Source organism: Silurus meridionalis, chromosome 1 (assembly GCF_014805685.1).
Source record: "Silurus meridionalis isolate SWU-2019-XX chromosome 1, ASM1480568v1, whole genome shotgun sequence".
Taxonomy (NCBI): Eukaryota; Metazoa; Chordata; class Actinopteri; order Siluriformes; family Siluridae; genus Silurus; species Silurus meridionalis.
Genome location: NC_060884.1, coordinates 11,352,541 through 11,496,719, shown reverse-complemented (window position 1 = coordinate 11,496,719; position 144,179 = coordinate 11,352,541). Strand labels below are relative to the sequence as shown.

The 144,179-nt window shown below is 36.0% G+C and overlaps 1 protein-coding gene across 1 annotated transcript; it reads right to left on the bottom strand.

Annotated features, from left to right (window-relative positions):
• Nucleotides 1–42,614: 42,614 nt before the first annotated feature.
• cntn3b (contactin 3b) lies at nucleotides 42,615–123,606 on the bottom strand. Its single transcript, XM_046856155.1, is given in 24 exon segments — nucleotides 42,615–46,971; nucleotides 47,427–47,592; nucleotides 50,680–50,792; nucleotides 50,968–51,154; nucleotides 54,921–55,030; nucleotides 55,632–55,866; nucleotides 57,227–57,297; nucleotides 60,035–60,184; nucleotides 61,429–61,587; nucleotides 64,640–64,757; nucleotides 69,342–69,517; nucleotides 72,721–72,848; nucleotides 73,276–73,426; nucleotides 74,303–74,432; nucleotides 75,983–76,065; nucleotides 76,068–76,118; nucleotides 78,165–78,349; nucleotides 78,999–79,101; nucleotides 79,533–79,736; nucleotides 87,986–88,081; nucleotides 96,715–96,890; nucleotides 106,091–106,226; nucleotides 113,465–113,602; nucleotides 123,056–123,606. Coding segments are annotated over 23 exon segments (3,078 nt in total). The 5' UTR covers nucleotides 113,520–113,602; nucleotides 123,056–123,606; the 3' UTR covers nucleotides 42,615–46,876.
• Nucleotides 123,607–144,179: the final 20,573 nt, after the last annotated feature.

Below are 144,179 nucleotides of genomic sequence, written 5' to 3'. Positions count from 1 at the left end.
ATTGCCCAATTGCACAGCCTTAAGAGCGTGCATATTATGAATGCTGGGTCTTGTTTGTTTTCTGAGAATCTACTGCACCAACTGGTAACTTGTTTGCCACGTAGCAATAAAAAATATACTAAAAACCTGGATTATTCTGGTTAGTCACATTGTACTGCTATTATTTTGAACAATACTGTATAAGAAGTTGAAGGTTGTAATTGAGTATTGGAGTTTGTGGTTGTACTTTTTTTTTGTTACATCTCTATTCCTTTAAAATCCTGCGAAATTGCTCTGATTTATTGCAAATGTCATGAATTTTATGTGAAAACAAAGGTTTTTCGTCATTCTCCACCTCACTTTCACAGTTACACATACCTGCTATTTTTACCTCCAAAAGAACGTCCAACGGAAGTAAGCTGTAGCAGAGGGTGCGAGGGAGAGAAATACATTTCTCACAGTTTACTGCTGATCCATATTCATGTAAAACTAGGTGCTCTCAAGTGCAAGCATCAGTAATCAGTTTCACTTGATGCTGAACATCTTAAGTGCATACTGAACGTGCATTATTGTAAGAGTGTCCAATACTGCGTCTCTGTTATGCTTCTCTGACTAAACCTCACTCGAATGTACACACCCACACACACACACACACACACACACACACACACACACACACACACACACACACACACAGAGTACAGCTTAGATAAAAGAGGCAGCTCCTGCATGCAAAGTGCACCACCTCTACAAATCACTTTGTCAAGCATGATTTTCACACTCGAGCTCCAGAAATATTACACTGACCCCAGCCCACTCTGCATAAACAAAGTTCAACCAGACAAGACCACTTCTACTTACTATGCTGTATTTAAGATATTATGGTTTTTTTGTATTATTCCTAAATTCTAAAAATATCTGAACGCCCCCTAGTTAACTAGAACAAATACATTCAGGATGTAATGCTGGGCTTAATGTTCTATTGCAAATTGCTTGGGTACAAATGAATTTCAGGCACGCCTTAAGCAAACGCCATGTGTGAAGTGGTTTGATCGATTGTATATGTGCTGAATATGAACACTCAGGGCTTGCTTTGCTCTACAGTGCTTTAGTTTAGGCTTTTTCTATTTTATATTTAGTGTCATATAGCCAGAGGATTTGTATATCTAAGTCAACATGATGCATTTTATGTAGAATTTCACTTTGCTAGTGTATTAATTGTATTTAAACTACTTGAGGACATGCCCTTGAAATGGTTGTTTCAACAAGACAATGACCCCAAACACACTAGTAAACGAGCAAAGTCTTGGTTCCAAACCAACAAAATTAATGTTATGGAGTGGCCAGCCCAATCCCCAGGCCTTAATCTAATCGAGAACTTGTGGGGTGATATAAAAAATGCTGTTTGTGAAGCAAAACCAAGAAATGTGAATGAATTGTGGAATGTTGTTAAAGAATCATGGAGTGGAATAACAGCTGAGAGGTGCCACAAGTTGGTTGACTCCATGCCACACAGATGTGAAGCAGTTTTAAAAAACTGTGGTCATACAACTAAATATTAGTTTAGTGATTCACAGGATTGCTAAATCCTAGAAACAAAAATGTTTGTACAAAATAGTTTTGAGTTTGTACAGTCAACGGCATATACTGCTATTTTTTTGAACACACCCCTTTCAACTAATTGCCCAATTGCACAGCCTTAAGAGCGTGCATATTATGAATGCTGGGTCTTGTTTGTTTTCTGAGAATCTACTGCACCAACTGGTAACTTGTTTGCCACGTAGCAATAAAAATATACTAAAACCTGGATTATTCTGGTTAGTCACATTGTACTGCTATTATTTTGAACAATACTGTATAAGAAGTTGAAGGTTGTAATTGAGTATTGGAGTTTGTGGTTGTACTTTTTTTTTGTTACATCTCTATTCCTTTAAAATCCTGCGAAATTGCTCTGATTTATTGCAAATGTCATGAATTTTATGTGAAAACAAAGGTTTTTCGTCATTCTCCACCTCACTTTCACAGTTACACATACCTGCTATTTTTACCTCCAAAAGAACGTCCAACGGAAGTAAGCTGTAGCAGAGGGTGCGAGGGAGAGAAATACATTTCTCACAGTTTACTGCTGATCCATATTCATGTAAAACTAGGTGCTCTCAAGTGCAAGCATCAGTAATCAGTTTCACTTGATGCTGAACATCTTAAGTGCATACTGAACGTGCATTATTGTAAGAGTGTCCAATACTGCGTCTCTGTTATGCTTCTCTGACTAAACCTCACTCGAATGTACACACCCACACACACACACACACACACACACACACACACACACACACACACACACACACACACACACAGAGTACAGCTTAGATAAAAGAGGCAGCTCCTGCATGCAAAGTGCACCACCTCTACAAATCACTTTGTCAAGCATGATTTTCACACTCGAGCTCCAGAAATATTACACTGACCCCAGCCCACTCTGCATAAACAAAGTTCAACCAGACAAGACCACTTCTACTTACTATGCTGTATTTAAGATATTATGGTTTTTTTTTTGTATTATTCCTAAATTCTAAAAATATCTGAACGCCCCCTAGTTAACTAGAACAAATACATTCAGGATGTAATGCTGGGCTTAATGTTCTATTGCAAATTGCTTGGGTACAAATGAATTTCAGGCACGCCTTAAGCAAACGCCATGTGTGAAGTGGTTTGATCGATTGTATATGTGCTGAATATGAACACTCAGGGCTTGCTTTGCTCTACAGTGCTTTAGTTTAGGCTTTTTTCTATTTTATATTTAGTGTCATATAGCCAGAGGATTTGTATATCTAAGTCAACATGATGCATTTTATGTAGAATTTCACTTTGCTAGTGTATTAATTGTATTTAAACTACTTGAGTAAATGCCGATGCCTATGAGATTAATATAGGATATAGGATATGTAGGTTTTTAAATCACATAACTAAAAAAATGGGACAGGTAACATTTTTGAAACTATAAGTGTCCAGTTTGAGTTTGTGCCAACTGTAGACTCAGGTTTCTGTTCTTGGCTCACAAGAGTTGACCCCGTTGTAGTTTTCTGCTTTAATAACAGATTTACCTCAAGGTTCAAATAGTGAATATGTGAGTTATAATCAGAGGTGGCAAAAGTACACACATACTTTTTTATTAACCTTCCTCTTGTGTTAGGGTCGGCACCGACCCGTTTGTAGTTTTAAATGCACAGAAGTACCACATAAATTTGTTTATTGCATCAAGGTTTTTTTACTTTGTCAATCTCTTTAACTAAATTATAAATTTCTCTGATTAAAATTATAACCTTTGTGGTGTTAGGGTCGGTTTTGACCCAGTTATAATATACCATTTTAAAACAATAATTAGTGCTAAATCTAAAATCATAAACACACTGTCAGCTCACTAACACAGTCAGCCAACAGCTCACTGACAGTCAGCTCCTCTCCTAACCCTGTAAGCTTTACTTAGGGGCTTCTCTCTTTGCCTGTTTGTCACCTTCCTGAACAAACAAACAAAATTGACATGTAAGACATGCATAAGACCAATTCAGTTTAGAGTTGGTGACTTGCAGTGTGCATATATCCAGTTTGCACCATGCAAAAAATGAGAAGATTGAGATTATCTCTTCACTGAAAATGAGACAGAGGACACAGAGCAGCATCGTGATAGAGATGAACCAGGAGACACAGACACATCTGATGAGTCTGATGAAGAGGTCGTCAGTGCTGAAGCTGCTTCTGCTCCTTCTGAAACATTAAAATCCAAAAGTGGTAACATCTGTTGGACCTCAGTACCTCCTGAATTACATGGCAGGGTAACTGCTGCAATTGTCATCAAAATGACCCCCGGGATCACTAGGTTTTCTGTGATGAGAGTAAGTGACAGCAAGACTCCACTTTCTTCAAAATTTGCTTTTACAAACACCACCGTTGTTTTTTTTATTGTCCAAAAAAAAAATGTGTGTGTGTGTGTGTGTGTGTGTGTGGTTGGGGGGGGGTACTTATGTCCACAATTCACAAAGATGCAGATGTGTCATCAGAAAGTGAGACGAAGCCCATACTTATCCTGGACTATAATAAAAACAAAGGAGTGGACAACCTGGATAAGCTGACTGTCACCTACACTTGCCAGGGAATGACCAGGAGATGGCCAGTGGTTGTGTTTTATAACATCCTAGATGTGTCTGCATACAATGCATTTGTGTTGTGGCACTACATCCAGCTAGGGTGGACCTCAACCAAAAAAAAACAAGCGAAGAATGTTTCTTGAGGAGCTAGGAAGTTCCTTAGTCAAAACACCCATTGAGCGAAGCTGAGACGCAGCCATGGTTAGACAGCTGCAGAGTTCACCTAGCACTCTATCCATGCCATCAGCAACTCAAGGAGCATCAGCACCAGCATCCTTCTCAGCCTGCCCTGCCTCAACATCAACCAGCACAGCAACAGCCACAACCCCACTGAAGCCACCTGACTCTAAAAGAAAGAGGTGTCAGGTCTGCCCTAGCAATAAGGACAGAAAGACAAACATATTGTGCTTCTACTGGAAAAAATATCTCTGCAAGTTTTTGCCACACATGCATCTAAACACACACATACACATGTATGTTTTTGCAAACAAAGACTTTTTTGGGGGGCTAATACTTGATTTGCTTGATTGGTTGTTTTGTTTGACTGCAAATCTATATATTTTTTATTATTACTAGTTTAATTTAGTATTTCTATTAAAGCTCTATTTAAAAAAGAATAAAAAATAACTTTTTTGCCTTTTTTTTGGAGTAAAAATATATGGGTCAAAATTGACCCGAACACCATAGATGTTACTATAGTTAATAATATTAAAATAATTTTTATTTTTAATTTTTTTTAATTTAGAGATGTGTTCTAATACCCCTCAGTAACAGTCAGGCAACATAACAATCTTTAATTTATTTATATAATTCTCTTGAGGTTTTATTTACACTTTTTTTAAGTTGAAAACGAGAGGTATGCTATCAAATGAAAGGCCCAGGGAGCCACACCAAAAATATTAAAAGCAATATTTTCATGGGTAAGGAAACCTAACAAGGTAACCAAGAGGTAGGAAACAGATTGGATGATAAATAATAGTTTAGAGGGTATTTTATGACTGTTTTAAGACACGGGTCAAAACCGACCCGTTAACATAAGAGATAGTAACAGAAAGCTAACATAAGACGAAGGTTAAAGTTAAAGTAAAGAAGTTTGGGATCTGACATTTATTTAAGTAAAAAGTAGCCATTACTACTACCTGTGTTTTAGTGTCATGCTGGTAACTGGATGGCATTTGCCTATGAGGCAAATATTCACTGGTATTCAGGGTGTTTAATTTGTGTGTCTGTGAAGAGAGAAGACAGAGACAATGTTTTTCTTGTTATTATGTGTGTACAAATAAAAGTAGACCCTTTACATATTTGAATGATGTATTGCTCTTAACTGCACAATCAAAAAATAATAATTTATGTTTATTTTGATGTTATGAGGAAAAAAATTACGGTGGCCGAGAAGTGCAAAACACATTAACAAATCCGAAAACAAAATAACAAATGCAAAAAAACAAATGAACAAATCCGAAAACACAATCACAATTCGGACAAACTGAAAAAGGTAGGTGTAGTTTGTGAATGGAACACTTGCCGATCATTAGACAAGACACCTGTCATTCAAGATATACAGGAAGTACAACAGTTTCTCCTTGCTTGCCAATGTTTACTTTTGTAATTTTCTAATATTTAAAAGTGCACTAATCAAAATGAAAAATAGTTTAAAGTAAACGGAGAACTTTACACATGTACAAGAAACAAAGTTATAGGATTTCATACTTCCTGTATATCTTGAATGACAGGTGTCACGGTCATCGGTAAGTGTTCCATTCACAAATGATACCCACCTTTTCTGGTTTGTCTGATTTGTTATTTTGTTTTTGGATTTGTCATTTTGTTTTTGGATTTGTTCATTCTTTTGCCACCGTAAAAAATGCCACAAAATGGTAGATTACTCGACCCCCAGAGGGATAATTGTGTGAATCATTGTGGATTTCGGTGCTGATTTGAGACTTGCCACATCAGTAAAACAAATGTTTACTGATTAAAATGTTTTTTTCAGTAAAGCTTATTTATTATTTTTTATATCTGAGCAAAGAAAAGACTTGTGAATAAATGTGTGTTGCACTGAAGGTTTCAATGACCGCTTTCATATTTATTTATATAAAAAATGGTCAAACATAAATCGCGTGTTAATAAATCCAGTGGCATTAAAATTAATTATCATTTTAATTTATATATTTATACAAAACAAATGTACAGTTTTGTTACCTAATAAATGTGTCCAGGTTAAAAAAACACCATATAGAACACAAGCAGAGATAAGACAATAATAATCAGGTGATCAGGAATGTCTCTGTTCCTTTTCAGGAACTCGAGCTGTGTCAAAACGCTTTGGAAACGTGTTTCGACGCAGCGTCTCGGTCCCTTAGGGAACTAGGGTTACATACGTAAACTAGAGACGTTCTCAGTCATGTTTACATCTCTGTAAGAGAAAAAATGTAATGAGTAAAAGTAAAAAGTTGTCTGAAAAATAAATAGAGAAGTAAAGTACTGCTATCAGAAAAATCTACACACAAATTATTTGTACTCCGTACTTCCCACCTCTGGTAAGCATAGCTTTCCTATCAGCTTTCTCATAAATATGAGGCATTTTTGCCAGCAGAACTGCTGTACCCTGAAGAGTTGTTTTTGTAAACTGTAAAAAAATGTTGAGCATGAAAATCCCAGGGGCTTAAATTAAAATGCTGAAATTAAATAGTCTGGCACCAATAATCGTAGTCCCACTTTTTTTTCTCATTATGAGGAACATCAAGTAAAGCACTTGCCGGTTCTTGCATGACCTTTGAATTCTGTTGCTGCCACATGATTGTCTTATGAGGGTTATGTGAATATAGAAGAGTATTGTATGACTGTAGCTTCATTTACAAATTTATCAATGTAGACATTGTAATGCTCTTCAATGCTGCTGCTGCAAAAAAATGTTCTCTTGTTTTCATTACTATCAGGCCTTCCAGAGCTTTATTAGAATAATGTAGGTATTTTTGTTAAAGGTATACACCTATTTATTATACCAGTTTTTTATAACTTTATTATACATAGCTAGAGCATTAAATGCTTTTTTGGCATATTATCTTCTTTCCTCTTGTTTGGACTCGAACTTCTACTTCCTAGCCGAGGACATTCAGCACTGCCAGTTCATGCCTTTTCTAATTTAAAGCCTCACTGTTGACATGGACTAGATTACACTGAACCCTGTGAAACCCTCTTCAAACACTCTCTGCTAGTTAATAAGAAACACACACACACACACACACACACACACACACACACACACACACACACACGCAGCTGTTTTTCAATGGAATTCTATACTGATGTAATATTTTTATTTCTTTTTAGCCAGACTCTTCACATCAGATTTATTCTGGGCAGTTATATTAACTCATTGTTGGCCTGTATAAGTTACAGTAAGCAATGTGCAACATGGGCTTAATCAACACTGTCTATTTTTCATTATTTAGAAGGACTGCTTGCCTAAAATTTTCATCGAACAATATGTTGGGTAAAATACAATAAGTGCATTAAGATGGACTATTCATTAGTGAGCTGTATACCTTACACACACATATTTGTACACCGGCAGAGAGAAAGAGAGAGAGCGATAATGCAGAGTGCGGGAAGCTTGCTCTATCTGTAGCATCTAAGTGCTATCTCCGGAGTTCTGCCAGTGGCTTGACAGGACCAAATAAATATGAATTGATCGATGCTTAGCTGCTGCTGGTGTCGGGAAACTGTGTTATGATGTTTATAGAGGAGAGAAGTGTATAGAAGGGTAATGGGTGTTTCAACTTTCTGTACAATCCTAGCATTCCCATCTTTACATCACATATCTGTATGTTCTCTTTGCTATTGCTTTGAGTTTATTGTTAGCCTCACCAGTTTTTGCTCCACAGAGTATAAACATACAGAAGACAAATGAAACATTTTAGCCAGTCACTGCTAAGATGTTTATTCAACACTATACTGATCCTGATAGATGTTAACAACAGACAATTATTGTGCATCTAATGCAAGGGCTGCCCCTGAGAAATACTGACAGAGCGAATCAATCCCCCTGATGAATGATAATACCTCTGTGTTTGTCCTCCAATCTGTCACTGTTGCATTTAATGAATTATGAATTGCATCTTTCAGAATGCATTTAATAGCTTGGCCACGCTTGGATGTTTTGGCTCTACCCATCACGTGGGAACTTCACATTGCCCCACATATGCACTATGGAAGTGTTTCCAATTAGATCCCAAATGCCACTGAAACTAAAGATCCCTTGGTGTTTTATGAATAGGACCACTCCCAGGGCAATAGATATTATATCTCATTACCAGCACAGTGGTCCACCTGGGGATTGTGCTCAGGCAAGTTGTGCGCTTAGGCAATTGGCTCCTCTTATACTCTCTCTAAGCCTCTTTGTGAAACTGATTGAGTTTGCTCTCCCAATACACCCATTTAATGTCAAACTCAAATATGGTCTGACCTCAATTTCCATGAAAATGCTCGTGTAATGTGTTCATGCAGCAGTTTATTTTTAAGCCGACTGTACACTTTATTTGTGAATTACACATTCCAAATGAGAAATTCACAGCAGGCGTGGAATAATTACACAAATCCTGCACTTAAAAAGTGGCAAAAAGTTGTAATGTAGTTTGCTTTTTCTGAAAGCCCATGACATCAAAATAGTTCATTTTACCTGCACTAAAATTTGACTATGTAGCAAGTAAAAGAGCATATTTTATGTATGTACAAGAGTGGATTTACATTCAACACGTGGTTGAGGTGACTTTCTGTTTAAAAACTCGATTTTTTTTTAAATAAAACAAATTATGCTGAGTTTATAACAGAAAAGCAAAAACCTGGAAATCCTCTTTTATACTCTAAAGTATATAAATAGTTTCACACTCAGATTTTGCCTTCGCCACAAAAGCAGCTTTATAAGGGAGTGAAGGGCCATTTTTATATTTATTCCTTCATATAAAGCCAGTAAGTGTATCTTTAAAAAGCAATATGAATTCAATCATGTTTTGTACAATTTCATACATTTTTGTACAACATGCACGTGGATGTAAACCAAAGTTTTGTGTGCTTTGATTCTGCAAGTTCTACAGTAAAATTAGGATGACATTACTACTGAAATTGCAAAAAATATACATAGGCAACCTACCTGGAAACTGGGCTGTTAAAATTGGGATGTTGTGGAGTAAAAAAACACTTCATATTCTTTCACTAATTATTTTGGCTTTCCTATATAAGACTCCCAAAATCTAACTGTGACCAAATAAATTGAATAGAGCAGAAAATGCTATTTTGTGCTTGTCATGTAACATGCTGTCATACTGACTAATACCAAGTTTAAATAAATGTACAGATTTTGTATGTGAGTGCTGCTCTTGCTGTGTTTATTCTAAGGGACAGGCATGCACATCTTTTCCCTAAGGCTTGTAAGATAACACATGGTGCACTGGATAGCTAACAAATCCTACTGTCACATATTTTTAATTGTGTTTTTAAGAACATATTTTACTCCATTAAGGTCAGATATACTACAAATCCATTCAATGTAAAAATTAAATATAAAAAATCTTTGTAAGCATTTGTCAGTCTGTGCATTGATAAACTATGGCAACAAATTTAAAAGCACAAAAATGTCTGTAAGCATTACAAATTTCCTTTACTGGAACTAAAGGGTCCAAATGAGTTTCATCATCACAATGCACATGAAAGCATGGCTTGCCGCAGTTGAAAGAAATAGAGTGGCCTGAGTCCTGACCCCAACCCCACTGAACACTTTTGGAACACCGGCTGCACAACAAACCTTCTCACCCGACATCGGTGCCTGACCTCACTAATAGTCTAGCTGGATGAGCAGAAATCCCCACAGTCTTTCTCCAAAATCTAGTAGAAAGCCTTCTCAAAAGGTTGCAGGTTATTATTAACAGCAAACAGGGGAATAGGTGTGTACTGTGTGCTACTAGTGATTTAATGCTCTGTATTTATTTTATTTATAAATAGTATAAATACAATTTTTTTGTAAATTTGAATTTATTTTTAATACCCTCCCTAAATGCTTCTTGCTATTTATCACCTAAACTATTTTACCTGAAATCTTTCGATCTGTTGTACTCAACCATGTTATTTTATTTTGTCCTGCTCATTTACATTCACTGACATATGTATTGTTTTTGTTTATGACACATGTGTGAGCATTTGCTTTTCTTCTTTAAAGTGTGTGTGTGTGTGTGTGTGTGTGTGTGTGTGTGTGTGTGTGTGTGTGTGTTTAAATGTCCGTCTCCTGAAATAGCAACACTTTTCAAATCTCCCAAGTGCATATTTCATCTAAATTGCAATGTTTTAATATTCTTTTTCTTATGTTTGTTTAGTAGCTAATCCCTCAATAATTAATTCCTAATTATTAATATTCATAATTTGTGATTTTGCTGTTGTCTGATGAGAGTGCGTACGGGACATTAAAGAAGAAATAAAATGTTGGTATTTTGTACAATGGTCTGTCACACCAAACTTTTAAAATATTAGTCAAAATAAAACTTAGCTCTGTAAAATATTCTAACAAAAGTCCATATTTATTTTTATTGATTGATTGATTTGGTTTTTTTTTTTGTTTGTTTGTTTATAACAAATTACATTGCTTTGAGGAGGTTTGTCCAAAATATGTTTTGCTTTAAATACTATTCAGTTTAACCAAGTTAAGAAACCACTTCAAAAGAATTTGTTATTATTGCTTTAGTATGTATGTGAGAGCTTTTTATTGTCTGGTACTTATACACCATAGAGCAAATTATTTAGTACAATGCTAAAATATTATATTGATATACAACAATGCCCAGGCAAAATAGGTATAAGTGATTAGTGACGATACAAAACAATGTAACTGGTACAAAGTGCTGCTACTAATTAACAATATCAATTCCAAAGTGGATTTTTAATGATCTATTTCTAAATGCATTGAACACTATTTGTTTTTATATGGTTTATAAATTCAAAATGTCATTTTGGCATCAGCTTGAGAGGAAAGGTCAGCAAGGACATGGAGATAAGCAAGATATTGATGTGGCCTGCAATAATCAAATAAATTGTGGTGCAAGATATAACTGAGCTGAAGTTTAAGGGTTGCGCCCCCCATGACAGCTTGGAGATGCAGAATACAAATACAACATACAACACACAACATACAACATACAACCTTTTGATTTTTAAATACCAACAAACTGCCTTGATTTGATCCTTGCATTAGATCCTTTAACTCAGTTACTGTATATTCGTGTATATTTGTGTTATTTAATGGTATTTAATTTATGACAGTTTTTTATAGTATACATTGTAACATGACTATTGGCAACACAGTTAAATTGTTTGCATTGTATATAATTACAGAGCTGATGCTATGTGTGGAGAATTATGTATTACTATGCTATAAATATAGTGGGTTATACATTTGGAAATGTAATATTGCAGTGTGCCAGCTGGTTTTATCCTGCATGACACATTGTCAATTTTATTTTATATATGTATATTAATCTGGCTCAAAGACACTTACTGCATTTCATTTGCTCTGTTCTTGTACTCTGAACAATGTCAAGTTGACTCTAATCTAAAATATTTTACATTTTTAGATTAGATTTTTTTATTATTATTTTGCAACAAATCTTACACTCTAAGTAGCTCCCCTATCTAACCAATGACCAGTTTTGCAATCTGCGAAGATGAGATTTAATACACTCTTCGTTATGTGACTGTGTTAACTTTTGACGAATGATCACTTTGCCACTTCAACACTCATAAAGCAGACTGCAGATGACTTTATAATCGTTTGAATTGGAGCTCACAATCATCTAATGATGAAACAAACTGGTTGGCTATTTTAATCAAATCCAAAATGTATGTATGTTTCTCTCAGCAAACGTACCTTAACTACTTTTACATGTCTTCCATGTCTTATGATATATCAATACCCTGGCCACATGACTTATGATCTCACAGCTTGCTAATGCTTCACTGAGCTCTTGTGACCAAACAACTTATAGTACACACATCACAAACAACACAATTACACTGTTGATAACCAGAGAGTGCAGCATAATCAGAAACTGGTATATCCTGTTAGCAGACAACTGGTAGTTTTACATTATATTACAGTTGTGGTAGAAATTGCAACTGAATGCACTTTAGGCTGGATTAAATGGAGTGTTATAATTATAATAATCACCATCATTATCATCATTATCAGAGTGTATCTAGTGCAGGAATCAAAAATACAGTTATTACAAATAAAATTTAGTGCAAGATTACTTGTTGCTGACAGGTCAGGGTTGCAGCGATCCATTAATGCAGTGATCCAGCCTGGCTTATAATAAATGTTTGCCAATGAAAAAAATCTTTTGGAAACTCAGTATAAAAGATATCTGCATAATCTGTAGCAAGATTAATAAACTGCGTAAATGTGGCAATTTTCGTGCTTTATATCAAAAGCTTTTTAAAGTTGTTCCGATCAGGCCAAGATCAAACAATACCTAATTATGTACAAGTGCACCCAACTACCTATTGCATGAATGGATAATTCCAAAGGTTCACCCCTAGAGTACTTTGTCCAATGAATGGAAAATGAATGGATAATTCCAAAGGTTCACCCCTAGAGTACTTTGTCCACGCCCTTAATAAGCATATACAACTTATAGCTTCCATTCCGCATGGGTTAATGTCTCTTTTTTTCATCAGTATATTATCTTTCAAGTCCTTTTTAACATTTTCAAATGCTTACCATACATGGCAACATACTCTAAAGCTCTAGATGGAGCTGAAAGCCTTATATTTTACACCTTTGAATTTCTAATAAGTTATTTGGGGAAAAGTACAAAAAAAAAAAAAGAAACAAACTGAATTAAAATGGATGTTGAGCCATTGTGCAAACCAAAGTTGAAACCAAAGTCTGCTCCTATGACAAAACCTTCCAGACGGCAGCAAGCCTTCTCAATTTGCGTTGGAAATTAAGAAACGGAAAGCAGCACACGTACTTGCGGACAGAATCAAGATCAGGAAATTAGATGGGCTAAATGAGTTGATTTAGTTCATTCCAAAATGCAAGCTCATCAGTAGGGTGGAACAGCAATAAACAAATTGATTCTGCAGACACAGAAAATGAAATGTTGCACATTAAAATTAATGGGTCTGGTAGATTATATTGAAAACTATGACGTTACTATTAGGGCTATTGATGAATGCAAACATTTAGTAGTTATTGTGTTATTTGCATTTGTTGCAGTACTGTATGAGTCTATCAATACTATCAACTACAAATACCTGTTTTTTTAGAAGTTTGGGTGTTGTAAAAAGCACAGTGGGACATATAGCAGTATTTATTCCCTAAAATCCTAACAGTGAAATTACCTGCTTTATAAGTGACAATTATTTTGTTCATATTGAAAATCAACATTTGTGCTAGCATAATAATTGTCTGTAGCTCCACTTTTTGATGTGTTTTGTCAACCAAGATTTACTGACGTGCAAATCAGTCAAGCATTAATACGGGTGTCTGATTATGCTTCCCTCCTTACATATTTATGCTGCTCATAATTTTAATTATAAATTTAACATAAGTTATATGGAGTATGTACTCTTTCATCTTGGAGAATTTTGCATAAATACATACATACATGTATACATGTATATACATGTGAACAAAAAGAAGGGTATAGCTAGGTTCCTCACCTGCAGTGAAGCAGGCAGACCTGGCAGTCCAGATATTGCAATTGATCTGTAAAGCAACCTTGAATCTGAAGAAAGAGCTATATAAATAAAACATATTAACTTTAGCCAAAGGCTCAAATATGCGTTGGCTACATCATATCACATAGCAGCCTAGCTCTGAAACTCAGGAATAATGTATTTTGTTGTCAATTTTCACATAATAACGAGTACAGGGGGTGCAAGTGAAGATAATATTCACTGAAGTACAAAAGAATCTCTGTGAAAACACGAAGCAAGGACACAAAGAAACAAAGACCATAACCTGAACCCTAACATTATTGACAATTCAGCCATGTTGTTCCCTTGATTGTGTCTGCAGTATGATGAGGCCTATTTATTTGAGCTTTTATTACTTGCCTAAAATATGCATTGGTCCTGTGTGTAAAGTCTGTGCCAACAGCCTGTGGGAAAAACTAAAAATCACATGGACCAGCTTCTTAAAAGTGTTAAGTTAATCTCAGAGATACATCAATACATTTTATTGCTCCCACTACCTTTACTGTGCATGCTAATTTGATCACCTATGAATGTTTCACTGCAATAAAGCAAAATTAATCATTAGGGAAAGCCGGGTACATTTGCTTGATGCTGTGGTCTAGAAATGTTATACGTTGTATATCAACAAATTTCCATCCACAGCCACTTTAAAATTTGAATGGGTCTATAAATATCTATCTGAAGCAGGAGCCGCTTTCCACTATTACAGCTAGCTAATCTGGATTAATTTAAGGCAAATGTCATTTTTGCTATGTACCGCATTTGCAACTTTAAATCTTACATGGCAGTGTGAGAAATGATTGGACCGTGACAGAAGTTAAAATTTGTAAAAAAAAAAAAAAAAAAAAAAAAGACATTTGTGATGTCCATCAATGTGCAGAACTCATGTCATTTAAGGTACTGTATGGATTTTCATATCATGCACATACACATCTGGATACGTTGTAATGCTGATTTTAAGGTTTATCCTGAAGCTACATATTTTTGTACATTCTGCAGTTCAGCTGAATTAGACTGGGTGACTTGAGTACAAAAAGACTTGGAATTTCTGGAATCATTATATTCTGTTTTTCAGGTGTGTAAGTCATTTTTTTGGGCTGCTTTTTTAGGTTACTTAAATTACCATTTGTTTATAATTAAAATTATATTGCAGTGTTTATTTTAGGCCCCAGTGGTTGCCAGGTTTATCTTGAGTAAAGATATCAAGGATAGGGTTTTTCTGTATTGTCTACACCTCTGCCTAAAATACTTGCCTTTAAACGCCCCAAAGAATTGAAGAATAGCAAAAAGGACCAGCAGCTGATCACTTTTTGCATTTTTTAAAATACAATTAAAAAAGCAAAAAATCTAAATAAACAAAAGGATGACTAATATGATGATGGGATATGAAGATGCCAATTATTGAAATTAAAATCTAAAAAGGGTCTAGTATAGTGCCAAAATGCTGCAGCATAAATAGACCTCATTGTAATTATCACAATAATCATTGCTGATTAAACATCATTTTAACCCTTATTATAAAGCAGATGGTACCACCTAATCCATTGCATCCTTTTGCATAACAAAGTTATTGTTTTGTAGTTTTCATTTGGCTGCTCCTATTAGAGTTTGGCACAGTGGATCCTTTGTCGGCATATTCAATTTGGCACTGGTCATACACCAAGCGCCCTTCTTGCTTGGGACTGGCACTGAGAGTGCACTGGCTTGTACAACTCCTCAGTTGCTGGCTTGCCCCCCATACACTAGACCACTAGGGAACCACCATGAACTTAAAGTGGGAGCTTGGCTGGACTAAACATCCATCTGATAAATGTACAGGTTACATAAAGTATAGCTCATAATTCTGTTTATTTAAAGTTTGGATCTGGAAATAAGCAACGACTAAAATGCTCCAAATGTATGTATACTTTACAGTAAAGATAAGATCAATTAATATTGACATATTTAATCTTAGACACAAATAGCATTCTCTCTCACTCTGCCTTGTGCAGTCTTATTCTCACTACATACGGTATTTGCATAGGTCTGTAAATACTTCCTAACTAATAATTTAAAACTAATGTAAGCTTGGCTACTTATATGAAGACAGATTGCTTTCCAACCCAAAATAACAGATTAGTAAAAAATATCTAGTTTAAAATGTTCATTCTATTAATCTCCTTTTGTCATATGATTTAAGTATTTATAAACATAAAATAATTATTCGATTGTATATTTCATGAAGAAATATGTCTTATTTACCAAATGTACCTGCAGAACCTGTCCATGCTCATGTTATGTTTAAATGTAAAATGTCTTTGATGTGTTTTATTTAAATTGTTCAAAATATTTACCTTAATTTAACCAAGCGTTTTTTGATAAAGTTTTTACTTTCTCTAATCAGATCCTTTGTGTTTCATTGATGATTGGCAAAGTCAATTAATTTTTTTTATTTATGTGTTTTCTTTTCCTATTACATTCTCTCACTCCTGCTTCCTTTCTCTATTCTCTCTTGACACTTTTTAGATTAAAGCAAGCATTGAATGTGCCAAGGCTGAGAGTTTAATCAAGTGTAAACCACCAAAGCCCTCCTGACTGCGCGGCAGGGAATCACAGAGTTTTCAACCTATCACCAGGAGTGTGGCCTTCATCAGGATCAGCAAGGCACTCAGTCCTATTTGCATGATAGAGAAAAGGACCCACACTGTGACTAATGTACCAGGTATGAAGAATTTATAGTAAGGAGGTAAAGTGAAGGGAGGAAAGAAATTAAAAAGCAGAGAGGAACAAACACCTCTTGACATTTGAAAGCTGTAGTGGGACATCAAGCATCAGCTGTTGGCCATTGAAGATGAAAGCTTTTTTGTGGATTTGCAGTATTTGCTAAGTTGTCATGGCATCTGGAGCAGGAGAATGAAGAAGATGATGAAAATAGAACAGATGCTGCGGTCGACGTTCAACCTCAAAGGGGGGTGTGACATGATACTGGTTTTCAGTTCAGGGGACTGTTACAGGAATCGCTTAGGCAGTCACACTGGATGAAGTCTCCGCTGTGCAAATGCATTGGGAAGTTTGTGTATATGTGATATTCTATATTCTCATTGGGAACATGTCTCAGCCACAAACCCACTTAGAGAGAATTTACTGCAACAGACCAATAAGACAGACATTATACTGCTCCAAACCAGTAACACAGACACTATACTGTACCTACCCAATACAACTGATCCTTTACTGCAACAGACCAATAACACAGACACTAAACTCTTGATACTATACTGCCTTCTCTGCTGGCCTAAACACTATCAGAAGCACTGACCTACGTTTAACACATAAATTCTAATATTTGTTCCATGAAATTTTATTAATTTATTCCCAACAGTTTATTCTCTTCATTTTATAGTGTTTTTCTTGGCTGCACTGTTTCCAGTATGTGTATGCGGATGTTAGATTTTTTGTCCAATCAGATTTTAGCCTCTATGTGCTGCCATGTCAATCTAATCTGCCCAGGGCCTTCAAAGTCTCTACTGCTGGCCATTTTACCATAGATAATATTATCAACGAGTCTGTTTATTTAACCAATCAGATTTCAAATTCGCCTCACAGGGCAGCTAGCTGGCCCAGAATAGCTTCAGCATTTTTTCGTCCTCTGATTGGTTGGTCAGAGGGAAACTGTTACAGCCAAGTTCGGCTGGCAAAACACATCTGTAGCACACTACACACTTGAATACATCTGACTTTTTTTACACTTACGGCCGTAGAGAAATTGAATTGGTCTCAGACATACTTAAAAAAAAAATTTCAAGAAAAGCTAGACATCAGCGAGGAGAGGTTGGCCAACCCCGAAGCTAGCTAGCTTGTCTCAGCCTGGGAAAGGGTTTGTTCACCACTTCCAGACTAGTGAATACGAGCGGTACCACTGGATTACAGCCTCTGAGGAGCGGTGCAAATTATGAGTATGCATTTCTGGTGAGTAGGTTGTATTTTGTTTACATTTTTATGTTTTTGTCATGTTATTAGACAAAAATGTATTCTGAACTGCTCCAAATGATGTAGGTGGCACAGTTGTGATTGTAGTGTAGAGGTTTGGAGCTTGCTTTAGTAAAATGGCATTCACCCTCCATATGCAAAATGCCTCTCTCTCTGTAATGCCACGCGTTGTTATATTGCGTTTTTGTATAGTATTGATGGTTTCTATAATTGCAGCGTGATAGTGGTGAAATTAAGAGGTGGATTAAGTTGGTTAAGTTCCCACTAAAGGCCCAGTTACCAAATGCACGGCCCACCACTTGTATGATCTGCTAAAGTAGGGGATACACTGTGATTTTAATAGAAGCAGTGGGCCCAGAAGTAAAACTTGGACATAATCAGAGCAGTTAATTCAATATTTATTAAAATTAAAGGGGAAGAGGTGAGTGGAGGATATTCAGTTGGTAAAAGACTGGGTGAGAATCAAACCTATGGTTGTGACAGTTGCCCTAGCACCAAAACAGACAACACCGGCCTGAACCCGGGTCACTGGCATAGAAGTTGAGCACTATTGGTAAGCCACAGGGGTTGGGATGCTGGGCTGAGCAAGGACGAGGACTAGCAAACATACAAAATAGGAAATGGATCCCAGACACAGAGAGAGAGAGAGAGAGAGAGAGAGAGAGAGAGAGAGAGAGAGAGAGAAAAGAGAGCAGACAGTAATGAGAAAACAAATGACGCAACTTCCCTCCCCCAGGACTTAAAACTGATCTATGCTAACTATGGTCAGGATGTTGATGTTACCTTTAGAGGGTGGCACACCAGTGACAAAGTTGAGTGCAATGTGGGCTTGTGTGCTGGCATTCATGGCAACCAGATGTGTCATTTCAGCAGCTACAGAGTGTAACTGACACCAGGGTGGCAGGCAAAACATGATGAGTGTCCCCACTGTAGGACCTGTACATGCACAGAGACAAACATTCAGGAGATCTTTCACCTGGATCAGGTTGCAAGCATTTAGCTCTTTTCATTGCTGCTGCAATCTCATAAGTAATCTATCTACTGTCCTGGAGAAAGAAAGGATGGGAATTTTCTGGAGATAGCATCAGGTGTGGTGTTCTAGGTCCCCTAGCAGTATGTGATGGTAAGATTATATCATTCAAAGAATAGGAACATCTAACCAGGTGCTAATTAAATCTTCTGGCCATTTGAAAATAGGTCACCTGTGACTGTATTTAAGGTCCAGTGTCTTTCTGATTTTGATATCATGGCAAAAATCCAACTCAGCCAAGCCCAGCTCCTCCTTGGAGCATGTTCCAAAGAACCATAAATATCTGTACAAGCAAATCTAAAGTTTGCATGTAATCACTGAGCTTTTTGGGGAAGCTTATATGGTCAGATTAAGTATAAATAAAATATAAATATTAAAAATGTTTTAAATGGCTGTAGCTTCAGTGCCAACTTTTAACATGTAAAATGTATCTTCCTGAAAAAGCTCGAGGGGGTAGCAGTGAAGTAAAGATGATTTTACTTCATGTTTGCCTCTTTCTGTAAAAGCTGTGAAGCTAGGAATATGTACAAAATACAGGACACATTGTACATGACCTGTAGGAAAAACACAAAAGCATTTTAGAAACTCTGTTCTGTTATAAAATACAGTACAAATACAGTACTTTTTCTGGGACTGGCAGGATTGAATTTGTTTACCAGAAAGATGGCACTGCCAATCAGTGTGCTATCAGAGTCACCAACACAATTCGAATAGCTATTAGGGTGTGAATTTACATTTCAAAATGCTTATAGAACTAACGATATTTGACATCACAATAATAACTGTCACAAAATAGAAAAAAAAAAATAGTATCAAAATGTATTGTATTTTGCAAATGTGTATGTGTCCGCTTTAAATGCAGCAGCCTATTGTGTGCTTAATGCATGTTTTCCTTGGCCATTTAAATAAGATTCCTGAAAGAAAGCCTCTTAAATTATGAACTTTTTCAGCAGAATGGAGAGCACAATGAATGGAAATTAAGGTTTCAAAGGAGGTTATATGAGTTTTTATCATGCAGTTTACTCAATACACTGCTGAATGATTTAAAGATTTGTGTTTTAATGAATGGCAGTGGTGACATTAGAGACTTTGGATTGGTCAAAAATTATGTGTGCAATGCTTTCTTTGATCCCATACATGTCATCTGTGCACAAAGCTGGTTACAGGATCTTTGTTATGAAACTTCTCAATCAACCCTTTACGCAGTGTGTGCCACTAAAAGTACTATTGAATGATAAACCCCCTGGCCGTCTCATTACATCAGCAAATATGACTAGTTGTGACAGGATTGGGAGCTTAGGAAGTGCCTCCAAAGTGTGTGTACACGGCATACGTGTGTGTATGTGTGTTCTGCACTCACTCTGGGCTTGCAGGCAGTAGACTTGCCTAATTCAGACTGTCAGCTTGGGGAGAAAGCGCCACTGCCGTGCCTGAGCCGTCTCTCATCATAGGCCACAATCAAACACCTGTCACATGGGATGAATCCACCAGCGCAAGCCTGTCGAGAAACATCCAGAGACGACATGAAAGTCAAAGAGCCACAGCCAAATCCTGAAACATAGATTCAGCACAAGGGGCCAATTTTGGAATGAATAATGATAATGCATAGTAGAAAACCATCATAGCATTCTGAGACTAGTACCACAATTTAAAAAAAGAGAGGGAACTTTATCTATGTAACTATGTTTCATGTAACTACAGTGCAATACCTGGTAAATACGAGGATTACACTTAACCTTTTTATATCTCAGATGTACAACACATGATATATTACACCATGAAATGTCTTTCCAAAAATATAGCCACAATGGAGAAGTCATGTGTGAAAAACTATGAACATGCTAACTGCTTCCATAGAAATTAAGATGCCAAATACCAGCCAGGTGCTGGTAATCAAATGCTCTTGATTATCTGAACATAAGCAATTTTCCCGGTCTGGAGCATTCAGGTGTATGTTAACAAAAGGCCAAGGAGGAAAAACATCAGCAATGACCTTAGAGAACAGTTGTTTTTGTCCATTAATCTGGGAAGGGTTATAAGGCCATTTAACGTCCACATTGTACGTTGAGTAAGATTATTCAAAAGTGTAAAACATTTAAGGAAGTCAGTCTTCCCAGAAGTGGATGTCCCAGCAAATTTACTTCTAGGTTAGATCGTGCAATGCTCAGAGAAATTGTATGGTTTGTAGGAAAGGGTTGCCAGGAGAAAGCCTTTTCTCTGAACAAACCACAAGACTTCTGGAACAATGCCCTTTGTACAGATGAGACCAAAGTGGAGATGTTTAACCATACTGCACAGCATGTAAGCAGAAGCTGAAGGATGTTGTGTCCAGGGTGCGAAAGGTCAGTAGTGATTTTTCCTGCCTGTATTCTGGTTGTTGTATAGTACATGTCCTGGAGACTGGGCAGGGGAGCACCAAATATTTTTTACCTGCTAAGGACCAGATAATTTATTTTTGTCCTGAAATTACAAAATTACATTTCCATTGAATTGTGACCACCTCATTTAATATAATAAAATGGAAATATTTACCCAGTTTAAAAGAATATTTACCACAGTGTAATGGTCATTCATCACACCCAAATGCACAGCTAATGAATATCGTATGTAACCCTATGTCACAATATCATGGTTCTAGTGCTTTTTCTATTGCTTTTTTTGCTTTTTAATTAATCTTCTTCTCAGTTGTGCTTAATGTCACAAGAAGTAATCTGGTGTAAAGGGGTGTAATTACTTATATATATATATATATATATATATATATATATATATATATATATATATATATATATATATATATATATATATTCATTCGAAAATATATACATCACATAAGCTACTTTAATTTCTTTACAAAATTGTGTTGCTAACTCTGCACTAGTGACATTTCCAAAATGATATATGATTCACTTTTACTTACAGATTACATGTCTCTATTTTATTGGTACAAATAACCAACTCACAGGAATAATAAATTAACTTTGTGAGTGTTTCTTCATATATACGTTTCTTGGACATAATGATTTTAAGGGTACATTTTTCATCTTCTTTATAGATATATATTTAGCAATGACAATGCTAGTTAATTAGTTTTGTTAGACATTTTATTGATTCTGGTCACTGTATCTGCATGATGTATCAACTGTTTGATTTGCATTTACTAGTCACAAAATGTGTTGTTTGCTTTTTCTATAGATAAAATAATTAAATCAATTATGTTTAGTTGACTGTTGTGCAAATTAGCCTGTTTGTGCTGAGGTGGTTGGATATTTGTGCACATCAACAAAAACCTAGTAGTAAGAAATGGGAATTTTAATGTCAGGGAAAATACTCTTGAGGTCTACTATGTGTAATAAGGCTTTGAGAAGTGGTAACGTGGGTGCAATTTTGGACCAATATGTGTGCGAAAATACCAGACTTCTACTGTAATGTCACACCACATGATGTGATGCTTCACCCACGCCAGTGTAGGTGCTTTTACTTCTGGCCAAATACATAGGACTTTGGTGAGAATCTGAAGAACAAAAAAAATGGCTTAAGCCCAACCATATCAGCAGTACATCAGTGTTATACCACTATCTTAAGTATGCACCTACACAAAAATAAAAGCTGTATGTCTAAATTTGAATCTCAATATTTACTATATAGGAAATGTGATGTTTTAAATAGTCAATATTTCTAATGTAAAAGCTAAAATTGCACATACCTCTAATTAACTCATGTACTGTTTAACTGTACAGGAGTTAAAAGCAAACTTGGCACAGCAACAGGTCTTGTAACAAACATGGTTGTTAAAAAGAGCTTACGTTTGAAAAGCAAAACTGCCTGCAGCTAATATGTGTGCACCACACTACTTCTGGCTATGGTTAGCTTGATAATTTATGCAAATTTATGCATGCTTCGGGCTACAAATTTTGCTTTATCTGACTTTTAAATAAAATCTTGCAATGAGAAAAATATTACAAAACTTTTTTTGACAACAAAAATTTCCAAACAATTGAATTATACAGCCTGCACATATAAACAATAATAACAGGCCATAAATGAATTTACAAATTTAAACAAAGAGATTAAAAAATAAAAAGAAGCCTTGAAAGTAAGCTTAAAAATGTGTCCAAATGCCAGGGGTGTTGCTCCTCTCAGTATATTTATATGTAGTTATAGAGATATCATCTTTGAAGTGTTTGGAGAAGATGCTTTGATCCTTGACGGCCCTCTCACAGTCTAAACGACAGAGCATTGTGAATATGATGGAGCAGATGCGCCACTGTGAAGAGCTGGCTAATGTTTAAAGTGATTATCATAGAAATGTTCAGAGAATGTTTTTCATACACCTGCTCCAGGCTAGGCATACATTTTATGTCTTAGTGAAAATAATAAAAATAAAATTGTGAAATATTAAAATCTGCTCTGTAATGGCCAAATATGCAAGCTTCTTTATGACCCAGAAAAAAAATCTGCTTCCAGAAAGTTACCACTCACTTAGTTTATGACCAGAAGTATTCCCTATAGGTATGCATTTATTTAAAAATAATACCATTAATAGTATTACCATTGTTTCCATGTTCTCCAATGTGTGTGCAGGGGGATTGTCTTAACGCTAGGATCACCTATTTGTGAGAGTTTATGTAACTTCAGTAGTGTTGAATTGGAAATAGAATAGAAACCCAACACAAAGTAACTGAGATTGTGTGTGTGTGTGTGTGTGTGTGTGTGTGTGTGTGTGTGTGTGCATGTGTGTGTGTTCAGTACCTACTTATAGTACTTACAGTATAGTATAGACATTTTAAAATTTGTGTGTGTCCAGACAAACATCACTTACAGCACTAATTATACTACTAATAGCAAACAACTGTAATGAAGTAATTAAAGTTAATTTGGAAGTATAGTCAAATAGCCAAATATTGTCAAATATTTGGTGTGTGAACCCTTAGCTTAAAAAAAAGCAAGCAAATAAAAATAATTAATTTCAGGTTCACATTTATGTGGTGATAAAAATTGTTTAGTATGTTTTTAAAGCATTTCAGTGACTCTGAGAAAGACCTTTGAAAGACCTTGGCACTTGGCTTCTGTTTTTGTTTTGCATAGAAAAACCTCACAACCTTTATGGGTTTTTCCACTTTAATAATACAGTACAAACATTTTCTGTTGCAATGAATTAATTTGTTGGTTTGGAACAAAAACGCTGTTTTTTAACAGCACTATATAAACTACTCTCAGCTTTATATATGTCACTGAAGCATTTATACTAGTTACTTTATAATAAGGCAACAATGTGTACGTTTTGGGGGGCTTATGTAATATACTTATGATAACAATATGATGTATACAGCAATACAATAAATGACCTTGAATCATGTACCTGTGTCTGTTACCAGCGATATATGTACCTGATTCACCACAAGACATGTACAACATTGTGAAGAAAAAAAATGTGTGAAGGACTGAATATCAGCAGCTGTATACGCCACAGCCTGGAGTGGATTAATTAGGCTCTAATGAGCATACTACAGCTCTGTGTTCGGCTCTGGGCGACTTTCCGTTCTGAGTCATGGCGCATTCACACCATAAGGCAATGGATCATGGCAAATTTGTATGCTCTCAGCCTTCTCTGCATTTTACATATGATACTGATATTACTTGATGAAAGCTCAAAGTAGTTTTGTGTCTAAACATGTTCCTGGAATATAATTTTTGTTTGTCTGTTTGTTTTTTTGTTTGTTTGGGATTTTTAATAATACAGAGAGCCATTACATTAAAAGCAGACACTATGTTTATTAGTTCTGCGATGGTTACATGTTTTTTTTAAGTTCTTAGAGCAAATATAATAACAAGGATGAGAAACTGCAAACATAAAAAAAAAAAAAAAAAAAAAGCATACAAATCTGCATACAAATAAAAACATATATTTATATATATTTGGGCTGTTAATTGATCAAAATATTTAAGCATGATTAATCGCATGAATATGATAAGTTAACCCCTGATTAATCTCTACTTATTCTCACATTTTTTGTATATGTTTAAAATGTACCTTAAATTCATACTTTTCAAGTTGGCATGGACAAATATGGATGAATATTGAATTAATTTAGCATCTTTTAGATTTATTTATTCAAATTTGTAATAAATATGGTCAAACAGAAATGCATGCTGCATTAATTAAAATGAGTGTCATTAAAATGAATTTGCGTTAACACGTTTTTGAGGCGTCAATTTTGACATACATATATATGTGTGTGCGTGTGTGTGTGCGTGTGTGTGTGTTTTTTAAGGCATTATGTCAAATTGTTTTTAAAGTTTCAAATCAAGCTTGGCTTCTGCTATGTAAGTATCTAAGTAAATATGTAAGCAAAAAAACAAACAAATAAATAAACAAATAATCAAATTAATAATTACAACATAAATAAATAAATAAATAAATGATGTATGTATTTACAGAGTACATCAACACTAATATCACCACGGAAATGGAAACACAAAAATAAAAACACAAGCAAGCGAGCACAGTATTAGATTTGGCCTATCCTTTGTGCACCACTGCTGAGTGTAAAGATTTTTTTTGCATGGCCAATTATCCTTTTGATGCTAATTACAAAACCCGTCTGCCAGTAATGCACCTTGTAACTGAGCTTAATGAATTATATGCGACTATGTCGTGATGGTATTTTCTAGCGGACATGTATAACCTTTTAAGCTACTAAAACGTTGTTATTTGTATTTATTTATTTATTTTTGGTTTATTTATTTATTGCTTGAAATGCTGGAGCTAAAAAGTCCAGAAATTCTACAGTTATCACTTGAAAAAAACCTAACTTTTTTCCCCACTGTATTTTTTGGTTGAAAATACAAAACACATAATTACAACGGATGTTTCACCCACTCCATGCCTTTATGCAGGGTGATTAGAAGAAAGCCAAAGTATATATTAACATACGTCAGCCTTGTTGTTCACACTTTGCATCATTCTTTTCCACCCGAGCTACTACAGTTCCTCTCTTGAATTTTAAATGGCTTTTCGGTTTGCAGTTGTGGTAATTTAATTCTGGAGCTTGTGAACATAAACATTACATGCGAGACTGTGTTGGCCTAGTGTAATTCTTGTAATTGGAGTTTAGATGTACTCATTTATCAACTTGTTTACAGACAATAAACTTAAGTGAATAATTCATATAATTCATATAAGATGAACGTATACAGTTTTATGTTGGGAAATAATGTGCAGTCTAAAGACACAAAGGGCTTCTATTACTACATAATGACATAAATATACACCAAGGTGATATTGAGAGTTCATTTCAGTCAAATTACTATAAATTGTTATTTCATGGCTTTGTTATTGAATACTAAGTGATGATTTGTATTCCCATAATGTATCTTCAGGTAACAGGTGCTGTGGACAAACACCACTGGGCTGTTGCCTACACTGAGCAATTTAAATGTGTTTAAAAGTCAATACTTTAAATATCAAAACACTGCCTAGCAAACTGTCATTATTTAAATTCCTTTCTTATTGGAAAGGCAGGGTGTTTCCTTCTTTGTCAACAAGAAAACAGGTTATACGAATATTTCCAAATTAACAGTTGACTTCAGAAACAAATTATGTTAATAAGATAAGAAGTCTTTATTTCTTAGGCCAGACTAACAACTGTTATCTGACTACTAATCACACTGCAAAATGGCCAAGGCATCATAATTAACACTCTCTCCCAAACAAAATCAATTTTATTTGGTGTTTTGAAAATATGTTTTTGGGAAACTCAGTCCTGAGAAGTTATATGGATGCACACATTACAGTACGCTCTGAATGTGCTGACAAAAACAAAAAAGAAAACCGCACATAAGAAGTGATTCTCATTTTATAATATATGCAGTTATAACAGAAATTAACCAAAAAAAAGTAACATTTTGCCAAATGAACAATTGTGATTATTTTACATATTTCAAATTTACAGTAATAGTTATTACTCTATCAATTAATATTGTTATAATCAAACAGCAATACACTGCGTGTGAAAATAAACAAATAGCTCTCGTTTAAAGCTTTATTTACCACATACAAAAAGTTAGACAGAGTGTCATTTTTGCAGTGGAATACTTAACTGCATTTTACAGATCTTGAAAAGCACAAAACACATTAGGCACAGCCAGACACATGAGATATAAAGTGCACAAACAATAAACATCTGTACAGAATACACATTGCTATATACTAGTGTATCTGATTGTACATTTACGATTTACATTGTGTGCATAATTTGGCATGTGTTTGTGTTTGAGATGTGTGTCTTTGTGGAAGGTATATGCAGATGGATGTATTAGAGAAATGGAGGTAAAATAAATTATGCCTGAAGGGAGGTCTCATTCAGAGCCCTTATCACTTGTGAAAAGTAGCTCTTTTTTACATGCCCTGTGTTTGGTTCTCTTGCTGTGGTAGTGTTTGCCTGAGTGCAGGAGTGTGAACAGTCTGGTTAGGGTGACAAAAGTCCTTGATTGTCTTTCCTGTCTCACCTCTGCATCATCATGTACTGTACATCAGAATGTCTTGCAGATATTATAAAAATGTTACAATTACTGTAATTATATCTAGGTTATAAGGCTATTTTTGTTTTATAATCTGTCTTTATACATTTTTATCAATGATTATTTTATAATTCTATAAAATTGTTTGTATTATCATGAATAGCATTAAAAAAGTAAATCTGAACAGTAAAAAAAAAAAATGAAGAACAAATTGAATAAATAATTATCTGCATTAATATTATAATGTTATAACAAATTAAATTTATTTTGCATAATTAAACTGAACTGCTTGACTCGGACACCCTTTGCATAACATGTAATGATGACTCCGACTTCTGTGGTTCAGCTCTAATCTGTCATCTTCAAGGTGTATTATGAAAGTATACAGCAATGCAAAACATTACACTTTTGTTACATTTGTGTTAGAGTCATGTCTAAACTTTGAAATCAAACAAATTATGTGTAGAGACGATGGCATAAACAGTGCTTTACCTATAAATGGAGCCTTATATAATTAACTTTCAATCAAATTCACCAGTTAACTTTTTCCGAACTAGGTATTTAGGTTTACCATTTATAGAAAATTTTGTCTGTTCTTTCCCTAAGGAAGTTTATCGAAAGATTGAGCACTGTGATTAATCAGTCATATATATATATATATATATATATATATATATATATATATATATATATATATATATATAGTGAGGAAATTAAGTATTTGAACACCCTGCTATTTTGCAAGTTCTCCCACTTAGAAATCATGGAGGGGTCTGTCATCGTAGGTGCATGTCCACTGTGAGAGACAAAATAAAATAAAAAAAAATCCAGAAATCACAATGTATGATTTTTTAACTATTTATTTGTATGATACAACTGCAAATAAGTATTTGAACACCTGAGAAAGTCAATGTTAATATTTGGTACAGTAGCCTTTGTTTGCAATTACAGAGGTCAAACGTTTCCTGTAGTTTTTCACCTGGTTTGCACACTCTGCAGTAGGGATTTTGGCCCACTCTTCCACACAGATCTTCTCTAGATCAGTCAGGTTTCTGGCCTGTCGCTGAGAAACACGGAGTTTGAGCTCCCTCCAAAGATTCTCTATTGGGTCTAGGTCTGGAGACTGGCTAGGCCATGCCAGAACCTTGATATGCTTCTTACAGAGCCACTTCTTGGTTATCCTGGTTGTGTGCTTCGGGTCATTGTCATGTTGGAAGACCCAGCCTCGACCCATCTTCAATGCTCTAACTGAGGGAAGGAGGTTGTTCCCCAAAATCTCGCAATACATGGCCCCGGTCATCTTCTCCTTAATACAGTGCAGTCGCCCTGTCCCATGTGCAGAAAAACACCCCCAAAGCATGATGCTACCACCCCCATGCTTCACAGTAGGGATGGTGTTCTTGGGATGGTACTCATCATTCTTCTTCCTCCAAACACATTTAGTGGGATTATGACCCAAAAGTTCTATTTTTTCTCATCTGACCACATGACTTTCTCCCATGACTCCTCTGGATGGTCATCGGCAAACTTAAGATGTGCCTGGACATATATATATATATATATATATATATATATATATATATATATATATATATATATATATATATATATATATATATATGTCAAATTTTTTTAATGCACATCTCTTTGTTTCATGATGTATTTTACTTTTTAAAACTAGAACCTTCAATACTAGATTTAATTTAGATTTTTAAAAACTAAAAATCACTTATAAAACAATTCTACACATATTCAAGAAACTTCAAATATATTTAAATGATTAAGTAAAATGTGATAGTTGCAGAAAACACAAAACGTTCCTGTTCCTAAAAGAAGTGACAATGCCATTCATACAAAATGCTCAGCTCTAATGGTGTGCACAACGTTTTTAAATTTCCAAGAAAAAAAGGAAAATTGCAAACCCTTTGGACCAGAAGTCTTTTTAAAAGCACATTATTTACAATTTGGGCATTATCTCAGAGTGACCTCTTAAATCCTATTGGAGTTATGAACTCATTTACATTCATGTTGCACAATGTAACTAGTCCCATGTATAGCCTACAGCATGCAAATCTGGTTATACAAAAAATAAAAAAGCACCACAATGCTTATATAAAAGAGTCACATTTGCTGCTTGTGCCAACTAAAGTTAACTACATTTTTGCATTTACAACCTTTAGCAGATGCTCTTATCTAGAAGCAAGGAAGGTTCATTCCATGACCTAGGTGCCAGGACAGAGAAGAGTTGATACAAGTCAAAATTAAGTTGGAAGGTCAAATTGAAATGTGCTTGTGGCATGCAATGAATGCAAAGTTTAATAAGTGTTTCAGGTAGGCTAGAGAGGTGCTGATGCAAGCAGCGACATAAAGCTAGTGGAGAGAACACAGTAAAAGGTAACATGGGAGAGACTAAACAGAGAGATTAAAGTCATGAAGCCACATTTAATCACTATATGATGTTACATTTTATTTTCTGGCAAACACTGAAGATTGTACTAATGGGATGTTGGCCCGATTAAAGACATGGAGAAGGCTAGGTTGGGCTACACCTTTCTATTGGACTCTATTTTCTAGTACATCAATTACATCAATTCTATTAAGGTTTGTCAGTCAAATACAGCCTGATATTCTGCTTAATTTTGACCATGAAGGATGGAGGGAAGTAAGCAAGAAAGCAACATGGCAAGAAAGTAAGTAAGCAACAAAAACTGTCTTTTTGAGTAGCTGTGAAAAAAAGAAAAGAAAAGAAACACCAGACAGCCCAAAACTTTTTTATTTTTTTATTTTTTATTATGATTATTATGATACAAATATTATATTTCATTAATATGATTGATGAAGATACTCACCCACCCATTTTGACTGCACCCCCAATGGCGACAGATTTAATTCTGCCCTGAAAAATGTCCCTAGCCAAATGTGTTATTTCAGAAGTGTGTATCAAACTGGTAGCCCTTCACATCCATTGGTACCCAAAAAGTAGCTCTCAGTTTCAAAAAGGTTGGTGACCCCTGGTCCAGTGTTTAGCTTGTTTCAAATGCAAGCAAAAGATCTTGGTGTACTCTTTGTTTTTTATTCCACAGTGTGATTGTTGAAACCCACTTCAAGCAAACCACTCTTAGCACCTAATCCACTTTGACTTTTAGGTTTAATCAGCTCTGCACAACTTGCAGTCAAATCTCCTAGTAGGTATTATAGCCACAAAACAAAATGTGTACTTTGTTGGCAGGAATTGTGATTTTACCGTGATTAATTTCTAAAAATGCACACTGGTGGGTTGGGTAATTATAGTGCAGGAGCAGGTTATCACACCTTCGTGGCAGAATCAAAACAGAATAACAGAATAGCTTTGTTTTCAGAAATGAAAACGAGAGCAACAGAGCTCACATTCACAAATTAATTAATTATTTACTATTTGAATTTTCCAACCTATCAGGACAAATGTAATGATTCTTATAAATAGTCCAATGTTATAGCAATACTGCACATAACCATATTAACATGTTTACTTTGGACAAAATTAAAAATAATAATAATAATTTTGTCAAATATTTGCATGTATTTAAAAAGCAATAAAAAATGCTATATTCAAATTGTGCCGTTATATTATACATGAATAGCAGTTTTCTTGGCAGGATTTTGGAGTTGGATGGAAACGTGTGGTTGGCATGATGCACAGGTTCATACCAGGATATTAGAAATTAAAATGCCAAAAAAATGTACCAAAGCCTTGGCATGTGTAGTGAATCATGCATGCTATTAATTCAATTATTAAATATTGGTTTTATCCAAAAAAGAAAAAAGAATTCTTGACCTCAATCAGGACGTCAGACACCCATCTGATTTTCTATCTTCTTAATTACTTACCATAAGTGCTACACAGGCTGACACAGTAAAGGGAGGAGAACATATTAATCAAAGAGATTTACTGAAATGCCATCCAGTATTGAAATACATCCCTAGTTGCTAGATCTGAAAATAGATTCTCCAGATGGGCCGACTCGTCTTTTTGTTAACTTTGGTAACTGAATCATATATAACTTACACTTTACTTTATTTCATTACACAACAACTGAACTCTAGCTTGCAGCAATTCCTGTGTTACAGTTAATATGCTTTATGTCTGCAGTACATTATGTAAATCCACACAGTCCCTCAGCTATTGAAACTATGCTGTATCAACACTAGACAATAATGACTAATAAGAAGTTTTGTTAGAATGAAGTCTAGCATTTAGACATTTAAAAAAATAAATAGCGGATGCTTTGCTAAGAACACTGACAAGGAAATCAACATACTACAACATGACAGTAAACCTTTAATTTGTGAGAAATACTCCTAAAGCCATAACCTGGTGTGTTTGCATGCTTGGTAGATTTGAACAGAACCATGTTTTTTTATGTTAATGTTTAAATGATAATTCCTTTTCCTCAATTTGGAATGTTTTCAAACAAATAGCTTGAAATTAAGACGGAAAAACAGTGGGGAAAACACCAGCTGTACAAGAGGTGGTTCTCTGTTATCTCTTGGGACTGATTACCAACTTATAAAATAAAAAGTAAATAATAGAAAAGGCTGACGACTAATACAATCATTCATTTTTAGTATCATTTATTGAGTATTTAGCAGTGATATAATGTTGCATGTTTTTGCAAAAAAAGATATTGTTCCACCTAAAATCATACTTGTATGTGGACTTTTGAAATTTTTCTCCAAAAAATACCAGTATGTGGACTTTTGACTCTAAAGTGTACTTGTGTATATAGACTGGTGTGATGTGCAGTGGATTGATGTACCATCTACGAAAAGATGCAAGGGCTCCCTACATCCCAGGTAGGTTCATCAGCCACAGCAACCTCATCGAGGCTTACAATTAGTGAATGAATGAATTATGGGAAACAATATAACTTGTTATATTTATACCCATTTTTATGATTTACTTTACTTTAAAGTGTGTTCTGTCCATAAAAACTATTTGGAATTCTGTACCTAACCCATCATCTCCATGGATCATTAATTTTATTATTTTTTTTTTTAAGTTATTATTCCAAGGTGCAATGTCTCATTGTTAATAGTGCACAAATACATGTCCCTGATGGTTCAGTCATTATAATTTAATTAAATCTAGAATGGCATGGCATTTCTCAAAACTTTATTACAATTTGTTTTAAAACTATTAGCCTATTACATTGTCAGCAGAATTATTCAGCAAGTATAGTCCCTTTGAAATGTCAAACTTAGTGATCAAAGCATTAATGCTTCTGTATTTTTCCATTTCAAATTCCTCATTTATTATGATCTTCTCTAAAAAAAAAAAAAATTATAAAAACCTACTCATTCTAATAAAACATGTAACATAAACTGGAATATTATATCATGCAATCAGCATCATAATAGACACTGATGCAGAAATTGTGCATGTAGAAATTGCATGTTATTCTGCCTGTGAATGACCAAATCAGCATTAAAAATGAGATGAGTACACTGGGTTGCTCATTTTATGAGGCAAAATAAATTTGATTTTTATCAGCACTTCCTTCTGTCCCCTGTGAAAAACCTTATTTTTCAGTGAACGGATATCTAAGGTCACAGGTTTATAGAATATTGGCACTCCCTTAACCTTTACCAAGAAGCAATGTCCTTGATTCTTTTTATGACTTGTTTATCACGAATTATTTAAGACAAGTGTTGTCTGGGGAGCATTGGCCTTGCAAATGAGGAAATGAACCTCAGAAAAACCAGTAAATTGTTAGACTAGCCTGTTTTGGATAATAGAGTTGGTATTACATTAAGGAGTCCTGTTTATATTTCCTAGGTAGAAATTTGAATGTTTTTGATGTATGCAAAGCCTAAAAAATAATGACCATAGCAGACAACTAAAGGGATCATATAACAGTTTGTAAAACTTTGCACTAGGAAAAATAGGGCACATCAGAACATTTTAAACATTTACCAAACCTTAATAACAGGAGTCAGCGGTGTTCTCAAAAATCTTGCAATTTCTCCACATTGTGATTGCATGTTAAGGTGAAAGTTAATCAGCATGAGGAGAGTTGCCTAAAACATGCCACATCATTGCTTGTTGAACATGTGCACATATCACCACCCACTCAGAGGCAGAGGTCAGTGTGTAGCAGAAGAGACATGAAGCTTTGTGAATCCCTGGGCACATTGTTGGCAAGATTGCTTAAACTCTTGCAGGCCTTGCATGGAATACTAAACAGCAGAGTCTACAGATGGCTGTCAGGACTACAGTGAGGTCTTAACCCAGATTTCCCACCAAGGACAAACACATAAAGAAGGCCGGGTATTTGCCAACAGATTAACCAAAGCATTAAAAATTCCGACACTATACTTCAGCTTGTATATCGTTTTAGATGCCACTTTCTAGGCTGAACCTTCACCTAACGAGGCCACCTAATGACTTGTAAAATAAAGTTATTCCAAATCATGCCTGGACGCCAATAAGAAATGTGAACTAATACCTCACGCTGAGACGCTTACTCACTGCAGAAATGTCCTTGGACGATTTTATTGAGTTACGGATTAGCATGTCATTGCTAAGGAAAGGAAATACAAAGCGATCTTGCATGTGCCCTTGTCTAAATGCTGCAAAAAAGGTTTTTTTTCCTCTCTATGGCACAGGCAACAATTGGTCCAGATGAAGACTGAAAGCCTTGTTATTTCCCAAGAATAACAATATTGTGGTGCCTCTGTGGCCTCCTGCTGCTTTCGTAAAATAAATTTGACATGCAACAGGTCCTCTTTGACCTTCCACTGTGAAATTGCATTTCACTTTGAAGCTGACGGTCCATACTTGGAAAATATGTTTTTAGCTTTAATGGTCTCATCTAGTGTTGTCAGTATGAACTAGGCATTAACATATAGAAAAACTGTTTATACCGATTGGGATGTTTGTCAGCGTGAGGAGAATTTATTAAACTTGATGTGCATTTGCTGTAAACACATCATCATTGTCAAAGGACTTAAGCTCATATTAAGTATTACAATGGGTGCAAAATGGATACCAGAGCAAAATCTAATCACATTCATGGACATGTGCTAAAAGTGATTAATGACATTCAACCCTTTGGCAACAGAAAAACTGTCATTCAGGTTCAGCAAGAAGACAAAGAATTCAATAATGCAGATTTGTATGTTGTTTGTTTATAAGACATCTTAAGCCTAGGTCAAGTTTTATTCTTTATTTTCAAGGGGATGTGATGGCAAAAGAAGTTAAAGTAAGTAAGTAAGTAAGTCAGTAAGTAATTAAGAAAGTAAGAAAATCTTATTAATAAAGCACACCCAAAAGGAGAATTGACCAAAGTCTAATATACTGTAAAAAAAAAGCCATTAAAAAAACCTACTTTATAAAAGCATGATTTATATTTAATTTAAATAACATTATAAAGAAAGCAAACCTAATGGGTAGGTTTCATAACCTCGGCGCAACCGTTGTAAAGACTCATCTAAAGACCTCAGAGACCTACGAACAGAGTAATGGCACAGTAACTCAAAGATTTAGAGGAGAAAGCTAGACTGTTAAAAGCTTTAAAAATAAACCGTAAAACTTTAAACTGGATGTTGTAATGGAGTCAGTGCAAGGATGCCAAAACCAAAGTCTTTGTTATTGGTGCCGGTGAGTAATCTTTCAGTTGTTTTTTCCATTGTCATTGATTTTCCAGAAGCCTTACTAATGGCAAAACACAGCACATTACAATCATCCAAATTACATCAAATAAAAGCATTAGTAACATTTGACAAAGAACAAATGATTTAGCTTAAGAAATTGTTCTAAGTTAATAATATCATGTGTACTCTATGATACATTTGATTTGTTGCTTAAATCTGAAATTATATTTTAACAAAGCACCAAAATCCTTCACAGAACAAACTGTGCGAATACATTGAAGATATTGCTGATACCACTAATCTAAATATTAATATATTTTGACAGACCATAGAGAATAATATTGTATTTGTTGGCCATCCAGGTCAAATCATTGTAAATCACCTTGTATAGGGCTGTTTCTGTGTTATGAAAAAGATAAGAAAAATCTAAAAGATTCTCAATTTTGACCACAGTTGCAAAATAACTACTTTTTCAAAGATCTTAAAGAGTAAAGGGAATTTTAACATCAAAAGAAAAATTGCTAAGATTTCGATTAGGGTTTTTTCCCAAAAAAAGAAGCTGCACTATTGCATTTTTAAAAGTAGGAATGGTGCCAGGCATTATAAAGAAGTTTATCATGAACAAGACACTCAAGCCTGTTATCATCTCTTTTAGGAGATGCAAAGTGATAAGACCCTGTGGAGATATAGTGGGTTTCATGTGGGGAATATCATCTTTTAAACAAGAAAGGGAAAAAAAGATTGGAACTGATTAAAAATGGCAGAGCACTCTAGGTCAGTTAAAAGATCACGAGCAGAAGGAATAAATGCAGTCTGATGTTATCAATTTTCTTTTCTAAAGAAAAAAAGTCTTTACATGTTTTAGAGGACACCTCAAGGCCCTGACAGACTGGGAGTTTTATTACTGAGCTAATTGTATTAAATAAGATGTAGGTCTAGCTTAGGTATTTGGCTATAAAATCTGCAAAATCATTTTCCTGCCAGTTTTAACAGCTTTCTGGGAAGTAGTCAGCAAGGTCTTTAAACATTTCACAAGATATTTGCAGTTAGTCTTTTTTTTATTTCCCATTTATAAACAGCTTACCTATCTTCTTCTCTGCTGTCATGAATTAGGCTTGAACCTAGCTTGTCCGGTTTTAAAAAGAGCAGCAGAGTAGAGGATAGAAGAACAAAGATTAATAAAAAAGGAACAATAAAAAACATGGATATTCTGCATATTCACCTGGGAAGCTACAGCTACAGTAGCACTTGTCCAAGGTCTATTTAGATAAGCCCCTGAAAAGTGATGACCACTAAGGGAATTCAGAGGTTGATGCAGGACTTGTGGAAATTCTAGGATGAATATTTTTAGGGTAAAGGTATATAATAGAATAGCTAGGTTACGAAAAAAGCATTTTTTTTTTTAAAAGATAAAAAAAAATCAATCTGTAAGTTACATTTATAGACTGAACATTATTTAAGTGAGAAGATGAGTAAGAATTGAGAAGATAAATAAGTATAATCATGCTAAATAAATAAAGAATCTTTGATAACTGTTGTTTCTTGTAGGAGGTCTGTGACCACAGTTCAGTCTGAACTAGAATATACTTTAGTGATGCAACATGTTTAAAATAGTTTTTCTTTTAAAGCCTTACAGCTCTGTCTTGTCAAGATGTCCTTAGGCACATATTCTGAAGCATTCTATCCTGAGGTACACCCTGCCTTGCACATTTAAATGTTTTTTTCTGGCTTCTCACACACCTAATTAAACTAATCACCTAATTAAGGGTGTTGAAGTGAATGAACTAAAAAAAGGCACAGTCCACAGGTAGAAGTTTCATTAAAGGATATGAATCACATACACCAAGTCAGGATTCAATTAAAATTTTTAAATCCAAGCAATGAGAAACAAATTAACAAGTATTTTAAAATACTCATAACACTTAAAATTGTCTTCACTTAATTTGTTCCATTAATTTTCACTCTTTAATCTCTTATATGAGAAGGAATGCTATTTATGTTGATATACTTTGTGTTTGTCTCAGTATATTTTAGGATCATCAGTAGTGATCTCTATAACCGATAGTTGACATCAGATCAGAAACGCCTGCCATTATAGTGGAAGGTAATCAGTGTGACAGCATCTCTGATCTCTGGATTTTTCTAATATAACCTGAAAGCTGAGACTTGTATTGCATTTATAGTACATTTTGGCAATCACACATTAGACAATAGTGCACATGCATTTTATATGAACCAATAAAAAGCACAAGTACACAGTGATGTCTTGGTAACAAAGATAACTACACCAATGTGTCAGGGGTGATTTTAAGATTAGCGAGCCATTTAGTCATCTGAACTCTTAAATATTAACTTTCTTTTTTGTTTTTAGAGCATTTTAGTTTTTGTATCATTGTTAGTAACATTGTATCTAAAAAAGGTTTTTGTACTTTTGAAGTCCATGCCAGCTCAAGTTCTCTGTGAAATGAAGACGCTCTGAAATTCATGTGAATAAAATTGTTGTATCAAATTTACAAAGATTGCAAGATATAAACATTTTCGCTGTTGCTCTCAGACAGCAATCCAGTATATGGTTATATATTAAAACTTTCGTTCGGCTTCTCCCGTTAGGGGTCGCCACAGCGGATTCTCCGCACGTTTTGATTTGGCACGTTTTTACGCTGGATGCCCTTCCTAACGCAACCCTCCCCAATTATCCGGGTTTGGGACCGGCACTGAGAGTGGCTGGGGTTGGTTCCCTGACCGGGGATCGAACCCGGGTCGCAGCGCAGAGAGCGCTGCATCTTAACCACTAGACCACCAGGGGAGTATATGGTTATATTATATAATAAGAACACTAATTTACTTACAAGCTATAATTTGTGTAACAATGGTTCTAGATTCAATGTGGACTGATATTGGGAATGTAATTGATGATTATAACGAATGAGTCATGAACAGTGATGTTTCATGCCTGAAATGCTAAGTGGATTCACACATTAGTGGAAAAAGATTTTAAAGCATATTTATGTTTATTTGTTTAATAGCTGCAGTTGAAGACAATGCTATGTGTTGTAATTAAAACTACTTTTATTTAATATAAAGAACATAAGTTGTTGTGAATGACACTTGACTTATGTTTTTTACATTTGCTTTTATATGCACAAATGGTAATTATGGAATTACTTTAAAAAGCATTATGATGACAATAACGATGGTAAACTTTTCTACCATGATGATAATGATGTAAAACTGTTACCTTTTATAAACTTCTTTTCTCAACTCTATAGGCCCACAGTATTAAGGACAGCAATCACCCTGCTTACTACCTGTTTGTGACACTGCCATCTGGCATATGCTTCTGTTGCAAGCAATCATGGACAAACAAGCTGAAGAAGAGTTTTTTTATCTTCAAGGCATCAGACAGTATTTCATTATTGTCACTCTTTATTACTGCTACTTCTGGACACAGATATTGTTATATAGATTCACTACTGTACTGTACTACTTATTTAATACAATTTATTGTGCTTAGAGTTTTGCATTAATTTATAACACGTCTCTTTACTCTGCTACTGCCCAACACTGTTTTCATTTTGCTGCATTTAATCACTTTTGTCTTAATACATTTTTGTTCTGTCAATGTGTCAATCAGATTTGCATCACAAACATTTTTAAAGTGCCTAGTGTAAATGTGCAGTTAATCTATCTATTATAATATTTACAACACTTTTATCAGTTTTCTATCATTGAACACAAAGCTTTAGCTTGATCTTTAGGTGTACAACGTAAAAGTGAATCATTTTTACTGATGGAAAAATTACTTTCTATGTGCTGTTTACTAATAAAATCTCAGATCCGCATTCAGATGGAGCTGAAGCCTCTTCTTGACAAGGCTGGCATTTCTACTTAATTAGGAAAGCACTCAGATCCACTTCTAATTATTTACCATTCAGCTTGCCAGTAAGCATGACCCAGGCCCACCCCCTAACACAGATCTGATATCACTGCCATTAGGAGATTAGAAGCATAGTGAATCAGACAGAGTCACAGGGGTTGTTAGTTGTCCCCATTCCCCACAAACTTCAATACTACGGAGGCAGAAATGCCGGGGTACAGACAGATATAAATATAAAGACTGTTTTTATTCAAGCTTTTCCAAAAGAACATATCAGAGGTTAGAAGGTCAGTAAAGCAAGATATATGATGCCACAAACAAACACGATCAATACCATAAAAAAAGAGTTTAATTTTCTTTTCTACTTTTGGAATGAATATTTCTTTCTTTATTTAATTTATATTAATATACATGTTATTATAATTTTTATAATTTTTTTTGTCACAGACAGTTGATAAAAGCATTTTCACTGCATGTCATGCTGTGAATGTGACAAATTTGAATTTGAACAATGAAGGAAAAAAAAAAGATCCCTCGCAATTTTGCAGGATGCTGGACTAATTCCACAACTACTGTAATTATTATATTTGTTTGTATATTACCTGTTTGTTTGTTTCTGTTTTCTTTCTTTATTCTAATCCAGCTGTATCTAATGCTAAATGAATGGTGCGTATAATTGCCCAGCTTAGTTCTGATTTTATTTAAAGAAGGTGAGCACTAGGAAATGTTTTAACAACATTCTATTTACAGCTAATTGCTAGGAGCAGTAAAATGCTTTGGTAAATGTTACTTCTTTTATGTTAAAAAAAAATACATCATTATTCAATAACCATACTTTCGAATTTCATGATTATTGCAAAAAATAGGTCAACAATTGAAAAGTTTCTTGTTGGCAAATTATTGAAAAACATTTGTACTGTCATTTCGTTAGCTATATAAATATATAACAAAATGTGTGTGTGTGTGTGTGTGTGAGTATGTGTGTGTATATATATATATATATATATATATATATATATATATATATATATATATATATATATATATATATATTTCCTTTATGAATGTTCTTGCTATTTGAGATATATACTCTTAGTGCTGCATGCGATTTTTGCAATGAGTCACAACATTACATGTGGTGTGCAGGCTCATTTTGCAATAAGGAAATGAGGGAATAATGATTCTTTTTTTTCCTGTTTATGCTCAGTTGCTATTTTTGCTCTCAATAAATTAAGGATTCAGAAATGACGTGGGTTTAGTTGCTCAACAGGGGGATGTGACCTTTTAAATATGTTGGTACTCTTGAAGGTTTTAAAGCCATTTTATTCCACAGCTGTGGTTGTGTTAAGATCTTTTAGCACAGAATTGTGATCCGAATTATATTTTCTTGCCTTTGATGTGCAGACTCTTCACTCTCTCAATTCATAAAACATGACAGTGGATGTTAACCAAATTGTTAGCAAATTTGACTTTTTATATTTTTTTATCCCAGTAAGGAATTCCAGAGTATCACAGGCCACACATACACACATTCCATTGTAAAAATGAGAATTACAGATTTTTGCTAATTTAAGAACAATAAACACACACCAGGAAAGCAGGTGTTCTGTGATACACAGATAGCTGAATTTCTTCACACAAACCTATTATTAAGCAATGTCCTGTGGTTTAATTTTTATTAATCATCTTCCCTTTTATAAGGAAAATGGCTGTACATGTGACTTCATGAATACCCATGTGCTGGAGGGGTGATATAACATGCATTTTTTTTTTTAACTAGAGCCTGAGTTATTATTATTTTTCTTTCATGTCACTCTTCAGCCATGGCTTAACAATGCAAAATAAAATACATGTAGAGCTTTTCAGGTGTAAAAAAAATAATTAATAAAAAAATAATAATAAAAAATAAAAACAAAGAAAAAGCACAGGTGGAAAACCTTTATTTTTTGTAATAAAAATATTTTCTTCCTTCCATAACGCAGCCTGTGTGCCACTAGCACAAACAATATCAGCATAAACTTTATGCGTTGCAGCCACAGAAAACACAGATCAGTCAGTTGTTTCAACTATTAAATATAACCTTAAATGTAAAAATACACATAAAACTTTCTTTCGGCTTCTCCCGTTAGCGGTCGCCACAGCGGATCCTCCGCATGTTTGATTTGGTACGTTTTTACGCTGGATGCCCTTCCTACTGCAACCCTTCCCATTTATCCGGGCTTGGGACCGGCACTAAGAGTGACTGGGGTTGGTTCCCTGACTGGGGAACTTAAACTGATAATCATAGTACTAGTAAGTATAAGCATGCATTATTTATTATATGCTAGTTGTTTGATTTATTTAATTTAATTTTATTAATTCTGATCTATTTAAATGACTACAATTAACATTACAATTGTTTATATTGTTTAAATGACTGTAATTAACATTACACTTTAATTACATTATTTTACAGCTGCATATTCTAATCACCATAAAGAAACATTACATATCGGCATATTTAAATAAATTAATGACTACACCAAAAGAATTAACATGTATTTGCTTTTTTCCCCTTACTAAGTGCATCTTGATAATTAAATTATGAACAAGCCTATCATCCCCCTAATATTTCTTGATAAGAAGTATTTAAAGTGGCTTAATACCCTCTGTTGAAAAATGGGTATCTTCTTACATCTTGTGGAAAGAGAAAATGTCTTGCTGTTTCATTCATGTGTGAATCGTTTGTGTTCAGCTTCTGAAAGACTTATTGGACAGCAAAAGCTCACATTAGATTAGGACTTTGTACTGCATGCTGTCTCTTGATGCACACAGCAGACTATAGATTTACGCTTACTGAAAGGGTCAGATTGTGGTCTAGCGGCAATTTTCACTGACTCATATACCACGACTTTGCACTTCTTTTTCTTCTTCTTCCTTTTCTTCCTCTATTTCTTATCTAAGTCACAGAAAGTAATAAATAACTCATAGGCACTTGTCTTTTAATATTTTTATTAAGTTACAGGTTTATAAAATTCAATACATATGCACCAAACAATTTTCCCACATGCACAGTTTAGGTATACAAGGCAAAACAATGTTACTTTTCAATGTGAAAATATCATATTATAATCAAATCATCTCACAGAGATTATGAATCAATACATCAGTATTAAATTTCATGGCCAACTGTTGTCAAAAAAAAAAAAAAATTACTATATAATTTTTAATGACAAAATTAAAAAATATACTGTTACTATTTACATTTAGCAAAGAGGGGGGATTACTGGTCAAGATTATTCATAAATAATCTAATAGCATTTAATGAATGCTGATTGCAAGGATTCCAATTTAACTAGAACTGACAAATCTGAAGTTTTACTTAGGGCCATAAAATGCTTCCATATAGATTCACACTATTTTGAATAGACTGCACAATCCTAAAATGAATCTAAAAAATAAAAAAAATAAAAATAAAAAAATCACAGCAACGATTCTTTATGAATTGATGTGTCTAGACGCAAATACTGTATTCAAAGTATGTTCATTTACACAAAATTCTAACTAGTAATTACACCAAGGAAAATTATATCTTTATCAGCACATTTTAGAAAAGAAAAGAACAATAACACAAGGGTATCATTTATAAAAATTACTATAAAATTATTTCCTACTGGAAATACAGACATGAAAGGAAGATATATAGAAAAGAATTAAATAAGAAACAAATGAATCTGCTGTTCATTTTAAGAAGCCTCCTTTTTTTCTGCTTTCTAAATTTATGTTATCTAAAGATCAGTTGATCAGGAGGAATGCAAGGACATTGCAAAACCCCGGAAAAGGAGAAAAGGAGGCAGGAAAGCTGGCATCAGTCAATCAAATTGTCAGCGTTGTGACAGCCTCAGTAGCAGAGCAGAAAAATCAATATCTCATTGAGTGGCCCAGTGTAGCCTAATCACGGAGGCCTGGACCTTCATGAAAGGGAGCAGACAGGCTCTGCAGATTGAATTTGTTTTCGACAGACCACTATGGGCCGTGCCACGCCTGCTCGTGTTGAGTAAAACCAAGGTTCCCTCATCACCTTGGTTCACTTTGTTGTGCTTACTCAGGACTTTAAGAAAGAGCAAAGGCGGGTGCAATGAAGCAGGCACAAAAAAAGCGTCTGGCCAAGGCACGGTTCTTACAGCTGGTCAGCCTCAACTTCAAATATAAAAGTCACTGGAAAAATCGCCAACATGCCTCTCAAACCGAATGAATACGACTGATGGGACCATTTTCAAGCTCATCAGCTACAGTCTAGACACGTGCTGATTACCACATATTCAACACGAGGATTTTTTTTTTTTAATCATGGACATCAGTGATTGTCATTACCTCTATATTCCATTTCTCTAAACAGAGAAACTAGTGAGAATGAATAAATGTTACAGAGAATGTGGGTTATGCTTTAATAAAGTTATGATCTATGATAAAGCTAAAGCTTGTCTCGAATATGATTGTGGTAAAGATGAAATATTGGCACATGCCCCCTATGCCAGAGTCAATGTTAGAAGTACATATTAAATATTGCTTTTACCGAACTATGGTAACTAGCCACTTCTAAGAATTATTTTAAAATTACTGGGATTTTAAGAAGTTAAAGACACATGATCATGATGCCTACACTGCATAAAGAATTGAGCATGGTCTGTCTTAACAAAAGTTTAAATATTTTACATCGGTGATAATTTAAGAATCTTTCTACAATAACCACCTCAAGCTCACGGAATCTTTACTATCTCTTCCTACCTACGGACTTGCCTCATAGCATGTTAATACATATTTATTCACTTATTAATTCATTCATTCATTCATTCAATAATTCATTAATTTGTTAAAACATTCATTCACTCATTCATACATTTTCATTAACATTTTCATATATCTTGGGAACACTAGGTTCAAGGTGGGAATACACTCAGAGCCAATCTGTTGTAGGAGAACACATTAATTTGCACAACTCACTCACTCGTAGGGGCTGATTTAGCATTACTACTTTAGCTACCAGTACATCATAATAGCATATTTTAAGAAGTGGGTGGAAACACAAGATCCTGAAGGACTAACCAAACAAACCCAGGGAGAATATGTAAAACTTTGACAGTAACACAAGCTCAAGATCGAACCAGAGAACCTGGAGTTGTGAGGCAGCAATGATTACCTGAATAAAATATCCTATTAGCAAGTGGAAATATCTTGAATATAGTCAAAATGTATCTAGCACTTTCAATTATATGATTAAAATGTAACCAAATCTAAGATTATAAGACCTATTTATATACACAGCACAATTCTAAATATAAAATTAGCTAGTTATATTGGCTGCTTTTTTTTTTTTTTTTAAGAAATTTTTTATAGAAAGAAAGTGTCAGTTAAACAACAATTTGTAAAACTCGACTTAAAGAGTAAAACTTAAAATGAGAAAAAAAGAATAGAAAAAACAGGCTTTTATATTTGTTAACATAAATAAGTTAGATTTATAATAATATCATAACAAGATCTATTAGTATTTGCCTATATTCAAAATATTGACACTTGTGTACCATTGTGTACCATTGTGCTGACCTCCATGCAACCCCACTTATTAAATTATTGACTTATGACTCAATGGTAACAAATCCTCTTTTAGTAACAACATCCATAAAGAACTATCATTAGGGCTGTTAAAACTCACCCACATATTTCTGCACTAATCGTTTCCTACTTTGGCACTTATTCCACTCTATATGAATGTATTAATGGCAGAGTACTAAGCTTATGAATTCGGAATAATCGTTTGGGCAGAGACGTGTGCTTTCACCTTCAGACGACCACAGAATATGAGGCAAATCTATGCGTAGGCTTTTTGCTCCATCCCTGCCTTCATGTGGCTTTTACCTCCCTGACATCCATCAAAAATGCCTTCAGAGCTATAAAATGTTTAACATCAATCCAATTCACACCAAGTCTTCCCCTTGCTAGTAAGTCCTGAACTTTGCTGCAAGCTGATTTACCAAATATAGATCTAACAAAAAATAGTGCGGGTGGGTCCCTTCTTGCAGGAAATTTAATAGGGTTGGCATTCATCAAGGCATTAGGTTTATTCTATGCTCTCGTACTGAACTGAACCGATAGGATGCCAATTTCATTAACCCACTTTTGAATCCCAGGTCGGATAATAGTGGATATACAGTAGCAGGACTCATTCCACATTTTAAAGCTGGAGAGGAAATTGCTTGTGAAGCCTACATTGCCACTTACCAAGTATATATCGCATATTCCTGCCTTAACTCTGCAGAATGCCTAATACATGAGCCATCCATTATTTAACAAGCACGAGGAAAAGAACAAAATGCGAGACCCCATCAAAGGGCTAGAGGAGCAGTTTCTCTTGCTCAGGAACTGGCAGATTTCTTAGAACGCTAATAACATTCCACAATGGAGTAATGGGAATGTGGGGGATGTTGGATAGAAAAAAAAGGATCTTTAAAAGATAATATGCTTGCTTTCTAACCTTGCTTTCCATTTTACACAAATAGCAACATAAAAAGAAAGCGTAAAACCAGGTATAAGGTTTAAGGTGACTTCTATCGTTACTTTTTTTTCTACAGGGATTTTTTTTAGGTGTCGCTCAGGTACAGCTGCAGTTCTTTCTACAGTTTAACGTTGATAATTCAATGCTTAGAAGAAGAGTCTACTGAGAGTTTTACAGAAAGACCGGGACCACACTGTATATTAACATTCCACATACCTCTGAAAAATTGCAGGGATTTGTGTCATAATGCAAAAAAAGAAAAGAATCTGAAGCTTTTAAGGGAAAAAAGAAAATAAAAAATCTTAGTTGTATAAGTATACACACCACTGAATGGATCCATCAAACTGTAAAATATGAGGGAAGTCCTAAAATATATGGGGTTAATCAGATAAAATTAATTGTTTGAGCTGCATGATAATGTTTGAACATGAAGTTGAATGTAATTGGTACATTCTAAAGACAGGCAGAAGAAGACGCAGTTATACAAAGGTGTGCACACTTATGCAAGCAGGTTCTTGTACCTTTTTTTTTATCATTTCTTCAAAAATATTTCCCTAAAATAATTTGTAATTTTTTATACATTTTGTACAAGTTTACATTTCATTTTTTTATTTCACACATCAAGTAGACAAAAGCTCTAACATGATTTATCTTGAATTCATTATATCACAAATACCTGCAATTGCAATAGGGGCGTGGAACTAAATATATAATTTTTTAAAATATATATAATAGATATAGTAAAATAAAGGGAAAATATTCTGCCTTTGAAAGTAATCAGATTAATTAATTATATTTTTGAAAGAAATTAAAAGTCTCACAGAGAAAAGAAATAACAATAATGAGAGAACAATGAAAATGGGTCTAGCAGAATATAAGCACAGATGACCCTGATGCATGAAAACTACGTATGTATTAGATTAGAGGCTGAAACAAAACTCACTGATCTATTTTCTTGTTCACTTTGGTATGCATATGGCCTTAAGGCATTGATTGCTTTCAAGAACCAAAATGTGGAGGAGGTTAACATTAAAAGCAAAAACAGGAATGAGAGAGAAAGAGAGAGACGATGGAAAGTACTTTTGCACGATCCAACTCAAATCAGTCATCTCTTATATGATCATGAATAACAATTAAATCTCTATTCTAGCAGTGGTGATAACATTTTTTTTGCGTTATTCTGACGTTTCCATCTTGACAAATCCTTTCATTATTTGTTTGACATTTCAATATCCTGCAGTGTCAGTGACACGCATATATGGGGCAATCCTATTAAGCCAGACAGAGATGGGTGGCAATAACAAGGGACGGGTTAAGAGCATGAAGTACGTGTGTGTGTATGTGTGTGTGTGTGTGTGTGTGAGAGAGAGAGAGAGAGAGAGAGAGAGAGAGAGAGAGAGAGACTGGTGCCAGTTAAGGATGCTGCTCAGAAAAGAAAACCTTCAGGAGGCGTTAAGGGCCACTAGTGCAGTTACAAGGAGACGAGAGAGTGTGAGGGTGTTTAGTCTTCCTATTCCAGAGCCTTGGGCTCCCATACCTAAAAAAAAAAGAAGACAAAAGATGTTTACAGGATAAAACACAAAAAAAATCGCAGCAATTAAAGAATATTGTTGGTGTCAAATCACTTAAAAAGAGGTCATACATGTTTTCTAGTTTTAGATTATTAATAGCTTCCAACAGAATGATGACAAGACTCAGTGAAGGAGGAAGCTAAAGAAAAAAAATTAATTTGACCAAAGGAGAAAGAAACCACTCTGTTCCACATGCTTTGCTAGGCTGTCAACAACGAACAATGAGAGGCTGACAGAGATGGATGGTGGTCAGAACGTGAATTTTTAAAAAGGTCGGAAGCTCTAGTGTGGTATGAAAAAGACGGAAAAAGTCTATTATCCATGGATGGAGAGGAAAGTGGCTTATAATTTCTGTGCTTCTTGGATGATTGAAACGCCTTCAAGAACCTGTAGAGGGTAGTCAGAAAAAAACAAGACTTACTAAGTTGGTGGATATGGATGGGCTCACTTCCTTCTCCAAGGCCGCCTCCGCTCAGGCTCTTAATCTGAACAACATAGTTGTCATTGGGAGAAAGCGTCAGCTCCACTGTGGTTTTGTTGGTGATGATTGTGTACATGTCATTATTGCGGTGGCGCCTGTACATTACCTGTAGGCAGTGAAAAACAAGACCTTACTGAATTGAAATGTCATAAATGTGAACAAGAGGAAAGAATTATGATGAAATTATCCAGCATGAGGTGGCATTAAAAAAGCCGACTGGTTGCGGCCGAATGAATGAACCATCTGAGAAATGTGAAAAGTGTCAGTGAAAATGTAAATAATGACTAAAAAATAACAGTAAAAAAAAAAAAAAAAAGTAAAACTGACCCCAGTTTCCTAACTTTGCTGGGATATGTGAAGAAAGACTGTTAAGTACATGTGACAAGTATAAAGCACATTTCTTTTCTTTCTTCCCAGAGTTTCTGTCTAATCAAATGCTCTCTAGAATTTGTCAAGTATGGTTTAGCTTGGGCTGTGAGGTATGTTGACCACTACCGGCTATCTAAAAATTATATAAAGCCACTTTATATGTCCTGCTCTGACTTCCTGGTCACTAAAATTGCATCAGCACATCAAATACCACTGCATATTTTTAAGACAGTTACAGGGACTTAACACTGTTTTTCTCAACAACTTTTTCAAACAAACTATGTCCTTAGTTTGATCAGACCAAAAAGGGTAATTACAATTAAAAGTTATTTATTTAAGGCTGCAAAAAACTCTGAAGCTGAGATGGTTCATGAGTATACTGTCCCAGAACTACAGAAAGCTTTTTATTCATTAATCAGTTCTTCTGGAGTTCTGTACCTCCTTTAAATGTGATCTATTTAGTATGTAAATAAATCAAATTAATTATTTTCCGAATCTGGAAGTGCGAGAAGTGCCTTCTGATATGATCCATGAACTACAAGGATGCTCCAGTGAACACATTGCTGTGTTTTTCAGTAATAATGCATACATCATAAAGATTTTACAGTATAGCACAAATTCTTTGTGTACAGTGCAAGCCTACGAGTGCCTACAAATTATACATGCTGTGTGCTTTGCCCACCTCAAGAATAGTTAGGTACTATTGCATCAACATGCACCATCAATCTTTTTTTTTTTTGGATTTAGTTTTTGAAAAAAAAATCTCTTTGCAAAACAAAGGATGCTGAAGGACAATTGTCATTGTCACTTTTCATTAACATCACTGACATCTTGGAGCAAACCTGCTGTCTCCACATCACACACAGCAGATTATCGCACTGATTGAGCTTTAAAAGGTCAGCTGTAAACAGACTTAAAGTTGAATTTGATTGATGAAGCAAGGTACCTAGAGGTTGCATTGCTTTTAAGTAAAGCCCTTGCTCTCTCAAGAAAACAGCGGCTTTGCTAGTGCCAAACAATGTTGCTCTTCATCTTTTATACTCAGGCAAAATGTGGAATTCTGATCTACTGCCCTAATGCCAACTCATAGCTAATTATATTGTGTTGCTAGAATTTGTTTTTCTTAATCATAAAACAACCACAAGGGTTGAACAACGGTAAAATATTTTCTGGCCTTTCCTATCATGTGACAGCTACCAAAAACATGGAGAGTGAGGGATTCCATGTGCTTGATTCAAGACAGGAACTACTTTGAAATACTGCTCATGCAACGTCAAAGAGCTATCCACCCACTTTCACATGCATGAACTCACAGACGCACATGATTGCCTAGTGCCGTTGTGATTGATAGGGGAGACAGAGTATGCATCCCTTCCTCCCTGACAGCAAAGACACTTTGACTGCTGGACACATATGGCTGTGACAAATGTAAAAACTATTCATCCAGTGTCACCTTAATACTTTTTTGGCCACTGCTTTATAAAAGGATTCAAATGTATAGTCTCTTGATGACATAACATGTCACTGTTGCATCACTCAACAGCAAATAATATTTTCTTCATTTGCAGTTAATTTGCAGCTGAACGTGAATTTGTATGTATGAAGGTCCATAATGATAATGATGTTTTTTTACAGTAGCAGTTTCTCACCAAGAGAAAAGTAAATGATAAACTGCCTTCTGTCTTCCACTGTCAATGACATGCATCTTTTGTTTAAGGTTAATTCACAAAATTACTCTAAATTATAATTATTACAAAGTCACAAATTATGATGTGACTGCTACACTGACACTGTTAGAATTTAATCCCAGACATAAAAAGGGGCTTAAATCTATCTGTCACACAATATTTTATTCATGTCTGATATTTAAGCTTTCATCAAAGCAACACATTGCCTGCAAGTACTGATTTAAAAACAACTGTAATATAATTATTTTGTATAATATAATGGTAAACATCAATAGGATCAAGGCCATGCAAATATTTATTATTGATTACTTAATTATGATGTGATTATTATTACAGGTAATTAAAGTTTTGCCTACACACAAACCTAACATTAGCCATAACCTATATTTTAAATTAAAGCCTCAGATATGGTGCAGCATCTTAATGAAAACTGAATTTTAAACCTAGTGGAAACAAACAGCAATACACCCCATCTCTCAAACACACGCATCAAGTATGTCAGACTGCATGTTTGGCATCTGAAGTGTGCCTGTAGTCAGAGAAAATCCGAGGACGAGAGATGTTTGCAAATACTGTCAAAAGCAACTTTGAGGTAGAGCTCCCAACTTGCATTTGAAAAGTTGACACCCTTTAATTTTCCCATCTTCAGGATTCCTTACACAAAAACCAAGTGTCATCTGATTTTGAGGGGAAAAGAATTCCACCCACGTCTAGCTACAGACATTGCAAACAAGACTGTAGACATTGCGAATGATTTGCTTCTCAACAGAGTCATTTAATAAATCAGGCTAGCAGATGTCACGAATGCAGTGCAGCAATGTGCCTTATGTCATGCTAAGTAAGAAATCCATGTCTGTAGAGGCTGTATATAGCAGGCTGAGTTACGACAATGTTTGGTTTCTCTTTGAGCTGTTTTAGATTCTGAGTAAACATTAACATAGATTCAGATGAGCTGCTCATGGCATTCCATTCCCAAAATAAACATCCCTGAATGGGTATGCATATTTATTTCCGTAAGCCACTTTAGCTCTTCTAGTTGCTAATACAAAGTCAAGATGATTTTGACATTGATAATTGTCACAAATTCTCTTTTGATATATAATTTCATAAAACTGACGTATTGACCCAACACCTACCACATATCCAGTGACCTCAGACTCAGTATCCAGAGCAATGACTGGGTCCCACTGCAATGTGAGCTGCGAGCCTATCAGAGTCCATTCCACATTTTGTGGTGGCTGGCCTGGAGCTAAAGGAATGAATGGAAGAGCAACAACACAGAATCACATTAGCATTGGGATTCTTTTAGCCTTTGCTATTTCATCACTCCTCCCTTACTGTCACTATTAAGGCAGGCTCACAGAGACAGCCGTTCTCGTAAGTGTCCGGTACCAAAGCCTAAGTAACCCTAGTAGAATACTCACGTGGTTTCTTCGTGGTAGCATTAACAGGCTGAGACTGTGGGCCGCTTCCTGCAGTATTGAAGGCGCACACGGCTAAATAGTACAGTGTGTTGCCCTGAAGACCGCTAACATTGACCGCAGTGGAGTTGTTGCTGATTCTCACTTTGCCTACTGTTTCTGGCTTAGTGTCATCTTCCCAGTACACCACCTAGGCACAACAGAAAAAGAGTGCAGATAAACAATGAAAAATATGAGATTGAATGCAATCAAGAGACAAGTGATATACGATGATTCAAAGTTAAGTCTGAATGAAATTACTTTCCATAGATAAATATGTTTTGTTCTTCTTTTTTTTAAATAAAACTTTGTAATTAAGACACTGCCAAAACTGAAACTGATCCAGATTTCCCATCTGGTTTACTTTATGCCATTCTATTGAGATCTATAATCGGTGACTGGTCCAAATGGCTGTTAAAGGATCGGTACTTATTGTATTTTGCTGAGTTGAATCAATATCTGGTCACTAAGCTCACGTGGCATCATTGAAATTTTATTAAGCCATCACATCAGAATCAATAATCAATCGAATTCCCATTGACATCCTTCCTGCAGTACGCTGCTGTACAAACACATTAGAGCATATCAATAGCTGCAGGGAATGTGGATTCCCGGTGAAAGGGTGTTACATTGATTTTCTAGAGGAAATGAAATTTCGCTCAACACTTAGTCGTGCACAGCCGAATAATAATTTTTACAAGGAAATGAAATAATCAATTATTAATCCCAGGTCATATATTCTATCAGTGTTTAGATCTTACATGTCAAAAGAGTTAAGTCGATGAATAATTACACTATAATGAAATTTGCCCAAAGGACTTCCTTCCTAAATGAGCTTACCTTTTTTATTCACTGAGGATCTTTGGGCACATTACATGACAGCAATGTGTGACGTGACCGCAATTTTTGTATAAAAAATGGATTTAATTACATTTTTTTCTACATGCTTGCCAGAAAGTTTTGATCAATAGATTAGAAAGATAAGTGTTCTTTAACAGTACATTAGGTGTTTGGGACTGTAACTAATAAAGGATAGCAGTAGAGAAGACATAATAAAGAAAGGATCATCACTCTAAAGAATGTTATCAGGAGAGAAATTCACACACCATTAGACATCACTGCTGCTGTAGCTCACCAAGAACTGTTCATTGAGAGACCATTAAATTACGTGTGGATGTACTGTCTGAGCGATCGTCCTACATGTGTGACAGCCTGTGTATGTGTGTGTGTGTGTGTGTGTGTGTGTGTGTGTGTGTGTGTGTGTGTATATATATATATATATATATATATATATATATATATATATATATATATACATACATACATACATACACACACACACACATATAGCATTTGCGGCATTTACATTTAGCATTTACATATAGCACCAGTATGCAAGAATGGAATTGTGTAAACATAACCCATAATTGTGCAGCAGGTATGATAAAGAGTTACTTTATAACTTTTGTAGAATATACAGCAGCAATAGTGTGTGTAACATATACGGATGATGTGATGACTGACAGTTCTGAATGAAGTACTTAGAGATATGAAGCAGGGAATATAATTATGGTAAATTGTGTAATGAGGGTGATTGCCTAGGGAAAGAAACTGTTCCTGTGTCACATTATATTTAACTTATATTTTATAAAAAAGGCAACCTTTCTGTACTATTCTAGTGGTCATTACACAATGCTCACACAGTATTTTTACACTTTTGTGTTGCCTCTAAATGATCTCAGATGGGCATTTCGAAAACAGATTTCATATTATTTGGAAAAAATGGGATACAGAAAACAAACATACCGCCTACTGCATCATTTGTATTCAGATCTGCATACGGAAAAACAAACGTATTGCCAAATTTTAAGAATTGTAACAAGAAATTAGTTCTCACTTTCATTATCAGTATCTGCATAAGTGTCTGTATCACTTAAAACCATTAGTTGGTACACAAGCCTCATTGTCATCCCTTCATGCTGATCACTATTTATTCTAACATTATTTATTCACAGTTATATGTTCAGCTGGCTGCAATTTTCTATTATTTAACAACTTGTCCATTGTTTAGATTACGTAAGTGCTATTCTCTGTTCTAATGATCGGATAGATGCAGATACATCCTGGAGTCCGACACAAACTGAAACGATTAGGCTTATGACTAATTTGCTATTGCATGTAGAGATCCAAAAAAAGAGAGATCAAAATCTGACATTCGATGTGTGAGGAAATCACACTTGGCCAGTAAGGTTTTAGGCATGTTTTAGCCAGACTGCCTGCATTGACTGCTGAGTTTGATAAGCTGGCTTCTTACAGAACTTAATCTTTGCAGACAGCCAAGATAGCACTGGGACATTTGACAATTTCATTTAAATGGCTTCATTGTTGAGGAATCTAACTAGTTTGAAATAATATATGCAGATATGTTTTGTTTGGAAGTATAGACAATTTCCATTCTCATCGGGCTTACACAGTGTATGTATGCAATTTAGTTACATATGATGTACATACAACATGTAGCTCACTCGGTAATAGGAGCAGTGCCTCGATTTTCCTTAGCTGAAATCAAAGACTTCATTCGACTAGTACAGCGTGCTAAGGATTTTCTTTGTTACATGTGTCCATGCTGTGCAACAAATCACAAGCGAATGAATATTGTGGTAGGTCATTTGATGAGCTTGTTATCTGTGGGTGTGTGTGTGTGGGTGTATGTGTGTGTGTGTGAGAAAAAGAGAGAGAGAGAGAGAGAGAGAGAGAGAGAGAGAATGCTGTATCATTATAATAGAGGTGTTTGAATCTAATCTTATTGGTTGCAAATTATAAAATGTGTAATAATTTAGGACATCAAAAAATCTAGGACTCCCAACATATTGTACAAGGAGAGTTCTGACCATCATATAGATCATATAGATGAAGTAATTGGTTGTCATTCATAAAATGGATATAAAATTGCCACGTCATCCCCTTTTTTTAATATATTATTGCAATGCAACTCATGTATTCATTCTTAAGCTTGCTTTACAATGTGTGCTTTCAACAGTCGTTTAGAATATTATTACTTGTATAATATGATGTACAATACAATAATGGCAAAATTATATAACAGTCTGTGTGTTTACTCTGTGTGTCAGGTTCAATGATGAATATCTTTCAACGAGAGGTCTGCAATTAAAGAACGTCACCCCGTTTCGCTTCCATCATCAATCAGACGATTCGGGGTCAGGTAAAAAATGCGGTCATTTAAACAGAGGCATTCTTCACACTAAACTTGAGGCAATAAGATAGTCTCCTGCCCATAAGCATGCTTGGTTTATATTTTCCTATTGTTGCCACTGTATTTCGATGTGCTACTATACCCTAAATTTTGTGACAATTTGACACGTCCTCCTACTGGTGGCTTTTAGTAATAGAGATTTTGGCAACAATCTCAATTAGCCACTGAGCCCACATTATGCATTCTAAGACAATCACTCTCAACAACTAATAGTTATTTTATGATGTGCAAATTTTGCTTGTGTTATTCAAATTGAGCCAAAGTTCATGGAGTGTAAAACCAGTATATAATTAGTAATCAAATTATACTGGTCAGGGTTCTGGTGAATCTAAAGTATATCCAGGGAACACATTTAACAAGACTGGATAACTTCTTTAACAGGATACCAGTCTATTTCAGGACATCACACCAACACACACACACACACACACACACACACACACGGTTAAACATATGGGGGAGCACTTTGGACTAGCTAATTAACTATTTGTTAAGACAATATATTGAATCGTGACAATTCTGCAACCTTTAAAGATGGTAAATATTTTCTTTAAAAAAAAATATTTTATTTTTGTACTACTCTAACAAAAATGCTAAACTTGCCAAGTTAGACTATTAAGACTTCAGATCGGAAGCTTTGTACCTCATAGCCAAGCACTCTCTCAGGACTCGAATGTATGGGTTCCCAGCTGACTTCGATGTTGGAGGCGGAGAGGCTTCTCGCCACAACTCTCTCAGGTGCTATGCTCGGCACTGCAAATGAAGCGGAAAGACCAGAAAGGTTTTTGTTCTCTTATTCGGCAACTTCACACGCAGAATTGTATTAACGGCTGAGAATAAACCCCCTAGACACACCTGAGAGAACCCCCACTTCATTTTAATGGGATCTGTGACTGGCAGGGAGGAAGACAATCTGCTGGGCAAATTCAATTAACACTGTAGCTCACAGACAGGCCCGTAAATGTCGGGCAGGATTTGCCGTAATCTATTGCCGTAATAACTAATATCAGGTTGACGCCCTTGCTGCAGGAGTGTATGTGTAGGGAAGAGCTGTCTAAATCAACTTAGTTCATCATTACTATTCAAGGTCATGCCTGTGTGTGAGGCACAGAGCGGACGGTGGGTGTGTTTTGGAGTGTAGGCACCGGTGGCGTGTCTAGAAGTAGTAATTCAAGCAGCCAGAACTTGTGATGTTTTTAAAAAAAAGTGCTTGCTGAAATGCCTTTAAGATTGCATCAAACATCCAATATCCAGTTATTATCAATTACTTCAATTAGATATTTAAAATAAGCTGAATAAGCGATACTCTTCATTAATAAATAGCAGTGTGTATATGTAGAGGAAGTATACTAACCTTCTTCTGCTGAAAACACAGTGACAATGGAGCTGAAAGGTCCTTCCCCACGGTTATTGAAAGCGCCCACCTTGACGTCAAAAGGTGAGAAAGGTGGTAGTGTGTCGTTGCGGAAAACATATCGTGAGACAACAGGAGATGATATCACTGCTCGGGTCCAGGTCACTGTGCCCATTGGTCGAAAGGCGATGATGTAACCAAAGCCTTCTCCATTCTGTAGCTCTTCAGGGACTGGCTGGGGGTGGAACATAAGACTGTAGTGATATTAAAACACATCGAGAGCAACACGCCAGCTGCCCCACACTTCAGTAGAACATGAATCAATTCTAACACATTTTCTATCTATCTATCTATCTATCTATCTATCTATCTATCTATCTATCTATCTATCTATCTATCTATCTATCTATCTGTCTGTCTGTCTGTCTGTCTGTCTGTCTGTCTGTCTGTCTGTCTGTCTGTCTGTCTACATAAAAAAGTACACCCTCTTTAAATTCTATGGCTTTACATATCAGGACAATAAAAATCAACTGCTTCTTATCAGGTTTAGATAAATACACCCTCAGATGAACTTATATATAAGTTATATATTTATTATATATTTTTATAAAAATCAAGCCAAAATGGTACAAAAAAGGTATGAACACTAAGTAACCTTTATTATTCAGTAGCTTGCAGAACCACCTTTAGCAGCAGTAACTTGAAGTAATCGTTTTCTGTATGACTTTGTCAGTCTCTCACATCATTGTGGGTGAGTTCTGGCTCACTCTTCTTTACGACATTGGAATGATGACTGCACCCCAGGCCTTTTCACCCTACATAAGTACCTGACTTTACTAATGCCCTTGTGGCTGAATGAGCACAGTTCTCTGCTAGCTCAAAAAAATCTAGTGGAACATCTACCCAGAAGATTGGAGGTTATTATAACAGCAAAAGTCTTGCCACTGTAGGGCGAAGTAAAAACTGCTTAATTAATTGCAATGGTGCTCAGAACAGTAAAAAAAGAATTTTCTAAGTTTAAAATATAATTTGATATTTTCAGTGAAATTTGTACATCTTGTGGCTTTAGAAATTAATGTAAAAATGTGAATATTTTACAGAATAGAAATCGTCAACTGTACCATATAGCCTTACCTTGCTGAACATACCTAATTGACAGTTTCCTACACCAGCATGGTTTAAATTGAGATTTAAATGTTTTACACATTAAAGTTTTATGCATTTAATTCCGCATGTGTAACAGGACTCTTTAGAGGCTGCCCTCAGGCAATGCATTATAACAACTTTCCAGGATGCCCTTCGGTAATGAAATAGAGGACTTTTCCACCCCCAAAGCTCATCCCCTCTGTATCTGGATTTCAGCACATTGACAACCATTTATGGGAGACAGAAACTTCAAAGGAACCTTCTGGCCCTTTAGCTGAATCCCATTTGGGGTGGAGGAAATGAAGCTGAAAAACCTGCCCAGAGAGAGGAGGGTTTTGGAGAGCAGCAGAGCTCATAAAAATGGCTCCATTCAATTCCACACAATTAAGCAAGAAGCCATAGTCTAGCCATTGAAGGGGGGAGACAGTAAAATCTGATAAACGACTTACCTCCCATGTTATCACTAGTTCTGACTTGGTGCCTCCCCCACCCCCTACATCAGTGGGAGCTGTATCAGGCACTGTGATAGATAGATAGATAGATAGATAGATAGATAGATAGATAGATAGATAGATAGATAGATAGATAGATAGATAGATAGATAGATAGATAGATAGATAGATAGATAGATAGATAGAAACAAATGAATGAAAACAGTCATTCATTTTTAATTGCTATTAATTGAAAAATATATTTTGCCTGGTTGAGGTTTTATTTTATAACATATATAGAAACAAAACACATATGCTGTATAATACAGATGTTCAGATCAGTTGACCTGGGAGTAAGGAAATGGAAGGATAATAATTTGTGTTCTTGTACCTGTAAATTCCAGAAAGTGTGCTACACTCAGGACCTACAAGCATTTGCAAGGGCTATTGGGTTTCTGTTTCCTTTAATATCAATATAAAGGTATTTGTGTCTATATATTACTAAACTTGACTACAACTATATACAACTAAAATTCTATAATTGCAGTAAATAGTATATCCACTGGGAACTAGAGGACAGAAGATAAGGGTTAAAGACAGTCAAACAATTGGAGCCATCACTCAGATCTCAATAGTTCTGAGACTCACAATGATTACAGCAAGATTGAATTGTCACATATTTCCTTTTACACAAAGAAAGATTGACTTCTGGAAATGTGGGAGGGAAATGTAGAACATGCTAAGTGAGTCTGTTATCTGTAAGTGTATTAAGGCTGAGTGGTAGCGGCACTCATTATATGTTTGCAAATCGGGAGTAAATGAGATGCTGGGTTTGACTGTCACATCAGCTTCACTCTCTCTTCTCTCTCTCTTTCTCTCTGTCTCTGTGTGTGCTTAAGGAGTGTGCTTTACAACATGAAATTCTGTGTATAATGATTTCTTCTGAGATAGCAAAAACAATTTGAATATGAGATATCTAGGTGTCTATTATCACATTAATTCTTACAGACATTTTTTTTTGAGTATCAGTTTATTCTCTAATGGCTGTATATTTAGAATTTTATGTTAAGGGAATTTAGAAATACATGAACATTGGTATTAATATGTAATTATGGACTTAAAGGCCACTCTGATTATTGTGTAGGAGGTGCAAACAGAAGCACTCCTCAGTTACGCAGGATGCCGACCTTGGACCATTTCTCTTGCGTAATATCAGCTTGAGTGATGAACCGTATTAAGTACAGTACCACCATCTGACAGTTTGATATAAGCACCATATGCAGTGCTGAAGATCATGTTTTCAGGCTGCCGCTCAGTGGGATTATTTTGTACATAAACAGACAGAATCTTAATTGGAAAAGTTTTGAAGACCTGATTTTATATAATTTAAAATATGAACTATACTTTTGCTTAACATTATCTGATGAAACTGTAGGCATTAGTTTATTAATTCAAACTCAAAATAGAAAAATAAATGTGTGATAAAATTGCCTACATTGTGCATGATATCCCAAGTTAATGACTTTGATTTAGAATCTTCTGCCTATATAAAATTGTCTGTAAATTTCACTATATAAGTTAACTGCACACTATATAAATGTTGAATAGATGTATGTCATAGCCTGTAAAGTTACACTCATCAGCAGATTATTTTTCACCTCTTCTTAACATTATTTATGTCTCTGTACTTCTGCAATGTACTTCTAAAGTTTGAAACCTTAAAACTTTTTATGTCTTAATGCAGACCCTTAAAATATGTACTGATCAGTACAGTGTTCAAGTAGAACTCTTTTTTAGAGAAGCCATATTTATAAATAAGGACATATAGCATGTACTGAATTAAGTAAACTACTATAAGAAAAAAAAATGATGAGGGTGGAAGCCATTGCTATTTTAAGAGAAATTTGCAGTGATTATTGCGATAAGCATGATTTATGTCAAAGTACATTGGCAATATACTATATTATTAGATTACTTGTTAATTTGAAATACTGTATTAGTCTCCTCTTCTTATCTACATCTGCTTACTTTTGTTATATAACAAGCTTCATGACTTCCGCTCCAAAGGTCATGAGTTCATATCCCAAGTTGCCACGTCCTGGCCCCTGAGCAAGGCCCTTAACCCCATATTTGCTCGGTTGTATGAATGTGGTACATGTAAGTTGCTCTGGATAAGGGTATCTGCCAAATGCCGTAAAAATAAGAAATTCGATTTTTTTTTTTTTACGGTCTGCTTCTCCTGTCCATAATTTCGATATTTAAAATTTTTGATCACAGTTGTCTAGTTGCTCTTGGAAAAGACCAATATTAAGGTCAACTACTTTACAAGGCACAGACTATACAACCCTAGACTAAAAATCAATTAAAAAGACCTTAAAGTCCTGCATAGGCTGAACCAGAAATACAGATACATTTCTGTTAGTAAATGACAAGTAATGACAAGTAAAAAAAAAGTCACCAAAAATTCAAAAAGGTAATTATGCATTAACAAAATATTTTAAAAGCAGGTGCTTCTTTAACACTATCATATATATTGGAGCATTATTTTGACTAGAACATACACTATAATTACCAAATCGAGGTCTCGTCCATTTAAAATTAATTATTTAAAATTCAATTCAGCTAAAAACTGAAATGTATGGCCATCTTTCCTTGACAAATTGTACCTCCTGTTATTTAAGCTCATAGCAATTGCAGTTAGATGCAGTATTTATTTGTGTTTGTTGAATTTCTTTTTTATAGATAAGCCTAATTCCAGATTTTCACTTATGATGTACCTAATTTAACATATTTATTTTTAAATGTATGCATGTACAGAACACTCACTAGCATCTTCCGTCCTGGTTTTTGCAGAGGCAGGGCTCGGTTCTCCCATCCCCACGTTATTGCTGGCCAAAACCCTGAACTCGTACTCTACCCAGGCATTCAGATCCACCACTGTAGCAGTCAGTGTGTTGCCATTAATGACCTCCGGAACTGAGCAAGTACAAAATTATAGAATACACTTGAAAATGATTACATGACAACTTCCTAGTTCCTTATCAATTATACATTTTAATTTAATGAAGTATGTGCATGCCTGGCTTAATTAAAGATACTTAAAGAATTAAATATTGGCCAATAAATTTTTACTTATGCTTTTCAGCAAAAAAAAGAAAAAAACGGAAGCATATTAAAACCAGGACATTGCACAAAGTGTAACCATTTTTATTGTATTTTTTTCCCCCACATAATACAGTGTACAGTATTTTAATTTAACATTTTACCACTTTACTCAATGCACATACTTGTTTTGGCTTGTTAAGGATAATCTAAAATGTTCTCCATTCTGTCTCAAGACCTTTATAGTTTTAACCACACAACACAAACACTCATGAGACAAATAAGTATTAATGCGTTTCCACTCATGCAATTATCCAATCAACAATTCTATGCAACTGACAGACTAAAAAAGACCAGGTGACATTTTCACGCTTTTCAACTGTCTAATTGGATAGGACAGGAGTAGAACCTGATGTGCTCTTTAGCCAACTGCAACTGCAACCTACTGATTTGACATGCTTTGTCTATGATGATTTTGTTTACCATGGTTAAAAAAAAAAAAAAAAGAAACAAAAAAAAAAGGCTATTAGTGTTACCATAGCCTTCCTCTCATCTAAAACTAATTTGACCTTTTTCCCCAGACCAATCTCATCTCACCTGAACAAAACTTTCTCACACTGGATGTTCCCTGGTTTTAATTCAATTGCATTTTATTTGTATAGCATTTTTACCAATGGATATTGTGACAAAATAGCCTTAAAGATATTCTGGATATTAATTTTACAAATGTATTCCTAATGGGTAAGCCAGAGGTGAAAGTGGTAAGGAAAATATTTGAGATGACATGAGGAAGAAACCTTGAGAGGAGTCAGATTCAAATCCCAGGAGATTAGCATTTCCAGAAATACATAAAATAGCCCATTTGGTGCCAACAATTAACTTTTTGAATGTTTTTATGCATTTGGCTGCCACATGATTCAAATATTGATTGAGTAATTTTTTTTTTTTTTTACGTTATTGTTCCTCAAGTCAGTCCAGAATGCCCTAAAATTTGATAGAGGGAATCCATATGTTTTCATTTTTGTTATTATTACTGTTAGGAAGGAATGTCTTCTGCACCTATGTCCTACAGTACCTTCATATCAAAACCTCACTATTTCATGGAGAGGATATATTACCTGTGTCCACAGCCTGCCAGCCCACAGTGAAGGGTGTTCTGGCCTGGATGACATAGCCAGTGATGGGGCTGCTATTGTCTCTGCCAGGGCTCCATGAAAGCTGCGCTGTGCTGTCTGTAATCTCCTCCACCATCACGCTGTCTGGAGGACCGGGTGGACCTGACAAACACAACAGCTGAGTGTGAGGAGGATGCTGGATCAGCTTCTATAAATGCTCCAATCAATTGAATGTTATGTGGTAGCAAAGCTGATACTAGCCTGGAGCTTATACAAACAACTGGGGGCAAGAACATATGCGGAAAGAATGTACATTCGTGCAAATGTAAATTTGGGCTTGTGTGGGAGGCGTGTGTATAAAATGCCAGTTTTTCTATGTATACTCTCAGATAATGGCCATTTCTACACCAGACTGCCTATTTCTATGCCATTTAAATTCTTTTATTTTCCCCATGTACTAGTCATTCTGTCACTTGATCATACCATTCAGCTGATGCAGACATTTTAATTATTAAAGATATCCTCCATGACAAACAATTTCATTTTTAAACAACTAAAACAATTACCACAATATACTGTATAGTGGTCAGGTATACCAGTATGAGTCACTAGACTCATACTGGTAGCGGTTGAAAATGTACACAAGATAAACACCTCCACCAATGTATGCATTTACTTAAGGCTGCAACAACTAATCGATAAAATCGTAATAATCAATAATGAAATTAGTTGTCAGCAAATACCGTTACCAATTAGTTGGCTGCACTAGTTAAGAGTTAGCATGACTGTAAGAAAACACAGACATTTGCAAAATGACAAACAGAACAGGGTTTTTCTTACAGCAGGAGAAAGTGTGCGTCTCAAGTCATCCAAGTCATGGAAGCATTTTATATTATACGCAGTAAAAGAGACTGTAACCTGCAAGCTGTTGCAAAGCGGAGCTTGTGTGGCATGGAAGTACTACAGTGATGCACAAGCACATGCAAAAAAGAAAAGCACACTGGTGTCACGGATAAAGGCGAACCATCAGCACGGTAAGCAAAAAACTGTATAATTGTGTAAACTGTTTGTTTGCTAACTTCAGGACAGTCGCACTGGATCTGTTCTGTCGTGACTCGCAAGCATTAGATTCTGCAATCACCTCGCGAGTGACATAGTGACGGATTCGTTTAAAACGGTGCAAACAAACACTAAATCTAAAGGCAACAAATAACAGCAGCAGTAAACGATAACATTTTTAGTCTCTGTTGCGGTTTTCAGAGAATGCTTTTGCATTTGTATACCAATGCATATTTTTTCCTTTTTTTTTAATTTTTATCAAGCCTGTTCATTTGCTGCGTTTCTGCGATCCATTCTCTTTTTATAGCAACATTCAATTAATCTGTTTTCAAATGTGATTTACTGCGGCTCTACTGAATTCAAATGCTTTGTTTTCAATATTTGTATATTTAATTTACGCATATCATTTAATTATTCAACAAAATTAGATTAATTATATATTGAAGAAGCTTATATCTTCAAAACGTCTGTGTCAACTTGCCATCTGCAATTATTATTAAAAACAATAAAAATGATGATTTACACAAATTGCTTCACCTTGCATACTCAAATGCTGTTTTTGTTTTTATTTTTATTTTTTTACAGAAAGAAACAACCCAGTATGAATGAACTTGTTCAAAGGAGAAATCCCCTATGCACTCCTCAACAAGCAGCCACTATAAGCTTTAAAATGTCAAAATTAAAGATAGTTAAACTCAATATGTGACTTTTGCATCTTTTTAAGTATACTATTATACATAAATACCCTGAATTAGGGTTTAATATAGTTATAATTAGTAAAACATCTCATTAAAAATATATATATTTCATTAGATTCATAGAAGGAAAAATAATGATCCGAAATGGTCCCTACACTAACTTTAATACTGTCTTATTACTATAGTGTGCAGCATAGCGTGGCTGGGTTTCTTCAACAGCTGATCATAATATGGTAAAGAGTCTAAGTGTCAGAAATACTTTGAGTATGTTCACTAACTATTAACTTCACCCCTTAATTTCCCTGAGGATCCACCAGTTACATTCCTGACTCCAAAATGACACATTTACTACATTTAATATACAACTACAACTGTAGTTGCTAAATTCATATTTACCTTATAAACTACTCCAAAAAAAATGCTTCACGATGAACAACTGTATAATAAAAGCTGATACAGTATTTTAAGAGGGTTAGTGTGATATTTATATGACTACATGATCTCTACATTATATTACATGAAAACTTACTGAAAACTACATGAACATACAGTATGTACAGACATGTTTAAACAGGAATTAAGTAGGTCTTGCTATTAAGAATAAACATATACAGTAATCCCCTGTTTATCGCGATAAACAAATAAACGCGATAAAAGGGTGCCGCCCTTGTTTAAGCCATAAATCATCCTCCCACACACATTAAACAAACAGAAAACATTCACAAGAATACAGTAATTATATTTGTATTAATACATTTTATGATTTCAACATAAAGCTCCATAAAAACAATTATATATAAGTTTTTAGTTTATTGTGCTATCTGTGAGAGACTGGGAAAATCAGCAAAACAAATTAGTTATGTGGCAAATGCAATTTCACGATAAACCGTAAGCATGAGATTCGAACTGCTATAAAGTGGGATTACTATATATATATATATATATATATATATATATATATATATATATATATATATATATATATATATATTTTTTTTTTTTTTTGTATAAAATATATATATTTTTTATTCTAAGAGAAATGTGCCATGACATGTTTCGTATGAGCATTGCTAGCAAATGCATTGATATTTGTTATAAAACTTGGTAAATCCCTCAAAAAAAAAAAAGCTTCAACAGTCCTGTTATTTACTATATACTACCCCCTTCTTTTTAAATGCAATATTAATATGTAAAAAATGCAAAAGTCTGTAATAATTTTTGAATTGCATTGATATTGCATGAAATTTATGGGTACATAGGGGTACACTGACCTTCAAAGTTAATTGTCAATTTTTTCAAATGTAAATCAGCCTGGAGAGTATTATAGCACTACCTAATTAAATTTAAGTGCAAATGATTCTCAGGTGACAAGAATTGTATAAAACTAGTGTAAAATAAGATATAGAGCTATAGAGAAACACAGAAATGATTAGTACATATAACAGCTGGATTGTTACCTTCGACAATCAGGACCGCATCCACAGACAAGCTCTCCACATCTGTATCAATAATGCAGACATACTTCCCAGCATGGTTAAGCTGAATATTTCGAATCATGAGGTCCCCAGCAAACTTCTGTGTTCAATAAAAGCATAAAAGAACAGCAGAAATAATGAAAACCCATTGTTAAAATGAAAACAAATCAACTCCTCCTACTCTCTAGTAAGACACCACCATTCCACCACCCTTTCTTCAAAAGGGTTGTTTCAAATTGTTTTCGTAGTGTGCATTCTTGTCTAGCTGAATATCTATCCATTATCACTTTGATGTGCCAGTTAATGTGACATTATCAGACAGAAACAAGCAAATATAAGTAAGAGTAGAATCTTCTTCTTCTTCTTCTTCTTCTTTCAGCTGCTCCTATTAGGGGTTGCCACAGCGGATCATCCGTCTCCATACTACCCTGTTCTCTACCTCTGCCTCTTTCAAACCAACTACATGCAAGTCTTCCTTCACCACATCCATAAACCTTCTCCTTGGCCTTCCTCTTTTCCTCCTTCCTGGAGGCTCATATACCCCTATGTCCCTCCTCTGCTCATGTCCAAACCATCTCAATCGGGCCTCTCTAACTTTGTCCCCAAAACGTCCGACGTGTGCTGTCCCTCTAAAAAACTCGCTTCTCATCTCTAACCCTGCCTGCACTCTGTTCTTCACTTCTCTAACAATAAGTAAGAGTAGAATAAGGGCATCAAATACGGCAGCCTTTTGCCATCTGCTAACAATTTGTGAGCATTGTGTATGTCAATTAGTCAATCTTTAACTTAAGGACAGAAACAATATCATTTAAATGCTAGACTCTTCATCTTCATCTTCATCTGCTGCAGTGTCACACTTAAGGTATGAATATTTGAGGAAAATCTTTAAAAATGAAATGAATAATTGAACATTAATCACAAATGTTACACATATTTTTAAGTTTTTCATAAAAAGTGCTAGGCAATACATTCGGAGGGTAACAATTAATAGATACCCAAACAGGATAGACTAAATCAGGAAATGTGGAGCAGGCTGAGGTCAAAACTCTATTACAACAGAACAATAACAACGACTCACTGTCACACCACACCATAATAAGGCTAGCAATGTGATTGCTAAGAGGTGATTGTCATTATTAATCAGGTGGCTTTGACCGGAAAAATTGGTGCTTAACTGGAGGTCACGTGTTAAGACTGTGAGCTGGGAATCATGTGAGTTGCAGACAGAGGTGTTAAAAATTATGAGAAAAGGGCTGGCACAAGTTATGGACAGAAAGCAAAGTTAGAATTATTTTTCATATTATTTACAAATAATTGTTTGCTTATATGTTCAAAAACTAACACCTTTTCACTCTTTTTTGTAGTGTCTTCCACTGGTGCAAGCATCTCCTCCTTGGAAGATTGTGAGAGATCATGTGTGCAGCAGCATGCATTATAATTATAAACACTTGCTACAACTCTTGTTACAGAATGATAATAACACTACAAGGTGGCATTGCTAAGACAAAAAGTAGTACTTATGAATGATTCCCATACCATGCAGACCATAATAATCATCGTTACTATGATGTAATGGCAAAAATATAAATCAAAAAGGTGCAAACGTGCTTTGTAGCATGTGTATAACTGGCATGCAGTGATGCTTTTAATTGTTTAGTGTTTTTAAAACCACCCTCAACGTTATACTGAAAGTAACTACTCTGTTTGTAACCCAATAAAAAATACCCAGACTAGTTTTTAACCCATTATTCCCTAATTGGTTAAAAGCGATGTGACAGTTGTCACAAGTTTGAACATGTGACTCAGTTTGGTGTTATTGATGTACAGTGTGAGATGGGGAGAAAATGCAATGAATGTAAATAACTGGAATTAAAGCAATTAAAACAATTTAGTAATTGAACTTGAACTGAAAAAGTGTATCTGCTCTCCTCTCTGGGGGTTATATTTAACCTAGGTTAGCCTGTGAGTGTAAAGTATAAAATACATTCATATTAATGTTGTGTCTCTCTGTTATATATTGCTTAGCAGGGATCCCTGAGTAGGAAAGGAAATTGTCTATTTTTCATAAACGTTGTTTATAATGCTAAAGCCCTAAAGTAACATGTTGAATTTTATACATTGGTCTTATAATTTTATAACTGTTAAATTTATTATAACTGTTTTACAGTAAATAAAAAAAGGCCAGGGACATGTAAGAGAGAACAGACAGCTCAGTGACTACAGCCTTCAGGTGTTATTTCCTATCCAGCTCTGTGAGATGCACAAGGGCCCACTAAAACAAACATGCTCTGGCTAATTGGCAAGACACTAATTATTCCATAATTATATGAGCAGGGGGGGAAAGGCGACGATACGCACATAACGAGGGCTCACATTGTTCCAAATAAAACGCAAAGCACATGAACACCATAGGGAATAAATAGCTTGTGAAAAATGGGAGGCTGCGTGGGTATCTATAACCCTCTTTTATCAAAGATTGATGTCACACCAGCATGACATATAAAACAGTGCTGCATATTTCACAATGCAGAAAAAAAAATCGAAATCGACTCTGCTGCACGCTAGTACAGAATAATTGAATTTGATCATATTGAATGGCTGGCTGTGACTGTTGTGTGAAGCACGACTACATCAGCTACAAAACAGCAATTCTGCAGAGGTCAGCCATGTGCAAAAGTAACAATTAATTAAAATAAAAAAGACAGTGGAAAATGAACCAAACACATTCAGCTTATTTGCATTTTAACACATGGGTCATTTTCTTTCATTGTTCACCTAAGAAATAATGAAAAAACAAACAAACAAAAAATAACAGCTGAAAGAGGAAAGAAAGAAAAGGATTTTCTTTGTATGAAGCCTCTGGGAATGCAGCTCACAGGTTTAAAAAAATAAATAAAATGACGTGTGTGAAGGGATGATTCGCTCAAGGGTAATCCGGGTTACCTACTGCACACAAGTAACAGAACATTTCCTCTGCTTTTGGAGAATCCTCCCTGTCCCAGTGCACACGCACACACCAGCTTCATGCAGTGGTGCACGAAGGCCCTGTGTGTTTGTGTATGTGTGTGTTGCCGTTAACAGGTTTCCCCATCTGTGACAAGCTCCAGTTTCAAACAAAAAAAATGTCTCAGTCTCAGAGAATGCCAGGCAGCTGGCAATGAGGAGTGACATTAAAATTTCAGCTTTGCCACTCGGACAGGGAGAAGGCACTGTTCAATTATGCTAAAGTTAAGAAGTGGTAATCTCAAAAAGCATGAGACAGGCCAAATCACAAAAAAAAAAAGTCGGTGTAAGTCATTGACATCTGCAACTGATCAGTTGATCTCATCATGTGAATAAGCACCCTAACAAAATTTCTTTTCTTTCCTTTGTTTATTTTTGCAAAGGAAAATGTGAAAAAAAATGTGTAACTAGACACATAATCAGTTCCATTCATTACTGTTTTTTTTTTTTTGCCTTTTCAAACTATTTGTACCAAAAAAAGTTCTTTATTAAAAAACAGAACATGTTAAATATAAAAGCCTGGTGTCTTATCAGGCAATTCAAGGCAGGATTTCAAATCATCATTGCCTTTGTTTCATGCCAGCAAACTCATTATGAAATTATTTCAGGACTCGGGCTACATAAATAGGTATGCAAATTCAATTACAGCAAAGCCTGATGATAAGGAATGTGCTCCCTTGAGGGGCAAAATTTAGAAGTTGTGCGGAAAGGAAAGTCGGGGGTAAAAAGCATTAATATGGCCCCTTTCCTTTTCTGAAAATTGTACTACAATGACTGTTCCCAATCATGTTTGTTAATTTATATTCAATGTAGGTCATTAATTGAGTGACCCAGAACAAGTGAAGTGAAACCATCTGCAATGTTCATGTTCAGGGAGAGGAATAATGAGAGGGCTTTTTGCATGTGACAGTGTGATACATTATACAGGAAAATCTCGGATGTAACATCCGAATGTGTTTATGTTCAACACAAATACTAACCTGAAACAGTACTAAAACCAAATAATTTCTTGTAGGTGGAAGTATGCAGTATAGAACTGGGGGTACACTAATTGTTGTGAAATATTATTCACTGTTACCTGTGTTGACATAATTGTGTGATATATTACTTTCTATTATCTCATTTACAAAATATAATTTTTTATTATCTTTCCAGAAGAAAAAGTCATTTTTATTACCTTATCCCCCAAAATATAATTTTTTTATTACTTTATTTCAAAAATATTATTTTTTATTACCTTATCCAGAAAGTATTATTTTTTTATTACCTTATACCGAAAATATTACTTTTTATGACCGTATCCAGAAAAAATATATTTTTTTATTATCTTATCCAGCTGGTGTGGGTGCAGCTTTTCATTCCACCCCACCCGAAGCCACCCTTGAAAGTCTAGTAAAGCCAAGATGAACTGATTAAGGAGGAGGAATCGGTTTGCTCACTTGGAAAAAAGAACTTGAACACACAGCGTCTCTCTCGCAGATAAGATTAGACAGCCCTGCATTACATGAACTACCAAAGATAAAAATATTTACTTAGTTGTTTAAGAAATTAATTTCCATGCACATTACATAATATGACATTTCAGGAATCTCAAACAAAGTGGTGCAGTTGGCCAAACTGTTGATACTGGGCAGAATAACACAGTACTATCTGCCAGGAAAGAGTGTTGATTTTTACTCACTCCGCCGACTCTCTCAAAGTGCTCCGAGTCATGCTCGAAGTCGATAAGCTGGCCATTAAAGGCCCAGGAGAAGCTCACGTCCAGCGCCGGATCCACGGTTACCTGGCAGGGCAACACGATGCTCTCGCCCACCATAATCTCCATGCTGCTGGGCCCTTGTGTGATCCTGCTCGGCTCTGCACAGCACAACACAATCATCTAAACAGCTTTATACAACTCTTACTTCCAGCATGATATTTTCATATATACACTATGACAAAATATGCAAGACAAAATTGGGACGCTGCACAATTACACAGCATGCATTAAAATGTGTGCTGACAGCAGTGTTCAGATTTTAACATGAGGGGCATTTAATATAAATATTAATATAGCTTTAGAAATTTATTAAGATTGATAAAAAAAAAAAAAAAACTTATAGCAAAATCTAGATTTGGAAAAGACAAATATGTTTATTCTTCAATTTTGGTACACACAAATCTTTCATTAATTCAGGCAGTGTCTGTAAATCATTAATCTCTATGTATGGCTAAAAAAAAGACACAAAAAAAGTATGGATCCAGCGGGGAATACAGTGGTGAACAAATATGTCGATCTAAATATATTAAGCAAAATCCACAAATTAGTAAAAAGTAAAGAATACATGCCACAGCTAATGAGTAAATGTGTACAATAAAACCCCGTTGTATGAGCATAATTCGTTCTTGAAAATTGCTCATAGGTCCATTTGCTCGTACGTTCAAACTAATTTTCCCCATAAGAATAAATGTAAAATTGATTTAATCCGTTCCGAGATCTCATTCGATCGCTTATTTCTGCAATTAAAAAGTATTTGTAGCCTATTTTAACAAACAAATACACCGCAAATTACCATAATGTAAACATAATTTAACACCTACTCATGTGATAGTGGTTGATTGCAAGTGTGAGACGTGCATCACGCTCATAACCTCCTCGGTTTCCATGGTAATTCTATTTACTTTCGTTTTCACAGCACCATTACTGATTTTCTTGGGAGACATTTTTCAAGATTTCTAGTGAAATAAAAATATAACACTAAAAAAAGTTAAGTTTTTGCTGCACTGAACAACGAGAGCGACCAAGTGATACGTCATCAACTAAGCGACTGATGCGACCCTCCGTTGAAAACGTGGAACCGGCAGCGTGGGTTTGCTCATGCCTTCAAAATTTGCTCGTAAAACATGGTAAAATTTTGCGAGCGAGGTTGCTCGTATCTCCGTTTGCTCGTACAACAGGGTTTTACTGTATAAGAAAAAATATATAGAGCATATGTTGGAAAAAATTATTGCAAATCCAAGTATTTGTCTGCTTTCTAACTTTAAAGTTATAAAGTCTTTATAAAAAAAATACGATCAGATTTAATGAAACTATAGTGCAATTTTTTTGCTCTGTCTGTCCCAAAAATAATGACAGAAACAAAAGTAAGGTGTTTAAAACCTTTTAAAACCCTGGAGCTTTAAAGCAGCAAAACTATTCTGCATTACCCAAATTAACAGATACACCACTTAATAAACAAAGACAAAATGGAAATTCTAGATTGTGCAAGAAGTACTCGATAAGCTTTATTTGTTTTGAAGTGCAGGGATTTAGTGATTAGATTAATTAAATCAGAAAGGTAAAATATGTGAGATTACTGTAGCAGAAAGCTACTTCACATGTACTACCTGTCTTATTTACCCATGCAGCTTGGGTGGATTATTTATATATTTATTTATTTACATGAATTTTGTATTTATGAATTTTATTGATTAAACTGGTCTATAATTGCAAACAGTTTTAGCTTATTTTACTCTATGGTGACTAAAGTGGGGTTTAATAGAGGAGATTGCATTGATTGGGGTGACTCAAGTGTTTGGAAAGCAGTGGACTGTGGAAATCTTCAGAGGGGAAGGTCATGCTGATTAAATTATAGCAAATTAAAGATGGTCAGTTTCTGGTGCATATAAAAGAAAAAATCTGAAATAAAGGGTGGCAACTGAAGCCTTTGACCTAACTAAATAGTCAAGCACAGGGTTAGTTTATACCCACATACACACCAACATACAATGGTTGTTACTTTTTACTTGAACAACAAAACCTCCAATTAACTGCATATTCTTAATAACTTAATAGACGAAATGAAGTAAAAAATTAAATAAATAAAATATACACTTGATCCACCATGCAGTTTAATGAGGAAATAGCAGATTAGCAGTTAATAAGCACACCAATCAAGATGACATTAATGGCACAATTATAGTGCTATTAGGGGTGCATATAGAAAGGAAACAGTCTGGGATTTGAACATTACTCAGCCTCTCTACGAATATGAGTGTGCTGTGACCCTACATGCACAGTTCAACCGAAAATGAAATTCACACCCTTAGTAGTCATTCAGCCAAGACATGCATTGGTTTTAATTCTTTAGCTAGTTGCCCTTGAGCTACAAAATAAATGTAGCTAGCAAGCAAGAAAAAGGTCTAATTATGGACGAACTGAATGCCTAAATTAGAATGTGCTCACCTCAAAAAAATATTTAATACAGTAAAAACATTTGTGCATACACCATTACATAAACTATAAGCCTGTAGATTGAAGCACGTGTTGGTAAGTATTAAGCCTATGCAAGGAATGCTAGAGTACAGTAGAGTAGAGTGTCAGAGTACACACTGATAAGCCACACCCTCGTTCACACTAAGAGAAATTTGTTCCATCGTACTGCAGAAATTATAAAACTAAGAACCATACGCATTAATCTAATGTCCAATTTATTACCAAAGCAAGTCTCAACTCAAAAATTTGGCTCTCAAATGGGAACTATAAGATTCCCTTTCTCGACTTATCGCTGTGTAAGCAGAGTAAACGGAAATCTTTGTCAAGCTTATTATAAAAATAAATAAATAAATAAATAAAAAAATCACCCGCCCAACACCCCCCCCTAAAAAACAGAGAAACAAGGAGATTGCCAATGGTAGATAACGTCTGCTAAAATTTGATAAGCAGGATATGAATGACTACATAGTCTGTAGGCAGACACAAGTGGATAGAAGTTTTTTGTTATTTTTTTTTTTATATCGGAAATATCAGTAATATAAGCCATCCCTTATCACCAGCTCTCATACTTTTTACTGCAACCGAGGAGACTTTCTCATTAAGTGGATTATAATGGAAAACAGGCAGCCTCACATCCCTCTGAACATGCCACTTGAAAAACAAGAAAAGGACACCACCCATGCATAAATAATGAAGAATGAGTAACTGTCACCAGGAGATTAACAAAGCCAACAACAACAATTCTTTTTTTTTTTTAATACTTCAAATCACAAACTTAAAAAAACAGGAACTATTGTGAAAAGCGTGACATTTGGGAACGACTCACCCGTGATCAGCAGGCGCCCTGCAGTACTTGCACTGCCAAACTGGTTCCTGGCAATGCACGTGTAAATGCCCCCATCTTGCTTAGTCACATTGGCAATCTTTAATGTTCCATTGGGAAAGACAGAGAATCTAAAAGAAATGGCAATAGCCAGTCATTAAATACACTATAATACTGTACACATATGTACACACATTTGCTTTTTGCATATTACTTTTGGTTATTTTCTTCTATTTATTGTAAAATAAGCATCGCAAATATATAGATATAAGATAATAGACAAAAGTAATGTAAGGCAAGGAAATTATTTTTTAAACTGCTGGTCATGCAGCAACACGGTGCAATATAAATTTAAAAGATAGGCAGTTGCCACTGAGAGTATGAGAGTGAGAGTATGCCATCTCTCACAGCCAGAGAGCATAGCCAATTATGTTCCCTTGACTCCTGGTCACAGATGGCTGTGGCATCTTTGGGATTCAAACAGGCAATCTCCAGATGATAGGGTGACGTGGTTCCGCTGCCATTTGGAAGCCTTTTCTTTTACCCCTTATAGTTTACCTTTCATTTTTCTGGATCATCTCACTCCCTCTCTTCCACAAGCTGATGGCTTTGGGTGAAGCTTGCGGTCTGCAATCTAAAGTCACTTCACTTCCAGCAAGAACTTTTAACACGCTCCTCAGAGGACTCTCCGAAAAACTGGGTGGTGACGCTGCACAGGAAAAAGAGACTTCAAACTGCAGAAAATGCATATTGCCATGTTGGGAGAATAAAATAAAAACAGTTTAAAGCAGCAAATTAATATCCAACAGCCTCCGGCAAAAACGGGATCTCTGTCTTCTAGAAATTCAAAGATTTAACATAAACGAAGCCACTGACTTACAGAAGCTTCTCCTGAATCTTTGTTGTATTTGAGTGATGACCTAGCTGTCTTGTATCAGTCATCATAACATGCAATGTAGGATTTAGTTGCACTGGAAAATGCGCTGATCGATATTCAATGATTTACGCACAAGAACTCCAGAAAGAAAAAAACTACTGCACAAAGCTGGTCAAAGAGACCAAATCAATAGGAGGCAAAAAGTGATGTTGGAAAGGAAACACTCGAATAACGTCACTGAAGACTTGAGCGTCAGTTTGGTATGTTGTGGCTTGTATTGGAGAAATGTAGAGGAGATGCAGGAAATAAAATATTTTGAGTCGGTGAAAAGATTTGTGGGTATTAAAGTTGATATTTGTCAACTCAAAAAACCTGAACTTTAATTTCTTTCCTGATTTCTCCAGCAGCATGCTAGCCAGTAACAAACTTGTAGCAGTTTTTAAAACTGAGGTATAAGATATAAGGTAATCAGGTATAAGGTAAGATATTTGATAAGGATCTTACAAAGCCTTACAAAACTGATAGATCACAGAGATCCTGAATGTGACTGAAATCTAATAGATATTTGAATGAAAATCCAAATGAAATCAAAGCATGTTTTAGTTGCCATTAATACAATGACATGCTTAATCACTATGAATGACAATTCAGTTAGTATTTCAATACAGTGAGATTTAGTCTAATTTCTTTTAGCAGACCGGAACTTACCTAGCACCAAAAGTTCAGCGCTGGCATAAATGATTCCGTGCTTGTTCTCTGCCACACACTGATACATTCCTCCATCAGACAGGGTCAGTGAGGAGATGCTGAGAGCGCCGTTTTCTATGAGCACCCGGCCCTGTAGGGAACACACATGAACAAATGCACACATAAAAAGTGTACATGTATGTCATATGTTGTCTACAAACAGTATAATACTGAAAAACAGCATCAGTATCAATATGAATTAGGTTAATGTTTTGAGAATAAATCTAATAAAATAAAATACTCAAAGATTCTTCTGTTTTAGTATTAAAAAATGTTTGTAACAAAACTGGGTGTAGTTATTGCTGCTGACGTCAAAAGAAAAATATAGAGAAAAAATAAAGTGAGATACTCTATAATTATAGTTCCACTCAAATCTTATATAGATATTTAGACTATAGCCTAAGCTTGATTTTGGTTTATAGAGCCATGTTGGATTCAAGGTGGACGTGGGGGCCTAGGGGGAACAAAAAATGCTGACACTCAGCTTTGAAGGACAGAAAAGCAGTGTTGACAATAGCTGTGGCCCACTTATAAGCAATTCATCTTACTATGAGCGATCGGTCAGAAAGTGATAGGGATTGGTCAAAAAAGTATCGAACTACAGGAGAGGCTAATGGCAGGGCTGAGCTTTAAGCCCATTAGGCATTGTAAAAACCAGGGGTCAGCACAATACAAGCATGAAAGAAAGAGAAAGACAGAGAGAGAAAGAGAGAGAGAGAGGGAGAGGGAGAGAGAGAGAGAGAGAGAGAGAGAGAGAGAGAGAGAGAGAGACATGGAGTAAGATAGAGGATAAACATTGAGATAATTCCCAGTTTAAATACAGACTAAAATACAAATATATACAGACCCAGTCCAAATACAGGACAAATACTTTCAGTTTGTCACCATCTTTACATTATGATAAAGGCTCATGGGGACCAAAAAAAAAAACCCCAAAAACCCAAAACATTTTATAACATTTACTAATAGATATTTGTGAAAAATACAGTAGTCTGTGTGACTAGAGTGAAAATAAATATGCTTGTGTTCATTCATACAATATATCATATGTTTCAAGTAAAATCTTGGAACAAATCAATAAAAAATAGCTAAATGTTCCAATATTTTACTGAGTTTAGGTTATCATTAGTGCAGGGCTTAACGTGTTCTTACTATATTTTCAGGAGCATCTGACCTGAAACTTTCTCCTACTGTATAAAGCCTGACTATACTAAATTGCCCCTGGGAATGAATGAGAGTATAAATGGATGTGCGTGATGTACATACACCATCCATGGTGCATTCCCCTCCTCATCCCCACAGCTCTAAGGAAAGACTTTTGGATCCATTAATGAATACGAGAATTGATGTGTGCAATAATAAAGTTGACATAAATAAATGTATGAGCTATTAGGAAAGTAGTCTAGACACTCTGAATGATCGCTGGACATCAGATTCTCCTAATAGCTATTTCCCATTATGTTTCTCTTAGTTCATTTATCCCATTTTGTTTCATTGCTTTTCTCACAGCAGTCATTTTTCATTCTTTTTTTACGTGGGCCATGGAATTTTTGCAATTATGAAACCAGTTGTTTCTGCTGACCTTGAAAACACTTAGAATTAAACTCATAGTTTGCTTTACCCTTAGCAGATGCACTGTACCTCAGACATAAGCGTTTCTCCATTTTTCAGCCAGTTGTAAGAGGGTTTGGGCTTCCCATTGGCTTTGCACTCCCAAATAAGTTCTCCTCGATAGACAAGGCTGTGGCCGTCATGGTCTGCAGCCAATGAGGCTTGGCTGCAAAAAGACAAATGCAGGTTGGTGAAAAACTAATGGGTCTTGGCAAAATATTTGCCTCCACCTGGCAGAAAGTCTTAACAACAAATCAGGCAAGAATTACACAAATGCACTCCTGAGAGCCCCTGTGTCACCATTTCCACAGACATTTTTCCTGCTGTTTGGGACTGACAAACTAGAAACAGAGAAATTCACATATTCAGTCTTCTCATACACAAAGGTAAACTTATGATGTTTGATATTTAATGTAAAATTAACACTCAAAAGTAAATACATGTCTGGATGAACAAAATCATTCCAAAAATATTTCGTTTTTCTTGAAAGATTATTCGTTATTTGTTTAGCTGCCGGGTTCGATTCCTGGTCAGGGAACCATCCCCAGCCACTCTCAGTGCCGGTCCCAAGCCCGGATAAATGGGGAGGGTTGCGTTAGGAAGGGCATCCAGCGTAAAAACATGTGCCAAATCAAACGTGCGGAGGATCCGCTGTGGCGACCCCTAACGGGAGAAGCCGAAAGAAAGTTTAGCTGCCATACCTAATACAGCACATAAAGTGGCTGATGACATGGGACCAAGACTGATAAGACAGCAAGAGACATTATAAAATGTTTTTGCTAATTTCCTGATCAGCAATTTGTTATTAAGAGCCTTAACAGCTTTCACCCAAAAGTGAATATATACATTCATTTGCTTTTTTCCCCCTCAAACTGGAGTCTTTAATTAATTTTGACCATGTGAATAGTATGAATTCAGTTCTGAATATTCACTCACAATTAGAAGTCCTTTATTTTCTCTGTCATTTTTCTCAAGAAAATTTTCAAACCTATGACTTTTTACTGCAGTCCCATGCTATACAGTAAGGGGAAAAAAAACATTATCTGCATAAAAGCCCCAATAAAAGAAAACAAGGACTTCCCCTAGGTGGTCTCTTTCTTCACCATTCAATGCTACGGAGTTTTCACTTCCAAATGGATATTTTCCAGCAGTGTGGGATTGGAATCGGAATAATAATAATAATAAAAAATAAAAAATCCCACAATAGCTGCTCATTTCACAGAAGCATAATGGCTATGAATTGGGCTATTGAAATGAAATCCCCCCCCTCTCCAGACAGAATGACAATTCTATCAGACCAAAGGCACGCTCTGTCCTTTCAGCACACAAATAAATCCTCTGACCTCGTTCTGCAGCCTTATTATCCGGGTGCCTGGCAGACGCCCTGCGGTGCCTGTGTACCGACTGTGAGTTCAATTAATGCTGGAGGTATAATTGCATTTTAAAAATAATCTCCTATTTTGAAGAACCTGAATAAGCCCCAAAATTCCCTTATGATTTCTTCTTATTAGCATCTCACTTTGGAAGCAGTAAATAGACAAAATACATGTCAGACTTGCACTTTCTCTGGGTGTATGACATCCAATTAGATTAACAGTTAGTTATTAGTTGGTGTAAGTTAAGCAATTAGACTAATAGAGGTTATTAGATGTTATTAAGAATGGGCAAAGATGCAGTCACTTTTCCCCCTTGAGTATTGCACTACGTTGTTGCTAATGCTAAGTCTAAAGATTTAGAAGGACATGTCATTGATGTCCTAATCCATGACAGCATCATTACAACTGCATCATGTGTGTCATGCAACATCATAGCTAGTATTTGAGTCTCGAAGTCATTTGACAGACTTGATATGACATGACCTTGCTCTAAGTTATAACCCAGATGGCTCTGTAGGGGTAACACTCATCACATTCAGACCTATGCATCATAATGCAAGTGGAAGCTTGTCATAACATGCCATTGTGCATGAGTAGGAAAAAGCGCCAAAAGAAAAGTTTTTGTCTGCTACTTTTTTGGCTTAAGGCTAAAAGAAACCTTGAGCAAAAAATACTAAATAACTCAAATGCAAATGTCATCCAAGTGTAGAAAGGCTTATTAAACACAGCACTGCAGTTGCCCCCCTGCTTGAGTACCCATGATTTCCTAAACACAAAACATGGTAAATGTATTGTTACTCATAAACTCTTTTCTTCAAGTTACAACAATTCTTTACCATGAAAAGAGAGACGACCTTTTGCTGCATTCTTTCCTCGACTGTTCTCTGCCACACACTCGTATGTTCCTGTGTCCTCCTGCTGGAATCTGGGTATTTCCAGAATAGCATTGGAGTTACTCAGCTTGACTTTACTTGGAAATGGCACATCATTGGTTCTTCTCCAGCTGATTTTAGGAACTGGGCTGTGAGAGAGACAGAAAGAACTAATTTGTTTAAAACTGTTTACAGATAGGAACCTGCTGGTGTGTCTCAAGTGGTTCACATGTTTAAATTCCCAATTGTTGTCTTTGAAGATTGTGTCCACTCTTACAGATTCTGCTATAAATCGATCTTGTTTAACACTTGTGACTGTTGTGATATTGCTATTTATTCTCTCAAAGACTGTAATCCCGTCTTCTTTGAAAATATGCTTTTTATCTAGCTAAATGAGCCCCTTTCCTCGTGTCTCCAAAGAAGATGCATCCGGCTAATTTTCTGCACTATTTGAGAGGTAAATCCTTTCTGTTAGTGTGCTGTGAAAAAAGCAGCCATTAACACAAGAATCATCCTGTAACAAAAAAAGAATTATATACACAAAAATATAAATATTTTTAAGAAAATCCTCCTCACAGATGGCTAATTTATTTCGAAAAAGACCTAAAGGAATGATCTTGAATTTCAAAGCTCCTGCAGCAGTGTATAAATAAGGGCTAAAAGTACGTTATCCAGATAGGGATGTGAGCTCCAGATTAACATTACTAGTAGATAACTCACACACACTCTCTCTTTCTCTTTCTCTCTCACTCACACACACACACACACACACACGAACACACACACACTCAAACTCACTTCCCCAGGGCAAAGCACTCTAGTTTCACAGACGATCCTTTCGCAGCAGGCACAGTGTCTGGAAAATGAACTTCTATTTTGGGCTCGTATTCTCCCATTGCACCTGTGATGGGCAAACAACACACAAACACATACATACTGTGTCATATGTCAATGATTTATGACATATGCTCTTTATATTCCTCTTGTTCAAACAACAAGAGGACAATTAGAAAGATAGTGCCGGCAAAGTTAGTCCAGAGAAAATAAATAAACAAATAGAAACACCCAAATGGACTATGAAAGATTTAGATAATTCATGCTATAAACTAGCAACCATCTTAAATGGAAATGTGGCCTCTGTGTGTCATTGTCAGGGCTAGATGTTAGCTTCCCTAAAAGGCAACAGTTCAGCCTTCAAAGGCCTGGCATTTAGAAAAAAAAACATCTTTCAAGCAACCTTTAAAAAAAGACCTTTTTGAAAAGGCATCTTCCTTTAAAATCTTAGATTGTATCCTATTCATATGGATTGACTGGATTGTAGACAGATCTTACCATCGTTTCTCAGCACTAGAGGAGTGGGTGAACTCAGCACTTTATCCTTGGTGATGCTGTTGTTGACGACACACGTATAGTTGCCTACGTCAGACAGTACCACCTTTGCAATATACAGGTTTCCAGTCTCCTGGGACACAAAGAGTCTGCTGTCTTGCTGGACAAAGTTTGGGTACTCATTGAAGACCCAAGCAAATGTAAGTTCTGGGAACAAAAGAGATAGAAATGTAAAGCATAAAGTCTTAAACTGCTAGTGTGTTCAGGTCAATATCACTTTGGAGGAAGAATTAAATCTTAAAATCTGACACGATTTTGAATTTTCGACACCAAATATACAAAAAAAGTTGGCAAAATATATATATATAATTAAAAAAATAAAAAAGTTTACAACTGCATGCTTCACCACCTTTCAATTGCACGTACATCATTGGTTTTTGTGTTTAATAACATTAAAAATTGAAAAAAAATTCAAATAAATTTAAATGTATAAATCTGTATAAAAAGCTATAATGGGAAAAAAATTTCCTCAACACTCAGAGCTGCCCTGTGGTTCTCCTTAGGGCTGGTTGGACATTTTATTATGACTTTTCCCCAAACAGCATGACCAGGTCTAGGTCAGGTGACAAGGCCATTCTATTTTTGACAGGATTTGAGGTGTGTTTGAGGTTGTTTAAAAAAAAAGTCAAATAACTCTCGAGGTTGCTGCCAAACTTTTGATGGACAGTGTGTAATAATTGCAGAGTACCTAAACCTGAATATTAAATGACTGACACCTTTAGACAGGCCATTGTTATTTTTCTGATTGGGACGCATATATACCACACTTCTGCTTTTGCTTTGGGCAGACAGGACTCAGTAAACAGACCAGTTTTTCAGAAGGGACAGGACAAAGGGAGCGAAACAAACTAGATTAAAAGTGCCTCACTGCCATTCTCAGGACACTAGCCTTGGTTCTCTTGGCCTTGTTCACGCCTGGTTGACTCACCTATCCCATCCTCTGAAAAAAGGCAGAGGTGGGAAGGATAGAGAAAACTGTCAAGGCATATTAGTGCATCTGTGCCATCCACAGGAAAAGCAGGGTAAAAAACCCCAAATCAAAGTCAAAACCTGGGAATTTAATTCTTTTGGTAAGTAGACATGACTGATAGATGCATCAAGGTGTGTGGCTTTCTTGTCATTAACTGCAGAATTTGTTCTAAAAAGGGATTTATTCCCATTACTAACAAAGCGAGTGAGTGAGCGAGCAGTCAAAATAGGGCTTACAGAAAGAAAGAAAATAAGCCACTGCTGTGATTATCTTCACTCCAAGTGTTTTACATCGCAAAGACGTGAAAAGATCTTTCAGAAAAACTTATTTAAATAAACGCATAAGTATGCAGGAATGGAAGTGTTTAAGAATGTACACCAGGAAGTCTATTTATATTGGGCAAAAACATAAGATCTGCTAAGCCTTATACTGCAATATCAAATCACTGATTCTAGGGTGCATCACAATTAAATCACAATCCACCTATTGAGAGTCTGCATATTGGCAGAAAAACCCTTTTAGCAGACAAACAGCTGGTGCGACTTTCTCCAAACGGCAGTTTTGTGGACGTATATGTCCAGTGGTCGGGGGCCTGAAAAGGAGGCAGATAGAATGCCTGAAGCACGACTGGTCGTGGGACAGCTGAGGGCACCTTGGAGCCTCGGCCAAGCCTGTACCATGGTGTCCAGCCAAAGAGAGGCTGGGTGAGTAAGCAAGAACTAGAGGGGACAGTGAAACGTCTCTTGAGTTGCAAACAGGTCCACTTGTGCTATGTAAAATCTTCTCCATATTTGTTCCACCACCTCTGGGTGGAGCCTCTATTCCCCAGGCTTCGGCCCTTGCCTCCAAAGTGCGTCCCTTCCTTGATTCAATGGCTTCGGGATGTATAATGCTCTCAGTGAGAGCAGCTTCCTTTGGGCCCAAAGAAGGATCTGTCATGCCACCTTGGTTGATGTAGGAGACCACCAAATTGTTGTCCATTTGGACCAGCACATGATGGCCCCTTAGGTCTGAGAGGAAATGCTTCAATGCGAGAAGCACTGCCAGCATCTCCAGGCAGTTGATGTGCCACGAGAAATGGTTTTCTTACCATAGACCTTGGGCTGAGCGGCCACTCATGACTAATGAACGTTACATGATGACAAGGATGACATGGTCTCTGCTTACCAAGAGACACATACAAACACAGAGTGCTTCCTGAACAAAAAGAAGCTAGCGCTGTCTCCATGGCATGTGCTATTATAGTTTCCTGGTCGTGATGTCACCCCGCCGGTGATGTCGCGCTCGTTGGACTGATTACACACATGATTTAACGTTCCCAAAGCATTGTTGATGTAAAGGTGGTGTGAAGTATTTAAGTAAATGTACTTTGTTACTCTACTTAAGTAATTTTTTCTAGTTTTACTGAGTATAAAAAATAGAAGCAACATTTATTCTCTAATCAAATAAATGTATAATTCAATTGATGTATTTTTACTCCATTAAATTTCACCACTTATATTTTGCACTTTTTATCAGTGCTGCCCTCATTTTTAGTCCAGAAAGAACTAAATTCTGAACATTTTGCCCCTCTCTGAGACTGAGAGCTGCATCAAATCACATTCAGCTCTGAATATAATTTTTTCTTCATCTAAAATTATTTACTGTTATTTTCCTTTTTCATTAAATACTAATGGTTCTTCTACTAAGTGAAAGATACCGTAATTCTATTTGTTAATTTTTTTAAAAATAGTTTTACTACTTTTATTGGTTTCATTCCAGCATGATGAAAAGGCTGTTGTGTTGATCTTGCTTAATGCAGTGTTAAGGTGTACATCTTGATTTGTATTTTAGGAAAAAACCTCACAAATCAACTGTTTTGGGTTTTTCACTATCATATGCCTTTGTGTTGAGGACTAGTGCATTCTTGAGCTTACATTCAATACTGTATGAGTCAAATATTCAAGTACTATACAAATCAGATAATCTTAAACCTTTACTCAAGTCATATTGGAATTGGTCACTTTGAAATTGTAATGGAGTAATGTTTGCAGTTTTGCAGTACCTTTACTTAAGTATAATTTTAAAGTATTCTTTACACCTCTGTCTATAAGGAGTATAGGCATAATGACATACAGTTCAAACAGATAGCACATTTGGTGTATTATTGTAATATGCTGAATTCCACAGCATGATAACCAGCTAAACAACATTTTTTTTTTCTTTTTTTTTTTTAAATCAACTAAAGCGAAAGCTTTTAAACTACTACATACTAATTATGTCTCATCACATCACAAGCCCACACATGAAGCTTAATGAGTTAAAAAATAAGTTTGCTTGTTTTTTTTTTTTTTAACTATGTATAATTAAAATAGAATTGAAGCTCTGCGCAGAACAGCGTTATATAAACAATCTGCTTCACACCATGTTAAAAGCGTCAAAAAAGCCCCAACAATTTCACACTTCATAGTCTTATAAATTTAGGCGTATTTTTTTTAAATAGGTTATACAAATGACAAAAACTGAACTTGAGGTGATCTGACCATGTGCAAAAAGAAACTGACTGATAAAGGCATTAGAAAAAAAAACAGCAATATGGTTCATGGTAAAAAATACATAGAGCCAATGTACACTTTGTTAGGAACACCTAGACAAATAGGCAAATTTTTCCAGTCGTCTAATTAACCTATCATGTGACAATAGCGCATAAAATCATGCAGATGACACAACAGTACTTAAAGTTAGAAATACACCCAAAAATACACCCTTGTGACCATAAACATCTAGTTGTTAATTCAAAATGACCAAACAATTGATCTAATCACAATTTCCATCCATCGGTATATGAGTTCCAATAGCAGAAGAACACATCAAATTCCACTCCTGAACCCAAGAACAAGAATATGAGCATAAAATGAAACACTGCAAACCAGACATTTGAATACTGGAAAGAGACCTGTCCAATTTTTTTAAGTCTGTACCCATGATAGCTTGGCTGATTATAGTGTTACTTGATGTAATCTGCTTTAAATCATCCACCACCATGTTTTTGCTTTTTTTTTTCACCACATTTGTAAATAGTGATTATATGAGTTACAGTATCCTTCCTAGCAGCATGAGCCAATCTGGCTATTTTCTATTGTGCTCTTACATTGGCGTAAAATATTAAAACTTAGTTAAAGTCACAGTTATCATTTTTCATATCACAGTTATCATATCATTTTTTAAAGATCTTCTGAAGGTATCTGCATAAGCTTATATATATATATATATATATATATATATATATATATATATATATATATATATATATATATATATATATAGGGAGAGAGAGAGAGAGAGAGAGAGAGAGAGAGAGAGAGAGAGAGAGAGAAAGTCTAACATATATTTAGAGTGTCTCATATCTGGTGGTGATTTAAAACTAATCAAACTAGACTCTTTTTTACCCAGCGATTAGGGATGCCCAAGCCAGTGCATTCTTAGTGCCGGTACCAAGCCCGGGTAAATGGGGAGGGTTCTATTAGGAAGGGCAGCTAAAACATGTGCTAAATCAAATATGCAGATCACAAAAGCAAAATTCATACCGGATTGGTCTAGGCCCGGGTTAACAACGACCGCCACAGGTATCGTTAGTCAACAGGGTACTGGTGGAAATTGGGCTATTGTTGGCTGAAGGAGGAGAAGGAAAGAAGGAAGACGGCTTTAATGAGAGGAATGTGGAAGGGCAGATAGTGGTAGATTTTGCTAAAAGGATGGAAATGGCAGTGGTGAACACTTATTTTAAGAATAAGGAGGATCATAGGGTGACGTATAAATGTGGAGGAAGGTGCACACAGGTGGACTATGTTCTATGTAAGAGATGAAACCTGAAGGAGATTGGAGACTGTAAGGTGTTGGCAGGCTACAGTGTAGCTAAACAGCATCGGATAGTGGTCTATGGGATGGTTTTAGAGGTGAAGAAGAAGAGAAGGAGAGTAAAGACTGAAAGAAGAATTAGATGGTGGAAACTGAAGGTGGAAGACTGTAGTGTGAGATTTAGGGAAGAGGTCAGACGGGCTCGGTGGTGGTGAATAGGTGCTGGATGATTGGGCAACTACTGCAGAAGTGATAAGGGAGACAGCTAGAAAGGTACTTGGTGTGACATCTGGAAATAGAAAGGAAGACAAAGAGACGTGGTGGTGGAATGAAGAAGTGCAGGACATCATAAGGAGAAAGAGGTTGGCAAAAGAGAATTGGGATCGACAATGTAATGAGAAAAGTAGGCAGGAGTACAAGGTGATGCAGCAGCAGGTAAAGAGGGATGTGACGAAAGCCAAGGAAAAGGCATATGAGAAGCTGTATGAGAAGTTGGACACTAAGGCAGGAGAAAAGGATTTGTACCAATTGGCCAGGCAGAGGGACTGAGCTGGGAAGGATGTGCTGCAAGTTAGAGCAATGAAGGATGGAAATGGAAATGTGTTTACTAGTCAGTGGAGAGTGTGTTGAGTAGATGGAGGGAGTATTTTAAGCAGCTGATGAACAAGGAAAATGAGAGAGAGAAGGTTGGATGGTGTGGAGTTGGTGAAGCAGGAAGTGGATAGGATTAGTAAGGAGGAAGTGAGAGCAGCAATTAAGAGTGGGAAGTCAGTTGGACCAGATGACATACCGGTAGAAGCATGGAGATATTTAGGTGAGATGGGAGTGGGGTTTTTGACAAGATTGTTTAACAAGATTTTGGAAGGTGAGAGGATGCCCGAGGAGCTGGTATCGATCTTTAAGAATAAGGGAGATGTGCAGACCTGCAATAACTACAGGGGAATAAAGTTGATCAATCACACCATGAAGTTATGGGAAAGCATAGTGGAAGCCAGGCTGAGAGAAGAGTTGACCATCTGTGAGCATCTGTGTCGAGGAAGAGCACCACAGACGCAGTATTTGCTTTGAGAATGTTGATGGAGAAGTATAGAGAAGGTCAGGAGGAGTTGCATTGTGTGTTTGTGGATTTTCAGAAATCGTACGACAGGGTGCCAAGAGGGGAGTTATGGTACTGTATGAGCAAGTCAGGTGCGTCAGAGAAGTACATGAGGGTGGCGCAGGACATGTATGAGGACAGTGTGACAGCAGTAAAGTGTGCAGTGGGAACGACAGACTGGTTCAAGGTGAAGGTTGTACTGCATCAGGGATCGGCTTGGAGCCCTTTCCTGTTTGCAGTGGTGATGGACAGGTTGACGGACGAGGTCAGACAGGAGTCTCCATATGATGTTTGCAGATGATATTGTTATTTGTGGTGAGAGTAGGGAGCAGGTTGAGGAGAGCCTAGAGCGGTGGAGGTACGTGCTGGAGAGAAGAGGAATGAAAGTCAGTAGGAGTAAGACAGAGTACGTGTGTAAATGAGAGGGAGGGCAGTGCAAGGTAATGGAGAGTGTGTTAGAGAAGTGATGAAAAGAGTGCAGGCAGGGTGGAGTGGGTGGAGAAGAGTGTCAGGAGTGATTTGTGATAGAAGGGTATCTGCGAGAGTGAAAGGGAAAGTTTATAGGACTGTGGTGAGACCTGCGATGTTGTATGGTTTAGAGACAGTGGCATTGAGTAAAAGACAGGATGTGGAGCTGGAGGTAGCAGAGCTGAAGATGTTGAGGTTTTTGTTGGGAGTGACGACGATGGACAGGATTAAAAATTAGTGTATTAGAGGGACAGCGCATGTAGGACGTTTTGGAGACAAGGTGAGGGAGGCGAGATTGAGATGGTTTGGACATGTTTAGAGGAGGGACATGCGGTAAAAGAATGCTGAGAATGGAGCCACCAGGAAGAAGGAAAACAGAAAGTCCAAGGAGGCGGTTTATGGATGTGTTGAAGGAAGACATGTAGTTAGGTTGAAAGAGGCAGATGTAGAGGACAGAGGGGTATGGAGACGGATGTGGCGACCCCTAATGGGAGAAGCCGAAAGAAGAAGAAGAAGAAGAAACTAGATTCTTTTATGTGAATAAAAGTAACTTCATATACATCACATTTGGACTGAATTGTTCGGTTGTACTGGCATGACAAAGATTATTTATTTTCAGTAGGAGTAGTATAAATTTGTCTTTTTCCTGCATCTGCACTAATGGAGTCTTGAAATGTGGTTTACAACAGTCAAAAAAATGCAACTACTGTAAAATATTGGGAGTATTTTATAATTTTATAGTATAGTATAGAATAGTTTTATAGTAATAGAATTATGATAACATGCCAGATGATATGATAGCTTTCTCCAAAACAAAGTGACTCTAAACATTATTAAGTACCTGATTATCTGTTTTATAACTGTCTACAGATAAATTAAATGCTAAACATAATTAACATGATTGGTATGTCCGTGGTCCAATTCTCCTTTAAAGTTTTTATGCCATACATTTATACCAGTCTTCAGGTTAAGAATGTAAAGTAGCCCGTGGCAGTGTTTCCAACTAAACTGTCTCCATTGCATTTCATACATGACAAACTTATCGATTGCTTGCTTGGAGCAGGGAATGTGTTCTGCTGAGAAATATATTACTTTTTGATTGGGTTGAGCCTCCAAGTCAGAGAGTGTATTTCCATTTACCAACAGATTTGAGGATAATTGAAAAGAAAAGGATTTAAATGAAGTAATAAATAGAAAACTGATACGTGAGGAGACTGAGAGCTTGGATTTGCAGAAAGCTATAGGAGGTCTATAGCTTTTACCAGTGCAGTGCTGTGAAAAGAAAATATATACAGACATGCTTTAATTTGCTTTGCAAAGTGATTACAAAATAACTGACACCATATAGTACTTCATCTCTTGTGTCCTAACTGAGATGATTTTACTACTATGAGCTTTTGAAATAAATACAAACACAACCACTACTATACTTTCAATATATTGTGGTACACATCCTGGATTTCCTGTCTTCTAACTAAGCACATGATTAATCACAGACTAATTATCTCTACAAATCCTAATTGCTGTCCTATGAAACAAGTCCCATGTCTTCTAATTTCTGAAGTCTCAACTGTTCCCATAATTGTCACAATCTCAAATTGAAATGAATGTTTCACACCGCTGATCTGTCATTTCCATTTAGGCTATTAAAACTCCTCTCTAATTACTGATGTCTGAATAACAGTCCCAGTTTTTAGTTCCATCAGCTGGCCAAGAAGATGCTGAACATGTAAAGTACAACAGCTGTGACTCAGACCTAAGCCATGATGAAGCACAGTTAACACATTAAGGTGCAAAATAATGGCTGTTTGTTTTGCTTTTGTCTTGATTTTAAGCAGTGATTTCAATTGTTATCCATTATTTTGGCACTTCCGAAACATCTTAAACACATCAGCCACTGTCATTACATATTTCATACCAGGAAACGATCCATACTTGTAATGACAGTGACACATAGATAGAACATTCATGACCAATCAATTACAATTTTGCTAAACTTTAAATATATTTCAGTTAATAGCTTACCTCCAGAATGCATCGGGGTTCCACATAACAGAACAACACCTTGGCCCTCCCTCACATTTACAGCACTCCTCTGCTGGGTTTTGAAGTTCTCTAGATCTATAAAATAACACATAGGTATAACATTACAAACAGCATGACTTATAATAAGATTTTTTTTGTTTTGTTTTGAATTAAAAACTATTGCCCCTTACATTCATTAAAATAGAGGAAACATATGTCACTACTCTAATGAAACATGTATATGCTAAAAATACAATGAATAACTTATCCTGGGACAGCTGTTGTCATTTGCAGATATATAGACATTCATAATTTTTGCCTTTATTGTTTCCTGAAGCCATTTTCAGACTAATATTATAATTATTGAATAGGACTGTGTTTAGTTTTTTAACCGCTTTAATGTGTTAGCTATGATTCAAATGTATAAATGTATAATTAATATTATAATACTATTCTAAACAACAGTGATGAATTGGAGACTAGTGCTCAGTTTGGACCGGGTACACAACATATTTTTTTATGAATATATACAGAGGCTGATTGTTGTTTTAGTGATGTGAAATCGATTTCAGTGTACAGCAAGCATGTGAAAACACCACATGGACTGGGGGATTAGCCCCTGAGGGAGAATGTGACTGAGGGACGGATAAAACAGCATGAGGCTGGAGAGAGCAAAGAACACAAGGGTCAGCTGTCGTTGGTGGCGACACATCAGCAATATTATCAAACATCGCCCTAATCTTTACAATTAAAAACATCATCCCCAGTGTCAATTTGTTTCTGCTCTATTCATGCACATCAAATTAACACACAGACAAAAAACTGCAAGCAGCTGTTACCCACCTGGCCTGATAAAACAAATAAATCTCATATGTGTTACAAGACTGAGAAGCTTGTAAGGATTCAAACAAACAGCTGGGCCTTAACAAGTCAAAAAAAAAAGAGTCATCGTGTCCAATAAGACAAACTGCATAAGGGAAGGCGAAGAAAACAGGATTCACTGGGGGTGGTGGATAAAGCATCACCTAATGAGAGTCCCTGCTGAAAGAAAGAGATGTCCTACACTGCAACAGAGGAGTAGGAGGTAGAAAAAGGACTTGGTCAGCTCACAATAACAGTATGAAAGGTTCAGAGTCTGAGATAGTGAGGCCCTAAGGATGATTAACGAGGTCTTGGGATGGAATCTGTATGGCTTGGCTCGTAGATTTGAGAAGAAGCCAGGCAGCTCTATAGTGCCTGTACATGTCCAGGTGCTCTGTAATGAAGAACATTAATATCAGTCCAGACATGAAGGTCAAACAATTTAGCCCAGGAGCTAGGACTGTGGGATGCTCTCTGTGTCTTGTTTTTATTTCATATAAAACTATGAGGTTGAGGTTGAAACCAGCAAATTCGACATTTTGATTTTAAGCCCTTAGCCAACCTTATTAGACAGCTAAAAAGTAATGTTGATTCAAAGTCATTAATGAACTTCAAGCAAATCTGTGTGCTAAGCATAAAAACACTATAGCGCTACATTCCTACTCTTTAACCCCAAAAGGACAAATATTTAGTATTAAACGGTCTTAACAACAAATCACTGGCAAAAAAAACCAAGAAAAAACTATTGGACAAATGCACCTGTGGTATCATTTGCTCTTTACTTTTGCTGCAGTGTATTGTTTGTGAAAAACTAGAACAAAGGAAATTCTGTAAAATTTTGTCTGGGCCAAATTAACTTCTAGAATGTTTTTCCCCCTTTAAAAGATTTGCTATTATTTTGTTATCTGCCACACCCAATGCTGTGTCAATGGCCTGATAACAAGCTCATGCATTGAAGCATGACTTAAAGAATAGGGAGAGGTCTACAGTATTTAAATTCTTTCGAATTTCCTGAGTAATAGTTTGTTGCTAAGACCATTAACAGCTTCAGGTTTTGCCATTTTCTGTTTGTTTTTTTCTGCTTGGCATTATTTTTCTGGCTTTTTTTCTGCTTGCCATTTTTTTGGCCTGGAGTATATAGCAAAACTTTATTATAGTACCAATCAGGTGCCTTGGAATGACCAATAATTTATATATATAAAAAAAAACAATAATAATAAATCACTGTAAAAAAGGCTTACCTTATCAGAAGGTAATTGAATCTGGCAGAAATAGTGCACTATTATAGTTGCCACTCCCTCTTCAACTAACCAGTAATCAATAAGGGAAATAAATGTCAAGCAGCTCCTTTTATCCAATCCCCAGAAGTGAGATTCATTATACTACCCATGAGGATAGTGGGAGCCTAAGGGGAGAGTGGGATGCTCTCTTTGGCCAAAGAAATAATCAATAGCAAAGCAGCATGGTGTGCAGAGAGAGGGCAGGGGAACCTTACTATTCATCAGGAAACAGAACTCTTTAAGTCTCTAAGGTCAAATGAAGCAGTACTAAAACAGATGAAGTTGCATCACTTTTTCATGGTAAGGAGGGCAAAATGAATGTTGAAACTGAACTGAATATTTGTAGATCTGGTAATAAATAAATAAATTTTAAAAAGTGTGTTCATTATTCCCATTGGGCAATTGTTGAGTCAAAAATTTGACTCACTGAAAAAGGCCAATGTTTGTCACACAAGAGACAAAAACTAGAGTCAGGATCTGTTCAGTACAGACAAGAGATTAGGCGGTTTATCCACACTGCTGGTAGTGCACAAAGTAACTGAATTTAATTACACTATTTGAAGAGCCCTGTCTGAAACCCAACTAGATTCACTCAGAATAAACTCTCTGACCACGCAATTAGGAATGTTTGTACCTCTGTACATACAGTACATGTAATTATCTAATTAGCCAATTATGTGGCAACAGTGCAATGCATAAAATCAAGCAAATTATTTTTTTTTACTACATACAACTGAGAAGCTATGGGGTTTAAAGTCTAGCTCAAGTGCCCAAGAGTGGCACCTTGGTGTGGCAGGGATTTGAAATTGCAACCTCTCAGATCCAAATTCCAATGCCTTAACCACAAAGCTACCACCTTTCCCCTGACTAAATGTCCTCATCAACATTCTGACAGAGTAACCTGCCATGTTTTTTCCAGTCTTCAACTGTTTAGTTTCGGTGAGCCTGTGCCCACTATAGCATCATATTTACTGTATGCTCTTGTCAGACAGAAGAGGAATCTGATGTGGTAGTTCATCCACCTTAAGGTTTGACATGCTGGGAATTCTAAGACACTTTTTCACTCACTTTAGGTTGTAAAGAGAGATTATTTGAGTTACAGTAAAATAATTCTGTCAGCTTTAACCATTCTCCTCTGACCTGTATTATCAACAAGGTGTTTCTGCCCTTAGAACTTTTTCTTTTTATTCACACCATAATGTGTAAAATCTTAGGGACTATTGTGCATGAAAATCCCAGGAGATTTAAAGTTTGTTAAATAGTCAAAGCAGCCCATCTGTTACAAGCAACAATGCCATGGTCAAAGTCACTGAGGTACTATTCCTCCCCCCAATCTGATGTTTGATGTGAATGTTAAGTAAAGTTGTTGAGGGTGTCTTCATGGTTTTACGCAATGTGCTGCTGGCATGTGGTTGGTTGATAATGCAATGATGCTTAAAAGATTAAGGTTAAGCTGTGGAATTAGGATCACGTGTAACCATACAACTTTGTACGATCAGTGAGAATAGTATACATTATGAAATATATCAGAAACATGCCTAACCCAGCCATTAGGGTTGCAAAATGCCACTGCACTCTTAGTGCCGGTCCCAAGCCCGGATAAATGGGGAGGGTTGCGTTAGGAAGGGCATTCAGCGTAAAACATGCCAAATTAAAGATGCCGCTCATGAACCAGAATTTTTTACCGGATCGGTCAAGGCCTGGGTTACCACCAACCGCAGGTATTGTTAGCCAACAGGGAACCGGTTAAAATTGGGCTACTGTTGGCCAAAGGAGGAGAAGGAGAGGGGAAGACATCTACAATGACAGCAGGAAAAGGAGGAGTGTGGAGGTTAGGGTGGGCAGTTTAAATGTTTTACTATGACTGGTAATGGGTGAGAGGGAGCTTAGAGATTTGAGCAGAGAAAGGTAGATATGTTGTTTGTTCAGGAGACCAAGTGAAAAGGGAGTAAGACCAGGAACATTGAAGGTAGAGGTGATACAGAAGGACGAGTAGGGTGCTAATAGGTTGATGAACATGAAGCTGGAAGTTAAATGGGAAGAGAACATTCTGGAGTGAGTTGACATCGTGAAGAGTGTACCTAGGAATTAACGATTAGTGATTGGGACAGACTTCAATAGGCATGTTGGTAAGGGGGAACAGTGGTGATGAGGAGGTGATGGTAGGAATGGCCTTGGTGGTAGATTTTTCTAAAAGGATGGAAATTGCAGTGGTGAACACTTATTTTAAGAAGAAGAAGGGTCATAGGGTGACGTATAAGAGTGGAGGAAGGTGCACACAGGTGGACGCTGGCAGGAGACAGTTTAGCTGGACAGCATCAGATGGTGGTTTGTAGGATGGCATTAGAGGATAAGAAGAAGAGGAGGAAAGTGAGGAGTGGAAAAAATAAGATGGAGGAAACGGAAAGAGGAATACTGTAGTGTGAGATTCAGGGATTAGGTCAGATAGGGACTAGGTGGTGGTGAATAGGTGCTGGATGATTGGGCAACTACTGCAGAAGTGATAAGGGAGAAAGCCAGAAAGGTACTTGGTGTGACATCGGAAAATAGAAAGGAACACAATTGACATGGCGGTGGAATAAAGAAGTGCAGGAAAGCATAAGGAGAGGTTGGCAAAAAATAATTGAATTTGGCAGATAGATGAGAAAAGTATGGGGCAAAAGCTAAGGAAAAGGCATAAGAGGATGTGCTGCAAGTTACAGCAAAAAAGGATGCAGATGTGTTGACTAGTGAGGAGAGTGTTGAGAGTTAAGAAGATGGAGAGAGTATTTTAAGCAGTTAATGAATGAGGAAATTGAGAGACAGAGAAGGTTGGATGATATGGAGATGGTGAAGCAGGAAGTGGATAGGATTAGTAAGAAGGAAGTAAGAGCTGCAATTAAGAGGATGAAGAATAGAAAGTCGGTTGAACCAGATGACATACCAGTAGAGGTATGGATTTGTTTGCATTGTGTGTATTGTGTGTTTGTGGATTTAGAGAAAGCATATGACAGGGTGGCAAGAGAAGAGTTGTGGTTTTGTATGAGAAAGTCAGGTGTGTCAGATAAATATGTGAGGGTGATGCAGGACATTTAGTAGGGCAGTGTGACAGCAGTAAAGTGTGCAGTAGGAACGACAGACTGGTTCAAGGTGGAAGTGGGACAGCATCAAAGATCGGCTCAGAGCCTTTTCCTGTTTGCAATGGTGATTGACAAGTTGACGGATTAACTCAAACAGGAGTCTCTATAGACTATGATGTTTGAGAATGATATTGTGATTTGTGGTGAGAGTAGGGAGCAGGTTGAGAAGAGCCTCGAGAGGTGGAGGTACACGCTGCAGAGAAGGGGAATGAAAGTCAGTAGGAGTAAGACAGAGTACATGTGTGTGAATGAGAGGGAGGGCAGTGGAGTGGTGCGGTTGCAGGGAAAAGAGGTGGTGAAGGTGGAGGAGTTCAGGTACATGGGGTCAACAGTGCAAAGTAATGGTGAGTGTGTTAGAGAAGTGAAGAAAAGTGTGCAGGCAGGGTGGAGTGGGTGGAGAAGAGTGGCAGGGGTGATTTGTGATAGAAGGATATCTGTAAGAGTGAAAGGGAAAGTTTATAGGACTGTGTTGAGACCTGTGATGTTGTATGGGTTAGAGACAGTGGCATTGACTAAAAGACAGGAGGTGAAGTTGGAGGTAGGAAGGTAGGGGATCATTGGGAGTAATGAGCATGGACTGTATTAGAAATTAGTTTATTAGAGGGACTGCGCACATAGGACGTTTTGGAGACAAGGTGAGGGAGTCACGATTGAGATGGTTTTGACAGGTGCAGAGGAGGGACATGGAGTATATCGGTAGGAGAATGCTGAGGATGGAGCTGCCAGGAAGGAGGAAGAGAGGAAGACCAAGAAGGAGGTTTTTGGATGTGGTGAGTCAAAACATGCAGGTAGTTGTTTGGTTGGATAAGGCAGATGTAGAGGACATAGTAATATGAAAACAGATGATCCACTGTGGCAAACCCTAACGGGATCAGTCGAAAAAAGAAGAAAATCAGAAACATGCCTGTGCAGAAATGATTTATGACCACCAGTTATTTATAAATATTTTTTCTGCTTTATCCATCAAACCCCTGTACAAAGATCAAATGAATTCATACCAAAGGTATCATTTAAAAAGATTCCCAAATTACTGAGAAAAAGTTTAATGCTGCAAGAGCTCTTAGAACAAACAGCAATCAATCGTTGACAATGTAGAGAACATCAGGTACAATTGGGTTTATTTTTACTCTTTTTCATGATGTCTATGTTGTCAATCATAACTGCAATTCCTTCATTACAATGATGCACACTGTAAAATCTATCGCTTTCTAAATATGGGTGGGTAATAATTGAGTAGTGGGTGAGTTTTTGTTTCATGCAATAGTGGGTGAGTTAATGTTTTACAGTAATTATGGTGTTTGAATTTACGTAAATCATCAGGACACCAAAAAAACTTTTGCTATGTTGCCACATAGACTGTTTTAATTGCCAAATGTGTGCATCATGGCAGATTTTGGTACTTGATTTGAGACTTGCCGCATCAGTAAAACAAATGTTTATTAAAAATTATATTTTGGTGGAGTTTATTTTAATTTTTTAATGTCTGAGTACAGAAAGGGGATTGTGAACAAATGTGTGTTGCGTTGAAGGTTTTACTTTTGCCTCTTTTATATTTATTTATTTACATATTTTTTTAAATGGTCAATCAGAAGTGCGTGCTGCATTATTTGCGTGTTAATAAAAATTTATTTGTGTTAACGGGTTATTAACGTGTTTATTTTGACAGCCCTAATATTTATATTGTCCAAGTTCACAGTTTGGCATGTCCAGCACCATTCTTGCACGAGTCTATAGTATAGTGTTTGAAGATTCGCTCCATGACTAATGGGAATCAGCAATGGAGTCTGAATCCAATCAAACACTTCTCTGCTACTGTGAGCTGGTTGCATTTGACATCCAGTTCGATTTCACTTTGTTCAGCTGGGAAATCTCATTTGCTGCCTTACAAATCTGAACAGCCTCGAGAGATGAGCAAGGAGTAGCCACAAAAGCTCCTTGTTCGAATAAATGCAGACAAGCACATATCCACAAACACACCGAGCATGGCAAAACGCTTCATTTGCAGCTTGCATAAACATGCATTTTCTGTGATCCAATCATGATCAGATAGCATTTAACCTAATTAAAGTAAATTTAAATGCGCACAGTAGGGGTTGTGATTGGATTGTAATTGGATAAGCCAGACCTCCTGTGGAGGTAGTCTAGTATAGTCTATTTTGGTGTGATGGGGATTAGTACAACATTTAATGAGTTAATGTCATCCCGCACCACAAAATTATCTTTGTCCATCCAATTGCTTCCTCTCTTAATAGTTGGCTGACTTCCTAAATTTAGCTAATTATTTGGCCATTGAGTGAAAGAAACAATACCTTATTAGCATATAGCATACATGTGCTTAAAAAAATGCTTTTGGTGATTACTTAAATGCTAAATCAGACATTCATTATGAAACTATACCAAAGCAAAAAAAAAACTAATTGATTCAAAATGTATTATAGCAATGTAACATTTGAGTTGTAAATGGAATATATTTGTATAAAATTAAAATGTCCATGTTTAAAGAAATTTTACTCTTATATAATGGACAACATTTATAGCTGAATCAACCTACTGTTTGTGTTTTCATTAATGATATGAACAAGAATGGGCATTTACATTTGATAAAGAATAACAAATAATTACAAATGTAATTTGCCTTTATATTTGAATCAAATATATACAATTATTAAGTTCTATCTGACATTTTTTGCAAGCTTAATATATTATATTTTTTGCAAGGTTAATTTAGACAATTTGTTCTTTATTATGTCAAAAGGTCAAAACTTATTTAATGTTTACTCAGGTAGTGAATAAGTACATTGTTACCTCAGAATCAAACTACCACATCTTGTTCCTGGCAGGTGTTTTCATTTTACAACCAAATGATTCAGACCAACAATACTTGCTGTTTTCCTCAACTGGCCATTAGACCTATAAATACTGCTACTTTAACAAACAATTTCAAATACTAATTTACATTAAACCAATTTAATCTCACACTGCACCACATTCCCTTCAAATAGGGAGGAATAATAGGGTGGAATAATCTTGCTGTGACTGCCAGAGCAGGCTAGTTTTAAGCAAAGACTTACCTCTTCATCAATAATTTCAATAAACACTTAACTCATGCCTGCTGTCTTTCATGCCTCTTCCAATAGGCTTTAGATTTTATGGTAGTTTTATTTGCTGACCTAGTGATCTACCTATATTTCTAATTAAGACAAAAAAGCACTTGTGCAAGTCCTTCTGAAGAAATGCATATGCTAAATGCTGTTAATGCAATGTAAAACTAAAAGGACTGTAATGACCCATGTCTTGCACTTTTTAAATCACATTTTGGCTTTTGCAAATGTAATTATTTTGCAAGTGCTCTATGACGAATAAAGAGAAATGTCTGTGGAATAGAGAAAAGTAAATCCTGTTTAACCAAAAACCTGCACTCAAAAGGATGCTGAGTCAAATCAAGAGGCATTAGATCCACTGAACTCACATGCAAACTGCACAGTGGCTCTGTGACTCAGGATGATTCCTCGGGCGTTGGAAGCAGAGCACTGGTAAACGCCTGCATCTTGGTCTCGATCCAATGTGTTAATAATCAGGTTCCCTCCAGACACATGACGCCTCTCGTCACCGTCGAGATCAATGAGTGTCCCATTCAGAGACCATCTGTAGAAATGCAAACACAATCAGCTCTCACATCTTGGGAGAATTGCACTCATGAGCATTAATCACACACATCGATCCGATCAGATCACCTTCATTTTGCTGCCAGAGCTTTGCATGAATAAAACCCTATGTACAGTACATTATATGGGGTTTGTTCTCTATCACTCAAAAATATGACCTTGTGGCTTGTGATTAGCCAGAAAAACTGAATAGTAAAGACTAGCTAACTGCTTATTTCAATGACAGGCTGAATATTTAAACATGTTAATGTTTTAAACATATGGAGATCCAAAGTTCTTGATGTGTTTTGGATTTAAAATTGTAAATATTAAATGACACAATGTGCATACAGCTTCCTGTGGTTGATTTAGGTTTCACGTAGCTACTACATAACCCATAGTATTCATTGAGGAACATAATTCAAAGGACTCAAATAGCTTATATGTCAGTTGCTGGTTTTGTTTTCTAAATAAATATTACATTTATGGCATTTGCCCAAAACTCTTATCCAGACTAACTCATAATCAGCTTATTCATACATCTGAGAAGTTGAGGGGTTAAGGTGATTGCTCAGCAACCCAGAGTTGTACAGTAGCTTGGTAGTTCTCGGAATTAAACTTCCGATCAGAAGTCCTACATCTTGACCACTGAGCTAACATGCTTATTTGTTAATTTGGAAAATGTCTGCACTAGATAGCAATATTTTAAATGTTCTTATATAACAACCGTGTTGACTATCTGAACTAGGTAGCAGGTAGTTTTCTGCAACAGCTTGGCTTTGATAGTTGTGTCAATTGTAAGTGATTCAAAAGTAAATAAATGACACTAATAGGAAATGGTAGTTAAAAAATTGGACTTCTTGGCGTTAATCACTGCTGCTGGGCCCTTAAGCAAGGCCCTTAATACTCAACTGCTTAGTTGTGAGATAATTGCAAATGCAAATTTTTATCTGGATAAAAAAAAAAACTAGTCTGCAGTATCAGTAAATGTAGCACTGCCCATGTTCTTTTGCCTGTGTTTCCTTGTCACATTTGAACTGTTGCTTTTGTGTCTTATTTTGTTTGTTACACACTTTTAATAATTAAAAGCATTAACATATCTAACTTTTGGGTCTATTATCCAAACCTCCAAGCTGCCATTGACTGCCCAGCTGTAAGTCTCTCTGGATAAAGGCACCAACCAAATGTCATAATGAAAAAAAAAAATATGATTTCTGGTCCAAACAACTTGCAACAGCTAAACTGTTATGATTCCTGAACTCCCTCTAGGCCTAGCCACAGTGTGAACATATTAGTTAGATGTATATCTGGTCCTTTTAAAGTGTTTTGCCACAAGAGGGTCTTCAGGGCAGGTGGTTTCTATGTAAAATGCCAAACTGAATTCCACCACCTCACTACTGATTATTGCATTGAAACTTTCAGCGTGAAACAATAACATACTGGCCCTGTGCTATTCTTTGAAATACTTTCAAGCTGCAGTAGTAAAGCCTAATGTTAGAACTTTATTTTGGACTAGAATACACTGAAGGGTGAGTGAATAATCCTTTCATCCTAAAAGGGAAAAAAAACAAAATAAAGAAATGTCCACCGGTTCCTACCCTCACTTTCCAGGTAGGAACATGCTGTGTCAAAAAGCAAACTCATACAAGACTACCCTTGCAAGGAACACTGCAAAATACACTAAGGTTCTATTGGCCAAAAACCCCAGAGGCATGGATTTTCCACTAAAGTACATTTTCAAAATCTAAAAGATTGACCAAGATACCAGAACTGTCTGGTTTGCTGTCAAAAGTGATGTTGAAACCTGTTTAAATCTGATCAATCTCATACTGCTTTTTTTTTCAGATTAGTGGGAACACCCCCAACTCCAGACACTTCTAGCAAAACATCACATGAAAATTAAACACTGAAAACCGCAATGTCTGGAGAACAATAATTTGATACAAACTGACTTTGAGTTTTGACAGGCATCAGGCTGTGGGCATAACAAAACAGAATTCCTGATTGAAGCTGTGAATGTATTTCCTTTGTAGATGGCGGCACTGTGCTGTCAGAAAATCTCTACTGACTGATGAGGACCATCCATTCTGGCACTGCATATCCCTTTAAACGTCCCATTTTCAAAAGGTACTGAATATATACAGAGCTCTGTAATATGCAGTTGATAATAATAAACTTATACTGGTGAAGGGGTCATGGCCATTAGAACTGCTGAAATGCTGGAAAGAAATCCTGAAGTACATAAATAATAATGTTGAATGAGAGCAAATGTACTTTTCGTTCAAAAGAATCCTAAGTGTTAATAACTTATTTCTTTAGAACAAGAAATTACAAGATTGGGTTTTAGTCAGGGGCTTCTAAAAATGTATTACATGCTGATTGCAGAGAAAAAAAATAAAAAGAGAGAAAAAAAATCAATATTGTTATTTTTGCTATAGAAATCTAATGAGCAAGGAAGACAGAGCTTCTTTATTATACAAAGCAGTCATGACTGTCCCCAGACAGCTCTGACAGACTACAAAAGCAATGTCTCTCAGCCCAATTTTCATCTTATTATTTCATTTTTTTCCATGGTGCATGCCTTTTCTTAATCTAACTTCTTCACCAATTTAGACAAATGTTTACGTATGCATTATTCGGTATAATAACAAGACATACCACTGAATGTCCAAATGTGGACTTTCTTTTCATTTCCCTTATAGCTACACTGAATTAGCTTTATCTCTATGAATGGCAATAATTTTATTTCGTGGGTAATTGCCCTCAGGTTGGTCAGTTGTAAACAAACAAAAAAAAGTTATGCTTATATCATATATAAAAATCTTTAAAAGATATTTGAAAGAATGTTTTGTAATAACTTGCACAGCCTCAGGCCTAGATGTGAGTATGCTTAACCATGACTATTGGACTTTTATATACTCTGTCTGTTGCCTGTTAGTATATAAATAGAAAATAGCTCGTTTCTCTTAAGTGCAGCAGGTCTGCATGTGTGTGTGTGTTAGTGTTGAGGGTTCAGTGAAGGCTCGCTTAAAGTAATCGACAAAGACAGGAAGCAGACTGAGCGGATAGGATGGCTGGGGCTTCTCTGCAGCCTGAAAAAGCTTTACCAGGAAAACTGTGTACACTAAAGTGTGTGTATGTGCATCACATACTTGCACACTTTTACACTTGCACACTTGCTCACTTGTAAGTTGTATTGGCAAATTTTTATTATCCACTTTCGTCTTTCCTGAAAGTTGCACACACACACACACACACACACACACACACACACACACACACACACACACACATACACACACACACACAAGACTTTCATTGTTAGCATTAAAATATTTCGGACAGTTCTGCAATCAAAGCACAGCACCAGTAATATTTTTTTATTCTCTTTGATCACAGACACTTTGATATCACTTTGTCTGAAGTGGAGAGGTGTGCAATAGTCCATGCAACATCCCACTCAGCTAGTTTAGAGTCCGATCAACAGCGCACAACAGCTTGAAGAGGCTGCTCAGGGCTCGTTTTTCCGATGTTACCGAGATAGACATGGCATTAAAAGCTTCCAGACGCTACTGTAGACATTACATCCTCCATCCATCATTAAGCTTGGATTTTATCATCATTAAACTATAAGGAGTTTCCGTGGTGTGTTCTAGATTAATCAGTGATTTTTCAGCTGAGCCGGCAGCTCATACACATGAATGCATTTTGGAGGACTGGTGCATCCCTAAAAAGGGTAACATAATACTGTACCTAGATGTATTTTTTGCACATTTATTTGCACTGATTTATTTACTTTCATTATTAACAGTGTAACAGAAAAATAATCTGAAAATGTAATTTGTAGCCTGCAGAAGTGTGTTATGGTGGGTTTTTGCTAGCTTTGAAATAGCAATGTTATTAAACTAAACTTTTTTTAATATACTGCTCAACTAGCAAATTAGAGTAGCTGAGCAACCCTTAAGACATACACATTAAATGCTTTACTAATTAATATTCAACCCTTCAAAATGGTCAGTCATTATTTTGATTATCTATACATTCTTCTACCAATTCAAACATTCACTGATTCATTCCACCAGTACCACTGGAGCTCCACAAAGTGCACACATGTTGCAGATTTGCCAACAGAGTGCATGGAATGTCAAGTAATTGCTTCCAAAGGTGCCTATCCAAAATAAGATGAATCTATTTTGTCTCCATTGGACCAAATTACAAGCTACATAAATAAGTATGGAGCCTACAAGACACTGGCTTAATCTCAGGTAATGAGATGCGTGTCAAGAGCTCACTGATATAACCTCGTTCAAATCATTTTTATATGCATTTATGAGACTCTCATTTTAATTCATTGTAAACATCAACGCAGACATCATCATTATAATCATCACCATCAGTATAATCACAACAAGTGCTAAAACATAAATAGAGTTACGAGAAATTATAGTCATAGATTATTGGAAGGATTAGACTAGTTTAGATCACAGCATGTAAAACATATAATCAGACCAGGTCTAATAAGTTGAAATATTTGAAGCACTATAAACATGGAGTCGAAAAATTAAGAAGAACCAGGTTATGGGTTTTTTTTATGGGTTTTATATATATATATATTTTTATGTTTTAGCTCTGGTGTGAGCATATTCTTAAGATTGGTCATGAAAATACAAGAAGACATATGACATCATTAATTCATTTCTACAACCAATAAATACAAATGACTAAATAGCAGTTTTTTTAGCTGTTTGGCTGATTTGGCTGTGTAGTCTGTGTAGCCTATTGCTGATCATCAGTATCGATTGTTATATTCAATGTTTTTGTAGTCATCGCATTCTGCATGTGTTCAAACACTGTTATCATAAATAAATACATAAATAAGAAAAACTAAGCAACAGATATAATAATGACATGTTTAACAATACCAAACCGTTTGGTGGCACAAATCAAAGACAACCATGTAAGCCAAAAGGTATCCAAATGTAGGGAAAAGACAAAACAACAACAAAAAATCAACCAAGCAGGGCTAATGAGCACTGCCACAAGCACACCTCTGACTCTTTGAGTTTCATATCTGAATTTTAAACAACTGAATGATCAGCCCAGTCTCTAATGATCTACTTATCCACAAGCCTGCATTTAAGTTGCCTAGTTACAAAAGGTCCAGGTGCATTTTTTTTCTATTTCTAAGGTTAAATATACAGCTGGATTTTTGCATGAATTAATAGGCAAGTTAATGCTGAGAATACATTCTAAACAAGGTTAAATCCCGTTGCTGTAAAACAATTCTCTGTTTTATCTTTTAGTCCTCTCCTATTATCTTCCTGCTTTTATCAGCTCGTTGGCCCATGCAGCCCAGCAATGAAGGATCTCCTGTTTTAAACCTCTTCGCCTCAGGGGGAATGGGAGTATGGGGACTCTGCTGTTCCTGGCTTAGTCACAATGAACTCTGGCTGACCTTCAAAGCTGCACAAAGCACAGGATTCACCTTACAGCCCAAGAATCTCCAGCTAACACCATCTGCTGGCAAGAATTCTATTCACTGTTCATAAATGGAACAAATGAACAGTTTTTCATCTCACAATCAATTAAGAATCAGTTAGGCTGGCATTGAACAGCTGCCGTGGGCAACATCAAATCCATTTTAAATTATGTCGGCAACATGCTCAACAAACACGCAATCAATTTTGCCTGAAGGTGGTATATGAAAGCTGCGTAAGTCCCAATTTGGTTTGAAGCCAGTCCTAAGTTCCAAGTTTATTGAGTTTCTGGAGTCTTTCTAGATTTGTGAGTCATTCCAAAATGCTTCACTCTGACTCAACACTGCGTTTGCAGCTATAAGGAAAACTGAGATGGAGGAACAAAATAAAGAAAAGAAAAGAAAAAACAAACCTTCTGGCACAGTGTTATTCTCTGAGCTGATGCCAGCTTTACTGGGATTGGAGGAGGCATCAAAACAACTTTAAAAGGAAAAGTCACATAATCTTCTTCTACTTTCTTTTTTTTGTTCTGAGCTGCTGTTGGATCAGAGATGTCCTTGACTCAACATTAGCTTCCTCTCTGCTCCATCAATGCTGCTATACATTACAGAGGCTGATGATGACTTCACCTGTTGGATGCATTGCGTGAGCTTCAACATAGATGAATGATGTTTGGCATTGAGCAGATCTTGTAAAAACTCAACCAGCATCTTATTGCCAGATAACTTTCTAAGAACTCCAGATGATAGATTTGAGCATCTGGGTATTTGCTGAATGTACAATAGTGTCATTGCCAGAGCTGGTATAGAGGTGCAAGTGTAAGGCTTGTTCATTTTAAATCAAACAGATCATAGAAAATACTTAAAATATTTGCAGACTTCAAAGTAAGTTATGTCTTGACACATTCCATTAAAGTACCTTCACCTTCGCTCTTTCACTACACTCTGAAATGAGTCATGAATTAAAGTGCTACATATACAGTAGGAAAGAGCCGACACTATTGTAACAATTATGCTTATTTAAGTTAAATTATATAACAGTTATTACAATGAAAGTTTTTATATTTTGGAGTGAGCATTTTACCTATGTTTGCTTCTTTTATTAAAGCAAGTTTATCCATATGGTCAGTAAGTGTAGTACAGTATCACAGAAACAAACAAACAAAAAACTCCTGTGCTCTTCAAGCAAAATGGCATGGCATGGTGTACAAATCCGTGGGTCAATTGTTACACCACTCAGAAATGCTGTAAACATAGAAGTATATCTGGAAAAAACAATGTTAAAATGTCAAACATTTATTACTGCTTGTAATACACCCTTGAAAGGAGCTGTTCCCCCTAAATTGGTTTCACATTTCAAAAGAAAATCTAAACAGAATGGTGACACACGAATGTGTTACTTAATTAGAGTACGTAATTGACTTATGATTGTGCAGTTCACAACAGTAACAGGGACACTTGACTTACTTAACAGCACTGTGTTTTAATTTCCTCCATTTTATGAAAACCCAAAGGAATGCAAAGGAGAGAGAGAGAGAGAGAGAGAGAGAGAGAGAGAGAGAGAGAGAGTTCTACATTCAGTCCCATCAACAAATAATGTTAGCTACATTAACTCTGAGCTTAGCAAGCCATGTTAAGTGTTAAACACTTTTGACAATGGCCCAATAAAAACCTGATAGCATTGCAGGGCTACTGAGAATGATCTTCCTGGGCTAGCTAGATAATGCTAAGCAGGCATTAGACGAGGGGCCACAATCAGTGCAGCTCATGGGGCATTTAAATGGCAGGCAAGGTTTGTTTAATTGATCAGCAAGAAAAGATCATGGAGGGAACACTGATTGGAATATATTAGGTCTAAGTAATTACAGTAAGTAAACACAAATAAAACATTAGACAGATGTTTTATTTTTTTCTCCCAATTTAAATCGTTTAATCTGACTGTGGTATGGTAAATACAGAAGTTATACATTATAGTTTAACCATTTTTATTTTTTTAAGTATGGCATCTTAATAAACAAACTTAGTTCATAATGTAATTCAGTGATTTAGAATAAAGAAAAAATATAATATTAGAAAAAATAAATCCTGCTGTTGCTTTTTCTTTTCCTTTTTTGGCATTATTCTGTACTTTATCTGTGTATTTTCACAATGATAAAGTGATGCAACTGATGCTTCATTCCGTTTAAATACATCATATTTTACTTTTTACTTTGCTACATATCAGAAAAAACATGATTAATTTGGAGTGAACACATATATTGTGTTAAACCTGTAATAAGACCACAACTGTAACCTTACAGTTCTTGAGAGAGTTTCCATGGAGTAATCGTACTCTCAATGTGTGTCTGTAACAATAGAAAACTCTCTCCTTAAAATGTATGCTGTGTAAAATACAATTCTCATACATCAGTACGTTTGTTAATAATTCTTAAGCACATTCAAAATCAAGTATTTATCTATGCTTTCTCAAGTAGATATATAATTTTATATGAGCAATATTTAAGCATAGAATTTGTGCTTTTTAAACACAGGAATGGCATACTTCTGGTACTGCTGGTAGTCATGAACTTGCCTATGCATGTAATGAAGTAACAGCTGCATGCATTTAGAGAAAACCTGCATGCTCTGACTGCACCCTCGACCCCGACAATCTTTAGTACACAGAATAACTAACATTGTTCATACTGCAGACTAGGGTGCAACATGGCCAGGTTTGTTCATGAGTCTGCAAAAGTCTGTTCCTTTTGCTGAATTTGCAGAAGCGACTGCATCCCATTCTACCGCCGTGTTTACAAGAAGTTCATGAATAAATCAAAAGCTTTCTAATTAAAGTGCATAATCTAAGTCATTCCGTCTGTTTGAAGAGCAGCAGACAGCTTTTGCACTTGTTTTCCTTTGTTTCGTGCAGCGTAATTGATTAGCTCCTCCAACACTCCTCATCTCGCGCAACAGATATAATGATACCCCCTGCTGTTGACCTAGCATTGTGCTCTCCTATGAATAAAGGCAAATACCTCTATTTAACAAAATGTCATTTGCAAGGTTATTGCCCCTTTTTCCCTGTCCCCATCCCCCAAGCACTAACTTGAGGATTTGCATGATGCTGACCCAAGCTTGGAAACACAATCTGCCATGTAGTCAGCCCCGGCTGCTATTTTCAGGCCAGATATCCCCCCAGAGACTAAGTATCTTGGAAATCTTGAGCACAAATTAGTCATTTAGATCCCTTCTGTTTTCAAAGATATGTATATATATATATATATATGCAATGTAAGTGCGTATTACTCTCAGGGAAACACTAATAAATCAAGTAATAAATCTGAAGCTCCTGCTGAGCTCTGCACACGTGAGGAAAATATCAGGCTCTCTAGCTCAAACGGTGTTTCTTTTGTTAAACAGCAACTGGTGTAGTACAGAGATTAAGCCACTCAGTGTACAGAGGTCACTCTTGATGACTTTGAAATCTTGAAATCAGCTATATAAAATAAAATTGGGTCATGTGATAAGATACTGTCAGAAAAAGCACTTGTCTATACAGTGGGTTACTGTATTTCTGTTGAGACAAACAAACTGCCTCTTCCTCTCTAAAATCGATAGCAATCAGCACTATTAGTCTCTCATTCAATTCCCCTGAGGGGAAACATTTCCAATTTGCCAATACCAACAGTGCGACAGCAGCAGCCTGCAGTGAAAATGGTTGCTATTTTCCTAGAGAGCGCTCTTACCTGTACTGTGGAAGAGGGATGCCGGAGGCCTCACATGCTAGGACAGCCTCCTGCTTTGGGGAGTGAATAGGGAGAATCAGGTCACTGGGCTCTGTTTTCCATCTTGGACCATGAAACAGTGCATCTTCTGCATAAGCTGTAGAGAAATGAAAAACAATCAGAGTATCAGAGATAGCTTTACCTCAGCTCGTTAAGTTTTACACTGTATATACATATATGCTTGGTCATACAGAGGTTTCTCTGTAGTAGGAATCTAAAATTAATAAGAAACTGGAGAGATACTAGAAACATGCTCATTATACAAACATAATTATATAAAATCTAATGAAATCGGACATTCTCATTGGGATATGATCTCAATAAATGAATCAAAATAGGTTCTACCATTTAAGGGCTTAGAACTTGCTTAAATTTCTATAAATATTATGTAAGATTTCTATCTATAAATGTACAGTGTAAAAATACTATAAATTGGGTCACCAATAAAGTAAACTGTAAACCTCAATACTTATTGCAATAAACATCACATTGGATCAGTGCAAGTTAGCTGAGCTAGCTGTGATGGTTCAGAGGACTTGGGTTACAGAGCAGAAGGTTGTTTGTGCCAAGCTGCCATGGCTGTGTCCTTGAGCAAGACCTCAGCTCGGTTGGATCCTGTCTCGGTTGTATGTTACTTAACCATTACCTCAAATGCATTTTGCATTAAGTGTTGTTTTTCTTTATAGGCATCAACAAATGAACAGGAATATATAATATTGTAGTAACGTATTAAACCTTTGTAAGATTAACTGTAAATATATTTATTAATTGTGAAGTTATGTCAAGTCAAGTTTATTTCTATAGCGCTTTTCACAACAAACATTTTCTCAAAGCAGCTTTACAGAATTTAAGAGTTAAGGTGAATGATGTGTATTTATCCCTGATGAGCAAGACTGTGGCAAGGAAAAAAACTACCTTAGATGTTATGAGAAAGAAACCTCGAGAGAAACCAGACTCAAAAGGGGAACCCATTCCAATTTGGGTGATATCAGTGTGATTATAAATCTTTAAACAATACAGAACACTGAAGAGTAAGAACTGACATAAGCACTGGAATGTAAGATTATGAGTAATGTCCTTTCTACAGTCTTATATAGTCATTGTTACAAGTAGCAAGTTGCAGGTTAATCACTGTACATTTTTGTCAATATTGAAAGGAATATTGGATTGTTTTGTGTATTGTCAAAGAATTGGTGTACTGTAATTGGTGTTTACATAGATTTTTCTTTTGTGTAAGGCAGAAATATAAAATATTACTGTACTGTACACACAGTATTGAAGGCATTACAATTTATGAATACTTTTTTGATCAGCCATACAGTGAGGGAAATAATTATTTATCAACATCCTCCATTCAAACCTCTATACCAGCAGGGGCAAGACCAAAGAGCTGTCAAAGGATGTCAGGATTAGATTGTAGACCTGCACAAGGCTGGAATAGGCTCCAAGACTGTTCAGATTGTTTCCTTGGCCATATGTTTTTGGTCATTGTCATGCTGGAAGACCCATTCACGACTCATCTTCAATGTTCTGGCTGTGGCCAGGAGGTTTTTACCCAAGATTCTACAGTGCATGATCCTGTTCATGTGGTGTTCAAGTCTTGTACTGTTCAAGTCTTCCTGTACCCTTAGCAAAAAAAACAGACCCAAAGCAAAATGTTTCCTCTTCCATAATTGACAGTGGGGATGGTGAGATTTTGCATGGAACTCCAGAGCGAGGGTAATTGACTTATCTTGTATTTCTTCCATTTTCTAATGATCACGCCAACAGTGGTCTCTGTCTTATCAAACTTTTAGCTGATGGTCTAGTAGCTCATTCCAGGATTGTGCATGTCTACAATCTTGTCTCTGACCTCCTTTGACAGCACTTTGGTCTTGCCCATAGTGGTGGAGAGATTAAATTATAGAGGTTGACTCTGTGACAGGTGTCTTTTATACACAAAATGAGTTAATATTAGGAGATCTTTCTTAAAGGGACATGACTAATTTGGGTCTGTGGGAGTCAGAATTATTGCTGGTTTGTTGGAGATCAAATAGTTATTTTACTCGATCAACACAAATTAATTTATTTTTCTGTATTTTTTTTTAATATTCTTAGTAGGTTTATATAAACCTACTATAAAATTCTAGACTTTTAATTTTTTTTTGTAAGGGGGTACATTTTTCAAATCAGCAGGGAATCAAATAATTATTTACCTCACTGAACCATTAAATCTCTCTGCCTTGTATTATTATTATATATTATATTGGTCCTACTTATTGAGATGTGCTGTAGACATTACCAGCTAATTTTTCCAGATACATTTCCAAATGTAATGTGTGTTTATTCACTTTTTTAGTAATTTGTGTTGCAGGAGCTCTTCTGTGGGATAAGGCTAGTTGGGCTAGCCTTTGCTCCCAATACACATCACTGAGCCCTAGGAACCCATGACCCTGACACTGGTTCATTGGCTGCCCTGTCAATTTAAACATGCTCTAACCTCGTCGTCTAGACATCACAATTTGGCCATGTCAAAGTCGCTTAGATTCTTATGCTTCCCAATTTTTCCTGCTTCTAACACAACTCTGAGTAATTACTGACTGAACATGCTTCTTAGTAGAATCCGTCCCTTTGACTTGTGCCACTGTAATGAGTAATCAATTTTAATTTTTACTTCACCTGTCAGTGGATTTAATGTTATGGCTGATTAGTGTATATTGATTAAGTTTACATTTACTATGGAAGAGGTTAATTCAAAGGTCCATTCAGCACATCTCCCAGGCAGTTTTGCTTCACCCATACACAGTAAAGGAAAATAAGTATTTGGACACTTTTTTATGATTAATTATACATAATCAATGTATATCAATCAATATGAGAAGGGTTATAAGGCCATTTTAAACAATTTAAAGTCCTTTATTCTACAGTGAGGAAAATTATTCAAGTGAAAACATTGGTAATTGCCAACTGGCAATTGGCAGTCTTCAAAAACCAAGTACAGCATATCACCTCATACACCTGACTGTATATGCATTTTAAATGTCATATAATGTCTTTTCAATTTGCCCATTTCATTAGCAAGGAATATTAAATTGATAGGGGGGAAGTATTTAGAAACTGCGACTGGGCAATAAGATTTTACACAAAAAGCAATCATGCTAAAGATAAAGAACAGCAGTTACACACAAAAACAAAAATATAAATCTTTGGCAATACATCAGTGCTTCATGCTAGGAAAAAGTAAAGTTGCACATATGGCAACATACCTAGAATAAAGGAATGAGGTGGAAGCATCATAATTTGGGGCTGGTTTTCTGCTAAACAAAATGTGGCATGACAAACTGTAAGCAAACTGAGTGATGTAGCGGTACATATTAGTGGAGAATTTAATGTCATTGGCTAATAAACTAAATCTTGGAAGAAGATGGATGTCTCACTATGACAAATTATAGAGCTAAAATAACAGAAAAGACTTGCATGGCCAAGCCAATCTTCTGACTTGCAACCCTTAGAAAATTTATAGAGGATTTTCAAATTGCGAGTTCCTCACATGGAGCCCTGTATAACCTTGGTCGAATTGAAGACAATTTGAGAAGAGAAATTGGCCAAAATGTAATCCTAATGCTGCAAAAAGCTTATTACTTCTTACTGTAGACATCTCAAAACTGTAATTTTCAACAACAGACTTTCAACAAAGTAATAATTTATGGTCGTTTGTGTCTGAATACTTTTTCTTCCTATCAATTTTGGTTTTTGAACATATTTTTATGCTTATGAAAGAAAACCTTTTTTGTTCACATTTGTGCATACAGAGTCCAAATATATTATGTGACATGAATGCATGTACTGGAAGCATATTAAAAAACAAAAAGTGTCTGAATACTTGTTTCTTCCCAATGCAGTGAAAGTTTAAAAAGTGTATAAAGTACAAGTTTTCAAACAAAACCAAAAATGTCTTTACATCCTACTGAAATTATCTTGTGAAATATGAAATATAAAATAATAAGGGTAAGAGCCGTTGTTAAAGAAACAGCTTCATGTAACATCAAATATGTCAGAAGGGTATTGAACTAATTGGAGACAAAAAAATAAATAAATAGACCCATGTAAAACCTTTAGCCTATTCTTCTTCTTTCGGCTACTCCCATTAGGGGTCGCCATTCGGATCATCTGTCTCCATAACCCCCTGTCCTCTACATCTGCCTCTTTCAAACCAACTACCTGCATGTCTTTCTTCGCCACATCCATAAACCTCCTCCTTGGTCTTTCTCTTTTCCTCCTTCCTGGTGGCTCCATCCTCAGAATTCCCCTACCAATGTAACCCATGTCCCTCCTCTGAACATATCCAAACCATCTCAATCGTGCCTCCCTTACCTTGTCTCCAAAATGTCCTACATGTGCTGTCCCTCTAATAAACTAATTTATAATCCTGTCCATCATCGTCACTCTTAACAAAAACTTTGACATCTTCAGCTCTGCTACCTCCAGCTCCACCTCCTGTCTTGTACTCAATGCCACTGTACCAGCACACTCCTTCTCCATTCTTCAGGCATCTTCTCACCTTTCAAAATCTTGTTGAACAACCTGGTTAAAAACTCCACTGCCATCTCTCCTAAACATCTCCACACTTCTACCATTATGTCATCTGGTCCAACTGACTTGCCACTCTTCATCCTCTTAATCACTGCTCTCACTTCCTCCTTACTAATCCTATCCACTTGCTATCCACCTGCTTTACCCTCTTTACACCATACAACCATACAACTCTCTCATTTTCCTCGTTCATCAGCTGCTCAAAATACTCCCTCCATCTTCTCAACACACTCTCCTCACTAGTGAACATATTTCCATCTCCATCCTTTATTACTCTAACTTGTTGCACATCCTTTCCAGCTTGGTCACTCTGCCTGGCCAATCGGAATGAATCATTTTCTTTTTCCTTAGTGTCCAACTTCTCATACAGCTCCTCATATGCCTTTTCCTTGGCTTTCGCCACATCCCTCTTTGCCTGCTGCCGCATCTCCTTGTACTCCTGCCTACTTTTCTCATCACACTGTCAATCCCAATACTGTTTTGCCAACCTCTTTCTCCTTATGCATTCCTGCACTTCCATATTCCTCCACCATGTCTCTTTGTCTTCCTTTCTATTTCCAGATGTACCTTTCTAGCTGTCTCCATTATCACTCATGCAGTAGTTGCCCAATCATCCAGCATCTCTTCACCACCACTGAGCCCTTGTTTGACCTCTTCCCTGAATCTCACACTACAGTCCTCCTCCTTCAGTTTCCAATAGCTTATTCTTCTTTCAGCCCTCGCTCTCCTCCTCTTCTTCCTCACCTCAAAAACCATCCTACAGACCACCATCCGATGCTGTCTATCTACACTGTCCCCTGCCAACACCTTACAGTCTCCAATCTCCTTCAGGTTGCATCTCCTACATAGAACATAGTCCACCTGTGTGCACCTTCCTCCACTCTTATACGTCACCCCATGATCCTCCTTCTTTTGAAAATAAGTATTCACCACTGCCATTTCCATCCTCTCAACAAATTAATTAGTTAAAAGTATGGCTCTTTAATTAAGCAGTAACTGCATGGGTTACTGGACAAAAGGCCTTTTTCTAAACTGATTTATTCATACTCAGCTATTCTTCATATATGTTTTCAGTTCTGGTGTATCACAGGCCAGAAATGCAGTGCCACTTAAAGACCTGAGCTTTTTTGTAAACCAATTTATACCTTTATTTAAACACGTTCAAGTCCCTGTCTTTATTTCTTCTTCTCAAGACACAACAGCAGAAAAGCTACAGTCTGAATGAATAAAATATCACAAATACTGTAAATGGAAACATTGAGAATTCAATTCAATAGTTGACTTGTGTAAGGTAAAGTAACTAAACTAAAATGATCCGCTATCTCTTAGTAAACACTTTGTCCTTGCCAGGATCATGGTAGTTCTAAAGCCAGGCCTTCAGAACACATGGGTTTTTTTTGGATTGAAAATATATCCGGAAAGGAACTTAAGTCCAGACAATGCACACTCTCATTCACACACTCATTTAAACCTAGGAGCAATTTAGCATAGCCAATTCACCAAATTGAGGAATTGAAAGGAAATGAGAAGAACATGCAAAGCTAGACAATTCAAACTCAAAATGGAATTGCTAAGCTGTGAGGCGACAAATCCTTCAATTACTGCTCCTATGAAAAAGAAAAAAAAGAATAGATGTAACCAAAGTTAAAGTCTTAGATTTAATAGTTTTCTTTGTATGCTATAAAGTCTGTTTGTGTTGCGTAGGTCATGTAATGCTGCATAGATCATCTTCCACAGACATCAGAAGCATGACATGCACTGACGGGTTTTGATTCTAAAATCTCTTATTTTATCAGAGCTGTCAAGGCACATCTGTAACTCATGTCTGCCTTTGCACCACCTGGTTGAAGTGATTTAATTTTCTGACACATTCTGACACCCTGCTAAAGTGAGCAGGATATGTTTGAAGGAGTTTTCACTTGTTTACCATAAAAGCTTAATTTAATTCACATTCCATTTGACCTTTGAGCTTGAATATAAATAAATAAATGAATAAATAAATAAATAAATAAATAAATAAATAAATAAATAAATAAATAAAAGCGAGAACATTTTATTCAGTGGAAGCCCCAGAAGTGCACAGGGTGGTACAGAGATAGTGCTTTCTGAAGCGATATGGACACAATTCCATCCGAAGGTTCTAGATAATCATCTCTGACAAGCCTATGAATGTCGATAGGACTCAAGACTCAGTAAAAACTCATGAGTCTGAATGTAAAATGTCTCAGAATAATCTTCTGAAGGGCAGCACTTAAAATAAATGCTGTGTTATTTAACCACATTGAATCTTCCCATCTTGCACTAATGTTATGTAGCAAGAATGCCTGTGTTTTTTGTGAAAAGAGAGGTGTTTCAAAACATGTTTTGATACCTTAGATAAAAATCAGTGTACACCTTTATGCCATAATTCTCAAATAAGTCAGTAAAGCTTCATATACAATATAGTAAGTCAGAATAATTGATGTCAGCCACCCCATTTCCTTCAAAATCTTTTTAAGAGCATTATCTAAAAGGTGCATATACCTAAAGAGAATTTTTTTGAAACCATATTCCGCTGCAGAGGTCATGGCACCGCTACGTAATACCATTCAATCTGCCTTTAAACACAACCTAATTTCACAGGTTTGGATTATCTTTCAGTTTACAGTCCAATGACAGTACACAGTCTTACATGACACAACATATACATTAAAATTTAAATGAAAATGGAAAACAAGAGAATAAATGGAGGTTTGGAATAAAATGATGCATGAGACATTTTACCTGCAAGGCAGCCATTGATTGATAGCAGCACTAGCCATTTCCATAGTAACGTCATCTTCAGTTGCCAAGGGCAAATATGACTCTCATCCAATTGCTTGTGAATAGAATAGTTTTTCCTCTTAAATCAAGACGTATAATCTGTGGGAAAAGTAATTACAGGAATAATGAAAATGAGACATTTTAGGGCCAAATGTGTCAGCCTTTTTTTTTACATTTGGTTACAGACACATTAATTATTACACTTTTGTCAAAGTGATCACCTTCATTCTAGAGATAAATGGGGTTATAGGCAGTTTAAGTTAAAAATATAGTGCTACAGTATCAATAAGACTCTCTTTTTACTAAATTGTAACTTTTAAAAAACTAGTGTGTCCCATCTGGTTCAAAAGTCTGTAAGGAGATGGACTCAGAAAGTAAAAAGGCAATTTTATTGGGAACAATTATATATATATATATATATATATATATATATATATATATATATATATATATATATATATATATATTTATTTTTATTTTTTATTTTTTTTCTTCAATGATCAATAAATGTGGATCTTAAATTTAATTCCTTAAAAAAAAAAAAAAAAACATTATGCACATTTGACTATGTGCACGTGCAGAATAATGTGTAAATAAATAAATAAATAAACATAATATTGCCTCACTGTTATAATAACTCTATGACCCTAAAAACCATTTTCACTCACCCATAAATAGGAACTGAAAACTCTATACTGACATTTTCCACTGGATCTTAGAGATATAAAAAAATATATACTAATTATAGTACCCTTTCTACCCTTTTTATTATTTTCTTTTTCTTACAGAGCTTCCAGGAAGCCTGCTAAAGTATGTTAGGCACTTTGGAAGGCTGGAAGTACACCAAGTCTGAGATTGAGCCAGAATCGCCATTCCTGCCTTATACGGAAGACAGCTGCTAAATATCTGCAGAAAAAAGGCTATCAATACTAAACACATTATTATGGCCACCATGCTCTAGATTTCGAAAACGTGTATACTGGAGTGATGTTTAGAGCAATTATATCATTGGAATTATGGTGGCCAAAACATATGAACATTAAAAAATGCAATAGAAAGTCAAGAATCACATCACTATTAAATATATGATTATTGTATGTTACCTATAAACATATACAAAGATATAAGAATTAACTATAAGCATATACACTGACCAGACATAACATTATGACTGGTGAAGTGAATAACACTGATTTATCTCTTAATCATAGCACCTGTTAGTGAGTGGGTTATATTAGTCAGCAAGTAAACATTTTGTCCTCAAAGGTGATGTGTTAGAACAGGAAATATGGGCAAGTGTATGGATTCGAACGAGTTTGACAAGGACAAATTTGTGATGGCTAGACAACTGAGTAAGAGTGTCTCCGAAGCGGTAGCCCTTGTGGGATGCTGCAGTGGTCAGTATTAATCAAAAGTGGTCCAAGGAAGGAACAGTGAATCAATGACACGTTCATGGGTGGCCAAGACTGAGAAGGCTGGCCCGTGTGGTCTGATTCAACAGACGAGCTACTGTAGCTCAAATTGCTCAAGAAGTTAATGTTAAAGTTAATGCTTGACAGGTCAGAACTTTTTTGGAAGCAAAAGGGAGACAACACAAAATTAGTCAGGTGGTCATAATGTCGATGATGCCTGATCATTGGGTATAAGGTTATGCTTGGTCAGTGTATCTGATGGCTACAATGATTGAGATTGCATTGCAAAAAAATGGCCAGGTGGCTCATATTAGTTCATATATTAATAAGCAACGTATTCTAATAGGAAGGAAATACCTTCAACTCATTTGGTATGTTGCATAGCAACCTCTCCTGCTATGATATTTCAAAATGAATGATATGTGGTAAATAAAATTACCTTTTTATTATTTTTTCATATTGCCCACTTCATGCGTATTTTGATCAAACATGTTTAGATTTTCAGATTTAACATCTTCTCTTCTCTACAAACGTAAATGGGCTTGCAAGTCACATAGGAAGTATTTACAGAGCAAAATCTACCTGCATTTGAACCTACCAGTGGCAGCAGATCTCAACCTGACTTGCATGCTCATTTGGTTTTGCATAGAAGGGGAAAAGCTTCACACTGGTAATGGTTAGCTTTGTTGAAATACATTGGTGCTGAATGTCTGATACAAAGCTCTGGAGTAAAAGCTTCCAATGCTATGTACTTTATGCTTGTGCCAGAAGGCCGCTATTCAAAAGGTGCTGCGAAAAAATAAACCTTTTTTTTTTTCTGTGAAACTGGGTGGTAAATATGACACACTGAAAACCTGAATAAGGGAAGCAGGGTTATTTATGACAGACTTACTTTTCACTACAATAATATACATATTTATGTATTGAACCAATTTTGGACAAGTTTACTAAACAACAGGATCATTCATGCTTTACTTAATTAATTTCCAATTTAAGTTCAGATAAACCTGTTACTATTTATTTATTTATTTATTTATTTATTTATTTATTTATGTGGTGCCAGATTGATGTGTTTTGCACTTGTGCTCCACTGTGTATTCTTCACTAGGCTTAAAAAACAGTTCATGGTGATTTCAGAGTGACAACAGCACCAACAAATGATATAATAAAGACATTATGCAACTTTAGGAAAGCGTTGCAGGATTTCTTTAAGCTAACAATTGAGAACATGCGATTTCATTTCATTGCTTGCCAATAATGACCACCTTTCTGCTGTTACAATCTGGGAGAAATCGTTTAAACCTTTTCACTCCATCCAGGCTTTCAGACAAGCACACCCTTTCCTGACATGCAATGAATAGTTCCATCGAGTATAAAAATGTCACCTCTTAACTACATGTGCATACAGTCTGTTCCTTGGATCTGATTCATGCAAAGACCTCTCTTGTCCTCAACTAGATGTACCTTCTAACCTCATGAATAAAGATGTAGAGCAGGCATGATCTGCTGTCAGTGGATAGGTTGGAATAAACTTTGCAGACCTTGTGAGATCCTGGTGTAATTGTCTCTGGGACTTTTTAGCTGGTGTCTTAAATTTCTGAGACTTATTTATTTTTCACTGGATTTAATCTTTTACTGAAATACTTTTACCACAAAAAGTGAATTAGAAGAAGCTCTCAATTGCTCTTGCTAGATACATTAAATTAGACTTAATAATACACCTAACAGGTCAAACCTAAGTATTTATATACACTTCTGGTTAAAAAAATTTTGACAAAACCTTATGATAACATAACATAAACCATTTGTCTGAATATAAGAAAGAATGAAACAAACATGTAGTACAAGCTAGTTTTTCCTTATTTATTTCTTTATGTTTGTCATGTAGGCAAAGTTGATGATGTTCAAACAGTTGAATGAGAACAAAATATTTGAATCATTATGAAGATTTTATATTGTATACAAAAAGACTACATAAATTAATTGACCTGTTTTAAGCGTTTTCCACCAACACGTCACTGCAGCAAAAGTAATCAAGCAATACACACAGGAGTAAATTTGTTTAATTCTTGCTCATTTCCCAACCGATGATTTGTTATGTTTTTTGTTAAGCACAATAAAATCTTATCATTTGCCATTAAGATTGCTCTGACCATATTTATTGCCCAGGAGTAAATGCATCTCAATTGGAGTACAAAAAATATTATTTCAGGCAATCTTGAATAAATTGATATCTAATCAACAAGTTTAATTGATCCTTTTAAGACCAATAATTAAAGAATAATAGGAGGTGAACATGTGTGTCTGATTTCTTTCGCTATCAGAATTTGCTTGTCATGAGTTTATATCATTATGCTCACTTGGTGAAATATGATCCGGTAATAAAATCTTGTTATGTGTTGCAGGTCTGAATATTTTTGTTAGTTAGGATTGGCCCTGGGGCATCCAGGGGCATCTGGGGGGGGCATCAAACTATTATTCAGAGACAGATGCAGGATGCAAATTAACCTTAAGTTGGAGCAAGTTTGACAAACCTTTAATGAATGAATGACTGCACAACTGGTACACAGTAAAAATAAATTAATTAATTAAACTTTTATACAATCTTTATTTCTTGTGCAATCATTCCCATATAATGTCTTTTAATGTGGCCAATATGGCAGTAGATAATATGTGCATTTTGTATTATTGTGAACAACTAGCACAATCTTCCTTTCGATTGCTGGGCAAATGTTAACATTTTTACTGTGGTCATGAAAACATTCTCAAGGTCTGTTTAATAATCGGACATAGACAATGTTTTGCTCAAAAGCGAATAATTTTAAACTCATTATAAAACAGAAGTAGAATGATTAAAAAGCAAAACAAGTATCTTCCCCTTGCTCTGGACACACTTTGGCGTTATTGCAATTTTGTTGCCAAACCACACTCTGTGTGTACTTTACTTTGGATTGGATTACATAAACCATACATATAGACTGAAACTGTCTACAGAATGTCTGTTGTTGGGCACATATAACTTTAAAGGTAAACATAGCAGTTATGATACAAAAGTGATACAAATGTCTACTATATTTCTAGAAAGTTTTGTAGGGCATGGTCCCTGTGCTTTTGGTAAAGATAGCTCATGGTGACAGTTTGAACTGCAGACAGGTTTGCTCATTGACTGATTTATACACTTTGTCAGAACAACAGAAGCCATGACACTTTATTTTCTAGCCATTTTCCATCTATTTTATTTAAGATTCTCCAGCAGTGGTGCAGGTCCTTCTGGGTTAAGTAATTTACCCGCTAGAGTTTAGGGGGCTCTTTAAAAATGCCAACCAACAGTTCAGTAATAGAAATATTTCTCAGCTGTGTCTAATGTTTTAGCCCTAATTCCAAAAGACACATTTTTAAACAAGGACAGGGATGATAATGACCTGTCAGGAAGGCAAACTAAAGAGAGGCTCATTCTGAATGTTTATGAGTAAAAAGTCACAAACTGTGCGCTGCCATGCACTTTAATTACAACCAATCTCTCATATGTCTTCACATGAACAGTGTGCTATTATTGGACTGTGAGTAGCAGAATGATAGGCTCAACATTGCACTTCCAAACATAATGAGGCAGTCTGGCTTCACCTCTGTAATGCTGCAATGTAATGAACCCTGCCAGGGTAAATCAGGGGACTTGTGGCATATACTTGCCAAATGGACACTTATCTGATGAAGAAAAATAGAAAGAAACAATCCTTTTGCCAATGCAGGAGATGCAACTAGAACAGCAACTATCCAGAATAAATACAGAAAATAAAATAATAATAATATTAATTTATATTAAATTTCACTCTCAGTTTTGAAATACATGGAAGCACAAATAGGCTACATTATATTAATGCCAAATTATAATAAAAAATATGCTTCTCTTTGGATTTTGCAGGTGATAGAGGAGACGCTTCAAGTATTTCTTGCAAAACACAGACAAATCCAATCTACAACTCTCACTCAAACTTTCAGGCCTTAAGCAAAGATAAATGATACAAGCATGGAATCCATATAGTTTACTACTTCAATTAAATTCTGTATGATGAGACTTGACAGATTGGTCTGTGTATATGTTCATATGGCACATGAACTTATTTAAAAAAGAAAAGAAAAAAAAGGGTGCACATAATATGCTTGGTATTTATTGTTTAGGAGTGTAAAAGAAAAGCCCATTACACAGTGTGTAGTGGAATTAATGTGCTCGGAATGGATTTTTGTGTTCTTGTCAGCCATGTTGTTTGGTGATGCACCGAAGCAGCACTGTTATCATTTAAGTAATTGTTCGTCTATCATGCTGGGTCAGCGAGAGTCCGAAATTTTAACTACGTAACTATGTAGCGTATATATCATGGGGGGAGAAAATATACCATAGTGATCTAGTATATTGTCAGTCTAAGGTGGTATAGTTCAAGCAATGAAATGAGAATGTTTAATTTTTAGCACAACAATGTTAATAACTGCTTGCATTTATTCAGCAATTTAGTGAACACTTTATCCGGGTATGGGTCACGGTTGATACAAAGGTTATAGCGAACACTTGGCATGAGGCATGAATACAATGAGAAAGGGATGCCTCTTGACTGCAAGGTATTCTACACACATCCCCACCCCCACCCACACACAAACGTTCAAATTAATTTACTCAATATAACATAGTAAATTTTAATGCAAATACCCTATGTTCTAAAAAAAACTATTAAATAACATATTCAGCAATGCTTTTTACCTAACTAAACATGACACTTCATACAAAAACTAAATAAGAATATTTTTCCATATGAGCATTCATTGTAGCCTATTTGTCATTCTTACAAATCAATCTCGCCAGCAGCAGAATACTTGCATTTCTTCTCATTTCTATATGCAGTGGGTGCATGCTAAGGCACGAAGTCCACTCATCATTCATTTTGGAATTGATATGCCTTAAAGTAAGTAGGAATCACGTGGCCTTAATCAAATCACACTTAGGGTGTACAATGCAAGCACACAAAACATACAACACTATCCCACAATATGGCTGCATTACCAAAAGGAAACCTGAGCACCGCTGGTGTTCATTTAATAGAGTTTCTTTCTCAATGCTGCATTAGGTGTAGTTTTGCCCTCCGGTAATGGGCGTGTCATGAGAATAAGTGTGTCGGGAAGCAGTATGGAAAAGTTTATTACTTAATCTTCTCATGTTGTGTTGAAACGGACGTGTAAAAATGTTTCAATTGTTTAATGGAGAGCAAATCCGTCATTTTGGCCCCCTGACAGGTTAATGTGCTGGGCTTGCTGACCCATACATTATTACTGTATACCTTGATTGGAAAGAAAAAAATGAGCATTTGTTTAAAACAATTATATAAATGTGCAGATATGCCTTAATGATAATATGAAATGTGTTCTAAATCAAATCTCAGTTAATTTCATGACACACACACAGAGGGTACAAAAGATTTGTACAAAAAGACTTTTAGCTGGTCAGCTGGCTGGTGAAATTACAAATGACTATTTATTTACACCCTTAACTGAGATAAAACTCTAAAGCCGCAACAGATCGCGTTGGCTTTGCCAAGAGCCTTGGATAAAATGGACAATCAATATGCACTCGGTTGTAAAACTATCTCTTCACAGTGTACCCAAAAAAAAAAAAAAAAAAGCTTAGGGGGAAAAATGGAGTTTATGACAAGTACTTTATATAAAAGGAAGTATGTAATCAAAATGCATTCTTCGTGTAATACAAACCTTTACCAGATAGCATAGCATTTTTTTTTTTTACTATATAGCACCTATGAAAAGCTCAGGGAAAGAACAGTTGAGTGGCGAGTGATGGGAATTCCAGGGGGCCCTTATTAGTGTAGATAAAATGTAAGGGTGAATCCCTAGGATAAGTGGCAGGGCCAAGGGAGTAAGTGCACTTAACAGAGAGGGGAGGCAGTGGCCAGTGAGCCGTTCCACAAGCCCATCATCACTCTGCCCTATTTCCCCCAGTCCATCAAACAGGCCTCGTCCCTTAAGCTCAAACCATCACCGGGGGAATTACAGAGAGAGAGAGAAAGAGAGAGAGAGCGAGAGGGAAGAAGAGAGATCTAGATATATACACATTGATTGATTTCCCAAAAATATTCAGCTTGATCTATCTTGATTTTTACCTTTTTGTCTGTAAATCATTTATCAACAGTTCTTAGTAGTGGACGTAGAAAGTGCAGAATTTTGGCTATTAAATATTTAAGATATTGAACATGTACTTTAAAATTCTAACCATTTTCTGTTTATTTCCAAGTTTAAACAGAAAAAGAAAAATCCCAGGAGTGCTGAGATAAAAAATGAAATTGACATCTAATTTAATAAATCATAGAAACACATAATCAGACATTTTATTATGGGTATAAATATAGCTCATGTTCATCCTCATCTAGCAGTTAAGATGAGCTAGCAAGGCTTTACCAGTCTCAGAAGATGAGAGTTCAGCACAGTTCTGGCATGTTTAAACAGAATTCTGCATACTGCTCTTCCCCAATGTTCTCACCTCTAATTTGGCTGTGCTTGTTAGTTACAAAATGAGATAAGCCAAGCATTCCAGATGCACCTATAAATAAACATGAACACGAGGAAACCAGTCCCTTCTGAAAATTGCATGATGGGAGATGAGATGCGTACAGAACTCAAGATTTCAACCCCATCTATCCCTGCTGTTTATCTCTGTCTGTCTTTATCTCTATCACTTTCTATATCTATTTTCACTCATTTACTCAGTGCTTCCAATTTTTAAGCCACTTTCTCTCTCCCATGCTCTTTTTCCTCGTTCAGTTTCTATATCTCCATCTCATTCAGTCTTTTTATTGAGACCCTCTCATTCTCTCCCTCTTTCTCTATTTCGTTTACTTTCTTGGTCGCTTTGTTCTCAGCCTCCCTGTATCTCTCTGTCAAGTGAGTTCACACACATGAGGACAGTGACAGCAATATCGATTTCCCTGCATGAAGATTTAAAGCAGATTAAACAAACCAAGGGTCAGGGCCATCTTCATTAAGGGTCACAAACCACACAGGTCAGCAATTGTAATTCAACCACAGCCACTATTTGTTGTCTATAATATTACGGCCATCAATCAAAGGTGAGCAACATAGCATTTTCAACATCACTAAAATTATCACAATATTTATGCGCTACAGAAAAAAACTAAACCCCACACAACCTACACAAACACTATGCTTTAACTCATATTACTGTTACAATTTCAACATTTTAGAACAAATAACAATAAAATAGTGACACAAAGATTGTCTTGTGAACTAATTTACTGACAAAGTCATTACTGTGAAATTTAACCAACATTACAACCACCTTTGGTTGCGTAAAGTATATGTCTATCCTTTTCTTGATTGCTTCCTCCCATCCATGCTTTTCTCTTTAGCATTTCTGTCTCTCTGTATATCTTCTCAAGCTATTCTGTTTCTCCTCCCTCACCTCAACTGATCTTAGCAGTGCTACTAGGGACCATTAGAGCCCAGGTATGATAGTACGCCTGCTCAATCAGATCCAACTCAAAGATGACAAGCATACTCCTGGATTACATGGATCATAATGACCTGGGCTGAGAGCATTCACGTGGGCACAGTGGCATGACCGCACTGAGCCCACGCACAGCATCATCTCACTTGAAGCATTCTTTAATTTACTTTAATTCTTTTAAGATTCTCATTTAGAATGATGGCAGTGAGAAATTAGGTATCGACTGACACCTCAATACTGAATTCACTCTTTTTTAAGGCTATAGTATCAAATGCAGTTACAGGGACCATGTGTGCCCTGACCATTATGTTGAATGGCTGGTCCTCATACTTTTTAAAAAAATGCACAAGAAAACCTTAATTAGCACTAAAGACAAACACTGGAACTTTACCATGGTCCAAAAAAATTGGTTTTTGGTTCAGCGCCACTTCAATTCGTGAATCTTATCGATTGCATTAATTAGTGCACGAATCAAGCTTGTTTACAAGCAAAGTCTTGAATACTCTGAAATCAGTGCCTGATAAAAAGCAGCGTATGCATCCAGTGCAGTGCTGTCCAGCTGGTGTGCACGCATTACACTTTAAATGAAGAGTAAAGCAAGCCAAATTGAATACGTACCGGCTAAACGTGTGGGGTGGTGGTGATGTTGCTTTTTTTCCTTCCTCTTCATCAATTTGAGAGCAATGCGTTATTGCTTGGTATTCCGCTGCACGGATGGGACGGAACCCTCTTGGAGAGAGCGCCTGAACATCATCTCCGTTCAGCTCGTGATTTCAGCTGAAGCACGAACAATTAGGCTTCGTGTTACAAATGAGAAGCAAAACTCCCGATTTTCCCGTAACACGCACACGTACACACACTAACACACACGCACACCTTGCGCGTAAAGCTAGGAAACGCTGTTAATTCCGTATCACGGGAGAAATGATGCTCTCTCTCTCCTCTCTTTCGTGCTCTGTCCTCCGCAATGAGTCCACCAACTGTGTGCTGCGCTCTCTCTCTCTCTCTCTCTCTCTCTCTCTCTCTCTCTCTCTCTTTCTTTCTGCGTGACTGTGTATGAGTGTGTGAGAGGGGGGAAAAGTGTGACGAGAAGCGGAGAAGGCAGAGAATAAATCAAGAATAATAAAAAAGAATAACAATCTAGAATAGAAAAAAAGACAGCCAGTGTCAGTGTCACTGCTGTGCAAAAGCGCACCGCCAAATACACAATAAATAACCTACCCAGTGCCGCTGGAGGACCTAAAAGGTGCCAGAATATATTATGCACATCTGCACAATAAAAGCAATATGCAATTTTTGTTTTTTTACTATTGCTCTAAGATGAATAATAAAAAGAGACTAAACATGAACCGATAGAACAACAGCATAATCGAAAAAAAAATGAGCATCGGAGCACCACTGCCTTTCTTTTATAACTGAGTTTGTCTGTCAGTGCTGCATTAGGTACAGTACAGCTGCACCTCCGGTAATGGGCGTGTCATGGGAAGAACCGTGTCGGGAAGCAGGACGAAAGAGTGTGTGTGTGTGTGTGTGTGTGTGTGTGTGTGTGTGTGTATGTATAAGAGTGTGTGTGTGTGTGTGTGTGTGTGTGTCTGTGTGTGTATGTGTATATATATATATATATATATATATATATATATATATATATATATATATATATATATATATATATGTATGTATGTATGTATGTATGTATGTTTGTGTGTGTATCATATTGTAAGGAATGGTACGGATGTTACAGGTTAATGCCCCCCTCCCCCTTTAAGCTCTGGCCTCATACTATCATCCTCAATTTAAAGTCTATTGTTGAAGATCAATGAGATGCAGACATATACATTGTATTGGTTCTTTTTTCTTTTCTATTTTCTTTTTTTGCTTTACACGAAAGATCACCCCAAAAACACCAAAGACTTCAGGAGGTTTTAAAAAAAAAAAAAAAAAGGAGGAGGTTTTTGCCAGGCCAATTCGCAAGTGGATCGTCAGACCCTACAAGTAGCTCAACTGAGCATTAAACCATTTTACCAATTTGAGAGCCCGCACGGAGAATCCTCTTAAAACAAAGAACTGATAGAAACTGCGGTATAAACCTGGAAAAGCTTAGCAAAGAATGACTGACCACAGTTTCTTGTTAGTAGGTCACCGGATTTATGCGGTTACTGCAATCAAGTGATATGCAGACAACTGTTCTTATACGTTTCCTTACCAAATATGCAATATTGACAAATGAAAGCCAAAATCCTAATCCACTGTCTTATATTCATCTTAAACTTAAATGTCTTCACAAAATAATAAACCTTGCTTTTTTTTTTAAAGTCAAATACTTTTAGAGGAGAATGTATGAATGAATGCAACCTATTTTGTGAATTATTTATTTATTATTTTTCAGAAACAGCTTTGGTCAGGATCAGGATTTAAAACTGGCCATGATGTGAGAACACTATGAATGAGATCCTAGAACATTTGTCGCACACTGTCATTTCTAGGAACAATTTAAAGTCATAAAGTTAAATGTCTAATTAACTGGGATATTTTATGGATATACTATAACAAATCAAATGTTCTTTGGACATTTCTTGTCTATTAAAGCATTTATTTGTTTTTTGTAGTTTGCTTCCAGTCAGGGAAGCTTTTCGTTGTAAAATCTGGGTCCAGTCTAGACCGCCGCCAGTTCTGCATAGCACATTTGGTGCTAAATATTCTGCAGGAGTAGCAGAAAGGCACATCCCCGTTAACTGAACACTCAAGCCAGTCTCTATTTTAAAACCACGCCTGTGAAAATGATGTCTTTCTGGTACCAAATTAGGGTGTGGGATACGTAGCTAATCTGACATGCATAGGTTCATCCATCCTCAAATCATCTGGGCAAGTGTCACTAAGAATAGAAGCTATAGCTCTTTCTTCAATGTGCCCTGTCACCGGGGTGTTGACATTATCATTTGCTGTGCTAGCCATACTTGAATTGCATACACTCAGTCACAAAGTTTTTACTGTTGAGGTGGCAAATTACTTTCTTAAGTCTATAATTAAAGATTGATGGATTGAAGTAAAGGTTTTCAGAAAGCACAGTGCAGTTTGTCACAAACCTTGTACTCACAAACACACTAAAACTTTTTTTCATGTCACTTCATATTACATTACTGACATAATGGCAACATGTGTGTACTGAAAATATGTTAGGTCTACATTATTATTTTTTTTTTTCGTTAACTACTAAAATTGTTTATTAAGGAGGCACAGTGACTGTAATATGGCTGGGTCACACCCCTAGAGCCAATGTACCAAAACTGGAGGATGTAATCAGAGAAAACCCATGCATACATGGAAACGACATTCAGAGAAACCCTTATACAGTATAAACAACAAAGAATCAAAAATAAGTTGTAAATGTTGCTATAATGGTTTGAAAGAAAAAAGCCAAACATTTCTTTGCGGGCAATGTATATGTAATTCATTCATATATGGACATTGGGTAAATTTGGACAATTAACCTTGATGTAAATTCAGTTGACTGTGTTCACATAGTTTCTGAAATGCTCTAAAAAACTTTATATTTAAACTTGTATGCCAAACGAAATATTCTAAGTTCATCTATTTGGAAGTTGGAGAAAAGAAAAATTGTGGCTGAATTCTGGAAAAGAAGAAATTGAGCAAAATCAGGTTTTGACCTTGATATTTATACTTATGTTCATCTGCTGCCTGCAAAGCAAACAAACACACAATCAGCCTGTCTAAAGATGTCTACAACTTTCTAGTTAAGTATGCTTTTCTCTCAATGTGATCAAGTTTGTATTATTTTATGGCAGAAAACTAAGCCTAAGCAATTTTGTTTGTAATTAGATACCAGCTGTCAAAATGTGTGGGATGCTACTGCTGCATCTAATAACCAAAACACAGAAGAACGCTTTCACGGTCTGTAGAGATGACAGTGGGCAATCTTTTACATTTTTCAATGACCTGATAAACAATAAATGTAGCCAAAAAGACTGACTGAAATATTCAGCAATTTATGGTCCCACTCATGCAAGCGTGAACAGGGATTAATTGAGCGAAAAGACAATGATGAGACGTGTGTTTAAATGCCGATGATTAGGTGGATGTGTCTGATGTTTGTAATCAATGTGAGGACTCACATTCTAAATGTATAATTCTTTAAAATACTGTAATTGCCAGTAGTCTTGTGTTTCCATAGTTTATTAGGTTATGAATGTAGAGGGAGGCGATGTCTTTATGCTTAGGTTTTTAGATTTTATAATTTTCTAAATAAATTTTTTTAATTATATTTATAATAATAATAAAAATGTTGGTCTGCATTTGTCTCCAACTGAGAATACATTTTAGTTTTTTCCCAGGAAAGAAATCATACACCCTTTTTATTTAAAAAAAAAAAAGCTTCTGCTTACTGTACAGTCGCTTAAAATGCACATGGAGGGAAATAATGTCCACTTCTCCCAGCATGACTTCTAAAAACCTACCAGTTATAAGTATAATCTCTCTTCATTATCACTGATGACATGCACACGACTATTTTTTTTTACATGCTCATTGATTTCAAGCCTCCAGCTGCCAACATTCAAATAATCTGGCATTATTGGTTGGGTTTTTATTGTTCTGCCGACATTTTGTATATCGTAGGCCATTTCATTGCTCCACTACAAGACAGAAGCTTTTTTTTGACTGGTACAGAATCGACAAATGAGGAAAGTGGAAGTTGTACTTATTTCAAATAGTTACATTTCCATCATATTGAATAAAATTTTGTGAAAGCTTGGCTAATTTTCTGTTTAAATAAACAGTAGCTTAATTAATAAATACGTATCTCATAAAATGCACAACACTGGTTACATAAATATATTTACTGTTACATAAATATAGATATATATATTTCCAAGCAAGCATTCTTTATTCTGTAAGCACTACTTAACCAAAACAGAGCATCGGAATGCTCTATTTTATAAACAGAATCTAATTTGCACATATATAATGCTCATACATGCATCATGAAAATCATGAAAAAAATTAATGCAGCAGTCTAACTTGTGTTTTTTCAGGTTTTCAATGTTTGTATCATTAGCACCATTACACTAATAACACTAATAACACTAATAAGCAACAACATATAGGAACTTGAATATGTGTGTGTGTGTGTGTGTGTGTGTGTGTGTGTGTGTGTGTGTGTGTGTGTGAGAGAGAGAGAGAGAGAGAGAGAGAGAGAGAGAGAGAGAAATAACAGAATAGATTTCTATGAAGTTTACACTTCAATCATGCTCAAAACTGAAACATGATGAATGGACTTGCATTTTTACATGCAAGTTAAGCATTTCAAGAGTTAATCAAATGTTAAGATGGAAGTGTAGAGTATCTGTTTTCCAACTATATAATTACCTCAATAAATTCTAGCTCACCACATTTGTGTCCCAAAAATACATTGACAAACCAACATTTTTCATAGTTAGTTTACGTTTATTTTTTTAAGATAGCCTTTGATTTGTCCTCTTAAAATCATTCTAATGGCTGAATTGGGTGGGGGCAATTCCTGGACTTTGACAGAAAACATGACAAAAAACATGGCAAGCAGATCACACATGACACATTATGTCATTTGTCAAATAAATGTAGAAACAATTTAAGTAATGCGGCACTGTACTGTAAATTGGTGTACACAATTTTTAACACACCAGATGTGGCGATGCCTAAGTAGTTCCTTATGTATGGACATTTATTGGACACTGTATAATATCTTTTCATATGACCAGTTAACTTCACAAATCTTCATTTCATTGTAATAAGATCAATACTTTAATTGGCTTAGTGGAATCATTTTCATATATAAGAAATTTAAATGCAAAGTCTACAAACTGGAGAAATAAAAATAAACAGATTCAAGTTAGGAAATATGCATATATTATACTTGAAAATCATTATAATAAACAATCATAATGTTTTATGAGTATTTGATTTTTTTTTTTTTAAAATATACTGTATACTGGTTTTAATAAAATAGTGGCATTATTAATAATACATTTTTATTAATTTTACTATTGATTTTGTGCCAAAGGAGATTTTGCTGGGGCCCAGTACTCAAGATCTTGCCCACTGTCCCATATACCCATGTGCTGGCTCTAATCACTTATGTGTACCTTAGAGGCACTGTAGGTTTTAGATTGTGTCAGACATTAAAATCTTTGGGGATAGCAACGTTATATTATATGTGACAGTTACTCACCCGATAATCTAATTTGGCTAGTGGCTGTCATTAAATTATCCAGGGAACACTGTGGAGCTTGGAAGCTGGCAAAAGTTTTTTAAATATGAATTTCCTACAGTATAATTAAATTATATACAATATAATATATACTCCTGAGGAAAATAAAAAATAAATAAATAAATACAAATAGAAATAAAGAAATTAATTTAAAAATTGTTATTCACTAATAAATGTCAAAATATTAAGCTGTTAATAATCTTAACAACAAATTAATTTTCAGAAAATTTGCAAGAATTAAACAAACACTGTAGATTTTTTTATACTGTAGATCTCTTTCCTGCTTAATCCTATTTTATTTATGAGCTGGCAGTCAGGCTGTTGATGGACTGCATCAGATGTGTCGGCTCACCAAATAATGACTAATCTTTTAAAAAGAGATTTAGCACAGCCAGATGTGTAAGATTTTCATGTGTGTTAATTTTAGATAATTATCATGATTTTATCATTTTACATAAAGGAAAAAATATATGCAAATTATTTGCAGCTTTCCTCCCCAAACAGTTCTCTGCAAAAGTAGACAAGCAAATGGTAGGAAATATGTTTCAGAAGTGCATTTGTATTAGTTTTAATAATTTTCTAACTAATAACATTTGCCATTTTATCCAGGAATGTCCTTTCACACAGATTTATGTCCTGTGGTGAATTTGTTCTGTGATGCAAATCTGCATTTTTATAATAATGTCTCTGGTTATTTATTTATTTATTTATTTATTTAATTGATTTAATCTATTTAATGTAATTTTATTTTATTTTTATTTTTTTCTATAACACTATATTTTATCTATCACATCAAAGATGAACCACCCTGATTGCAAAAGAAAAGTAGATGCTTTAAGTGAACTTTAAGTGTCAAACTTTCTGTATTCACCAGTTATAGCAGCCATGCTTGTACCATGACCATGAAGTAAAGAGGATAGAAGAGGAGAGGAGAAGCAGCTTTGATGTTCTGCTCAAATAGCTGCTTTTTTTCCTACACTGTTGTTAAGCACTCAATGCTTAGTATTTGCTCAGTATAACTATTCAAGTAGCGCTCCAGGTAGTCATTCAATAAGATTTATTTTGTTCAGATTTTTGGATATTTAAATCTGAAATCTAAGTTTCTTATTTTCTTACACCAAGCACAAAACAAAGAAAAATATGGGAAAAGTATATTTATTACATATACCGTAAAACTGTTATATGTATATACTGTAATACTTATATAAAACAATTATTATTAAATGTAAGCTTCATATAATCATATATCACAGATTATACAGTAACAGTATCTTGAATAAAGGAAAATGTTCTCATTATAAAAATATTATATAACCAAGGCCAAAAAGCCTATTACATTTTTATATTCTACTGGCAGATACTTTTGCCTCTCCAAAAAAAAAAAAAAAAAAAAAAAAACTCTGAAAAGAAGTGAAAATGTATATATATATATATATATATATATATATATATATATATATATATATATATATATATATATATATATGTGTGTGTATAAAGACACAAACACACACACACACACACACACACACACACACACACACACACATTTTTTGTGATTTTTTATGTATACTATAGTTTAAGTTATACAAAGGAATGTGTTGTTCAAATTGTGATGGTTTTGATGATTTGGTAAATATGAATACACTTTTTTTAGATTTTAGACAGCAATATCTAACTGGACGTGCAGACTCCAGTATAATAAACTGGTGCTATTAAATGTTAGTGTTCCTATATCTGTACCCATGTTACTTAATAACTTAAGTAAAATAGTATAAGCAGGCTTGACTGTAGTTTGGACAGAACCGCTAGGTTAATGAGCATTAACCTGGGCAAGTAAAAAGAAAAAAAAAGTTTTAATATATTTTAAAAAGTCCAAGTGTTACAAAACAGCACACCCTACTGTCTAATATAACAACTACCACACCATTGTGTTTATTTTCTTTTTTCTTTTTTTCAATCTGTCCTATCTAGCAAACACAAAATTAATGGAATGCGTTCAGGTCATAATTGAAGCAGCAGACTACAAACTGCAAGACCTAAGTGTTCCTTTAATATTCCTGTTATTTTGAAGAATATTACCATAAGCATTAAAATAATTTTGGCTTTACTCCATGGCCACTATCCAAAAGCTTGCCATCCAGAAGCTGACTCAGCATAATTGTCAAGAACTATTGAAGATGTAGTTTGTTAGCAACTTGAGTTAAACGGAAATGGAGGAAGGTCAGTTATAATGTGACTGCTGAATAAATATTTCTCCTTTTTTTTGCATTAAGTAGCCTCCTGCTTCCATTTTCAGTTACAGTTATTGTAGCTAATTTATGGGCCACTCTTTATTATTTCTACAAGTTTCTACTGATGCAATGTGGAATAAACATTTCCTCCAGTCTGCTCCCAGGAGCTATCATGTTACATTTCATGTGCACAATGATTACTACCTCCCACAATATCTGGTATAATATGCTTCCTTAATAGTCTAAAACTAGGCCAGAACACAACAATAAAAAAGTGAACAACAATTCCAATAATTTACCCAGAATAAATGTATTTAGAGGCGAGATCCTGGACAGAATTTTGTCGCCTCAGGGTGTGTGCAAGTCTAGAGATTTTTTTCATATGAGCAGTAGCACTGGAGAAACTGGGACACTGCTGTTGTAACTCAATCATATCAGACATCTGACCGGTAATGTCAGTGAAGCTCTATCTAGTTTTATAAAATAAATAAATTAGATATAAGTAAAAATGTACAAAAAAATACAGGCACTTCCTAATATTAAGATTTATTATAGACACAGGCATTGCACTGTGATGTGATCTAAGGACATTGTGTGCTGATTGAACATTTTACTATTCAGTGACCTGTAAAAAGACCATTATTTAGGGTTTGGGTTTGCTTGTTACTTGTCATTTTTGCAACTGTAGCTGGATCTTTTAATGGAACTGCTACCACCCAATTCATGTACAAAGACTAATTTTGTGTTTAAAAGTTGAAACAGATAACATGTCTTATTAAAGACTAAAATATATGGTAATTAAAATAAATAAGTTATATATATATATATATATATATATATATATATATATATATATATATATATATATATATATATATATATATAGTACAGACCAAGAGTTTGGACATACTTTCTCATTCAAAGAGTTTTCTTTATTTTCATGACTATGAAAATTGTAGAGTCACACTGAAGGCATCAAAGCTATGAATTAACACATGTGAATTATATACATAACAAAAAGTGTGAAACAACTGAAAATATGTCATATTGTAGGTTCTTCAAAGTAGCCACCTTTTGCTTAGATTACTGCTTTGCACACTCTTGGCATTCTCTTGATGCCTACTTTGAAGAACCCACAATATGACATATTTTCAGTTCACTTTTTGTTATGTATATAATTCCATGTGTTAATTCATAGTTTTGATGCCTTCAGTGTGAATCTACAATTTTCATAGTCATGAAAATTAAGAAAACTCTTTGAATGAGCAGGTGTCCAAACTTTTGGTCTGTACTGTATATATATATATAAACTTTTGGTCTGTACTGTATATATATATATATATATATATATATATATATATATATATATATATATATAATATATATATATATATATATATATATAATGTATACATATATATATATATATATATATATATATATATATATATATATATATATATATATATATATATATATATATATATAAATACATTCAAATGTAACAAATTAAATATACCTATTTTAGCCATATGTGTTTTTTCTCCCAAACTCTTGCAAATTAGTTAGAGTATAGAATCTCTTTGGATGTGCTTTTATTACATTTTCTTTAAACTTGAACTAGGAGACCCGAACCTGTTCCATCATGAAAATGCTCCATGAAGATATGGCTTACATGGGTTGGAGTGGAAAATTTTAAATGGCCTGCTATAGAGCTCTGATCTCAACCCTATTAAACAGCTCTGGGATGATTTCAATTGCTGACTGCACCCCAGGTTTCCTCACTCTACATCAGTACCTTCCAAAATCACAGTGAAACACAGGAAAGAGGTGCTTATTATAACAGCAAATGGGGAGTAAATGTCATATGGGATGTTCAAATGTGGGATATGGGATGTGTACATACAGATCTTATACTCAGGTGTGCAAAAATCTTTGTCCATATAGTGTATATTTACCACATGCTTTATTTGATTGATGGTCATGCTACAGTATTTATCACCTTTCAGAAAATGTTAAAACTTCCTTCCAAGCATGCAAAGAATCAAGTTTTCCTTTCTCTCTCTCTCTCTCTCTCTCTCTCTCTCTCTCTCTCTCTCTCTCTCTATCTCTTTCTCCCTTATTGACCTCATGTATGCAGTAATATTATATTTCTGTTGCTGGCACTGGAGATGCCTCGACTTCCTCACACAATGCACAATCAGACATGGCAGTGTAGAAAGAAGAAATGGCATCAAACAGAATTTGATCCTCTTATTTGCTGGGCATCCTGCTGTGGTTTTGAAAATGAAACTTGAAAATGAAGTGGGGTGAAGGGGAGCGCTCCTCTTATCTGCATCTTTAGCAGGCCAAGAGAATAACCAAGGACACCTCACTTCTTTTGTTTCCTGTTGAGCTTTGGATCTCTTTTATAATGTATATGCGAACATTTCCACCCTAATGTCTGAATGAAGCAAACGTGTCGATACGAGTTTTACCCTAGAATGCATTAAAAAAAAAATTAGATTTCCTTGAATATTCATTCATTGATATTCTTCAAAATCCCTTCTTTGTGTGAAAGAATTTCACAGTACCCTAATGTACTATATACTGTATGTAAAATAAAGGCTTTTTTCTAGATTTTACGCAAGTTTAATATAATTGTTGTTAAGATTATGATGGTTTGGCTGTGATCAGGCCTCTAATGGTGTAAACTTGCCTTAATTTAAACATCTGACACAGATTACTGTAGTTATGTTTTAAGTATTTCAATTTGGTGCCATTACATTTTAGTGGGACACCAGCTGTGACTAGCAGGAAGTACAACACATCTATTATTTTAGTAACTAAAACAAAATAAAGGGGAGCTTTTCATCTATAACTTTAGCAGATGGGTTGACTAGCTGCTTGTTTTTTTGTTTGTTTTTTTTTTCATTCTGTTTTTCATTTAATTGAACAATATGGTCTTCTGCTGTTGGAGTCCATCTGACTCGAGAGTTGTGCATTCTGAAATACTTTTCAGCTTATAGTCATTCTAAAAAGTCTTTATACGATTGACTGTATTCTTTCTGTCAGCTCAAACAAGTGTTTTTTCTCCTCTGATGTCTCTGGAAAACTCCCACTTGATGTTTTTGTATTTTCTTTTTGTATTTTTCTTTTTTTATATTATTCATTGTAAACTTTAGATGAACTGAGGATGAAAATCCCAGTAGTTTCTGAAATACTCATACCAATCTATCTGGCACCAACAGCTATGTTATGGTCACCAAAATCTAATTTCTTCTCCATCAACTAAAGCTCTTGGCCTGTGTCTGCATGATTTTACACACTGGACTACCTCCATGTGATTGGCTGAATGAATAATTGCAAGAAGATTCGGGTGTATAGGTGTTTTTATTCAACTGGTGAAGATATACAGTAAAAGCATAAGTAGGCATTTGAAGTGACATGAATAAAAACAGTTAAAACACAAAAATGTATCACCAAATTCAGAGATAAGAGTTAAAGACAAAAACAGAAAACCATTTCTTAAAAATTAATTTACTAATTTCATTATTTATAATTGGACCCTGTGCAATTAGTCTTGTTTTTTGGGGTCTTGCATTTGAAGGCCAATTAGTTTCTTCCCAATGTGGTTTATATAGTGTATTGGAGGTTTACATCCCTGAATATAACAGTACCTATATATTATGCTTTTTTAAAATTCTTTTTATGCTCTGTTGAACATGGTGGAACAAACCCACACTGGTTCAGAAATGTTTTGGTATCACCTGCCACCCTCATTTACTGCAAAAATCTAAGATTTCAGGTGCAGCCTTATATTTTGAAAATGTCCCATAACCTTTCCCATGTTCACCATTTATGCCATCTCACTCTACTCCAAATAGCAGCCGAAAAGCTAATCAAATACTATGGACTGAATAACAAGGGCTGATTTGATTAAAATGTCACAGGAGTGCATCTAATCAAACCTCTTGATAATGAATTCTAACCTTTCTTTTTATAGTTTGTGCTGCTCTATGCCACACACACACACACACACACACACACACACACACACACACACACACACACATAAGCAATCAATATTTTATGCTATATGCAAATGCGTGCAAAAAATACAATTGTTGTATACTATGTGTTTGTGTATTCCTGTAAAACACACACACACACACACACACACACACACACACACACACACACACACACACACACACACACATACTTCTAAATGTACTTTAGATACAATTATTTCAAATGTATTTTTATTATTAGGATACCATCCTCAACATAAGCATGAAGACATGTTTTAAAGGTCAGTAAAACAAATGTTTCAAAATTATTTTTGGTGGAGTTTATTTATTTTTTATATCTGAGTAAAGAAAGGATGTCATTAATGTTTTAATTTCACCCCTTTTATATCTTATTTTATTTAATAACAATGGTCAAACAGAAATGCTCGTTAATAAAATTAGTGCCGTTAAAATGAATTTGCATTTGTGTGTGTGTGTGTGTGTGTGTGTGTGTTCAGTTCTTTGAGCCAAAATGCCTAGATAACAATAGAGGTCACAGGAAATTCTTAGAATCACCCTTACAACAGTGGTGAGGAGAAAAGGATCTCAGCATCAAATTGTGACATTGATCTAGTGTAGCAGCTGCTGAAGTACTCCAGTCTCTGTTCAGTTTACTGGTGCAGACTGTACATTTGGGTAAGAATTCATACTCTAACTACATCTTATTTATTCACATAACATATATAACAATGTAGTGTTTCAAATTATATACGGTGCACATACAATGTGCTTCTGAGAAGCGGAGGCTTGAATTTAAAAGATAAAGAGATGGTACATACAGTATCTCTACAACTGAGATTTCTAATAAGCTTCAGGAATTTACAGCGTCTGTCAGTATTACTTTACACTGTTTATTTGCTGTATATGTTTACATGCCTTGATCCAAATGAACAGTGCATGCAGAGATGGCATAAATTACCACAAACTCAGATGCACAGTCAGACAGTGGACTGGTTAACCAAATGTCTCGTCTTTCAGAACATTTTGTTTAGAGACCTTGCTTAGCCCACTGATACTAATTAAAAAGAGAAAGGTCTTTCCAGTACAGACTAACCCCATTACACACTTCCTTGGCAATTAACTGCCTTCGCTCTGTCTGCATCTTGTATTTCCAAGACAACACGGCTTTCACAGAGAAAATGTGAGGTGGTAATTTATGCCCGTGCGGTCAGCACAAGGCACCTTTGTCACCACCTTAGAATGTACACTGAAGCCATTAAGGGATCTGTGTATATTTCCCTCTCAGACTTGATATGACCTTTTGCTCAGTGGTTATAATATATTTAATGGCTTAAAGAGATTTGATAGAGCAACAACAAATAAATACAGCATGCTTTTCAGCCATGTAAATAAGTTTTTCACCACAGATGTGCCATTGTCTGTGACCATCCTTGTTGGCAAGAACCAATTGGCTCTCATGTGAATGAGATATAGGCACTGATTTTGGCTTTGGTCCAATGTTTCCCTTGACACCCTTAGGTACTAAATGTCAGTGGATCAGTTCAAGCATCAACAATATATGTATGTGTCTTCTAGTGTGTGCACTTTGCCCTTGATAACACATCTTCACATTTAATTGGCGTTATCATTTCTTTCTTTATTATTATTTGTTGTTTAGTCATGTTAACTCCATGGAATCATTTTGTCATGTTCAAAAATGTGGATTTTTATAGACCTGAAAATAATTGTTACATGTCTCTAAAGTTTGGATGAAGTTGTTTTCAAAATTTGTTGACTTGCTGATTAGCAGTATGTTACAATTTTAAGTTATGTATTAATATCGGAAATTTTGACAAATAAATTAACTAGTTATTCACCATCATTACATGTGACATACAGTAAGTCCAATGATAGTAACCAATCTTCTTCTTTTTTCAGCTTCTCCCATTAGGGGTCGCTACAGCGGATCATCCGTCTCCATACCCCCCCTGACCTCTACATCTACCTCTTTTCAAACCAACTACCTGCATGTCTTCCCTCACCACATCCTTGGCCTTCCTCTTTTTCTGCTTCCTTATGGCTCCATCCTCAGGATTCTTCTACTGATATACCCCATGTCCCTCCTCTGCACATGTCCAAACCATCTCAATTTTGCCTTCTTCACCTTGTCTCCAAAATGTCCTACATGCGCTGTCCCTCTAGTTTCTAATGCTGTCCATCCTCGTCACCCCAACGAAAACCTCAACATCTTCAGCTCTGTTACCTCCAGCACCACCTCCTGTCTTTTAGTTAATGCCACTGTCTCTAAACCATACAACTCCTCACTTCTCTAACACACTCTCCATTACTTTCCACTGTTGATCCCAGATACCTAAACTCCTCCACCTTCACCACCTCTTCTCCTGCAAATGCACCACTCAACTGCCCTCCCTCTCATTAACACACATGTACTCTGTCTAACTCCTACTGACTTTTACTCCCCTTCTATCTAGCGCGTACCTCCAGCTCTTAACGTGCTCCCTACTCTCACTCAAATCACAATATCATCTGCAATCATCATAGTCCACAAAGACTCCTGTTTGACCTTGTTCGTCAATCTGTCCATCACCACTGCAAACAGGAAAGAGCTCAGAGCCGATCCTTGATGCAGTTTAACCTCCACCTTCACCCAGTCTGTCATTCCTACTGCACACTTCACTGTTGTCACACTGTCCTCATACATGTCCTTCACCACCCTCACATTCTCATACAATACCACAACTCCTCTCTTGGCACTCTGTCATACGCTTTCTCTAAATCCACAAACACACAATGCTACTCCTTGTCTTTCTCTATACTTCTCTATCAACATTTTCAAAGCAAATAATGCATCTGTTATGCTCTTCCTCAGCATGAAACCATACTGTTGCTCACAGATGGTCACCTCTTCTCTCAGCCTGGCTTCCACTACTCTTTCCCATAACTTCATGATATGATTGATCAACTTTATTCCCCTGTAGTTACTGCAGGTCTGCACATCTCCCTTATTCTTAAAGATGGGTACCAGCACACTCCTTCTCCATTCCTCAGGCATACTCTCACCTTATGATAGTAACCAATGACAAATTTATATATTTATAATATACTTCCAAAATATCTGAAAACACACAGCAGCAAAAATACAAAACATGTTCTTTAAGAAAAAATAATTCTATATAACATTAATGAAATAAAAAATACTATTAAATTAATAAATTGTATAAAGTACATCATATGGTACTGCTTGAATTGACCACTCACTGTTATGAACTTTAATTATAGAATAAATAATCTGTACTTCTTTTTTTGTTGACCTATTTTTCCTGCTAATTTATTCATTATTTTATTTATACTTGCTGCATGTTCAGCCTGTGATAACTAATGGATATGAAATAATTTTTAAATGTCTGCCAAAGCAATTGAACTGATTTGTTGACAGGTGATTTTTTTCTTTTTCACCCTCTTGGCAGCTTTCTTCTAAGTTTCTATTGCTTAGTAAAGAAACTTCAACTTATATAGTGGCGTCTGTTATGATGGGGCTTTTTGAATATATTTAATGTCATGACCAATAATTTAAGTGAATGGTTTGTTATTGTATTCTGAGAACAACTATAATATATTTCACCGCTACTCTTAGGCTCTTAGGTTGATTTTGACATTGCTGCGTTCAGATTACACAAATACCCAAATTGACACTGATAATCTCTAAATACACTGGCAATACAACAATTAGTTTGTAATGTTAATCATAGTAATTTGCTATCTTCACAAATTTGGCATTTAAGCAATCTGGAACCCACCCACATTGACCTCCAGCCTATAAAGTCTACAACAGATCTTAATAATAATGAAAGCTGGCCAATTGGAAGGAAAAAGATTGTTTTTTGTTTTGTTTCATGGTCATGATACACTTCAGAAGTAGAGACCTTTTGAACTAAAGATATACACTATTCTTAAATTACCTCTATACAAAGAGGCCTCATTTTTATTTCTGAGTTCATTTAATATTAAGCGACATAATAGCATTAATGACATCTCTGTTAGCAATGATTATTGTTGTTATGATGGCAATTAAGTCGGGAAGCTCAAGGAGAACAATTTAACTATCCTGTACTTCAGAAGAACCACAGGGACGAATGCCATAACATTTTTATCTTTTAGATATTTTAGAAATGTACTCATAGAAAAATCACTATGAGACTGCTGTCTTAAATACATCCCTGTATTTACTTATTTATTTACTTACTTACACACTTATGCACTCACTTACTTTAACAGCTACTTATTTATTTCAACATACACTTGGGCCAAACCCCACATGCATCAAATTCATTACATATGCAGATTACAAAGCTACACCACTACTACGTTTTGGTTTAGGGGGATTAAACCCCTGATGTTTCTATCAAAGCCCTGATTCTTCATCAAAGTGTTATAATCCAGGCAATTCTTTCTCAGCAAATTCCTTAAGGGCCAGTTCTCACTCACTGCATTTCACACAGTTACCTCAGATCCACACTTGCAGTGAGTTTTTCACTTCATGCTGCTGTTATTCAGGAAAATGGCAAGCCTAGCCTGGCTAGTACTAGATGGATGGATGGGTAAATGGGTGGATGGATGGATGATCGAATGGATGGACAGATGGGTAAATACATTTTACTGATCTTAAAGAGCAGATCTGGGTGTAAATTGCACATATACACATCCACCAACAAAGCCAACCATTTTAAATAAAATCTTTTTTATGGAAATTTTATATTTATATATCATTGTTCAAATGAGCCGGAGATGTAACTGTCTGAAACATCCAAGGTGCTTAGTGCTCTACATTTCATTGGACTTTTTCAGGTTGTTCAGAAACAGATGTTTTGCCTCCTGTCACAACTGCACATTATTTTAGGCAAAGTATGTTACTTCTTTCTTTTGGTTAATAAATGTCATATAAAACTTTCTTTCAGCTTCTCCCATTAGGGGTCGCCACAGCGGATCATGCGTATTTGTGATGTTCGATTTGGCACATGTTTTTACGCTGGATGCCATTACTAACGCAACCCTCCCCATTTATCCGGGCTTGGGACCGGCACTAAGAGTGCACTGGCTTGTGCAACCCCAATGGCTGGGGTTGGTTCCCTGACCGGGGATCGAACCCAGGCTGCGGCGGTGAGAGCGTTGAATCCTAACCACTAAACCAATAAATGTCATGTAAAATGTCTTCAGCTCTTCTTTAATTTCTGCACTCTTTCTTTCAAGTGACTGTAAATAATCAAGAAGAAAATATTTACTGTATGTGCACCTGGATGTGTTTTTATCTTTTATTGATGGTCATATTGAAAAATGTAATGAAGGTGGCTTTGTTAGGAATACATTTTCAATTGTACAACAGGTTCTACAAGTTTATTACCAACAACCAGGATTTTTTTCTAGCTGCAGATTTCATTCACTGCTGATGGAGAGTGTATATTTATTTTACATTAAGGTTTAGTTTTCTTTAGAATACAGTCAGAATTATTATTTTAATCCTTTAAGAAATTATACACAAACATAATACTTTCTTATTGGTCCAAAAAACATTTAAACTGGTTTGTACTAAAACCAACTAGCTCGCAAGGGATCATATTCTGGGAAAAAGGACAGATGCTTTTAATGGTCTCTTTAAGGAATTTCTTTAAAAACCACCTGTCTAGCTTTTACAATGTCTTAAAGATGTTATAAATTTTTTTTAAAATATATTAGAATGTAATGCAATATTTATCCTTCCAATAATATGTTGTGTGACATGCAGGATTGCCTTCAAGCAGTGAAATGTAGTCTTTCTCAAGAAAACCAGTCTCATAATTGTTCAATATGATACTAATAATAGTAGATATTTTGAAGTTCACATTTTCAAGTGAATGCTGATATGTAGAATGCTATCATGTATTTTAGCTCTTATATTTAGAATGTACAGAAGATAGATAAACAATCTATATGCATGCACTGCAGGCTCAGATATAGTCTTTAGTAATTACATGTATGCTATTTTGTGTTGGAAAACTTGCAATATTATCTAGAGCCTTTAAATAACAAAATAACAATGATATTCCATTAGCCAGATAATCACTCAGTACTTAAAATATGACAGTTTCTCTATACATTTGATAACTTACTTGGTACAGAGATCAGCCGCAACAAAGAAAGAGGAAAAGAGGTAGGACACAAAGAAGAAGTACAAATGACAACACCATATCCATTACATTTTCAGCTCATTAGATTTCTTTCAAGTGAGGACACATTGTCATATAAAAGTCTGTAAAACTAATTAGTGTTTTATTTTTTATTTTTTTTATTTATTTATTTTTTTGCCAAACTGCCTCCAGTTAGATTACAACATAATTGTGCATGATCCAAAAGTAGCCAAATATTACGACAATGCTATTTTATCCTGTGTGTCAGTAGGAATCATGTTATGTTTGGCTTTAATTTAATGTTCTTAACATCAATTTTCATATAACATGCTCCATATAGAAGCATTATGACTGTGATTACATTTTCCCTCACCCTCCTACACAAACAGATGGATGATAAACTGGATTCAGAGATTTGTGTTGCATGAGAGCAGCTGAATTTCCTCTCGGGCTCTCACTGGCTGTTTCTCATCGTTGTACTTGCAACTAGTCACAGAGGGTTTCACACTATGAGATTCATCACTGAGAAAATCAAACACACTTGAAAATATCAGCGCTTTTGTGATCACACTCAGACAGAGAATATCATGTTGCTGGGCACTGCTACTACATGGTCAGGTTCCGGCAAGAGCACACAATGAAAACTCTTTAAAGAGGAAAGAAAAAAGCAAGAACAGGTGTTGTTTATTTTAAAATAATTACTTTGTAAAATCACAGATATTTTACATGTTTAAATAATATTCAATTATTTGCAATTGAGATTTGAGATTAAAAGAAAAAATCCTTAACCTTACAATTTAAAATGTTTTATTTAGATAATCTAGATAACTTGTTGGAGAATATATACACGCCCCAAAAAAGTTGAAAAATATGTAAATAAAAACAATATGAAATGATTTGCAAATCCAAAACCTGTATTTGATCCACAACAGAGCCTAGAAAACATATGAAATGTTTGAACTTAGGAAATGTTAAAGTATATATTTTAGGAAATAAATAAGGAAAGTTGGAACAGATTAATGTTTACCACTGTGTAGCATCGCCTCTTCTTTTTTCTTTTTAGAAGATTGTTGTTGTCCCATTGGTGTCTCATACAGTATTTGAACTGCTTAATAGTTCTGGGTCCTCTTTGTTGTGTTTCTTATTTTTCCATTCGAGGAGATAGAGGTAGTGACACGGGCCGTCGCTAAGCTAGAGATAGCTTGGCCTGACGAGACGCGGAAGCAACACGTTCCCAGGAACCTGGATGAGCGTTTTCCTGCGTCCCGCGCCTACCGTTTTTTTCCCGGCCTGCGCACCAAGATGTCTAGGTCTTGGGAGACCCCATATGCACCACACTCTCTTCCTCTGTCAGGATCTCCCAGGCACACTGCACGCACTTCCGGTTTTGCGGTGAGCACTTCCGGGTCAGCGGCCATCTTGCCGTTTTTCCCGCGCCTCCCGGTATATAAGAACAATCAAGACTTTAGCTCTGGGCTAGATTATCTTACTGGTTTCCTAGCCCCTGAGATCATTCTTTCCATCTTGCCTGCGCCTGATCCTGATCCTGATCCCTATCCCTGTTCTTCTCTGCCACCCTAGTTTCCTGGTTTAGACTTTGGACTGTTTTTGGTTTGTGTTTTGTTCTGCCCTGTATTGCTCTGTTTGCTGGTATTTGGATTTTCTGGACTGTTTGTTTGGATTTGTTTTTGTCTTCCCTGCATCGCCCTGTTTGCCTGTGTTTTCGACCAAGGACTGTTTTTGGACTTTGTTTTTGCCTTTGCCCTCTGCTATACTTTATATATTAAATTCTGTTTTTTTTTTCCTATAACCTTGTGTGCATCCTGCATTTGGGTCCTCCCATCCAGTCACTCTGCACCTACCCCTGCACCCGTGCTCTCTGACAGAATAATCTGGCCAAATGATGGACCCAGCAGATGCACTGAAGCATTTGGCTTGCTTCGCCGCGGGCCGACAATTCAGGGACCCAACCATGGCGGTGGACATAATAAAGCTCAGCCCCCAGCAGAGAGATGAATATTTCCGTGTGTTTCATGAACAATCCGTGGCAGACCAAATTATATTAAATAACCTCCTGAAACGGCCATCTCTCCGGCCCCTGAGCTCTACAGGGAGGGCTGCCCAACCTCAGCCTTCCTGCCTGACTGGAAACATCTCCCAGCTCTGCTGACCTGCCGAGCATGCCCCCAAACCTTTATGCCCTGCCAAGCATGCCCCCAAGCCGCTCCAGGGTCCCACAGAGGGTGTCGCTCCGCTTCAGACCTCCGCAGAGGGCGTCGCGCTGCCTCAGACCTCCGCAGAGGGCGTCGCTCCCCCTCATCAAATTGGCCAGAAAGTGCTTGCCTTTCCTGACCTTCAAGGCGTTTTACCCCATAGCAGTTCGCCTCAAGCCCCGCTGTGTCCGCCGCTGGCAATTCACTTGCCCCGTGCCACAGGATTATTGTGCCTTTCCATCATTTGGACTGTTTTTTTGGATTTGTTTTTGTCTTCATGCATCGCCCTGTTTGCCTGTGTTTTCGACCCTGGACTGTTTTTGGACTTTGTTTTTGCCTTTGCCCGCTGCTATACTTTATATATTAAATTCAGTTTTTTTTTTCCCATAACCTTGTGTGCATCCTGCATTTGGGTCCTCCTATCCAGTCACTCTGCACCTACCCCTGCACCCGTGCTCTCTGACATCCTCTGCATTTGCTATACGCAAAAAAAAATTGCAGCTATGGGGAGATGCCCAGGGTTGAGGAGATGCTTGCTGGCTATCTCTCCCCAGGTGTTGCATTGCTGAAGACCTCGGTGTTGCTACCTCAGCCTTGGTAGGCAGGCCCTACGCAGCAGCAGGTCAGGCCGTGAGATGCCTCCACACTATGGGTCGTCAACAGGTTTCAGGAGTCTAAAACGCAGTTGGTGGCATTTTCCTCGTCGAATCTCACGGGGCTGCTCGGTGGGCGCGGCTCCAGCCCGGCACGGCTGGGCAGCGTGAGACCCAGATACAGGGGTGCAGGGCGCTCTGCTTCGGGGTGGGCAGTCCACACTTGTGGTGGCCATGCCTCCTCGGCACCATCAGGAGGCCAGACT